The sequence below is a fragment of the Sapajus apella genome, unplaced genomic scaffold, assembly GCF_009761245.1.
Source record: "Sapajus apella isolate SASKATOON/1434 unplaced genomic scaffold, GSC_monkey_1.0 scaffold40, whole genome shotgun sequence".
Taxonomy (NCBI): domain Eukaryota; kingdom Metazoa; phylum Chordata; class Mammalia; order Primates; family Cebidae; genus Sapajus; species Sapajus apella.
In genome coordinates, this window is record NW_022436980.1 from 3621415 (window position 1) to 3765593 (window position 144179).

At 36.6% G+C, this 144179-nt stretch overlaps 3 long non-coding RNA genes, 1 other non-coding gene and 1 pseudogene across 5 annotated transcripts; 2 read left to right on the top strand and 3 right to left on the bottom strand.

Annotated features, from left to right (window-relative positions):
* Nucleotides 1-4563: 4563 nt before the first annotated feature.
* On the bottom strand, nucleotides 4564-4669 carry LOC116565621. Its single transcript, XR_004275541.1, has one exon. It is a non-coding gene; the product is annotated as a U6 spliceosomal RNA (small nuclear RNA).
* A 29564-nt stretch (nucleotides 4670-34233) lies between these two features.
* Nucleotides 34234-57365, bottom strand: LOC116565587. The gene is made up of 3 exons (XR_004275520.1): nucleotides 57257-57365; nucleotides 39462-39466; nucleotides 34234-34247 (listed from the first exon to the last, which is right to left on the bottom strand). It is a non-coding gene; the product is annotated as an uncharacterized LOC116565587 (long non-coding RNA).
* A 3582-nt stretch (nucleotides 57366-60947) lies between these two features.
* LOC116565583 lies at nucleotides 60948-82123 on the bottom strand. The gene is made up of 4 exons (XR_004275516.1): nucleotides 80970-82123; nucleotides 77052-77058; nucleotides 62587-62590; nucleotides 60948-60958 (listed from the first exon to the last, which is right to left on the bottom strand). It is a non-coding gene; the product is annotated as an uncharacterized LOC116565583 (long non-coding RNA).
* On the top strand, nucleotides 79500-81240 carry LOC116565580 (annotated as a pseudogene). Its single transcript, XR_004275514.1, has one exon. The product of XR_004275514.1 is annotated as an elongation factor 1-alpha 1 pseudogene (transcript).
* Nucleotides 82124-111663: 29540 nt separating the features above from the next.
* On the top strand, nucleotides 111664-117419 carry LOC116565584. Its single transcript, XR_004275517.1, has 2 exons — nucleotides 111664-112646; nucleotides 112957-117419. It is a non-coding gene; the product is annotated as an uncharacterized LOC116565584 (long non-coding RNA).
* The last annotated feature ends 26760 nt before the right edge of the window (nucleotides 117420-144179 follow it).

Here is a 144179-nt window from a genome sequence, read left to right on the forward strand (position 1 = left end):
AAGAAAATATCCCAGGGCCACTGGTTATTCTTAAGATACTTTGGGAAGCAAGTGGTGCAAGTTCTCTCTCTCCGGAAGCAGACTTTTATTTTTTCCTCATCAGAACCAATTCTAAGGTGTTTTGGGTCATTTTCTTTTCCAGGCAACCTTGAGCCTTGTTCTCCAGTTCTGTCACTAATTCTGTGAACTACTGAATTCATTTTTAATACATCACCAGAACTTACCCTTCGAGGATTACTTTAAGTTTCATCACCTACTTTTTTTCAGACCACTTGAATATATATACTCTCAGTTCAAAGGTACTCATTTTTTTGGTCACTTAGATTGCTAATTCTAAATTGTATCCTGCTCTTTTGTGGTGTTGTTTAACAAAGCAATTAGACTTTTAGTCTGCAGGACAAGCTTTTTCCCATGGAATCTAGTAGAATATTTTTATTCGTTCATTTATGCCTCAACTCTTCAGAAAAGGACCTATATCACTTATTGATCAGAACAATGAAAACACATCTTCAGTCAGGAAACGAGGCAATCCATGGGAAACTCCCAAGCACACATTTTGAATTGACAGATCTTTTTGTCATACTCTTCAAGAAATTTCGATACTGCCCTCAGCTCTTGCTACCACATTTTGGTCTTTTGCCCCTTAATTCTTAGTTGTTTCTTATGAAATGGTAAAGATTGGACAGTAAAACTAATTGCGGCAGTACTCAACAAGGACTGGCCTGTAATGAATAGCATCAGAAGGACCTTGTGAAGAATTGCACTTTAAACATAAAATGTTGCAGATGAATTGAACAAAAGAAGAAATATGAAAAAAAATGGAAAAAGCGACTCCAGGGAACCCTATTAAAGAAAATATACTTACATAACTTGACTTACTGAAAAGAGTAGCTGGGTATGATTTTTCAAATAGATATAAACACTTAAATGCAAATAAAACAAACCGAGTAAAATAGAAAAATTCTTTTACCCAGCACAAGGTGGCAGAGTTAGCTCTTACGGAGAAATAGTGTCCTCAATGCCACAGCCAATGGATTAAAATTGAATCTCTTTGCAAACTGGAAGACTAAAGTAATAAAAAATAGCACTGTGAAATTCCACACCACCTTTGCCTTATTCATTCCGCCGCCTTCCATTATCAGAATTCTCAGGCCACCCCCACAAAGAAATTATTTCGAATCCTGATTTACAGCAGGGAAGTCTGAGGCACATAGAGATTGTTATCTGACTAAATTTGTGTAGATCCATGAGTTCCTGACCATAAAGTTCACCATTTGTACAAGAGAATAATCTGCCTTTCTCAGATGGGTGTCTAGAGACAACGGATTGTGTAGCTATGATCCTTGCATTATAAAAGTTAGCCACCTAATGCAGAGGGCAGAAAAACATACAAAGAAGCCTCTGCTATCCATGCACTAGGAAGATAATAGCTTAACTGGCACACATAGAAGAAACTATATGTCTACTCTTATGTCTATATTTCTTGCATGTTTATGAATTTAATACACCTATGGGAACATACCTAATAAAATTAGTCTGGAATGTTTTCCAGAAAAATGAACTTTGAATATAATTTTAGAAGACAGTGAGAGGCACAGTGAGACCAGAACCAATTCATCCTCCGGAAGTAGGAGAGCAGTATTGTTCAGCCAGGCATTTTACCCCATGGCATCTTATCTCACTGTTTTACCATCACTGCCTTCAGGGCTCTGAGGTGGTAAAGATGCTTACTCAGTGCTCTCGATTTCAGATTATGCGCTTAAGTCCACTGAGGTTCATTATCCCTAACACTTGTTCCTAACACCTTCACACCTTTTCATACTTTTATATCTAATTGAATGTAAAGATTTATTAATATAAGAAAACTAGCTTCTCCTGTGTAGCAACCTACAGAGTTTTAGTGCTTGCATTCTAAGGAGGCCTGCAGCAACACTCCAATCTATTGAAGCTTGTCCACTGATATACAATGCACTTTGTTTTAAAATTTGGTTTCCTTCAACATTTTTCAAGACCTGAAGACAATCTAAGAGCGTCTGGGCAGACCTAGCAGCTGACTCATTTCACTCCCTTTTGATGTTGGGTCCAGTTTAAATTGAGCTACAGACAATCATACTAGAATGCAACCTTTCTCTGCAGGCCTATGGAAAGAATATGGCTGTTTGTCAAATATGTCTTCCTGTCTATTTCCTTTTTTGTAATATTTGGTTTTCTTATTTCTTCTACCAAAGTGAGCTGTCCGTTTCTTTGAGGGTTGATACCAAGAGTCTTAACTGTTTCCTAAAGGCAGAATGAGCACGTGGTAGTTCTCAATTAAGGATTGTTGAGTGAATACTAAATACAAATCAATTGAAGGAGAATATGGTTTGGTGATAGTGAAGAATGAGGAAACCAATTGAAACAGAACAATAATTTCCCTTAGAGTAGATTTTGTAGATAACATAATTTGTCTAAATGGTAAGGTTGAGTAGTACCGACAGCAAATTATCATGCCTTGCTTTCACCAGTAGGAAGTGGACAGGATAGAAACATGCTCTTATCTGGACAGAATACCACTGTGACTGGGCACCCTCTCCTTTTCTCATTTATTAGAGGGGATGCTGTGTAGTCAATGAAAATATCAAAGAAAAATAAGAGAGCTTGGCTTAAAGGAAAACTTATTAAGACTCTAGGTCACTCATTAAGATCTGAAGTAAAATATGTGATGGGGACACAAATATCTGAGCATGAAAATCTATATTCATTCAGTGAAAGAAGTGGTCACATGGTATTGTTAAATGATTGTCAGCGTTTGTTTATATAAAGTACATTGAATTTGCAAATCAAAGTAAATTTAGAGGTGGTTTAGAACAAACAGGAATATTTTTTTTGAACTCAGAGAAGTGATACTCCAGAGGACAGATTGCCCCTCGGCTTTGACAGCATTTGATTATGATATAAAATATTCTTAATCAAAACAGATGGTTCTCTACATATTAAACCTGGGTTTTAAATTTTTTCTTAAGACTTTGAAGCATTACCACGCCTAACCCTAGTACCAGAAACAGACTTGTTTGTGGTAGAAACTACCCTTTTAATGAAATGAAGGCACAGAGCTTGCGCAGCTGAAAGGAGATTGGAACGTGGCCTTTCCATTAGTAAGAGAAAGCCATAGGCCATTATTTGACTGAAGGTAATTCTTTCCTTGCCCCTCCAGGCATGCGGGAAGGAAAGGGAAGAGAGAAATCTCTCTTGCCCCCAAAGTAATCCTTTTCCTTCCTTACTCCTTTCCCTTCCTCCCTCCAGGACTTCTTGCTGTATCTAGAGGTGAAAGGATCTCACCTTGAAAAAAGAACTTTATGCCTTCAGGATCCCAGTAGTTCAGGAGCATATTAAAGATGAGGGCCTGAAGCTGAAAGAGTGATAAGTGTTTTGTTTCGTTTTGTTTTAGTAGTTTAATAAAGACATTCTCTCTCAGTCTGTCAGTCTAACTCTGTCTCTCTCATCTCTTTCAGTCCCTTATCATCTGTCTCTAAACTATTTTTTTTCCATAAACAACCTTAATCTGATGAGCAAAGAATGATTGCTGAAGGTGTGCAGGAGGAAACAGGTGAGGAGTGTAGAGAAGGATGTATGTTTCTCTCCTAAGACTGAACATAGTCTTCTTAGTTTTCAGTAAGTGAAAAAATACTTTCATGGTGGGTTCACAGCTGTCCCTTTTCTAACTCAATTCAAATCTAAAGCCACCTGTTTGCTTTGGATACAGGATGTCTCACATAATTAGCTCAGGGTTATTTGTTTTTGTTTTTATAAGAACTGCACCTGATTGTATTTATGGTTCTCAACTCAGGATATATAGCAGAATTATTTAAGAGCCTTAAAAATTCTGACTTTCAGACCACTCCCATAATGATTAAATCAGAATCTCTAGATGTGGGACCCAGGCATTTGTATTTTTCTTTTATTTTCAACTTTTAAGTTCCAGGGTACATGTGCAGTATGTGCAGGTTACATAGGTAAATGAGTGCCATGGTGGTTTGCTGCACAAATTAACCCATCACCTATGTATCTAGCCCAACATCCATTAGCTATATGTCCTGATACTCTCCCTTCTCCCACTACCTTCAAAGATCCCAGTGTGTGTTGTTCTATTTGTTCTCATTGTTCACCTCCCACTTATAAGTGAGAACATGCAGCGTTTGGTTTTCTATTCCTGTGGTAGTTTGCTGAGGATAACAGTTTCTTGCTTCATCCATGTCCCTGCAAAGAACATGATCTTGTTGCTTTTAATGGCTGCATAGTATTCAATGGTGTGTATGTACCACATTTTCTTTATTCATTCTATCGATTGGCATTTGGGTTGATTCCATGTCTTGGCTATTGTGAATAGTGCTGCAATGAACATACATGTGCACGTATCTTTATAATAGAATGATTTCTGTTCCTTTGGCTATATACCTCGTAATGGGATTGCTGGGTCAAATTGTATTTTTGCCTCTAGTTTTTTGAGGAATTGCCACACCATCTTACACAATGGTTGAACTGATTTTCATCCCCACCAACAGTGTAAAAGTATTCCTTTTTTTCAAAAACATTGAATGCTTCATAACTTTGCATGTCATCTTTGCACAGGAGCCATGCTAATCTTCTCTGTATAGTTACAATTTAGTATATGTGCTGCTGAAGCAAGCACTATGTTTTTCAATACTTCAGACAATTCCAAAGTGTGGTCTAAGTGGAGGACCACTCTTTAGGGTCAGAGTTTAGGGTCATTTCAACAAACAGACACACAACATCCTGAGGCATTCATCTCTCATGAGCATATTTTGACTTATTAACAGAGTAAAAATATGAAAAACATGTCAAGCTGGACTTTAAACATTTAGCTTTCTATAGGTATGAACAAGAAAACATGTACAAAAATTCCACAGTAATATTAAATTGATTGATGCCTTACTGTACAAGGAGTGGTAAAAGTATATTTTAACAAAGTGTTCAAATTATTTGTGTCCACCTGGTGAATATAATGTTGGCTATGACATGGACTGAGTGTGTTTTCATATTAAATTGTAGTATTAAAGAGCTGTTTAATAAATCAACTTCTGTTATAGTGCTATGCTTGGATAAGAAGAGACATGATTGACAGTTTTGCAGTATCATGCTGAAAAATCCCACCCACTTCAAGATAACTAAAACATGAAGTAGGCTGTAAGTGGAAGTGTCTGGAGAATTACATTTTTTTCCCTGACAAGTGATGTATAGGATTTGATTTTTTAGTGTAATAATTTGTTTCCAGTTTTGGTTAACTCTAAACTATCCATGAACATAGAACTCAGAGACTCCATGTTTTAACCTGAGTTTTCACAATTACGTATGCTATGAATGTATTTATTTACTGTGGGTTCATTACTGATGGAACAAAGATAAATAAAAATACAGCTTCTTCCATCTGGTTGCTCACAGTGTAAGGCATTACTTCTCAAAATATGGTCAGAATTACTTGGGAGCTGTGGAAATGGAGATTCCCTATGATTCTAAAGATTCTGATAAAAGTTTGCAGCAGAATACAGAAAGCTTCATCTTTACGGACTTCCACATGGAATTAGTGGAATTTATAATGTGAATCTTTTTGGAAATGGCATTGGTGTTCTGAAACTATCTGTGGTAAAGAACCCATTTAAAAAAATTTTTGCTGTTTGCTGTTATGAATAAAGCTGCTGTGAACATTCAAAAAATTTTAATGTATAAGAGACTAAGTAAAATCTAATAAAAATTAATATACAAGGAAAAAAGCAATGAAGGAAAAACATACAAAAACAATCTCTGATTTTCATAATTAGATTAAATAAACATAAAATTACTGTGTCAGATTGCTATAAAATTGTTAAATGCCTGCTCTTAGTTTTTGCACTGATTCTGTTATAGGCTGGTAAGTAATTTGAAGACTGACACTGATCCACACACCAAAAATTGAGTAGTATTATTTCCAATTTTTGTTTAGAATAGTACTAATTCTTTAAAATACCAATAGGCTAGAAACCAAAAGAAAAGAGTCAATGGTCAATTAAGTTTGGGAAATTGTTGGATAAATAATATTTTTTTACAATGAAACATCTTAAAATGTCTGTTATACCAGTTTGTAAATGCAAGGGAAAGATAGCATGTGGGTTTTCCTAAAATTATTCAACCATGGTTTTGTTTTCAAGGGCTGATTAACAACTCTAAGAACCCAGTCTTTAGTTAAATGCAATTAAGGAAATGCTAATCTAGATAATTTCCCTTATTTTACAGTTGAGGAAACAGAAACCTAGAGATGTCAAGTGACTGGCTTATAGTCAAACAACTGTTTTATTTACCAGTTAACTGAATAATTAATCTAATTAAATTTGTTTATAATAAATTAAACAAAATTTTAATGGGTATTTATCAGGGTCAGGTACTCTACCATTTGCCTTGTCTTCCAGATTTATCATTGGAATTTTTTTTTGTTTTGAGACAGAGTATCAATCTGTTGCCAGGCTGGAATGCAGTGGCACAATCTCAGCTCACTGCAAACTCCGCCTCCTGGGTTCCAGTGATTCTCTTGCCTCAGCCTCCCGAGTAGCTGGGACTACAGGCGTGCACCACCACACCTGGCTAATTTTTGTATTGTTACTAGAGATGGAGTTTCACTGTGTTGGCCAGGATGGTCTCAAGCTCCTGACCTCATGATCCACCTACCTTAGCATCCCAAAGTGCTTGGATTACAGGCATGAGCCAGTGCACCCAGCCTGGATGGAATCTTTTATACACATGAAATGTCTGATCATCTTTCTCAGGAACACTTGTTTCTAATTTTTCTCCAGACACATATATCACTAATTTTCCTGTGTTGTTTGCTTTGTGTCTTTCAGTTGGTCTAAGATTTCCCTGCTTTTTACATGATACTGGTACCAAAACAGAGACATAAACCAATGGAACAGAACAGAGGCCTCAGAAGTAATGCCACACACCTACAACCATCTGATCTTTGACAAACCTAACAAAAACAAGCAATGGGGAAAGGATTCCCGGTTCAATAAATGGTGTTGGGAAAACTGGCTAGCAGTGTGCAGAAAGCAGAAACTGGACCCCTTCCTGACACCTTACACTAAAATTAACTCTAGATGGATTAAAGACTTATACATAAGACCTAACACCATAAAAACTCTAGAAGAAAACCTAGGCAAAACCATTCAGGACATAGGAATAGGCAAGGGCTTCATGACTAAAACACCAAAAACAATGGCAACAAAAGCCAAAATAGACAAATGGGACCTAATTAAACTTCAGAGCTTCTGCACAGCAAAAGAAAGAATTATTAGAGTGAACTGGCAACCAACAGAATGAGAAAAAAATTTTTGCAAGCTACCCATCTGGCAAAAGGCTAATATCCAGAATCTACAAAGTACTAAAACAAATATACAAGAAAAAAACTAACAAGCTCATTCAAAAGTGGGCAAAGAATATGAACAGACACTTTTCAAAAGAAGACATGTATGAGGCCAACAAACATATGAATCGTTAATGATTGTTTCTTTTGCTGTACAGAAGCTCTGAAGTTTAATTAGAGTCAATTTGTTTATCGTGGCTTTTGTTGTTATCGCTTTTGGTGTTTTCGTCATGAAGTCCTTGCCTGTGCCTATGTCCTGGATGGTTTTGCCTACGTTTTCTTCTAGAGTTTTTATGGTGTTAGGTTTTATGTTTAAATCTTCAATCCTTCTGGGGTTAATTTTAGTGTAAGTTGACAGGAAGGGGTCCAGTTTCTGCTTTCTTCACATTGCTAGCCAGTTTTCCCAACACCATTTATTAAACACAGAGTCCTTTCCCCATTGCTTGTTTTTGTCAGGTTTGTCCAAAATCAGATGGTCGTAGATATATGGTGTTGCTTCTGAGGCCTCTGTTCTGTTTTGTTGGTCTATGTCTCTGTTTTGGTACCAGTACCATGCTGTTTTGATTACTGTAGACTTGTAGTATAGTTGGAAGTCTGGTAGTGTGATGCCTCCGGCTTTGTTTTTTTTTTTTTTTTTTTTTTTTTTTTTTTTTTGCTTAGGATTGTCTTGGCTGTGTGGGCTCTCTGTGGTTCCATATGAAGTTTAAGGTGGTTTTTTCCAATTCTGTGAGGAAGGTCATTGGTAGCTTGATGGGGATAGCACTGAATCTATAAATTACTTTGGGCTGTATGGCCATTTTCACAGTATTGATTCTTCCTAACCATGAGTATAGAATGTTTTTCCATCTGTTTGTGTTCTCTCTTATTTCCTTGAGCAGTGGTTTGTAGTTCTCCTCGAAGAGGTCCCTTATGTCCTTTGTTAGTCGTAGTACTAGGCATTTTATTCTCTTTATAGCAATTGTGAATGGCAGTTCATTCTTGATTTGGCTCTCTTTACGTCTGTTATTGGTGTATAGGAATGCTTGTGATTTCTGCACATTGATTTTGTATTCTGAGACTTTGCTGAAATTGCTTATCAGTTTAAGGAGATTTTGGACTGAGATGATGGGGTCTCCTAAATATACAATCATGTTGTCTGAAGAGACACTTTTCAGAAGAAGACATTTATGTAGCCAACAAACATGAAAAGATGCTCATCATCACTGGTCATTAGAGAAATGCAAATCAAAACCACATTGAGATAACATCTTACGCCAGTTAGAATGGCAATCATTAAAAAATCTGGAGACGACAGATCCTGGAGAGGATGTGGAGAAATAGGAATTCTTTTACACTGTTGTTGGGAGTATAAATTAATTCAACTATTATGGAACAGAAAACCAAACACGGCATGTTCTTACTCATAAATGGGTGTTGAACAATGAGAACCCATGGCCACATGGAGGGGAACATCACACATTGGGGTCTGTTGAGAGATGGGGAGCTAGGGAGGGATAGCAGGGTGTGGGGAGATTGGGGAGGGATAACATTAGGAGAAATACCTAATGTAGGTGATGGGGAGGATGGAGGCAGCAAACCACCACGGCATGTGTATACCTATGTAACAATCCTGTAAGATCTGTACATGTACCCCAGAACCTAAAGTAAAATTTAAAAAAGAAAAACAGAAACAAAAGTCATATTCAGTAAAAAGAAAAATAAAAAAGACTTCCCTGCTGTTTATAACTGAGGACACTTTTCTGGATGATTTTGGCCTAATCTTAGCCAACTTTGTTAAGATTGACTAGTCAGGCAATCTGGTAAAAAGATTGGCATATTTGTTTTGTTTTGTTTTGTTTTTATTTCAAGGAGTATTTGCATAGCAGTTACTATGGGTCCATGTCTCAGCTACTACCAGCCAGACAATATTCTTAGCTTTTTACATATAGTAACAGATTTAAACTTTAAATTAATGATTTGAGATACATATTTTTATTGCATTTATTTGGAGATCAGGAACCTGAGACATAGAAATATTAAGTGGCTTGTCTGAGGTTATAGAGCTTATACCTGGTAATCTTAGGATTCAAACACAAGCAGTCTGGTTCAAGAGTTGATGTTATAACAGGTAGAATTGTAGATCCACTTTATGAGAATAACAAGTATACAGGTTTAATGTAATAGAAAATTACCCAAATAAATGAGAATTATTCTAAAGAATTCAGGGTTGTGATGGTAAGGGATTTTAATGTTCAGATGAATGATTTTCCTTTTTCACTGTAATTCATCTCGATGAGAGATTGTTTTTTCAGAAGATATGACAGAGAGGATTTTCAGTGAAAGGAGGACAGTAAAAGTTGTATAGACATATTATCTTAGAGGAGAAAGATGATCATAACTAGAGTTCTTAATTACATTCTAGAAGTTGGAACAATTGTAGATTTTCTATGATAAAATAATGATGGTGTTATCTACATGTATGAGGAGACAGTCTCGTAAACAGAATTAATCACCTTAAAGATTTTCTTTTATGATTTTTTTGCCATTTATTCATTAAAAACAATTTACTGAGTATCTATCATGTGCTACATAGTATGAAAAGTGTGAGGGATACAGCATTGACTAAAACAAGTTCTCTGCCTGCATTCAAATCAGTCTGCTGGAAGAGGAAGCTTTAAAACACATAAACAAATGAATGTGGTGCATATTACCACTTGTCTGCACAGTAATTTATTAGGAGGCAACATGTAACAGCATATTCTTCAATATACTATTTTTGTATGTGTTCCCACAAGAGGATCGTGACTTGCAGGTTTGAGAATCACTACTCTGGTTTCCACCTTCACTTTATAGATTAGCATAATAGATACTCTGGAGTTTATGAGTCATCTAGTTCATATGGCCACCATGTGGTGGGGCCAGGGGTGGCCTTCATGTCAACAAGTTCTAAATCAGTGGCTGTTTTTATATTTCTGTCTTGTGGAGTCATTTTTATTTCATCTTACTATCCACACAATCATGAGCTAATAGAACATAGCTAATTCCTTCTCTTTTATTTATTATGAAAGAATATGTTTCGATTTAGAGAGGTTTACTATCAGCCAAATTTTCATTTTCAGCATTCTACCTTTATATAAATTGATACATGGACAGTTTATTTTTACATAATTGTTCATAGGTTATATGTTTTTCATCTTTCAAATGTCAACATGTTTAAGATGAATTTTATGACTAAGAACTCTTTATTAAAAAACTAAAACATTATTGATTAAAAAAACACACACACACGCATTTCAAAGAAGTCTCTTTTGACCTCCAAGCCTTATTCTTGGTCCCCTCTCTACCTTTCCAGATGTAGCCACTGATCACATACATGAGTTTTGTATTAGTTCTCTGGATTATTTTCCATATGTCCATACACCTCTATTATAACTATATCTATATGGTAACCATAGAAAATACGCTGCAATTTTTTAAATATGGTATTGTCCTGAAAGCGTCTTTTAGTCATTTGCTTTTTTTTACAGTAGACTATCAATTTATTTTATAAGATATAGATCTACCTTGTTCTTTCTAATTGTTGCATAGTGTTTCATAATTTGGATATAACACAGATTATTTGACTATCCAAACAATTCTCGATTATAAACAATGCTACAATGAATATCTTTTTGGAGCTTTTATATACATTGAAGAAATTTTTCAATATGTCAACGGTAAGCCTAACAAGAACAGGGCAGTGACATTTCTAACAAGCAGTCAGTAACTCATCACGGGCTAGCAAGGCAAAAATTGCCTGCCATAAAATGTTAACATTTTGCTTTCTTAGATCAGCTTCGTGAGAGTAACATGCAATGCTAGGATAGTAGCAAAAACAAAGCAAATTGGCATACATTTAATGAATAAATACAACTTAATCCAGAAATATTTATCAAAGACTTGCCTACCTGCTGCCAGACTTTCTGTTGTAGGTAAGAGAAACAATGATGAACAAGACACAGATTCTTCTTTCAAAGAACTCACAATCTTAAAGGCAAGAGAAAGAAATGTAATTAAAGTTGATTTCCTTATGTCGTTTAAGTCTTTTTGTAGGGATAGGAGTAGGGTAGTATGAGTGAGGCCTTATTGGAAAACCTCCTAAAACGGAGGGTATGTCTACTAAATATTTTCAAGGTGTGACTTCTAAGTTGAGATCTGAAGGAGGACTAGAAATTGCAGCCAAATGCCGAGAACATTCCAAATGGGAAGGACATTCCAGGCAGAGGAAACTGCATGTAAAAACACATAGAAGACAGAGCTATATGTAAGTGGGAGTAGAAATAGCTTAGTATTTACGACTAAAGTCCAAATATTAAACGATGATATGAAATATGAGAGACATACAAACTGTTGCAAATGCATGGTTTTTATTTTAGTGCTATAATTTTGATTGCATCAACCCAAATATCTTTTATTCCTTTTGTAGTCACCTGCCCATATTTGATGTTAGAATTCAATTCACATAATCCTTAGTCACTTATTCAATATTTAACAAATATCTACTGAGTCATGACTTAATGCAGGGTGATATTCGATCTTGGATGTTAAACTCAGATTTCACTCAAGGGGAGAAAGGTATTCCTAATTAAGTATAATATCCATTAACAGAATTTGAAACTGGAAGGTAGCAAGAAGAAAACAGTGAAGATATGAAATCAGGGGCCAAATTAGAAAAGAAAAAAAGTGTTGTTTTTTTTTTTTTCCATAAATCAATTAAAATGTATACTGCTTTACATGGCACATGTTGTTGATATTTCAGAAGAATTATTGTTAGAAAGAAAACCTACCTCCAGTCTTATGAACCAAAGATTTTTAAGTAGAAGTTTTTTTTGCAGTGGAATCTTCACAAATTATCCAGTTAATTCCAATGTTTCGTGTGGCAAGAAAAATAGTAGGTATCAAATGATTTAATTAATTTGAGAATATGTACTTGATTGTATTTCATTGTCTACTTCACCTCTCCCCCCATCCCTTAATGATATCTTATCATTTTATGTCTTTGTGACTCTTTAATTTGCATTTGGTCAAATAAACTATAAAATAACTCTATCACAATAGCCACTTCAATAATCAAGATGATAATCAAGATGGAATGTTAAAATATCGTCTCATTTGAAATAAAAGTAATGTAAAATACATGTTAGCTACTTCAGATTGTTTTCAGACACCCAATTGGACGCCTAATTGCAAAGCATGAGGGAAATCCCAGGGAAGCATTATTATCACAGAGAATATTAGGAAAAAATAAAATGGCTTTATTTTATTTTGAGAATAATCAGGAGAAAAGTTTAATGATTTTGAACTTGGAGTCTGTTGAGTAGTATATATAAAGTGACAGAGGATATGCCTACAGGTGTCAACATGGAATTTATTCACTCATTCCACAAAATGTAAGTGCCTACTTGGTACCTGGCACGGTTCTAGATAACTGTGATTCATCATTGACTAGAACAAAGATGACTGCATCTCAGTCAAATATTAACAACTTCTTTTGTCATTTACCAAGGAAAATCTAACAAAAGGAAAAACATACAGCCCATAATTTCAAAAAGTTTATGCAGATGTTTATGTTTCTTATATGACCAGTTAAGTGGAAGTTGCAAGCTTCAATTTTTTTTTAGAAGTAGATTTGTGAAATTATTACCAGTGCATATTTTCTAGACACCTTTCTTTTTTAGATTTTCTTGCTATTGAGGGAAAAACCTGGGATCTTGGTCTCAGTAGAGATAGATGGCATTTGCCTGATCAACATGTATGATTTGGGGTAGATTTGTGAAATTATTGCCAGTGGACATTTTCTAGACAATTTTCTTTTTTAGATTCTCTTGCTATTGAGGGAAAAACCTGGGATATTGTGCTCAGTAGAGATAGATGACATTTCCCTGATCAACATCTATGATTTACACTTATAGCCCAAACATAAGTGCATATTTTTACTGTAATGCTGTTCCTCATACTTTTAAATCTGCTTAGAGTGAGCTAGTGATTTTGTTTTATTCATTTTTTTAATTTAAAATTTATATTTCTAACTCACTGCATTTGTGAATTTTTTTTCAACAGAGATAACTTAGTGTCATGTTACTTGGCTTTACTAAAATTGGGATATCTTTATGAGCACTGGATTTTAATCTTAAACTCTTCTGATAATGAAAGACTACAATATCTTACCAAAACTTTCTGGGATATGTGAGCAGAGATTTAAGGCTTGACTTGTTACCACTTTCTCCCTCATGGCATTTTCATTAAAGATATCATTTCTCTTCAAACTTCAGATGATAGAGAAAAAAGAACCAAAGGGAGAAAGTGGACTAGTAGGATGCTTAAGCGAAAGGAAGGCATCAAGATTATCCAGGCACAAAATCAAATTTGAAACACTTGAAAATCCTAAGAGGATAGAAAGGTAGATAAGGGTCTAAGGTTGTATATGGAAAAGGTATCCATAAAAAGTTTTAAGTAGGGAGAAAAATAATGGCATGGGTGGAAGAAAAAAAAAACTACTCTAAATAATACGATTTAGTAGAAAAGCAATAGAAAATTATATCTTTAAGAAGTATTACAAATGTATGAGTGCACAGACCCCTCTTGTATCAGTCCATTTTCATGCTGCTATGAAGAAATACCAGAGACTGGATAATTTATAAAGAAAACAAGATTTAATGGACTTGCAGTTCCACGTGGCTGGGGATGCCTTGCAATCATAGCAGAAGGCGAAAGAGGAGCAAAGACACATCTCACATGACTGCAGGCAAGAAAGTGTTCAGGGGAACCACCCTTTATAAAACTATTAGACCTTGTAAGACTTACTCACTGTCACAAGAACAGCATGGGAAAATTCCACCCCACTGAATCAGTTACCTCCCACTGGGTCCCTCCCACAACACGTGGGGATTATGGGAGCTACAATTCAAGATGAAATTTTGGTAGGGATAGAACCAAACCATATCAACTATGATGGTGTTGATGGTAATTTGTTTTGGTTTTATTTATTCATTGAATTTAATTTGCTTGCTTCTGTCTGTCTCTCTGTCTCGACACTATTTTCTTCCTGGTATTATGGTTGCTGTACTGTTATAGTTACCCAGCCCTACCTGTTAGACATTAAGCTGTGGGAGGATAAGGATTGGGAAAGGACATTCTCTGCCCCTGTGGTACTTAGCATGTTATCATATACATATATGCTAACCTTATTCAAAATCCTTTTGTTGAATGAAGAAATTAGTGACTAAATGGATGAATGAATGAACAGACAAGTGAAAAACCAAATGAGTAACATATGAGCTCTTGGAAATAGTACAATTTAAACTTAAAATGATGGATACAGTGTTGCTGGTTAAGTTCCACAGGAAGTGGACTCTGAGAAAAAGACCAGGGTTCACTCAAAGCGATATTGAGTTTAAGACCTGTGGGAAAGACAGCATGATTGGGCAGAGGGAGGAGTTGATCCACAATTCATTTACAACAGAGGACTCATGAGGCTGGGGCCAGGACTTTATGGCCCTACACAGACCAGTCATTGGGCAAAGGCTCTCCCAGAAATATTGTGACTTTGGAGGAATACTCAATTGATAACTTAGGGAGAGGCTCAGCAGTAGGGGAGTGCTGGGTCTACAGGTGAGGGTCTAGAGAGTCATCACAGCATCTGCTACAAATACCAGAAACAACCATGGGCACCATTTCCATAGAAGGCAAATCCAGAGCCAGCAAATGGAAGAGAGGACATTTTCAGCTCAAAATAAAGAAATATATTTAAATAATTTTCATCATTTAAAAAATTATTAGAATGTAAATATTTAAATAGAGCCTAGTCTTTTTTGTTCTATCACATAAGTATTAAGCATCAGATGCCAAAGAAACAGAATAGGATCTAAGATAATTCCCAGCTCAGCGATCGTCATTTAACATACATTTTTCTTCTTCTTCTTCTTCTTCTTTTTTTTTTAACTGTAATTCGGACTCAATGAAATTTAAGCAGGGATTTATACTGATTTTTTTTTATTTTTATCATAAAATGAACCCATCAGAATTCCAAGGTGAGCCTGTGAATGGCAGTAATTAGACTCTTGGGATATGTCAGTGCATGTGTGAATAACACTATACATGTCTCCCAAGAGTAGTAAAAATCTAAGTAGGTATATAGAAGAATTAGAGGAGTAGAAGAAATAAAAGGACATTGAAGAGTCAATGAACTTAGTTCAGCTACAGTTTTTTGCTGAAGGAAAGCAACTATGTGCTTTCATATGAGGAGAGGGAAATAGGAACTGTTAAGCTCCTGCTCATTTCCAGGCCCTGGGCTATATGCTTTATCTGTGTCATCAGTATAATCATGGCAAAATATTATATTGCACTAACTGAGTATCGGGCACTCTTTTAAACACTTTATGTGTATTAGCCATTTGTGGTACGTATGTTAATATTATTCTCATTTTATGAACGAGGAAATTGGGACATAGAGTTTCAGTAACTTTTTCAAGGTCACTGAGATAAAAGGTAGCAGCACTGAGATTTGAACCTATGGTAACATGAAACACTGCTTTTCATCTTATTTAAAAGATGGGTCCTCATTGTTGACTGCAGAATGATGTAAAGCATATTGAATTGAGAAATAACTCCAAAGTGCTGAGATAAGATTGCCAATCAAAATAAAAGTCACACAAAATGAGATTAAAAATCCTCCTTAACAAGGATTTTCTAAAGCAAGTCTGATACATCTCTATTGATAATAAATCAATCTGTTGTGTTTTTGATTATGCAGCTTGCATTTTGAAAGAGCGTTTGTGTGTGAATTTGTGTATGTGTGTGTGTGTGTGTGTACCCAGTGTATCAACTGTGTTGTTCTTCAGGGCTGTGCAGGTGTTTTAGCTGCTGTCCCCAGACCACAATATAGGTGAACAGTTAAAAAGCTAAAATAATGTGTTTTAGGGAGGAAAATTATGGAGTGGAGTTGGTAAGACAGAGGTTTCATTTTAACTTTATCATTCACTAGATATAAAAATTTGATTAAATTACTAAAACTTTCTAAGCCTTGGTTTTCTTGCCTATTAAATGGAATATACCTACCTTTTAAAATATGTCGTGAAAGAATCAAGGAGATAGCATGCCCATAGTTCCTGGAATATTACAGAGGCTGAATGCATGCTATGTTAGTTCTCTTTTATCTTCTAGGTCTCATAACTACTCAATCTTTAATTCACGTAAGATAGCAGATAGATTCCTCCAAAAGACAATCTAATTTAATAATTTAAAGTGTACTGACTTGGCATATTTCTGTCAGCCCTAGCCTACGTTGCTTACTGTGTCTCTTGTCCATTTCATTGAGTGTTAGCTATTTCCTTGAAAACTATCAAGAGAAGAAAGAAAGCTCAATATGTTTTTCTTTGGTAGACTTTTTCAGATATATAGAAAATTCATATCTCTAAAGACCGAAGTAGAAATTCTAAGGTTACAACCATTAGCTAATGTAAGACTTGGGTTTTTTTTCTATGGATTTATTTATATCATCTCTACCTTCCCCAACCACAATAAATAAAAAATGGTTGAGGTTATGTCCAGCAGGACAGGTAGATATATTTTGTTGGGCAGCTTGATAATGAGCCAGGAAGACCTCACATGGAGGCTCCACTCTTTTATGGTAATTTAGTTATTTTTTGACAGTGATAAGGAAAACTGACGGAGCCACTGGTTTCCTGTTAGTGAGCTGTTCTAGGCTACAGAGAGTTTATAATTAATCAGTTGACATAAAATGAATGATAACCTTGCATTTTAACATTTGACTTATGGGGCATATTTCTATCTTATCAAATTACCTATTTTGAATGTTATAATTTTCATTCTAGATCTACATATTAATATTTTTTGTTAACTAGTAATTTATACATACAATCAGCACTCATTTTTTTTGCAGAAGCCAATTATTCAGTCTAATAATTATCCAGGCTCTTTGGTTCCAATTTTTCCCCTTAACTTGCCCTTTAGTGGCCATTCAGCAACATTTCTATCGCAGAGAACAGAAAGGAGGTAGGAAGCTGAGGTGAGTTTCATATAAGATAGTTGGACTTCAGAGTTTGAAAAGGTCAAATGGTAAAAAAGCCAAATGCAAGGCTAAAGTAAGATTGTGTTTTCAGAGGAGGATATTTTTTCATTTCATATTGAAAATAATATGCAGTACAGTAGTACCCCCTTTTCCACAGTTTTGCTTTCTATGGTTTCAGTTACCCACAGTCCAGTACAATAAGATATTTTGGAGCGAGGGGCTATGTTCACATAGCTTTTATTACAGCATGTTGTTATAGTAGTTCTACTTTATTATTAGTTATTGTTGTTAATCTCTCACTGTGCCTAGTTTGTAAATTAAACTTTATCATAAATAGGTATATATAGGACAAAACATAGTGGATGCAAACGTTGCTGCTATGTATGGTTTTAAGCATCCACTGGCGGTCTTAGAAAGTATCCGCCATGGATAAGGTCAGACTGTTATATTCTCATTGTTAGTATTTAAAGCCAAATTCATAGATGCAACCATAAGCTGACAGACTATGTATATTTGTGTGTCTCTGAGAATATATTTGTCAGCACTTACTCTCCTTCATAGAATTCTTTTATCATTGAAGTTGCATCATTCTAATGTCACTGATTATGAATATGTTATTTGTAAACATAACTCAAATGCACACCTTTGGCAGGGAAGTTGTATCTTATTCGTCTCTGCATCTCCGTTGCCTACAACTTGACCTGTAGTCATTAGAAACAGACTATTGCTGCTGAATAAGTAAATAAATGAGAGATGAATTAATTTTAAACAACAAAATTAGAGCACAATTTAAATAATTCTTCATATCACATATCAGATGCCATATTTCTGGTCAGTATTCCAAGCTGAAAAATGGACTCTGTGTTATTCAGATGCAAACCTCAATCCTGGAAAATAAACTACCATATTGCAATCCTCCATAGCAGTGCTCTGTGTAATTCAACAATGCATGCTATCTGTTAGCAACTACCAAAGCACTGGCTCCAGATGCGCAGTCTTGGCATCATCAGGCAGCAGACAAAGAATCCATCAAAAGGCTGGAGACAAGCTTGATATATGCAGCTCACTCCTCATCTTGGAACATCACTGCCAGTCATGTCTTTACAGCTGTGGGGGATTTTGTTCATTTTATAGCACCTACAACATTACTACATAAGCTTTCATAATCTGACTGTCAGAAATATCTCAGGGTGAGTATTGTACCTAGGAAAGATTGGCATAGCATGGCCAGGGACGTAGCAATTGATGCATGAGAAGCAATGGTCAGGCCTCCCTTGTGTAGCATTTTTTTTTTCTTTTCTCTTCCTCTGTGTAATCAGGTATAAGGAAATATCTGTACTAGTGTCAGACCCAATTATTAGTGCAGGCCTTTTATATTGTAATCTAATTCTGTCTTTCCTCCACCCCAGTAATGCATTTAAAAGCAAGCAAAAGAGTTTTATGATGAAGAAGACAAAAATAACAGGACATTTTAGGGTGCTATTAACTATTTTCATGGTTGTATTTCAACTTACTTAAGGATGGATAGGAATACTCCTCTGCGCGCGCGTGCATGCGCATGCACACACACACACACACACACACACAAATTAATAACCATTTTGTACATTTATGGGAACTTGATCTTCCATGATCACATTAGGGCAACATATGAAAATGCAGCTGCTTCTCCATAACATCCCTACTGAGAAGCCAGATGATGATCATTCTGATTATTCTGTCCCAGGGGAGTGGCTTGAGAGTGGAATGTGGCTCTTCCTTATGATGGAGGTTCTGGGCTTTTTCCACATGCCTACGTACTGCTGGATTCAGGGCAGAGGGAGAGAATGGGACAAACACCAATACATTCTGGTCTCCTCTTCTTCAGTCTCCTTTCCCACCTGCTACTCTGCCTTTCTTGAATCACTGCTTAGTATTGGAATAGCTTTCATGCTAGAACAGCACCCACACAATAACAAATACTGCCTCATTTCAGCATGATGAATGAAGAGTTTTAATGAAACTGGCCCAAACTGCTCTGGCAAGCTGCCTTATTTTTGTGTTCTAAATGGGAGTGATCCATCAGCCACACGCAGTGTCTCTGTCTCCATATCCCCTCTCCATGCACCTTGCTCATCTTCCTCACCAGGCTCTCAGCTGCTCTGCTCCTCTCACCTCCCTGTTCTCCCAGTCTTCTGAGCCTGACCAGTGGGGTGGCGATCCTCTGCACCCTCCCACTGCATATCGCTAATCTCTGCTGATACACTGGGTTGAGTGGCTGCATTGCTCAGTGCATATGTCTCCCGACTTCATTCTTCCCCAGCCCAGGATACTGGCACACTAATGTGGTAAAATGTCTGGCGGGTATTAATTACACTTGCAGGCTGCTCCTTCATTAGAGTTGCCTATCTCCCCTGAGCAAGGTTGTAAATCAAACTATGATTCATGACTTTTAAAAAATTGGAAAAGATAAACAAACCCTAAAGGAAAAAAAGTCTTGCAAAAATAATAAATATAAACGAAGAGGAGGGATGACACCTTAATCAAGCTGGCTGGGAGCTGCAAGCAGCTCAGCATTCTGCTAGGGTGGAAACTGAAGATTTGTTAGATGGCTCTTTCTCCTTGTTATTTGTTTCATCGTTTAAAAAAAAGTAAATGGCACAGAATTTTTTTCTTTATTTTGGAGAGCTGTTTAAAACAGACCACGTGATGAAAAATACAAGTGCAATCTGCATAGTTGTATGAAGGATGATAGTGAGGCGGGGGTTTCATTAACCGGGAGTTTAAATGAAAGGAGAAAAAGGGGAGGAAAAACAACTTTGTGGGCTGAAAGTTTCTCTCTGAGTAGAGTTTTCTTTTTTTTTTTTTCTTTAGTAGAGTTTTTCTAAAAAATGCCAATTTGTGAGGCTCATATGCCTGAAATCCAAATACTTGGAGGCTGTTTTAGACTACCTTTTAACTAATCAGTGCTATTGTAAGAATATCTATCTCTCAGGGTTGCTGTAAGGATTATATGACATAGTGAAAATTAAAACACTTTTAGACTCTAAACTCATTCACACACACACACACACACACACACACACACACACACATAAAACTTGGAGACAGATATCCATCAAAATAATTAGTATTATTCATTTTATTTTAGCAAGTAAGCCTGTATTGCTCACCCACTATATGCACAGCAACCTGAAATATGCTGTAAGTTGTACGTTTGAAATAGAATGAGTTACCATTATTTTAATTGGGCTTTGCTATTTAAAGTGGGAGAGAATTTCAAAGAGGCTAAAACATAGTCAACAAGTCTCACAGGAATTCAGACATAGATGTGGTTTTATGTGATTGGGAAAGGCTTCATGCAAAAGGCTGGACTCAAGCTGAATTTGAAAGATGAAGTGGATTTCCATAAATATCCAACAGAGAATGCCTTTGGGAGATGCAGGCTGTACAATGAGCAAATCAAATGGGGAAAAGGCTTTGGTGTATTTGGGGAACAGCATGGAGGACAGTCCCTTGAGCAAGAGGATCATGACCTGGTGGAGTAGAAGATGAGACTTACTGTAATGAATTGCTATATCAAATTTAGGTGAAAGAGTTTTGAAGAAAACTCCAGCCAACACAGGTATTTCAGGTGACACATCTCTCTGTTTCTATTTTGTTTTTGGTTTGCCCATTAGAATAACTACACTCAGCTTATTGGGAGCACAGAACATGTATTCTTTAGCAGTTCGAGCTCTTTAGCAGTTTTGCCATTATGTTTAGGTTCTGTGCAGTGTCAGTGTTATTGTTAGTACTTTGTATTAGGGAAGAATCACTTGGGACTTGGAAGATTGGCCATATTGCCCAGCATCCAACCTGCTATTGACCTTCCATCGTTGTCTTAAGTGCTTTTGAAAGTAGGTGACCAGGAGACCATAGGGTGGCCAGGGGACCATGGGAAGTCACTATAGCTCAGTAGAGACAATTCAAATTTCTCTCTATTCAGCTGTAGTAACAGAGATCATTCAAATTGGTCTCTACTCAGGTATAGTAACCAAAACAGCATGATACTGGTGTAAAAACAGACACATAGACTAATAGAACAGAATAGAGAACCAAGAAACAAATTCATACATCTAGAGTGAACTCATTTTTGACAAATGTGCCAAGAACATACACTGGGGAAAGGACATTCTCTTCAATAAACGGTGCTGTGAAAACTGGATAGCCCTATGCAGAAAAATAAAACCCAAACCCTATATCTCACCATATACAAAAACCAAGTCAATGTAGATTAAAGACTTAAATCTAAGGCCTCAAAGTATGAAACTTTGAAAAAAAAAAACATTAGGAAAACTCTCCAGGATATTGGGCCAGGGAAAAATTTCTTAATATTCCAAAAACACGGGCAACCAAAACAAAAATAGACAAATGGGATCACATGAAGTTAAAAAGCTTCTGCATAGCAAAGGAAACAACAGAATGAAGAGAAAAGACACAGAATGGGAGAAAATATTTGCAAACTATGCATCTGACAAGGGATTAATAAATAGAATAAATCAGGGGCTCAAGCAACTCTCTAGGAAAAAAATATAAAAATCCAATTAAAAATAGACAAAAGATCTGATAGACTTTCTCAAAAGAAGACATACAAATGGCAAACAGATACATGAAAAGGTGCTTGATATCATTGATCATCAGGGAAATGCAAATCAATACGACAATTAGACATAATCTTATCCCAGTTAAAATTTGTATTACTCAAAAGACAAACGTTAACAAATGCTGTCAAAGATGTGAAGAAAAGGGAACCTTTCTGCACTATTGGTGGGAATGTAAATTAGTGCAGCCACTATGGAGAACAGTTTGGAGTTTTCTCAAAAAAACTTAGAACTACCACAGGATCCAGCAATCTCACGGCTAGGTATATACCCAAAAGAAAGAAAATCAGTGTATCAAAGAGCTATCTGCAATCCCATGTTTATTACAGCAACCAATATAAACCCATGTTTATGCACAACAACCAAGAATTTGAAGCATCTAAGTATCCATCAACAGATGAATGAATTTTTAAAAAAGGTAGTACATATACACAAGGGAGTATTATTCAGCCATAAAAAGAATGAGATCCTGTCATTTGTAAAAACATGGATAGAACTGGAGTTCATCACGTTAAGTGAAACGAGCAAGGCACAGAAAGACAAACTTTGTATATTCTCATTTATCTGTGGGAGCTAAAAGTTAGAACAATTAAACTCCTGGATATGAAGAGTAGAAGGATGGTCACTGGAGGCTGGGAAGGGTAGTGAAGGTATGGGGGAGTAGGGATGGTTAATGTATACAAAAGTAGAGACACAATTGCTAATATCTGGTATTCGATACCACAACAGGGTGGCTACAGTCAACAATAATTTATTGTACATTGAAAAATAACAAAGTATCATTGGTTGGTTTGTAACAAAAAGAAAGGTTAAATGCTTGAGATGATAGATACCCCATTTATGCTGATGTGATTATTATACATTGTATGCCTGTCTTATGTCCCCATATATATATATGTACACCTACTATGTACTCACAAAAATTAAAAATTTAAAAATATGGAGAGCCATTTTTACTTGTTTCCAGATGAATTGTAGTTTTCTGTGAACCAAGAAACATATATAATTTATAGTCCGTTTTGGCTTGCTTGGATAAAGAAAACGTTATCTTAATTCTTAAGAAAATACAGGCTGCATAGGATGATGCAATCGTTTATGGAGGCAGTAAACTGTTTTAGTCCTTACTTTAAAACAACGGCAGCTACAAAAAACTGGTCTCTACTCAAAAAAGTTATGTGTGGGAAGGGACCACCACTTGAGTTCAGAGGAAGATTTATTTTTTAGGATTGTTATAACCAAGTACCACAAACTGAGTGGCTTAAATAACAGAAATATATGGTCTCAAAACTCCAGAGGCTACAAGTTCAAAATCAAGGTGTTGGTAGGAGTGGCCCCTTCGAAGTGTGGCTTGTAGACATATTACTGCAATCTCTGTCTTCATGTTCACATGGTGTTCCCTCTGTGCATGTGTCTGTGTCCATATTTCCCTTTGTTATAAGGATACCAGTCACATTGGCCCCCCTACCCCAATATGATCTCATCTTAACTAATTATAGCTGCAAAACCCTGTTTCCAAATAAAGGTACATTCATAGCTGCTGAGGGTTAGAGCTGCAGCATATGAATTATGAGGAGGGGAGACATAATTCAACTCACCACAGCAATGATAAACAATAGTGTCCCGTCCTTCCAGTTACCTTGGGAATGATACTGTATTCTCTATAAGGTACGGAAATTACAGAACTATTAATTAATCTGATATGTTTTTGTACTAATTTAAATTTATTTTGGGGGGACATGGGAGATTAAGAATATCTCCCAGCAAACTCCCTCTCTGTTATTCTCCCCCAGCTTGCTGTGACAGGGACCTTACACTGGAAAGAGATGTACCTTAGTCTTTACCTATAACTGGGCACTGTCATGGCTATTTCTCACCAGGTCAGAGCCTCCAACAAATAGAATTTTGTTTGTAGTAGCAGGAAGAAATGGAGGGAAGGAATGAAGAACTGAGGTAAAGGAGAAAAGGGTCCCTTTTTTCCCACAAGTAGGAACATCATGCCAAGGTGCCCTTCCCCGCTCCATTCTGACCCACAGAGACTGCAACAGCATCTCTGATCACAACTATGTAACATCCAAAACAAGGGAGCACATTCTAAATACTGTGGTGATAATTAGAAAGAAGGCATGGAGTTTTCCAAGACATTAACATTGGCAAAATGGTTCTGAGTGTGCTTTGTGTAAAAATAATATTTTCAAAACACATCTGTCTATTGAATATTACAGTCAAAACACGTGGCAAACATTTTCATGGTATTCCACCAGGGGGTGCTCCCCCCAATAGAAGCAAGCTAACTTGAAAATATGACTATTTGAACAGCCCCAAAGAAAACATTTGTTTCTGCCAAAATCATGAAAATAAACATTTTTTTTCTTTTGGGAAACAAACATATTGGCTCATAACATGAAGTTTGAAAAAGAAAACAGCTTCTATAACATATATGTACATATTTTAAACTTGCCTGAAGGAAGATAAAACAGTACAGTGACTGATGATAGGTTTGATTATTTAGAAACTAAGAAATAGAGTCCCAGAGAGAGTTCTCAGATCATTGCCAGCTTAAGAACTTTTAGAACGTTAAATGCAAATGAACAGAGAGAAGCCGATTCTCCTGGCTCCTGGAAATCTCTAAAAAACAAGCACCCCTCATAATATAGACAGGCAAAACCCCTTAGAAACTATATAGGAATTACTATTAAGAAGCAAGTGTTCAAGGATCTGATATGGCCCAGACTCTATGAAGCGCCCGTTTGATAAGCTATGTATCTGAGGTCCTCCTCTTAAGAGATTTTATGCAAATCGCTGGAAGCCCTACTTTTAATTTACCAAGAACTAAGTCATATCATGTTAAGCTCAAGGAATTTACTAGACACTCAAATATTTTAGATGATTTTTCTTTCAAATATACTTAGATTTTACTCTATGAACCTTGTTGTTTTTATACAAGTACACTTTTTTTTTTTTTTTTTTTTGTCATTTGAGGAATAAGATAACATTCTCTGGGCATAATTACTTAACTATAGTCCCCCCACAAGCTCCACCAAAGTAGATAATAGAACTTCTTCAATGAATTGCAGGCAAGTTCCTGAAAGTCCAAGGTAGATGTGAAGAGAACCTGATTCTCTTAACCTCACCCAAACCAGCACGTGAGTCCCCCTTGTTTCCTGGCTGTCATGCACACACTGGGAAAGGAAAAGGAGGAAGAAACAAGGGTGCCGTTATGGCTGAGGTAGCTTTGTTTCCTTTGCACTTTATCACAAAGTACATTGAGTGTTCCGTCATTTCTCATAGGCCTGTTACATTTAATCCTACTGCTTATTGATATAAGAAAACTAAAACCAGCTCTACGTTTGCAAAAGCATATTTTACAATTTCTAGAACATTCACAGCAGCCATAATGCCACAGTGAATTGCCTCAAAAGAACAATGCTGATTTCTGTTTTGGGCACATTATTTCAGAAAAGAACTCACTAGCAAGATAGCAATTCTACACAGAATCATTTATATCATTAAGCAGAAAATTATAATCCTAAAAATATTCCACAATCTGTTTCTTTATTGAATTCTGCTTTCCAAAATCAAGACGAACAAATAGGTATCCGAGAAAATTAGAGTGGTTAGAGTGGGAGGCTTAATTCCATATTGCATGTGCGTGATGCTCTGTGTTTTATAGCTCCTGCTTAAATAAACTTGAAAATAAAGCCATGGATCGATGGCCTGAGATGTATCATTACTGAGAATGCAACCCTGGGGTTAAGTTAACCAGCCATTCTTCCATGCAGTGAACAAAGCTTGTCTTGGGAATCTCAGACATATGCTATGGCCTGCTATGGCCCTTCCTGTTGCTTGCCGCCTACCCCATGGGCTGTATCACCATGAGCCAATGGGCTTGTACAGAAAGGCACATTCCAGCTCCAGATGAGGGAAGAAGAAAAACTGCACACAGAGAAGAAATGACAGAGACTCATTCCAGTAGGAAGACAAATAGGAAGTAATAGTTTTAAGTAAAGTTTATGTAATTAACTAATGTTAATAACATCAACAACTCTCTTTGAATGACTACTATGTACCAGGAAACTTTTATACATTATTTTTGACCCCCATGTAACCTTTATGAGTATTCACTCCATTTTTACAGATGATAACTCATGGTTTCAAGTTACATAACTTGTCCTAGGGCTGCATTTTATTTGAACCCAGGCTTCTCTGCCTTCAAAGCCCATGTCAAGTATATGCTATGTGGCACCATCATACGATTTTATGGTTTTTTGCAAGAGCAGCATTTCACAGAGGGGCTCAGTCATTTGTTCTTTGTGTAACTCTAGGCAAGTTCACTTAACATCGCTTGGTGTTTGATTTCTAATTTGTAAATGGGACAAAAATATTACCTAGTACATGGAGTTATGATAAGAATTAATGATTAAATGTATACAAAGCACTTGTGAGAGTGCTTAGAACAAACTAAGCACTAAATAAAACTTAGCTATTATAGTAATACTATTGTTGAAATTGAACATTAGTGAACAGAGCTTTCCAGAGAATATTTCCTAAAGGGGTAATACATCTGAATTATAAGCTTCCCGAGAGCAGGGATAATCTTCTTGTTTGTGTACTTCTGTGGTGAGGACAGTACAAAGAACTTAGGAGCACATCACTTAGTCTAAACAGGTAGTTAACTAGATAAAGATAAAAAGAAATTTCAGGGATGCAACTCTGATCTTTCAGGAATTTGGCCAAGTGTGTGCTGAAGTTTATTAAATGTTTTTCTAACTCATGGTTTCTTGCCTTTCCTTCTGGCAGGACCTAATAATATATAGGCATCTTTTATTCCGAACCCAGGGAAGTGGAAGGAGAAAACATCATGGCAAAACGGAGAGGAATTATGAGATAGAAGTTTCATGGTCAGCCAATAGAAAAGAAAGAAAAAAGAAAAAACGTTAGTATTATCATTTATTTATAACGTAAGTTTTGAGAAACTTCGCACAATTCATGTTGAGAGAAAAACCTCTGCCCTCTGACTTATCCATCTTTCCTGCCACCCTTGCTCCCTGAACTCTGGTTCTTTGTTTACTCAAAAGGCAGCTGGCTTGACCACCTTTCCTGATGTTTTCTTTTGAAAATAATAGAAGAAAAGAAAGCAAAAGGCATTCTCCCAAGGCGATATGGGGAAGTGTCACTTAACTACCTCCTTTCTTCCTTTCTCTCTGATGTTTAAGTGGTGGTGCTCCTGGCTGGTAATGCTCCAGGAAGTGACCCTGTCCTCAGGCCCTCTCCCCTACTGTAGGCAGCCTGACTCAGAAACTGTTCCCTAATCACCTCATCCTCAGTCACAGCAGAGCTCCCTGGTCACCTCTTTCCAGGACCCACAAATCAACCTTATCCTTACAGCAGCCATGGCATTCTAGAAACCTCACACTTCTGCCTGTATATGTGCCCTGCAATATTTTTTTTGCTATCCCGTAAGGAGACCACACGCAGGCTTATCTCTGAGATGCTCTAAATCTAACTCAATCTGGTCAGGATTCCAGTCCTCCACCTGACAGGTCTATAGCCCTGCAAGTGTGGATAAAAAACACAGACTGTCAGAACTGAGAGGATGTCCCTGTGTCATCTTGTCTTACAGTCTTAAATTTCAGTTGAGGAAGCAGAGGCCCACATCACTGTTAGTGGATGACCCCAAACAAGAATCCAGGCTTCGAAAAATGATGCTGTTCTTTCCTTTGTGTCACATGACAGGACTCCAGGTTAATACTCTCTGATTTGTTTTCATAGCTATGACATGTTGCCGGTCTGAAGTATCTCATTTTTAATCTCCAAATAATCACTGATTTTTCTCTTTCTCCTCAGTTTACCTATGGGTAGACATGGGTGGAAGTTTGTGTGGAATTATTTAATAAACTCTAGGAAATTCCTTCTCAGTATATATCCAGGGAATGGACATATTCTTGGGATTCCCTCCCCATCAACAAAAATCAGTCTTTCTAATTTGTTCTTTACAAGCTTGATATTTGAAACTGCATGAACTATCATGATAGTTTACATTTGTGGATGTATAATCAAATAAACAATAGAATAAGATGTTAATACCATATTTTTATTAAATAATTTTAGAAGTATAAATAATATCACCAGTAAACTTTTAGATTTATTGGGAAACTGTGACTGTAAATTATGTTCAGGTTCTCCCAATGTAATAGAGAAACCAAGTATTTCTGGGGAGATACTCCCTTACCTCTAAATTTATAGATAATGATATGGCAATATATTTGCTATATAATGTACATATTTAAAATAGAACAATTAAAAACAACTATAGCTTCAAGTGGTGGTTCCATATTTTAGACTGCATGGGAATAACTAGAAAGATGCTGGTTAAACTCGAGATTCTGTTCCCTGGTCTAGACCTACTAAATTATCATTACTGGTGGTAGGGCTCTGAAATCTGCATTTTAAACAACTATTGCATTTGATTCTACTACATCAGGACTGCACTATGATGAAACTTGGTTTCAGTATTTATTTGCTCAATGGCAAAGGTTTTCAAAGGAAACTAAGGGTACATTCAACCATACCTACACCAATTAATAACTATTACAGATTTTTGTTTTAAAAATGCTAAAAATAGTATTCATGTCCTTGCTTAAGAATTCTAAAATGTTTGTGAGTCACAGAGTGGAGATTAAAGATTGAAGGGTTGGGGTTCAGACTTTGACCAGATCACCTGGAGCCTTAAATGGCCTGCTGTAGTAGGGATGATAACATCCTAATACTGGGACACACAGGTAATGGGAATTGAGAGGTCTACTTCCTTAGCCTATGGTCTGGTGCCCTTGAGGTCTAGCTCTGTAACTGACTAGCACACGTTTACCTGCGTAATTCCACTCACATTGTGCTGCTGCATAAATAATTGTGATCATCCTATTACGGGGGAACTCCAGCAGGGCTAGTGCCTAAATTTATCTTTCTCATGCCATTCAGTATAAACATAATACAGTTTCACAGAGGTAATTTTAAATTTTCTAGAAGCCGCATTTTAACTGAAGAAAAAAATGGGTGAAAAGAATTTTATAAGATTTTAAAATTATGTATATAAACTAATAGTATTTCAACATGCAATAGACATGAATATTAATGAGATATTTTACATGTTTTTAATAACAAGTCATCAAGTGCGAGTGTGTATTTTATACTGACAACATAACTTTGTTTAGAGTATTGCAAATGCTACATAGCCACATGTGACTAGTAGCTACTATATTAAACAGCAAAGTTCTAAATGATTAAAATTAGTTTTAGTGATGATTTTAGAAACACTGAGCAAACACTGGTGCCAAATGCAGCTTTGGGCATTAAAAATATATTGCTTGTTAATCACTAATATAGAAAATTTTCCACCAGATTACTGAAGTTATTAGCACTGGTTCCCAATTGTGCTTCCATCTTATTTACATGAAGTTGCCCAAAATATATGCTAGAGACAATGGAAGGAAGAAAGGAAAGAAGGAAGGAAGGCCAGCCACTTGATTTAGAATAGTTTTTAAATGTCAAAGTGGCTTTCTTACTTCAGGTGATAACTACATTAATCAATAAGCCCCTGTCGGGCTCAATAGTTCTCATTGAAAATCTTTGGTTCCTTTACTTAGGCAAAAGCCATTAAAATCCCACGGGAATTGGCTTAAAAAACTGACAGTGGAGTCTGAACAGAGCAGCAAGCATGCCGTTTTCCATGAGAGGGTGCTAAGATAGTAAGGAAAGGGCAGTTTCTGGAGATCAGATTGCTAGAGAGCTAATCAAACTTTTCATGGGTTGTGACAATGGGCAATTAATTGTGATGCCTCTCGCGCATGGGAATAGCAGGGTGTGACAAAAACAGTTTGCCTCAGACATTAGTTTCCTTTTAGATTTTAATAATAATAATAATAAATGTTTATTTCTGCAGAAAAGAGCAAAACCTTAAATATTTTGGACTATTGATCTGGGCACACATGAGCACTACTAACGGAATACTCTCCACTGGACTCATCTTAAGAAAATGCTGAGGAGTCATTTGAAATCTCCTCTTGGCTACTGTTGTCCTAACAAAGGCAGCATGCCAGGGAGAATAACATGGAGGAAAAAAATACCTTTTATTTGGTCTTTAAGAAGGGAAGGGGTGGGAAATACAATGACTAAATACAGTGTTTAGCCGCTCCAGGACTGCTTTAGCTGCCTTTCATTGTTGTTTTACATTCTAGAGAGGAGTGATTTCAATGAAATCAGATTCTAAACTATTAACTGTCTTACAAATTAAAGCCATCATATTAATTGGACTAGTTAGGAGTCCACTGCAGCCTACATAATATAGGCTGTTCCACTTGGGCTCTATAAAAGGTTATCAGCAGAACCCTAACAGAGAGGATACCACAAAACTCTTTTCTTCATTTAAAAAGGTTTTATCAGTAAAGAGATCTCACCTATTCCATGAAAATTTTCTCCATTATTCCCATTCCATTCAAATTGTCTTTTACATTTTATCACTCTTCAGTGACAATTTCATTTATGATTAATGGCTTTGTGAAGGTTACTGACTAGCCTTGATACTGCCCTAAACCACTCAAAACAACCATAAAATCAACACTATAAAAAAATCCAATGTACTGTTCTCCCATATATGTAGAAAGAAGCATGTATTTCTGATCATGCATAGCTTTAGCACATATTATGTGCCAGGCAGAGTATGAGGTACCAGAAAGCAAAAATAAAACAGGTACAGCATCAGCCCTCAGGGGCCTTGCTGTATATATGGAGACACAGGCATTGAACATAATGCCACAAAAAATACACATTACAGCTGTGAAGAATTCTACAAATCAAGTCATATCAAAGATCGTAAATGAATATTCCAGTAGATAATTGGACAAAGCAAACCAGCTTACCACAGGGAAATGCTGATTCATCAATAAACCAAATGAAAATTTAAAAATGAGATAAAATATAATTTTTTGGCCTATTAAATTGGAAATAATTAAATATTCTTGAGACCTATCTATCATGCCTTTCTGGATGCATTGTATTTTTGTACATCTCTTTGTAAGCAATTTGACAATATATATTTTTAAAAGAACCATAAACATCACAGTCTCGAATAGCTTCTGAAATTCTGTTCCAAAGAAATAAGTTCAAATATGAGGAAGAAAACACAGACATGAAACCATCCAACAATTTTATAATGGTTGGAAATGAGAAATGCTCAAATGTCAAAAATTGATAAAAGGTTGAGTAAATGTAGAAAACAGTAATTATAGGAGCATACAGCACTAGGTTCAAGCGATATTAATTCAAATCCCAGCTCTGTTTTCCAAGAGAATTCCCTTGCCTTTAAAGTGTGATAATATACCTTCAAAGAAATGTGCCAAGATTTATGAAGTGCTTATGAAAATCATGATATATTTAGAAAGTCATATTATAGAAGAGTATCCCCTCCCTCCTTCATTGCCCCCTTAACTAGAATCTGTTCTTTCAGGACAGCTCCAAATACTTGATTTCATTTATACCACAGAACATCAACAGCAGAAAAGTTAGGGACCAAAACTTTCTAGAGCCTGGTCTAGGTTCTTTATTCCTATTCTTTCTTTATTTTGTTTCCTGTAAAGAAAGTATTCCTTAAACTTGTATCAGCTTAACCTATGCAGTATTTTACATACAGAGGAAAAATCTGACTCATGATGAATACCTCCCTTACTCTTTTCCACAAAAACATAACGCATGAACCTGACATGTGGGTGAGAATTAGCTGAAATCGGAAATATTTGGGAAGTGTTTTCTTCTCTTTGCTCCCATTTGAATAGTGGTCATATATGGACAAAATTCTGGAACAGAACTTAACACTCTACAGGGTTGACTAGTCCATGCCTATACATTAGGGTGACTTGCAGAAATTTTATATGAATGCCTCCAACCCTACCCAGTCTAGAAATTTTGATTTCATTGGTCTGCAGTAGTGTCTAGGCATCACTTTTTTTTTTTTTTTTTTGAGTTTCACAAGTGATTATGACTGTAACCACATAATAAAGTTACCTTTGCTCCACAGCTCCTGAGACAGGAACAACAAAAGCTTTTTTCATTAGTGCATGTAGGAAATACTGAGTGGCTTCTTTCCTCTTTTGTTTTTAACCAGCAGAGTAAAAGACAGACAGTAATTAGTTTGTCTCTAATATTTCTGCTCATCCAGACAATCTGGAATCAGAAGATTCATGACAGACTTTTTTCCCCCTTTTGAAGTATCATGCATCATTTTTCTACTCCCTGCTCAAAGTGATAAGTTTTACAATCTATGACACACTTTTCTCCATTCTTGTCAGATACTTTAGCCTGCAACATTTTCTTTTGTTCTTCTGTCTTCATAGGTATTTTCGGCATTAGCTCATCATTTTCTAGAAGGAATTGAAAATGTTTTGAATTCTAATTCTCTCCCAGAAATGGGATGCTGCCATTAAAAGTTGCATGCCATTTCCCAGAAATTATGACAGTTTGTCCACAAGGTCTTTGCTTATTTGTACATAAAAGATACCTGATGTCTAAAATTTTCAGGCATACATTTTCAAAAATTTAGCATACTGATTAAAAAGGCCAGTTGTTCGTACCTTACTGGCTCTAGAGTATACTATGCTTCTTTGTACCAAGTAGATTTTAAAGTCTTGAGGCCTCAACACACTAAAGAGTCATCTTTATTCTCTTAGAACAGGAAAAATTTCCCCTCATTGAGAATAGTCATTCAATTAACAATTATTTAGTAAGTGTTACAATGCGATAGGTTCTATTCCAGATACTGGGGACACATCGGAAGGCAAGGCAGAAGAAGGACTTACTTTTAATAGAAATAGAACTTATACTTTAGCAAATAATTGTTTTGATTAAATTCAGAGAAGTGGGATTAAATAAAAATAATTGACTATAAGCAAGTATAAAAACAATTTCCAGTAGATGATTAGATATAAAGAGAATATGATAAAATATTTATTAAAGAATGTAGGTCCTAAATCTCGGATGTTCATTGTACAATTCTTGCAACTTTTATGAATGTTTGAAAATGTTTATAATAAAATGTTTAAAATGTTCAAAAAAGAAAAAATGTCTGTCAAAATATTAATATTTTGACTAAATTTAAAGGCAAATTTCAGCCTAAGGAAAACATGTCCAACTAATATAGCAAGGGATTTACTTTCTAAATATACAGTGTGATTACAAATCACTGAGAAAACACTGGCTTTTTATTATAAAAAGGGGACAAAGGGAAAACACAGAGACAAAGTAAATGACAAAAGAGCAAACTTAATAATAATGAAAAACACACAAATTAAAACATGAAATTTTCTTTAGGGGTTATGAAACATTAAACCTAAAAGTTTATTAATGCTTTGATATTGGATGTAATGAAATTCCTTCTTGGGTAGGAGGGAAAGTGATAGAGTTTAAATTAGCAACTTTTCAGAGAAGCAATTGTGAGATATACATCATGAGCTTTAAGAAACATTCCTCCCTTTGATCTAGTAATATCACTTCTAGAAATGATTTCTAAGAAAGTAATTAAAGATGCAATCAAGGTTTTATGTTGGGAGAGCATTTTAAAACTCCTTATAATAGTAAAACAGAAGAAAATGAAATGTCCAATTATAGAAGAGCACTTAAACAAATAATGCAACTGTTACAGTATGAAATGTTAAGTATTTATTAGCCATCATTTTTCAGAGACCATTTGAACAAATGTAGAATGCACATAACATTAGGGAAAGATCACTATATAAAATCTTGCCAGTTAAAAAAAGAGAAAAAAATGTATATTTCTAGGAAAAAGTGAAAACATGTATTTAAAAACAGCAATAGTGATTTTCATTGGATGGTTTTTAATTTTCCGTCTCTTATTTTATGCTCTATAAACATTCTCTATGGCTATGTTTTAAAAAGGTAATTTTCAGCAAAACACACACACAACTGACTCAGAAAATATTATAAAATATTCAGCCCATCTACTGACTGAATGATTACTGCAAATATGATACTTTAATAAAGGTACATGAGCATTTAAGAATGTTATTGCTCCAGGCTGGGTGCAGTGGCTCATGCCTGTAATTCCAGCACTTTGGGAGGCCAAGGTGGGTGAATCACAAGGTCAGGAGTTCAAGACCAACCTGAGCAAGCTGGTGAAAGCCTGTCTCTTTAAAAAAAAAAAAAAAAAAAAAAGAATGTTATTGCTCCATTTTTTCCTACAACTGAGGACAGTTAGAAAAAGGTGAAGAGTCCTCCATTGCAGCCACACACCAGTGTGGAAGTCACAGATCTGTAATGCAGAGTCAATCCACACAAGCCATCAGGCAGTCTTGTGAAGAGAAGTCTTCTGTTTGCTGGCACAGAGGAATCATGAGCTACACGAAGGCTCTGACAGCCAACCTCATGCACATTTCACACTTTCCCTCATTTTGCTGGAATTTTAGAGTTATGAATAAAACATTGTGGCTCACACTGTAGTCTGCTACATATATTTGCTTGCAAGTAGGTATCATGGTCCCCATTTTTTTTTAAAGAGGAAACTGAATTTCCTAGGCATTAGGTAACTTTCTCATGCCTACCAGTTTATAAATGTCAAAAGTTAGGACAAATTTTGGCAGCTACAAATTTTGTTACTTTTATACTGTTGTAGTTTATCTACAAGGCTATTAACTCAATCAGGGGAAAATAATTTAGAAAACAAATGCATTATTCTTTGGTTTACATTTCTCAAACTACAAATGCTTTAAATTATGAAACTGATTATAATTAAGGCAAAATGTTGAGAAAATAATTATATTACATTATTCTGTAAAATGTGCTTTTACCCATTTGGAAAAACATTGCTAATAGCTGAGAGAAAGTTTCATCATCCTGCCTAATGGTTAGAATGATCTAGTGAGCCAGCATGGGTGGAAAAGGCTCTTATTAAAAAAAAAAAAAAAAAAAAAAAGGCAGATTCCCATGTTACTGCTCTAGGGATTCTCCTTCAGAAGCTCTGACAGAGATCTGGAATGTGTAGTTTTCACAAATGCCTCAAATGATTCTTATGCTTGGACTGCTTAGGGAAAATATGTTTCTAGGTCAATTGATTTCAATCTGCAGGGATATGTGTCTCCTAGCTTAAAAATGAATGTCTTGTTCAGCAAGTCTAGGGTGTGGCCCAGAAATGAGCATACTGCATGCACACTTCAGATAAGTCCTATAAGGCTGGTCCACAGATTATTGCTTTTTAAGAAACCTGTTCTATGGTGGGGTGCCGTGGCTCAGGCCTGTAATCCCAGCACTTTAGGAGGCCAAGGCAGGAGGATCATTGGAAGTCAAGAGTTCAAGACCAGACTGGCCAAAATGGGTGAAACCCCATCTCTACTAAAAATACAAAAGAATTAGCTGGCTGTGGTGGTGCATGCCTGTAATATCAGCTACTCAGGAAGGTGAGGTATGAGAATTGCTTAAACCCAGGAGACAGAGGTTGCAGTGAGCCAGGATTGCACCATTGTACTCCAACCTGGGCAATAGAGTGAGACTCTGTCTCAAAAAAAAAACTGCTTTATTATAATTTTTATGAAGTATTTGCTATATATGGTATTGAGGGGAATATAAAACTATAAATGCATCCTTCATGGCTGAAGGGATGTAGGGGAGAGGAAACAAAACAACAACGATGCCATTTATAAAAATGAAAACAAAAATTGGTAGAAATGGAATTCACAAAGCAGAGGCGTGAATAGCTAAATAATAGCCCCAAAAAGGGCATGAACCTTAACTTGGTTAATGAAGAAGGTCTATGGTTGATGGGGAAATGAGAGACTTCCAATTTGAGGGGAACAGGAAGAGGAACCAAAATAGGAAAAAGCAAGGAAATAGAATGGGATGGAAAATAAAAGCTTTATTTGGGGTGAAAGCATGGACCCTCAAGACGACATGGCCCCGCCTTAAAGGGCTGGCCAGGGAGAAGTCACTGATAGGACATAATGAATGGTGCTCACCTGTGATAGATAGCAGTGTACACATTGACCTTTCAAAGGTTTAATGATCTTTTATAATAAGTTAGAGTTGATGTATATGAGATAGACAGATTGTTGAGTATTTATTCACCCCAGCTTTTAGTAGCCTTGGTTGATTGATTATAGTTTTGCCTCCTTCCCAAATTGCTCCCTTCAACATGATGTGCCTAAGCCTCCATTAAAAAAAGAGGAAGCTTCATTCAGTTTGCAAATTTTTTAGAGTACGGATTAAAAGTCAGATTTCAGAGCCAGACCTACATATTTTTCAGAAATACAAATTTAAGATAATTTAAGTTATGTAAGACACATCTTATGTACCTTAAAGTTGAACATTAGGGCTATGTGTCAAAATCAAATTTCTCCCCCATCTGCACATCCATTTACACAGGCAAGCAAATAGAAATCCATGGGCAACATTCTAAATCAGTCCTTCTGGTCTACTATGTGAGAAATGTTTATATTAATCTTCTTAGGTCCTTATGATATCTTTCTGCTTCTGATTATTGCAGGATATTTTGATCTGAGAGAAACTCTTTAAGCCTATATGTGTTTGGAGTTTTGTGTAGATTTTTTCCTGTTTTTTTTTTTTTTTCTCTCTCTCAACTTATTTGCTAAACACTTTTAAGGCCATAACCATGAAAGAATATTTACCAGACTGGACCAGTGGTCATTTAACTCTCCAATGATGGCCAGTGTTCCTATTTATGAAGGATATTATGGTTTTATCCTGACCTATGCTTAGAGGCTGAAAAAATGATTATCTTTATAATGTTCACTGTGTATAATGGCCTTGCTCATATAACCAGATACAGATAATTAGCCATGACTATATTAATTAATCTTTCAAAGAGGTAAGAATTATAGTATGCACATTTGTGGAATTAGAAAGATGCATGTTGATTTTAGCTGAATGGGTCAAATAAGTATGCGTGAAGAAAAGGAACAGTTGAGAGCAAAATGTACTGCATACACTAAGGAATCACTTCTCATTTGGTAAGCCAAACTCAGACACGTGTGTGTGTGTGTATGACTTTAGATAACTGAAGACTTAGCTATAAGAGTTATCTGGAGATTCATCATTCTCTGCTATCATATTGTGATATCTTGCTGAATAATAAATGTAAATGCAGTAGAATTTGTTAGAAATGTATTTAACATAAATATAATACAACAGCTAAATAATAAGAGCCTCATAAATATTACTTGGGTACTAAGAAAAGTGAATCCTGGGGTGAAAGGAGATGAAGATTTGCTGGGCTAAATTTTTACCTTTATAATTTCAACCTGTAGACAGTTTCCATCAGCACTCACATCTCTAATTCAAATGTTCTGGGAGATCGCAAGTATAAATCTCTGCCACAACAAGCAGGAGGGAGGACAAGAGGTCTGCATAACATTCCATTTGGGAAGATAGATGGCTTCAGATTGGAATTGGAATACTCAAGCAGCCTAAATCAAAACACACGTTGTCTTTTGAGTCATAATCAGATAAATGGTAGGCGATGACCACAGGGAGGAAAAAGAAAAGTTGTTCAGAAAATAATGTTTATGAATTTAAAATTTTCAGAAAAGATAATGTGAAATATCTATTAAAATCTGTCCCTTACTAATTTACCGTAAGACATTACTGTCCAGCAGTCAAACCAACATATGTAAAAATGTTAGGACCTGAAATGCTTTTGTGACTTGTGAAGATGCCATTTGTTGTTCAAACGTGCACTGAAAAAATACTTAAAATAACTAAGCCTCATTCTAGTATAAGACCTACGACATGTTCATAATAAGCTCTACAGGCCCTGTGGGGCTTTTAGGCAATACAAACACAACTGTTTGAAATGCTTTTTTCTGAACCACTGTTTTTGTGTTCATTTACCCAGTACAGATGTTATGGCTCATTAAGAACCAAATGGTTTGTGTAGGTGGCCATGTTTTCATGGTCAAAACAGCTCATGCAGAGATATAAGTATCCATTTCACTGGTGTTCTCATCCTTGGAATGATAATAGATAGGAATGTATGTAGTTTAACTCATTACCTACTAAAGAACGAAAATATGTATATAAGTAAGGGATATGAAGAAAAGACATAGACTCTGATCTCATTTTAAATGAAGAAACAAGTAGAATTTGACTTTGAATTGTATAATTAGAGGAGAAATTTTCTCCAGAAAAATGGTAACCTTAATCCTTAAAACCAGACCATGCCGTTATTGAGGTAGTTCCAATGCCCTTTCTCAAGTCAGCCTGATAGATATGGCCGAGTTAGCAATTGCCCTAAATCAAGCATCTGGGTCTTCTAACTGGAGGCAATGGTAAAAATTGAGAACCTTTTTATGTGATTCGTGGATTAATGAGAGTTGCAATCTCTATTGCAATCTGAGACCCTTCAACAACTTGGAAGAATGAACCCTGAAAGAAAGCAAAAATGATAGGAAAAGGCGGGGACCATTTTGTGGATAGCTAGACTCTTCTGGGTAAATCTTAGGATAGATCAAATGCAAGTGTTAATAGGAAAGATATACATTTTTCCTATGGCACAAAATATGCATGATGATTTAATGGATCATCAAAATAACACGGGGACACATAAACAATGCACTTGCTTGCCATGGTGATCCTATTTATATTGATTGGGATGTCTAAAATGAAATTTTCTACAGGTGCCCCTTGCATGTATTGTTTTTTGTCATTGTTGTTTGTTTAACTAGCATTAACTGGCTGCCTCCACAAACGTGCATAGCAACTTTACTCTTCACATCCAAGTGATATTAGCTCCTAGGGGTCAGGCATGGTGGCCCACACCTGTAATCCCAACACTTTGAGAGGCCGAGGCTGAGGTGGGAGGATCGCTTGAGGCCAGGAGTTTGAGGCCAGCATAAACAATCTAGGAATACCCCATCTTAAAAAAAAAAACTGGTGCAGTGGCATGAGCCTGTAGTCCTAGTTACTCAGGAGGCTGAGGCAGGGAGGATCACTTGGGCCCAGAAGTTCTAGGTTCCAATGAACTATAATCATGCCAACAAACTCTAGCCTTGGTGATAGAGCAATACCCTGTCTCAAATAAATTAATTAATCAATCAATTAATTAATCAATCAATCAATTAATTAATTAATTATAAAAAGGGGAAAAAAGAGTCGACATGCAACATGAATACTTTCAGGGGTGAGCATGGGATGGTTTGGTCATTTTCTGTCAGCTGCTTCACTGGCAGATTCCCTTTTTCGCTTTGGTTTAGGATTTTCTCAAAAACAATGATTGAAAACGAAAGCACATGAAATGCAAAGAATAGTGCTTTGAGACTTGGTAAGACTTCCTTTTGCATAGACCAGTGGCTAGGAAAAAGATGTTGGAGGTTTTAAACTCGACTATATTCTATACCTCCTCTCCCCTTTCTTACTAGCAATTTGTATCCCACATCTCTTCCTAAGTGCATCTTCTCTTAATGATATTCACCAGTTTTACTCTTCTAGGTTAGAATAGTTCAGTGTATTCATTCTGTAGTTTTGGAACTTGAATACATTTTTCTGCCCTTAACTCATTCTTGAAAATATGGTTTATTTTTAAAAATTCTTTTAAGGCAACCAGTATTTTACACTTAAGTAGTGCTCTTTAGTCATTACTTAATGTATGTGATTTTAATATGCCTGTTTGAGACAGAGAGAGATTAGCATGGTAGGCCCACAACTTTTTCAAGCTTGCTTCCATAAACCAACAGGAAAGGTAAAGTAAGACAGGTCTATGCTAAGAGCGCATAGTAATATAGAGGAAGATATTTCTCCAGCAGCAAATCCAAGGTTTAGGTGCTTGACTCTATCAAAATCTGTTGTTATTTGTTCCTTTAGGAATTTATCCCACTGATCCATTTATGATCAATTAGTCACTGACCCTCACATCATTCTTGTAACATGTCAGCTATTTATGGTGCCGAGATTCCTAGAATGTGTCATGTTCTTTTTAGTAGAGCCTTCACACAGGACTGTTTTTCTGTCTGAAATGCTATTCCCAGCTTCTCTTCATGGGATTGAAACTGAATTTGTGAAAATAATAGAAGTGAGAGAAATCAAACACAACAGACTCCATATTGCTTCCACCCTCACAGGCTGGCTGGCTTTCCTCCTTCCTAGGCATAAGCTAAGCTAACCATGGGAGGAATTTCGTTTACAGTGTTACTTGAAAGCAAGGATAATAATAATTCCTTCCTAAAATGAAAACCCTCCTTGCTCAGGGACTGAAAACTAATGAAAGGCCATGAGATTAGAATAACTGGAAAGACCAGAATTCTGCCGAGATATAGACATGATACTGCTTTGAAGTCAAGTGGCCAAAGGTCACAGATTTATGACTTCCCCCGCTGCTCCCACAGGTAACATCACTATTGTGGAACCTAAGATTGGCCTTTTGAGATTTTTTTTTAGGCTTTTGCATTCTGGCAACCACTGATGCCAGCAGGACACCTGACTCATGAACCAACTGGCTCTGTGGCCCCTCATCCAGAGGCAGACTCAGTGTACCAGGGCCATTTACCACACACCTGTGATTGCATCCCCCACCAGTCAGCAGCACCCATTCCCTGGCCCCCTGCTCATCAAACTATCCTCGAGAAACCCTAAGTTCTCAGCCACTGGGGAGACTGATTTGAGTGATAACTCCAGTTCTTGTACATGGCAAGCCTCACTTTAATGAAATTCTTTCTTTACTATAGTACCACAGTCTCAGTGAACTGATTTTGTCTCTGCAGTGGTCAGATGATGACAGGATCTTTTATAATATTCAAATTCCCACTTAATGATTGTCTCCTCCATCCAGGTCTCCCTTTACTATCTGAGCCAATTAATGTTGCTCCCCATCTGGGCCAGTTAGTGTCTCTCCCCTTATTCTCTATACTAGCATCCTCTTGTTAACTTCATGGCACTCAGATACATTTGCTATTATGCATTTGTAAATTTGTTTTGGATTTTTCATTTGTATGTCCCTCCCCTCCCTACTCCTTGCCTGGAGCATAGTTAGCTGCTTGAAATACTTTGTTTTGTAAACAAATGTACAAAGAAGCTAATTCCTTAACATGCATCACTCTTTCACGAATAACTTTAATTCTGTAGCAGGTAGCCTCAAAAGAATAAAATTAAAATTTTATGCATTGAAAATAGAAATTATTTACTCTTTAGGCATTTGTATGTTATAGTAAAAGTAATAATGAGGATGAAGACTCATACTTAGAAGTGTTTACTGTTTGTCAGAATGTGCTACATAGTTTATTTTATTGAATTCTCATTAACAACAAAATGAAGAATAAAGCAGAAGTGAAGCTTTTGAAGCTTAAGCTGCCAAGTCCTTGCTTGCTCTGCCTTCTTCTAAACCCCAGGAAGGGAGGTTTCTGAGCTGTTTCTGAGCTGTATGCCTATGGCCATTTTGCATGTATGCTTTTATTTTTATTTTTATTTTTTAATAAAGAGACACCTTTCCCCAGTTACATAATCTTCAGACACTATAAAACACGAATTCATTCCTGGAAATACACTTAGAATCCCTGTTTTGTAGATAAAGAAACTGAATCATTGAATTCAAGTTAACAAGAACTAGGAGCAGATAAATAAATGCTCTGGACCCTGATCATATACTCTAGAAATTACGATTTTAGCCGTTATATTGCATGGAAGTATAAACCAAATATAAAATTCTAAGACCCCAACCAACTGAAAGGACCCCCTTAAGCCAAGAGGATCCCAAAGAAACCTGAAAAACTGGTTCAGGCCATGATGGGAAAGGGGACGATGAACAAGCCTCACTAGATTCTCCTCCTTTTGGAGTTTGGCCACAAATGACCATCGTTAACATTAAAATAGAGATCATAAGAGACAAAACAGATTATTTGTAGCAGTAAGATACTCAACTCCAACCTAACTCTGGTATAACATCACATGACGGAAAGCAGGCCCTGAAGGAAATCGAAGTATTTTACCTCAAAATATATTTTCTTTGACATATTTTGAAATGGCCCTGCAAAGCCATCTCCTTGGGAAACATGTAGTCTCCTCTCCTTAGTAGGTCTTTTCCAGAGGGACTGACATCTTTTAAGATCAGATAAGAGACATTTACCATCTATTATCTCTGAAGCCTGTGATTTAGAGGCTTAGTCTATATAACAAGAAGCTTGGCTTTCACAATCCCCATTATTTTAACTCAAGCATTTCTTTATGCTGACTTCAACTCTTTTGGCAAAGCTCAATTCTTTCAACCAATTGCCAATCAGGAAATCTTTGAAGCCACCTATGACCTGGAAGCCCCTTCCCCCATCCCCAGCTTCAAGGTGTTCTGCCATTCTGGACTGAACCAATATATACATATATATATTGACTTATGTCTTTGCCTGTAACTTCTGTCTCTTTAAAATATATAAAACCAAGCTGTAACCCAATCACCTGCACACATGTTCTCAGCACCTCCCTAGGCTGTGTTATGAGCCATGATCATTCATATATGAGGCTGAGAATAAACTTGTTTAAATGCTTTATAGAGTTTGGCATTTTTTGTCAACAGTAGATGGCAAATAGATGCATTTTAGTAAAATATAAGGACAATAAAGACATGGCTAATATTTCTACTGATAAGACTCTTCCTTTAAAAAGAGCTTAGTAATATGGCAGAACGAACTTTAAACTGTTAGAATCAAGAATTGATGTCCACATATTATATTTGCCCAATACTGGCCTCTGTTTCCTGGGACCCCCTAGCTCGGAACTTTGACTCACATTGCTACAGCTTGGCTTTCTTTCATTTAACAGCAAGTCAGCTTCTTGGTTATTTTCCTAAGCTACAAAAGAGGGCAGATAGCTCTGCTTCCTACTGCCTTAAGTCTTCAACTCCTTCAAATTCCTAAACATCTAGGTGATGGCATCCTAGGCAAATGTTGTGTTGTACAACAGCCGTTGTGAGTTCACTGTTGGTTTGCATGATAGAGAGAAACAAACAGAAATCCCACAGAAACAAACAAACAATGCATCGTATGACAAGCTGCCCTCCAAAATGATTTCCCTTTTCTCCAGCAGTAAGATGGGGATAATACCCATACACATCTACCACACTGGATATTTTCAGATAAAAGACACCATAAATATAAAGGGATTTTGGAATTAGAAGAGATATATAAACACAAAAATCATTGTACCCCCAACAAGTGATTGGATGTGCATTAGAAATATCTGCATCTTTATCAAGATACTAGATATTGGCTACAGTAAATGAGCTTGGTTGGACCAGCTGAACTTCTAAAAGGTGATAGTGAGAGTGAAAAATCAGGGTTTTGGTATACTCAGTTTAGATTAATAGATACTTATTATATTTATCTCATAAAATTAATGTATTCAAATTAAATAGGTAACCCTAGCAAACTTACTTAAAATACTGATGCAGGCCAAAAAAGATAGGCAAGAATCTGTGTATAGTTTGCTCACTGTTCATCCTCACTTCTGGAAAGGAGATCCAGAGGCTCATTCATTAATTTTTCCATTCATCCAACAACTATATTTCAGGAGCTAGTGCTATGTGACAGACTTTCTGCCTTGTCCCAGAGACAGAGTAGTGAGCAAAAAGAGCCGCATTCCTTCCATCATGAAAAGTGTAGTTCAAGAGGAAAGCAGACATTAATTAAATAATCATACTAATGAATTAATTATTTCAAATGGAGTTAAGTGCTTTCAAAAAGAGGGAAATGTGGTACTGTAAGAATTGATAGCACAGTACATAATGTAGAGGTTGGGAAAGATTTCCCTAAGGAAATGAATGATCAATTCGAATGCTAATGAACAAGACTTGGCTAGGGGAAGGAGGTGTGGAGGGAGCATTCTAAGCAGGGAAACAACATGGACAACGTGGGACATTACTGTCGTACAAAGATGCCTGGCATTCTTGACATCCTGAGAACTAGAGGGTGTATGGGTTAAGATAAGAATGAAGAGAGAGGCAGAGATGACAGACAGTAAAATACCTCCAAGGCTCTGCCAAAGATTTCAGTCTTTATCATAAGAGAAATGGAAAGGCATTGAATGGTTTAAGGGTTTGGTGATGGTAGGATGAAGGAGTAATCACTTGGTTTGTGATTTAAAATATCTTCTGATTTAGTGGACAAAATGAATTAGATTGAGCCCAGTAAACAAAAGGAGACCAAAAATAAGACTGTTTTAGGCAAGAGGTGACAGTAGCTTAGACTAAGGTATTGGCAGGTCATACAGAGAGAATTTGTCAGACTTCAGGGTTACCTGTGATTTGGTGCTGCGTGGAGGGTGTAGATTTCAGGAGAAGGATTAGGGAAGTTCCCAGACCTCAAACACCTGAAGTCCACCGAGGTACTCATATGATACTATTCTACAAAGAGTGAACATTTACTGATGGACCTGATTTCTTTGCTACCTTGTTTTATAGATTTAATACACAGTTGTGTGCTCTCTCTATGCCAATGTTTGTGACAGTTAAATAAATTTTGGTCCTAGCCTACCAACTGCTTAGTTCCATTGGGCCATCATCTTTAAAGTAGTCTCACCTATGTTCCGATGAAGGTGCACAGAATTCTATTTTGTGTGCACAAGATAGCTATCTATTTCTTCTTCTGGGGGAGCACTTTATTTTCAGAGCAAGACATATCTGTTATGCTTTTCACTGAAAAAACTAAATATGTTCTGATTTTGTAGAAAACTCAGCTACTATTATTGTCTTCAGAAAACTGCCCAATTTTTGTGGTTTATTTTGCAGAAAGGCATAGCTGGATGTAGGAAATGATTATAGAGGTATAATGTGCCCACTATCAAATTCCAGTCCCAGACAGAATTCAAGACACTCACAAAGCAACAGGACTTTTTTATCACTACACCTGATAAGGAAGCAAATTCCCATTTAAGTCTACAAATGCAGGTGTTCCTTGCCTGGTTTTGATTATTTCTAGAAACATAAATAACTGTATTTACTGGGATATTCATGCTTTGCTATGCCTTGCCAGTGATTTGTGTTGATAAGTAAAGATATGCAGTTGGCCATTTGTACCAGATAATTCCTCCTGAATAAGAGTATCTGTTCTTGATATCCAGTATGAAGTGACTGTAATAAGTACAAACTACCATAGGCTACCAATGACAATGAACCAAGTTGTCAAAGACTAGAGTATATTTTATCTTTCCTTGAGAATTACAAATGCTTTTCATAAGAAAAAATATTTTTTATTTACAAACCTGAATTTGTTTGGTGATTTTTGAGGACATATGTATGTGCCTCACAAAAAACAGCTGGCATATGTTGAAATAAATGTCAAAATACATTATTTTATTGCTGTTTTAGCATACATGATTGTTTGCTAAAAAATCATATTTTTTATTTGACAAAACTAACCTTATTATAAATGGAAGATGCTATGATTCCAGATATTTGTTAGATTCAATTCAACAAATACTCAAAATTATTTATGTTATTCAGGGAAGGAGATCTAGGAAAGAACTTTAAAAGAAGTTAGGCCTTTGTACTGAAAGAGCTGCAGTCTAAATGAGACTCACTTAAGTAGCAGTTACGTGAATATTAAGGATGAACTTCACTTCTCTGGCCCCAAAATGAAATATTCGCAAAAGTAAGGCTAACTAAAATGATTCAGATTTCTCAGAAGATTTATTTATGTATATATTAAGGTTTGTGTGTGTGTTGGGGGTATTTTAATATAAATATGCATTTCTAGTGGTGGGACTTAATTGCAACTAGTACAAACTCCCGTTTTAAAGAATATTGTTCAGAGAGCACATGGGCACAGGGAGGGGAACATCATACACTGGGGCCTGTTCAGAGGTGGGGGCCTAGGGGAGGGATAGCATTAGGAGAAATACCGAATGTAGATAAAGGGGTGATGGATGCAGCAAACCACCATGGCACATGTATACCTGTGTAACAAACCTGCACTTTCTACACATGTCCCCCAGAATTTAAAAAAAAAAAAAAGAATATTATTCAATGACCATTTCTGTGTAACAGTATCATAATATCCAGTATAATTTACCATAATTGGCTCTTATTAATATTAGTACATCTATCAGATATAGATATAATAAGATCTGTTTAGATCGAATCCTATAAACAAATGCTTTTATAAGTCACTGTATGCTTATCAGTTATCTTTTATTTGAAGATGTGTATAATATTGAATATTCCCAATGAAATTAGATTTTTGCTAAGTGACATTTTGATGATACTCTGGTACCTGCTTGATCTGTTTTTATCTGTTGGCATTCCTTTCTTTTAAAAAAGAAAGATATCAATTTGATCTTCTGTACCTCCCAAACTTTTGGAGTTATAAGGTGGCCAGGTGTGATCTTTAAATAAGTATTCATTTCTAATGGAATTTGTATTAATTTTCCTGCATGGCATACTTTGATGTAATTAGTTACACATGTCAATACGTAAGTGGAATATCCAGTTAGTTTCAAAATTAGAATAAAGTTGGTATCACCAAAATAAATCACCTACTAATGAAAATGTTTCACGGTTTCAGAGAGTAGATGATTAGTGAAACACATTTCATCAACATAGTGCCAGTTAATTTTTCTTAAACATTACCAGATAGAAAATAAGTCTCTAATTTAAATGAAAAACAAAGGAGCTGAATATTACCTAGCAAATGCTCTGTTGAATCTGTTTTTCCTTTAGCTCAAAAAGAAAAGAAAAGAAAACCTCCAAGGAGAGAATAGTGATTTTTCACTTTTTATGAGGTTAGGATTTTTTTCTGAGTACTCTACAATATTCCCTTCTCTGAGATGCCTTCCACTTGTATTCAAATTAAAAATAATGTTAATAATAAATTATTAACATTGGCTGTGATAAGAAAATTACATGATTATCTTTGCCTTGGAGCAATTTATAAATCCATGAAGTAGATTGTCTTGTCAACAGAATAAAAATGATCAGTTAATGTTTTGTCATCACACTTAAGTGACAGAATATACTTTCTATTCTAAACACTCTTGAAAAATCTCAGTGAAACCAAATAAAATAGCAGCACCAATTTGTCATTTAATAGAATTATATGATAAATAAGTTTGTAGTTGGAAATAAGCTTAGTGCCACAAACATCCCAAACAATGTATTTTGGAAATTTTCATTTTAACTTTAAATATTAATTTTTGTTTTTGTTTTCCTCCATAAGACTCAAAATGAAGTAGCTTAGTTGTTTTAGTTCTTGTTTCACTTTTTTTTAAGTTATTGTTTTTCACTTAACCCAATTCTGATTATTCCTTCTTCCTTCTCTTAACAATCACTTCTCTTTGGTCAGATTCTGGCACACAGTTACATGCATAGTGCCAAAGGAACCATTTTTGGCATTTACAATAAATATTTCCTGTATTCATCTATTCCTTTTTTAAGATTAAAAAAATATTTTTAACAACTTTGGTCTTGCAGGGGCATAAAGGTGTGATACTTTTTCTCACCCATCATTAAGTGGGTTAATGTTCCGCATCCAACACTCCCATAAACTGAACACAAGTTAACAAGAGAAAAGCACGATTAATTTATGAATCAAAATTTTATGTAACACTAGAGCCTTCAGAAATGAAGACCCAAAATTCCAGGGAAAACTGTACATTTATGCTTAGATTCTATGAAGAATGGACAGCTGTGTAGAAATATGATTGGATGAAAGGGTGTATCTAAGGGTAATAAACTAAGAGGGCAAATCCAGCTACGCTTGTCTGGTCAGATTCTTTCTAGCTTCTCTGTTACACTTCTTCCTTCTGGGTATGAGGTACTACCCCCCTTGAATGAGGGTCTTCAAGGGAGAAGGGAGAGAATGCCCTTTTTAGGTTTTCTGCTATGCTTTGGGGAAGAGAAGTTCTAGCTTCTGTAACCTGCCTTGGAGAAAAGAAATACTGATTTCTATGTTTCATTTCCAAGGAGAGAGAGAGGTGGGAGACAGGCCTGGAGAAGATCAGAAAGTCCTCACTTCTGTGGTCTTCCAGTCTCCTTCAGTTTAAAATACTCAGTATGCCAAAGTATCATACTTTGGGGTAGCAGGTTCTAATCCTTGATAGTTGTCTAATATGTTCTATTGTATATACTGCAAACAAACAAAATCCTGACAGACTTAAGATAAAAAATCTGATGTAGAAGAAAGGTATGAAGGAAAGATAAAACTAACAAAGAGGTTATGCAAACAGAAAAATAAAATAAAATCTCAGTGTGATGAAACATTATTAAATGAGAAACTATTTTAAGCCAGAAAGAATATTAGTTTACCTATTAGAAACCTGTTAGGATGTTTTAATATAAATTAAAATTATTAATACCATGAAGCTTACAATACCTGCTTTGAGTTTTTAAAAAATTTATTTAATACTAATGAGAATAAACCTCATACAACAAGAAAGAAATAGGTGGGGAGGTATTCAGAAAATAAATAATAGAAACATTATTTCCCCTCTATTGTGACTTTGTTATCCTTTCACTTATGTGTAAACTACTCCCAAGTCTTTGAGGAGTAGCATCTTCTCAGACACAAAGGATATGCCCAGACCCTGCATCTAGGCCATCAAGGGATGTGGCCTAAGTCCCAGCAGAGAATTTCTCTTCCCACACAGTATCCGTAAGCCAGCCAACATCTGCATGATATATGATTTTACACTTCAGCCTTCTTCTATTTCTCAAACATCTTGTCAGTAATCTTTAACTCAGTGTCTTTATAGTTCATCACCAACAATTGTATATTTTTAACAAAATCTGAACTCAGAACTTAGTATCTTCTAAATCGATCTGATAATTTTCTCCTCTGTCTGTTCAAAAACAAACTGGTTGACACATTTTAATGCATTTATGGAAAGGATAAAATACTTGCAGATACTAAAGGAAACTCATTACTAGGCAACTATCCTAGAACACCAAACCCATGTATTCTTGATAATTAATTTAAATTACCTAAACTTTCCCATATTAATAAAACTTTATTAGCATCATCCATTATTTGTTCTTGTCCCTTATAATTTGTTTTACATTAAGAAATAGGCTTATTAATATTGATATGGTTTGGCTGTTTCTCCACTCAAATCTCATTCTGAATTGTAGCTCCCATAATTCCCACATGTTGTGGGACGAACCTGGTGAGAGATAATTGAATCATGGAGAGGTTTCCCCTATAATGTTCTCTTGGTAGTCAGTAAGTCTCAAGAGATATGATAGCTGGAAAATAAACGTCCCTTTTTGCTTGGCCCTCATTCTCTCTTGCCTGCCACTATGTAAGATGTGCCTTTTGCTATGATTGTAAGGCCTCCCCAGCCACATGGAACGGTGAGTCCATGAAACCTCTTTTTCTTTAGAAATTACCCAGTCTCAGGTTTATCTTTATCAGCAGTGTGAAAATGGACTAATACAAATGTTAACCTTATGAACTAGCCCATTTTGCAAAACAGGCCTATTGTTATGTATTTCCTGATGCAGTTAAATTCAACATTAACCAGTTAAGTGAGCATGTATACACTTTGGACTTCAAGAAATCAGGCTAAGTTGCTGATGTGGGCAAGTCATATAGTCAGCTCATAAAGTCTTAATTAAACAAGCATTGTGACTTTTAAAATTCTAGTATGCTAAAATCTACAGCATCTTTTAGGAACTTTTAAAATACTCAGCTGAGTCTTAGCACCTCATTTAGCAACCATTGACTTAGGCCAGTGATTTGGATGGATAGTGTTTGGATTCAATTACTTTGATATAAGGAAACAAATAGAAATCAGGTTAATTTTTATATTGCGTAAGTTGGGATGCTTTTTTTAATTTAGAAAAAGGGATGGGAACAACCTATGATCAACTCCATTTGGTAGACTTTCAGATGCCATGGCTTTTACATAGTAAAGAGTAATTTTGTCTCTAGAATCACCTCCATGCCTGGGAACAATGGCCTCATCATTCATAGCACCCGTAACATCCTTCTAAAAGAAGATCCCTGGAGTGAAACACTGTCATGGTTTTCATAAAATCCTGTCCAGTAATAGCAGAATAAGTAAGGAACTTATGAATATAACAAACTGTTGGGTGTGAATTGAACTAAATTATTTACAAGTGTACAGGAAAATACTTGGTTGTAAGATCAAACTGACCAAGTTCAAGTTTCAGTTCCTCTCCTTCCTAGTTACATGCTGAGAAAATTACTGGACATCTATGGCCCTTAGAGTATCTTTTACTGTGCAATTGGGTTAATCAGACCTCAGAAATATTGTTTAAGGATTAATATAATGGCAGATGGTCTCAGTAATATCACAGGCACCCAAAATCACAGCTTTTGAGGTTAGCAGTGTAAGCAGTAAGGGGAGACATTTTAAATTCTATCACAACGTTTTTTGGTAGTGAAAAAAAGAAACAAAAACAAACCTCACATTCAGCTGTGTACTCAGAGATTCGGTGAGATAAAACAGAAAGTATGCTAATCATTTACACCGTTGAGAACTTGGGGATCATGTACCAATGGAGGCAAATTAGAGGTTAGTATTGCAAATAACCATCTTGATAAATAGAATGTGGGCCTGAAATCAATAAAATGGGATTCAAAGAAAACAAATATAAACTGCACAAACAATTGTTCCACAGGGATGGAGATATAAGCTATAATGAAAGATAAATTGACAATAAGTCAACAATATGATGGTGCCATATAAAATCCTAGACACTGCTTTGGGGTATACCAATAGGGAGAACATGGATAAAATGAGAGGTAATTATTTTGTTCTACAATCACACGTTAGTCCTCAATTGGATAACTGTGTTTAGTATTTGTTCCTCAGTTGAAAAAGAATCATAGATAAGTTTAAATCAGTTCAGAAGAGAGCAACAAAAATGATAAAAGCCCTGGAAAATGAGATCTATAAGGAAACATTAAGGGAACTAGGCATACTCAAGACAGAAGGAAAGATAACAGAGAAGCAGAGTAACTGTTTTCATTGAGGAAAGAAATAGTACAAATGAGAGAAGGGATCGTGATTCCCACCAGATACCTGGAGCTGAGTGCATTGGGCTTGAACTACAATAGATACAGCTTAGTTTAAATATTAAAGACAACTTTGTGAATAAAGAGTAGTTTAACATGGAAATCAGTTACCTTTGGTGATTATGAAACCTGGTTAATAAATCATTTTGAAGTGTCAAACTTGGAAATATTATTTTGTAGTTTTTAAACAGTGGCAAGGAGATGACTCAGCTCATACCCAACCCTGTTTATACTAATCAGAGCTCTACAAATATGTCTATTTTATTCCTCCCCTGACATAATTATAGATATAATCATAATCAATCTGCTTTTTTAGAAAGGGGTTCTTTATTATTTAAATATGTTATTTTGTTAGATATTTTGTCATGATTTGTGTGGTAGTATGTCTTTTTGCCTTCAATATTATTCCATTTTTTATTCTTCATATTCTTCTTAGATTCTGATATACTTCTTTTTGCCGTCATAAGTGATTTAAAGCCATAATGATACTATGTGACATGAATGCACTTTCTGACTCAAAAACTGTATGACAATGCTTGCTTGTATTTTATAACTTCTTGGTTTGGCAGGTTCAGTAAATTAAGGTAGATGAAGTATTCATTAGGGGAAGACAGTGGACTTCCAAAGGCAAGACAATCAATCCTTTTGTATTCACCTTAATTATACTTATGACTGCCATAGAACTAAATAAGCACAGCCATTTATTATGTGAACTTAGACACTGTTTTACCAAGATGAATTCAGTCACTTTTTTTTCATAAAATGAGGATAAAACCAGAACTACGAAGAATAAATGAGACTATTTATGCAGAGTTCCTGGTATACAGTAGGTATTTAATAAACAAATCGTCCCTCTGTTTGCCCTCCTTAAACAGTATCTTAAATGGCACTTCTCTGCACAAACTCAGTAGTAGCCCTCTGTACCCTAAATAAATTTCAGTCTCAATGGAGCTGCATTCAAGGCCTCTAGCTGTATTCTTCCTTTCCAGTCTTAGTTCGATTGCTTCTTGGTTGAATAGGTGTTGAATTGCCAGCAGATGGGACCATACGTGAAACAGTAAAAACCTAAAACTATCCAGAGAGCAGGTTATTAAACAATGGCCAACAGGAAAACAGGGAGTTGTATATACAGATGGCACAGGGGATGTGTAGACACAAGATTTAGGGGTTATTTATCAATCTTTATTTTTTTCTGTCAGAATGTTTATACACATTAAGTTAAAGATATTAACTTCAGTATTCCACCTAGCTTTTTCAATGAACACCACAAACAGTAACAATGAAAGGTTAATTTCAGATCGTAAGTTTTACAAGATTTCAGTACTAATGTCACTGATAGGTAAAATTGATGTTTTAACTTCATCTCGCAACTCAAATCTCATTTTCCAGCAGATGTTAACTGACTGCCTCAGTGGCTCTGTTTCCCATGCTTACAAGGACCATTTCCTACTCTCACTATGACTGCTAAGAAAGGTATCCTGATGCTGAAAACTCTGATAACACAGAATGGGGTCAGTCCTACTCACCTCAAAGGATAGATTGAAACACCGAGAAGTCAGTTAAGTTATTTGAGAGCTGGGTTATGTCTTTAAAACAGGAAAAACATCTTTAGGGGAGATAGGAGAAGTGGGAGGGGAGACAGGGAAGGGGAATAATTAGAAAAATAGATCCCTTTCTGCCTGGACAAATGACAATGGCCTATTTGCTGATCATTCTGCTTCCACTTTACCCAACTGTATTCTGTCCTTAGCAAAACATCCAGAGTTATTAGTCTATCCTTCTGTAGCCCTAAATATTTCACTTCTCTGTAAACAATTCCAAATTCTTAACTATAGCCTAAAATTTCTTTATTATTTAGATCCTATACATTCAAATTTATTTAAAAACACACCCCTCATTGCTGCCAAAATTCAGCATATGTTGCCTAAACGTCAATTCCTCAAACACACAAAGCTCTTCCCAGAGACAATGTGCTTTTTATATTTTCACCTGGAATGCTTTCTGCTGGCCTTTGCATGCTATCTCCTTTTTATCAGTTTAGACTCAGATTAGACATTACTTTCTGAAAGCATCCTTTTTTTTTTCTTAACCTTTCTCTCCAGGTATGTTTTTTCTCTTAATCTCTAACACAGTATAAAAATGTCTACCTTCATAGTACTCCTTTTAATTAAGTTAAATATTTATTGATTGGTTTATCTCTTTATCATCTGCCTCTTCAACCAGTTTGTAAACTCTGTAAGAACAAGGTATAAGTTTTCAGTTGCACTATTACATTCTAGGTGTCATGTATAGTACCTGGCTATAGATGGAAACATAAAATATATGTCTAGATGACTAAATGAATCTCTGAAATTCTTATCCTCACATCCAAGCCCTTGGTCTCTAGTTTATGTGGTATGCCTGAACTAGTATTAATTGGCTATTAAGGTGTTTACTTTTTTTTGACACTGGGCTTTGTCACATTTTATTTCATTAGTCTTTCTCTAATACAGTTGGCCAAATTAAGAGGAAGAAACAAACTTGATGTCTCATCTTGTTTTAAAAATCCTTCACCCACTAATTAAGTACCTATTTCTTCACTGTAGGACTTTCAACTTATCTGTGAAGTGGAAGTGACTCACATGACCTAGATTCAGTAAATAATTCAAATTATCCATTTAAAAAAATTATGCAAGCTACCAGTTGCATCACTTTTCCAGGTTTTTTTTCTGATGGCTCATCATTTGCAAATGTACAGTAACCATAAGAGATGCAATTTGTTCTGCAATAAGAAGAAATTCTCACTAGAAACCCTCAAATTCTGCTGAAGGTTATAAAACCATTTCATAGCAGTGCTAATAATGAACTGATGCTGTGGAAGCTTCTGGTCCTTATTACTTGAAAAGGCTTATGAAACTTGAAGAAAGATATTTGCAAATAATTTATCAGCTTGTTTTCTTATCATTTTTCAGTTCAGACACAAACACTTCTTATTCTTATATTATTCTGTCTAAATAGAAATGTGCAGTATAAACAAGCAAAACACAAGACCAGCAAGATGCTCAGATAATTCTTGGTATACGAGGTGGTAAGGTATGGGTAGTAGAAAATAAAAGCATATTTTACTCATTATATATAGCATCTGAGAACTAAAATGTGTTAAATAGTGAGTATTTGTTAAATTTAAAAAATCATATATATGACTTATGTAAGTTCTAAGTAAAGGTGTATAGCAGAAATTTTAGTAGCACTTAGTAAATATTTGAATATTTTTTTGATTATGATTTTTTAAAGTATGAATCTTAATATTAATCTTATGAAACATAATCATGGATTTTGCTGGAATTTTTATATGCTAAGAGTTTAGTTTGTTTTTAGATCCAGCCTAAATTCCTCTAGGCCTTGAGGCGCGTTCATTTATTTTAGAGAGTTTATCTTCTTATGAAGTGTAAAAAGTATTTTTATTGATCCCTTGTGATGTCATATTCCTTATTCAGTATGAAACAGTAAATACTATTTTTGTGATTTAAGTATGCCATTTCTTATACAAAAAAAGCATGATTCTGCTCTGTAATTTACTTCTGACATCAAAACCTGGAATGTTAAATCAGTACTTTTGTTTGAACATGATAAGAACTTATTGGAGTTTTAAACTCTCGCCAGCCTGTATATGTAATTGTACATTTTCTTAGCCCTGGATTGTGGTAAGCATTTGATGGAATATACAACATGTCATTCAGGACATTGTATAGTGGTGATTTGTTCACCAAACGATAATAGTAATATGAATATTGGTATATATTTGCATGTACAATTTTTTCTACATATGTTGCATATATACAAAAAAGCTGGCTTAAGTATTCTCTGGATTATAGAAATGAAGAAATAGAGGAAAAGGAATTGCTAAGAACTCTCAAATCGTGTAGAAACATAGTCAAAGTGATTAAACTAGAGTTTTTTTGTTCATTTTTAAACCATTGTCTCTTATCTGGCATGAAGACAGTTCAATTCCTTGTATCTTTTATTTAAAATATGCGTAATTATGTATAAACTATGCTGCTATAAGAATGATAGAATTGGGAACTTGGCTAAAATGTATAATATTTAATATTTTATACTCTTCTCATACATGATAGTTTGCAGTAGAACTAGGACTATAATGTCTAGGATTGAGACTAACTTGAGTATGAGAGAACACGGATGCATTTGTAGTTAAATAGTAAACCTACTGTATTCAAGTGTAAAATAAAATAGAAAAAAGTAAAGCCAATTTATTAAAAATGAGTGAGTCTCTATAAACCAACTGATTGAACACAAGGGTCACCACTTGTTTAAAACTGCTAGAAATAGGTGTATTTCCTTTACTCTGTTTAGACTCATTGGATTCAGCGATGAAAAATTTAAGCTAAAATAGCATTTGCATGAGAAATCACCAGAAATGAAGAGATAATAATGGCCAGTCACCACTGTCAATAATAATTATTCATATTTATTATTTCTGCAGCACAATGTATTAGCAAAGTGCTTTATAAACAGTTACAACTCCTTTTGTCTGTAAGAGACCTTAGAAGTCCTCAATTCCCTCCTCAGTGCATGAGGCATGAGTGGTCACAGTGCTGGGCAGGTGTCAGTAACATAGACAGAACAGTTAAGTCCTGCAATGGTTTGGCTGAGTCCCCACCCAAATCTTATTTTGAATTGTAATCCCCATAATCCCCACATGTCTAGGGAGAGACCTGGTGAGAGGTGACTGGATCATGGGTGCAGTTTCCCCATGCTGTTCTTGTGATAGTGAGTGAGTTCTCAGGAGATCCTATTGTTTTATCAGGAACTCTTACCCCTTCGCTCCTCATTGCTCTCTCTCCTGCAGCAGCCACGTGAGAAGGTCCCAGCTTGCTTCCCCTTTGCCTTCTGCCATGATTGTAAGTTTCCTGAGGCCTTCCCAGCCATGTAGAAATATGAGTTAATTAAACATCTTTCCTTTATAAATTACACAATCTCAGGTAGTATTTTTATAGCAGTGTGAGAGCGGACTAATACAAGTCCCAATCAGAATGTCAGGACTTTTCATCCATTGCTGAAAAAACAATACCTTACAGACTGGGAAGGAAATAAAAAGCCCTACTAAACATTATTAAGGCAATGATCCCTGGTGGTGGTGATGAAGAAGGCAAAGAAAAATAAGAAGAGCAGGAACCAGAAAAAAAAAAAGTGAGATTTTTTTTTTTTTTAATAAAAGCATGGAAGCCAGACAGTTACAGAATAAAAGTTCAGATGAGAACAAATATCCCATCAAAGGTATGTACCTAATGAAAAAAGAGAATCAAGTAGCAACACCCTCCCACAAAAAAAGCTGGAAAATATATTTGTACAATAAGTCAGATGATACATAATGCTTGCAAAAAGATATTCTTCTGGCTAGGTACTGTGGCTCATGCCTGTAATCTTAGCATTTTGGAAGGCTGAGGCAAAAGGATCCCTTGAGGTCAGGAGTTCAAGACCAGCCTGAGCAGCATAGGGAGACTGTGTTTCTACAAAAAAAATTTTTTTTTAATTAGCTGGGCATGATGGTGTGCACTGGTAGTCCCAGCCATCCAGGAGACTGAGATGGGTGGATCACTTGAGCCTGGGAGGTTAAGGCTTCAGTGAGCTATGATTGCAACACTGCACTCCAGGCTGGGCAAGAGAGTGACACACCATCTCTAACAAAAAAGAAAACAAAACAAAACAAAAAGAAATCCTTCCAAAAATGGCTAAAAAGTTTTTACATACTTGTGTCCAAGTTGTCAGCTATTCATTAGGAAGCACAGGAGAATCTTAAAAAAATAATGAGGAACCTATATCTTTCTCTTGTCTAAGGAAATCAGCTAGCATTGTCTTCCTAAACAATTACTAAGATGTGTTACAATAAGTTAAAATAAAATGTGTTTAAATTTCACATGTGTATTATTCCATTCTCACACTGCTGAAAAAATACCTGAGCCTTGGTAAGTTATAAAGAAAAGAGGTTTAATTGACTCACAGTCCCGCATGGCTGGGGAGGCCTCAGGAAACATAACCATGGAGGAAGGTGAAAGGGAAGAGAGGCAACTTCTCCACAGGGTGGAAGGAGAAAAACTAAGTAAAGGGGAAAAAGCCCCTGATAAAACCATCAGATCTTGTGAGAACTCAGTTACTATCATGAGAACCACATGAGGGTAACCACTCTCATGATTCAATTACCGCCCATTGGGTCCCTCCAAGGACACAGAGGGATTATGGGAACTACAATTCAAGATGAGATTTGGGTGGGGACACAACCAAACCATTATCAATGGTACATTTGAATTTTTCTTTCATCAGTAGGATTTATGTTTTAAAAAACTTCCTACTCTCATATAAATAAATAAGAGTATAAAATTATATGAAATTAACTGCCTTCACCATGAGCAGATGAAACAGGATCATCTTGGTGACATGAACTGGACCATCAAGAAAAATTGGGTTTCAGTTCTGCTTGGGGTACTTCTTAGTTTTATGACCATCAGTAAGAAAACACTTTTGGGTCTCAGTTTGCCCATCCTTAGAAGAGATGACCTCTAAAATTCTTTCTGCTCTGATATGCCTTTCTTCTCTTACACTCATCTACACTAGTTATTAACCTGCTTTTGTCTTCAGGTATAAAAAAATTTGCATGTTTGCCTCTTCAGTTTAAATTCTGTACCTTCTACATAACAAGTAAATATAATAAGCACACATGTATTTGAACTTATAAAATTCCAAACACTTCATGTGTAACTCAAGTTTTGCTTAAAGTGGTATGTGAAATAATTTGAAATAGGACATGACAGAGCATGGTATCACATAGCACTGAAGCACATGGTGAAAAAGCTATTCTCTTTTCACATCTCTTCAACCATTTGATTACACCAAGAGGAGTCTTAAGTTTGGTGCTAATAAGGCTTTAACACCTTTATAAACACTTGGTAAATTGCTCTTTAAAAAGAAAAAAAAATAAACAATTGCAGTACAGGACTAAGGCTCAGAGGTCTCAACTGAATCCAAACAGATGATAATGCTATTATTTTGTTTTTACAGTTTTTTTCCTATTTATTTATAATAAGTAATACTTATTTTTTATATATAACAGTAATGTAATTTTACAATTATGGTAAATATGTTAAAAAGCATGTATTTAAAGGAAAATATTAGTCGAGACTGTGTGAATGTTGCAAAAATGTGAAAAGTATTATTAAATTTGAGAAAAACTGGGCTACACGCAATGTTCCTCAAAATGGCCTGTTGTGTCACCTCCTGTCAAACACGCTGGATATTTTGAAATTCTGCTTTTTAAGTTTAAAGAGCACATTCTTTCAGAATCTAAAGTGTTTTAACTCAGTTTGGTTGTGAAGTCATTGATTCAGTGTTAAATAAGCTAAGTTTTTCAGAGCCCATGTAACTTGTAATCTTGTTCTGATGACAACCATTTACATTCTGAAATCTATAACTATATTTCAAACTGTGACAGCTTGATACCACACAATTTTGGCACAACTGTCTCCTCCTTATAATTTCAAAAGCCTTCACAGCCTAGAAAGTTGATGTCTGTAAATTACTTTATAATCAGTGGGCTCTGCCAGACATGGAGGAATTATGTAAATTAATACACCCATAGCAAATAAACTTTCAAAGACTTAGGTATTTTTACTTATAATAGTCAACTATTTTTAGTAATTGATTCATTTTAAATATATATTATTTATTACGTTTAAATAATATATTGTCAGCCTTTTTTAAATTTTAAACTTTTTATTGAAAGTGACTATAGCCAAAGTAAAATTGAATAAGACTATATTTATCCAAGTATTCTTTAGTATGCATATTTCAAAACATCATGTTGTGCACATAAATACATATAATTTTTGCTTGTCAATTAAAAAATAAATTTCAAAAAATTTTAGAGACTGATGCTGAGAATATAGGAATGACAAAAATATAACTCTGACTTCATAAGTGTTTACAGTGTAGTGAAGGAATCCAGATAAGTAAGAGGTAAGAAAAAATTTGGTAAGTGCTGAGAAGCACATAATGGTGATATCCAAATTTGTCCATTAAAGACAAGGCTCTGAAATACTTTTCATATACTTAATTTTCATGCTAGGTCAGACTTTGAAGCTTATAAAAGCATAATGATCTGAATGCCCCCAGGCAAACTAAAACTTTCCCAGACAAGTCTGATGTAAGCTGAATGGACATTCAGTAATGCTTATCCTCTACAATATGGGATGGGGAAGGAGACCATAAGATTACAGAATGTGACCTTACTGCTTTATTTTTATCTTCTTTCGACCACTTTAAAGCTTCTAACATGTTTCCATATGTTATTTCATTTCATCCCTGTAATGACTCAATGAAAGAGATATCACTCCATTTCTCGTTTTTAAAATGAAGCCTTGTAAAGTTAAGTAAATTGGCCAATATGATGTACGTAGAAACTGACAGTAGCTGGACTTTAACCTTTTCACTCTTCTGATGCTGATTCTCTTGGTTTGAAATGTCAAGACTAAATAAAGATTCATTTATTTTTTAAATGAAGAAACTTACATCTCAAAAAGATGAATGATATATCCAATTCACATCCCTGCATTTTAGAAAAAAACATCTGTATTTAGATAAGAAACACTGGGAGGAATTATCTGGCCTGCTAACTCAACTGCATAGAAACAATGTCTTGGATGGACCACTGGATGTGACTGGCATCAAAAGACCTGGGTTCTGTGTTCTGCTGGATTGCAAGTTATTTGTGGAAGATTGAGCACAATCATTGCTTTTCTATCTACCTACCTACCTACCTATCTCTATCTATCTATCTATCTATCTATCTATCTATCTGTGTCTGTCTACCTACCTATGGAGACAGAGTCTCGCTCTGTTGCCCAGGCTGGCGTGATCTCGGCTCACTGCAACTTCCACCTCCCAGGTTCAAGAGATTCTCATGACTCAGTCTTCTGAGTAGCTGGGATTACAGGCATGCACCACCATGCCTGGCCATTGCTTTTTCTTTTACAGAATGTCTATTAACTTCACTTGCTAGAAGAGGGGATGGGGCACCAGGTGGTGATTGTTAGCTTTTCCTGTAAGACAAGATTGAAGAGCTACACTCCAGGAGGGCACAAATAGAGAGATGAATGGTTATAGAGGGTTCTACAACATCTGTTATCCAAAAAGAGACCAGAATCTAGGAATTTAAAAGAACTACTTTCAGAAATTTCTGGAACATTTGTACATCTTTGTGATTGTCAGTTTAATCATCCAGGCCTCTTCTTGGGTAGCTATTGTCAATAAAATCATTATGTATAAAAAGGGATAAGTTTGTATTTCAAAAGCAGTAAGGAAATGGAGCTTTCTGTAATTCTTAATGTCCAAGATAAAGGTGTCAGCACGGTTGGTTCCTTCTGAGGGCTGTGGGGGAGGATCTGTTCTATGCCTCTCTTCTTTCTTCCTGTGGTTTGCTAACGATCTCTGGTGTGCCTTGGCTTGTAGAACATTGCTCTGATCTCTGCCTTCATCTTCACATGGCATTCTCCTTTTGTGTGTGTGTGTGTGCGTGTGTGGGTGTCCAACCTTTCCCTTTTTATAAGGACACTCATCATACAGGATTTGAACCCATTCTAATGACCTCAACTTAATTAATTATATTTACAATGATACTACTTTCAAATAAGGTGATAATCTGAGGTATTGGAGGTTAAGAATTCAACTTATAGATTTTGAGGGGATTATGACAAATCTAACCATAACATATTCACTTAGCTGAGCAAATTACTGCACAGGTACTTGACAAATTTCACAGTCAGGTTTCCACCAGAGAAACTGAACAAATAGGAGTGTGTGTGTGTGTGTGTGTGTGTGAGCACACGTGTGCCTGTGTGTGCATGTGCATGTGAGTGGAGAGAGAGATAGAGAGATTGATTTGTTGCAAGGAATTTTAATGTGATTGTGAGGGCTAACTAGGTAAGTCCAAAATCCACAGGACAGGCCATTGGAAGGACAATTTGGAAAGACTTTGGCAGGAGCCGATGTCCACCAGGGAGATTTTTTCTTCCTCAGGGAAGCATCAGTTCTGTTCTTAAGGCCTTTGAGCTGATTAGAACAGGCTCACCGAGATCATCCAGGATCATCCCCTTAACATAAAGCCAACTGATTGTAGGTGTTAAGCACATCTACAAAACACTTTTACAGCAACGCCTCGATTAATGTGTAACTGGATAATTGAGCACTACAGCCTAGCCAAGTTAACACATAAAACCAACCATCTCATAAATAACAAGGAAGTGGGCAAGGAGTACATACTGTATTATATCTTGAATTCAAATGAACTGAAGGAAACAATCTTGGATATATTATGAAGCATCCGCTGGCTGACTGGTTCCTGTTTGAGGGGCTAGGTGTGCACAGTTTTCCTGCTCCTTTGCCACAGCCCAGCACCATTGGTGTATTCCTCCTTTCACCGCCACCTGAACCTCCTCCCTTCCAGTGTGCATCATGGAGCTCCAGCTTCATTCATCCCATTCAATCCTGTGCGCTCTAAAGAAAAAAATGCCCAAAGCAATTTTCACCCCATCACACACTGGTAATCATTTTATTTTTCTGATTATGTTTCCCTCTCTCTTTCAGCCCTTTGGTAAATTACGCAGGACCCTTTTTTCTCATTCTCTCTTTTTCTGTCTCTCTGTGTGTCTATGCTAAGTGCCAGCTGTCATTGCTTGGCAGATAATTACCATTTTACAAACAGTATTTAGGGAAATGACATCAGTTTCTGAATGTAGGGCTGTCATAGCTTATTCACGGGGCTTTCCTCTGTTAACCACCTTCTCTGTGTGCAGGCAGGGTGGAATCAGTGGGGAGTATGGGGAGGGGACAAGGGAAGACTTCTCTGCTCCAAGCTTTTGGAAAACAATTGCATCCCATTTGTCACTGTTAGTCTGACAAGCCTTATTTCACCCCTCCCAAATTCCCTTTGCCGTATTCTGCTTTTTGTGGATAAATAAATGAATGCTTGCATGAGTTCAGTGGACTAGCGCTCCCATTTGCAATATTTAATGCAAAGCTGGTTGGTAGAAAGGCGGAAGCAGCTGATTTCTGTCCTGGATGGTAGCATCAGTTGAGCGATGTGGGGCTTACTCTCTTTTAATGTTCTCAATTGTTCTATTAAGCAAAAAGCTCCTAAAATATTATGAGGTACAAACTATAATAGTTTAAATTTCTTAAAGTAGTTCAATAATCTAACTTCCGTCATGCTGGTAAAAAATCCTGTTAAATGCATAACTTCAATTAGTTACAAGCAGGCTAAGAAAATGAGAAACCCATGTATTAACCTTAGTTTGAGAGTTGACTGGTGTCATGAAAGAGCACTAGATTTCAACTTAGGTAATCTGCATTTTATTCTGAGCCCTTAGTTAAGAAAGATAAGTCATTTGGACTATCCAGCCCTCAGTTTCTTACCATAAAATAATAATGATAACAACAACACTCTTTCTATGTGTCCGATACTCTTCTAAGTACAGATGTTTCTCAACTTATGATGGAGTTACATCCTGATGTAAGTTCAAAATACTGTAAGTTGCAAGTGCATTTAATAGACCTAACGTACTGAGCATCATATCTGAGCCTCACCTACCTTAAATAGACTCAGAACGCTCACATTAGCCTACAGCATGCTGTAGAGGATATGTTGTTTATCCTTGGGATCACATGGCTGGGAGCTGTGGCTCACTGCTGCTGCAGAGCATCACAAGATAGTATTCTACGGCATATTGGTAGTTTAGGAAAAGATCAAAATTGAAAGTACAGTTTCTACTGAATGCATATCACTTTTGCACCATAACAAAGCTGAAAAATCCTAAGTCAAACCATCATAAGTCAGGCCATCTGTACTTTATTTATGTTAATTAGTTACCACTATATGTTATGAATATATTCTATTATCCATATTTTACAAACCAGGAAGTAAAAACACAGGGAGGTTTACTGAGTTAGATGTTCAGGTCTTTGGCTACAGTAGGGTATGACTGGTTCAGTGTTTTCAACAAGCAGAGAAATTGATGGGAGTGGTATGAGATCTTGCGTATTAGTTGTCTGAGGATACTGTAACATTAGGTAGCGTGCCTGTATCTCCCACCTGGCATCTCTGTGATCCATTCTGTATTTTTCCCAAGTGAAGTATCCCCTAAGAGTCGGGAAGGCTATAGAATTTGGAAGTACTTACCAGGTTGATAACTACTGACCTAGATGGTTCCTGGCCTTTCTGAGACCCAAGGAAAAAGATTCTATTCTGGTAGAAAAATGGGCTGAATAGCTAATGCTTTGTGAAGTTAAATTACAATTTTTATTGAATCAGAGAAGTGATCTGAATGAACAAGTATTGTGAGTTCAAGCTTGTGGCAAGTCATTTGGTGCATTTTTACAGTAGGAAATCATAAGCAGTTTCTGACTAATTAATTGCCAATTTTCCTACAAAGATCTCTTTAGTAAGAACAGTCCCTTAGTGTGTAAAGCTGCAGCCGTGGTGGCCAGGTTCCTCCTCGCTACAGCTGAAGATGCTCTTACCATTTTTGATTCTACTGGAATTCCACATTTGCTTTCATTCCTACAACAGTTATATCCTTTCTTCCCTTCCTATGTCCCCTTTCTTCACTGTTACTTATGTATAGCCAGAATTGCATCAAGGGTAGACATGTTTCTGTCACTGTAGCTACAACTGAGAATGAGTTTGATGTAGAATAAATCTGATACGCTTGGCTTAAGGTCTATGATTTTATAAATATTATGACTTAGTGATGCGATATTAAATCAGATTGTATGGGTAGAACTGCAACCCCAAGGAAGCCTCTGGTTTGGTGGACGAAACACAGACCTGTTAGACCTGGGAGACTTCCTTTTAAATGCTGACTCTGCCAATGTTCGGTCACACAGCGTTAAGAAAATCATGTAATGTTAACTTTCCTCATTCATAAAATGGAGATAATAATAATTTCTCTGCAGTATTGTTATGACAAAAAGAAAATATGCCACACGTATGTTGAAATTTTGTGCATGGTAACCATTATTATCAATTGTGCTCTTATAAAATTACTTCTATGAGAAACTGTAGATCCACATCCCAATAAACAACTTTCTCTCATAGTATTTGTATTTTTTTTTAATTTTCAAAATTATTTGTAGATTACTACAAAACATTCCCCTTTAATTTTATATTTATGAGTAACAGATAAAAACAGGAAATAATTTATACTTAGCAACTAAGCTAAATACAGTGATTCAGAGTTTATATTTATTCTACATAAAAATAAGTCACATTTCACATTCTGGTAGATATTTGGTGAAATGACCACACTAGACATAAACATACACAAACACACATACACACATGCATGCAGGGACACACAGATACACACACACACCCTGTGCTAAAACAAGGCTGTCCTAAATCATTCCATTTATGGCCTATCTTAATGCAGCTTTTCTCTGTTCTTGATGTAAAGTTTTCATTTAGCATCACTTTTTTTTTTTTAATCGCATCAACTGAAGAGCAAAGAGGTTCATAAATTTGGAGAGAAGAGCTTTATTTCTTATAAAGGGTTGCAGCCTGCAGGGTGGCCATTCTCACAGGCTGGGAAGCACAGCCTCCAGGCCAAAAGCCAGAAACAGGCACTTCCCTTTTTTCTTTTTCTTTTCCGTTTTTTTTGTTTTTTGTTTGTTTGTTTGTCTTTCTGCGACAGGGTCTTACTCTGTTGCCCAGGCCAGAGTGCAGTGGTGTAAGGCTCACTGCAGCCTTGACTTCCCAGGCCTCAGCCTCCTACGTTGTAGGAGCTACACGCGGGCACCACCATGACCAGCTAATTTTTGTATATTTTGCAAAGACAGAATCTCACCATGTTCCCCAGGGTGGTATCAAACTCCTAGGCTCAAGTAGTCTACCCGCCCAGGTCTTCCAAAGTGCTGGGATTACAGGCGTGAGCCACAGTGCTTAGTCCACTTCCCATTTTTCTATTAGATCACAAAAGCAAAGAAAATGGCTCCACAACAAACAAACACACACACACTCTCAACTATCTTTTGACACTTAGAACCTAGGAAAACGGAGATAGCCCACAAATAGGCTTTTCTCAACTTTTTCCATTGACACGTAAACAGGTGTGGGTTTATCAGATTAGCTAGTTATATGGAAGTGTTGAAATGTGAGGCAGTTAAAAAAAAAGGAGGGGAATTGGGCATTAAAAAAAAGGATTAGCACAGAATACAAACTGCCTTCCCTTGCACTCATGCCTCGGGTGGTGAGAGAGACTGCCAGCCTGAGCCTAGTGCGTTAGACATTTATTATCCACTGATTCAAATTTTCTCTTTATCACTTTTCATATTATTAATATATGGCTCAATAACAGAAGGTCACAACGTGTTTTGGCTAAAAGTATTCCCTCTGATAAAACAAGTCATTCATGGTCTGATGAAATATTTTATTCGGTAGATAGAGGTTTTACGCTAATGCTGTGACTGCAGGGGAAATGAGATATAAAAATAAAGTTATTATTTATTTATAGTCCACCTTGTTCTACAGAAGATATGGAATAAAAACTAAGGTAATTATCCTATTATGCAAGCAAAAGCAACAAAAAGTAAATAATCCAAATTTTATGAAACTAAGCTTTATATATGTATTTACACATACACATTAATCTACATATCTCTCTATACACACATATTTATATTTTAAACTTAAAATTTTGGGTTTGTATTTCATACACTTAGTTTAGAAGTAATAAAATTAGATAAAGAAGAACTACTAATGAGATGATAAATTATCTTCTGTGATTTGAAGTAGAACATTTATGTAAAAAGTTGGCAGAGATAATGTTACAGTAGGGTGGGGAAATTTTAGGGTGTAAGAACAGTTTATCTTGGCCAGGTATGGTGGCTCACACCTGTAATCTCAGAACTTTGGGAGGCTGAGGCGAATGAATCATTTGAGGTCAGGAATTCAAGATTAACCTGGCCAACATGGTGAAACCCTGTCTCTACTAAAAAAAAAAAAAAAATCCAGAAATTTACAGAAATATTAGCCAGGCAGTAGTGGTGTGCACCTGTAATCCCAGCTACTCAGGATGCTGAGCCAAGAGGCAGGAGAATTGCTTGAGCCTGCGAAGCGGAGGTTGTGGTGAGCTGAGATGTTGCCACTGCACTCCAGCCTGGGAAGCAAAGTCAGACCTTGTCTCAAAAAACAAACAAAAAAAAGAGTTCATTTTTTTCTTCCTCTTCCTCTCAAGATTCACAGGCATTATGACCTTAAACTCTAGATGCCCACTGCCCAATACAGTAATCACTTGCTACATGTGACTAATGGGCTGTTGAAATGTGGTTAGTCCAGCTGAGATGTACTATAACTGTAATATGCATACCACATTTCTTCATCTTGTATAAAAATGTAAAATAGCTCATTCATGTTTTTTATTAATTATATATTAGAATAATATTTTATATATATTAAGTAAAATATGCTTATGTAAATTAATTTACCTGCTTATTTTTACTTTTTATAAAATGCGGCTAACAGGGTCTTAAAAATTACATATGTCCCTTTCATTTATTGCTTGCATTATGTTCCAATTGGAGAGTATTAGACTAGACATGCAGTTCTAAGCACAGAATTCCATAAAGGGTCATAAGCAAATGATGGAGTTAAAGAGAATTAGAACATTCCTGTTGTGGATTTGGTGTGGGCAAGCTTCTAGCTTGATGGTAGAGTGGAAATAAATTTCCTCACTGTTATCATACTGATCTAATTAGTGAAAACACTTTCACGAGCTCCGGGGCCCATAGTGAGACTCATTGAAGAGGATGAAAGTGATCGTTGTTCCTTTCCTACTGCACTGGGCATCTCCACAAAGGTTAAAGGTAAGTGCAGCAAGTAATTCCACCTCTAGCTTCTACTTCCTACGTTAGATGGTTTTTACTGTGCTGAAATACGATTATGTTTGTGTGTTATTGTAAATTTCTGTCTGCGTTTGGGACACAATTGCATTATTTAGCGGAGATGCAAGATATTTTTTTTCCTGTACCAGATCTGCCATTGCTTGCTAGGTAGGTCACTTAACCTCTCTGAGCCTCAACTTCCTCATGTGTTCCAGACTCTAACATTTGATGATTCTGTGAAGCACATTGGGGTAGTTTTGTGCTCACTTGTAACTTACTCTCTGCCTTGTTCAGTGCAAGAACCTATACCTGAATTTTCCCACCTACCTATTTTCTGCTTGTTCTACATCTGAAAACCACAAAGACAGTGGGAATCTAATTCACTCAGAACTTTTATGGTTGAGGAAAACATATCTGGTAGTCTCTTGTTAGCCCCCAATTCCCATTCTCCAAACTAGGCCTCAACTGGTTGCTATAGCAACGCAAGCCCTGGAAACTCGATATGTCTTCTTTAATACATCTTACTTTGAGAAACCTATAAAAACAATATTTCTATGTGATGCCAGTATCCAATTCATTTTAATTTAAGGCTGATGCCAGTTAGAAAAGAAAGAGCCATCAAAATAATATTAAATACACACACAGACGTGCACACACACACACACACACACAAACACACACACACACAGGCACACACACCCCTTTAGGAAACAAGGCCCTAGATACAGTAAAAAGTCAGAAAGGAACAGCTATATTAGAGAAATACCTGCAGAGCTGTCAATCTACAAGTGTCTGGCAGTGGGAAATTTTCTTGGCAAAGAGAAAAATCGAGAGATTTAAAGATTCTATTGAAATTCACACTGTGAATTGCCATTTCCCACAAAGGCCCCTTAAGCTGAGACAGTGAATGAACACAAGCCTCCCTAACTGGACCAGTGCTGACAGACTTGGTACCACTCTTCATATTCCAGCTGCCTCTCCTGTTAGCCACTGAGTGTGTGGGATCCTCAAAGGCCTGGGGAGAGCAGGCAGAAGGTTTGTTCAGGGCCTTGTGAACTCCTGGCTGGGCTACAAGCTAAGATGTTCACTCAATCAGATTCCCTCTGTGCTTCAAAAAACTAAGAATAATAAAACAGATTTCAAAATCACTTTAGAATTTAAAATCTAGTATATCTTCCGTGTGAGTTCTATGCACATCTGATACTCCCTTTCTTTAATCATCTTTCCCCAGCATTCAGATACCACTGGTGGATTGACCAGCAAGGCTGCTCTTTGTAGCTAATGCCACCTGAGTGTCTTGTTTTTATTGTTTTTCTCATCAACTCTGTATTTTCAACTCTCACCTGATTCCCTTCACACACACACCCTTTGAGCTTTCATCTTTTGTTGGCTTTGATATATGTCTTTTCACTCCTATTTTGTTGTTCACAGTGTATATGAAAGAACTAGATTGAGAACCCAATCAAGAACAGATCTGGGTTCTGTGTCTTGATTTTCTGCATTCTCTATCCATGACCTTGAAAAAGAGTGCTTTTTTTCTTTCTCCCTCTGCTCAAGATTTAGGAAAGATTGATGCAATCTAAGTGATTATATCTGAGATGGTAGTGAAATTGGGCAGGACTGAGTCTTTGCAGAGAGCCCCCTCATTTGGGATTAGAAGACCTGGTTACTATTACTGGCCTCAAACCAAAATGAAGGACATGCTAGCAGTTGAAATAATATAAGAATGAATATATAAACTTTGTTACTATGATAGAGATTAAATTTAAGGGAGAATTATAAATAATATGTGTAGATAGATTTAGATATATATATATATAATTTGTCTAGCATTTATGTAAGATTTTACACACATATCATTGTTAATGCTTTGGTAGGTATTATTAAAAGACACTGTTTAAAATATAGCTATACTTTAAAGCCTCTCATCTGCTTGGCCAGAGTTTTTTTATTGAGGCTGAAAACTGGCAAGTATAATAATCCATGGCCCCAGGAAAAGGCAGATATGGCAAGTATCAGGGCTTTGTAGATTCTTACTTAGTGAGGTATTCCATGAAAAGCTCTAAGCCAGTCTCCCTTAGCAGCACTCTAGAGCTTCAGAGCAGAAAGACATCCCTGGAGACAGACGTGTCTTACTGGTTATAGATTATGTCAAGATGTGCGTAGCCCACCCAACAGTTGTTGGAGGAATCGCCAGCTACTTCCCTCCACGAGAACAAATTACAAACACTCTAGAGACTTAATTTTTTTTTTCTGTCATGCTTACTGAAAGGAAAGCAACATCCTGCTCAATATCAATAGTTCTGTGCAAAATCTCTCCCTTTTGAAATCATTTTGAAAGTACAGAAGTTAAGTTTGTGTGTATAGCAGACCTAATTATTTCCTTTTGCACTGTGATTGTTGAAGCATCTCATTTTTGGAATAGATATGCCTCTAAACAGTTGTCTCTAAAGTGAGTTTGCCAATCCTATATATGAAATATTATTTTTCTCATTATGTATCATTTAAATTAAGTTTAATTCAGCAAACATTTGCTGAGGGCCTATTATATGCCCAGTACTGTGCTTAATGTATAGGTTTTGGAGATGAATGAGCTGCAGCTGTTGCCTTCAAGAAGCTAGCAATCTAGCTAGTGAATCAGACCTCTCAGAAATTAACTCTGGAAGAATGTGAGGCATGTTATAATGGTTGGATGAAAAAAGTATAGAAGCAAAAAGTGAAGAGTAATTAATTATCCTTGGATGGGTCAGGGAAAGCTTCACAAAAATGAACTGGATCTGGGCTTTCAAAGATGTTGTAAGATTTTTCTTAAGAGTGAAAAGTTAGAGAAGTGCAGTCCAGGCAAAAAGAATGCAGATCAGAAGTCAAGACAAGTTGTAGAGAGTGTTCATAGAATGGAAAAATTATAAAAAAGAAAACAGTTCTGTGCCTGGACCGTGTGGTAGAGGATTAGCAGAATAGTGCAAAAGTACTACATGTACTAAAAGTACTAATGCGTCCTGTTAGCTGGTACCAAATGAATCTTTTAAGATGGGAGATGTCATATTGGATTGTTTTTAGAAACATAACTCTGATGGCATATGGAGAAAGCACCAGATGAGGGAAAGACTGAAACCAGAGAAACTGATTTGTAGTGATGGTGTGGATCTAAGCTAAAGACAGGAATGGTAGTGGGAATGAAGACCGGAGAATGAAAGGCAAGAGCCATTTTAGAAGCAGTGTAGAGAGGACCTGGTGACTGGTTTTGTGAGTAAAAGAGAGACAGGCAAGGAGCAACTTCTTCAAGATTTCCTGACTAGGATGACTGGGAGGATGACAACTTTTTGACAGAAATTTAAAACGCTGGAGGATAGAATAATCAGAGAGAAAAGACACTTATTCTAGCTATGGGTATTTGCAGTTTGAGAAGTTTGTGAAACACCCGAGTAAGAAGTCCAGTAAGAAGGTATGGAATTCATGAGAAAAGTCAGGACTAAAGACACACGTTTTTAAATCATCAGCATCAGCATGTAGGTGAGAGTTGCGACTCTGGTAACAAATGGCATTACTAAGGATGATCTTCGCATAAGGTAAAAAGTGATAAAGACATTGAGACCTCTGGTGTATACACCACCCTTTGAGGAGCAGGTAGAGGAGGAGGGAATAGGATGTAAGACAATAAGCATAAATATAAAAACTCAGAAGAAGTATGATTATTGAAGCCAGTTAAGGAGAGCATATCACAAAACTGGAATGTAAGGGATGTGGAGTTTGTTTTGTATTTTGTTGGATCAACCTAGATAACCAAAGCAGTGCAAATTCAGGGGAGGGGAATGGCTCAGGAGCATCCAATTATGGCTTCTGTTTTTCAATCTATCCCTTGTTCTCTGTGGGATCTTAGAAAATTGCTTAACCTTTCTGATCCTCAGTTTTCTCTTCTGTAAAGAAGAGTTTGTTATGGATATGATTTTTTTTTAATCTACGTAAGACACCAGGAATAGGTGGTATACAATGAAGGCGTTGACAAATGATAGTTCCTCCCAGTACCAAGCAAACGGCAGAGGTCATGGTGTGAAGCAGGTAAGTCTGAGCATCCTGGTCAGGGAAGTATTGCAGCAAGAATCCTGGTGGGAAACCTAAGCTCTTGGGGTTTCAGGAAAAGGCAGTTAGCTAGAAAGGCTGCTGCTTTTGCTCATAGCTGCAGAGGGTACCTTCTGGTCAGTCTGTTCTCAGACATTGGGACATTTGTTGACCTTATGAGCCAGAGTGCATGGTTATGTCAGTGCCTGCAAAAGTTATTGAATAAGGCAGCAGATATGATGGAGACACTAAGTGCTTCGTATGGGTCTAGGTACTAAGGACACAGTGAAGTTAAGGAGTTAAGGCAATGCTCTGCCCTTGAAGAACTTAGGAGCTAGTAAAGATGTGAATACAGAAAACAATTAGGAAATTATACTATGCCCAGTGGTGAGATACTATAGGGAATTAGGAATGTGGAGTAGTCAAGTGAGAAATAGGAAGTATCTGAAGGCTACCTTATACTTGAAGACAATTTTAAAAAGTTCAGAAGGAAAGGTCTGTGCCTCGCCAACTCAGCGACATTAAAATGGAAGACCAAATAGGAGAGTTCTGAAATTCATATTCTATACCTACAATCACAAATCCCAGTGAGGCAGAAAATGAAGGCACCAAAAGAAACTAAAATGGCAGATTTCTCTTTAGAAGGCACTATTTCCAGTTTACCTGTCAGAACCTTCTTTTACCCTGATATAAGGTCCAGCCGCCTTGAGTTTTCCTCTCTACAAAGATTCGGAGGCAGTGAGCCTTGTGCAGTTCTGAATAAGCCTGAGTGGGTGCAGCTAAGGGAGACTAGTGTTTCACAGTGCACTTTACAGCACTTGGGAACAGGAAGGACATTTACATCACATGGGAAGCAGACCCACAGCCCTGCCACTGGGTGCTCAGACCTACTGAAAGCAAGATGCCAGGCAGGCCACCTTGAATACCCCCTGTGGCAACTCATCTATGAGGTCCTGAAGTCACTGAGGATAAATTTAGTCCCCATTTTATGACACAAGTATCCTAGTGTCAGATACCCAGGATTTATGAGGCCTATGAGGATAAGCAAATGTAGATGCCCCTAGAGCGATAAAAATGAGGAGATGAAGCAAGCAATAGTTAGAAGCTTTGCTTCATAACATGCTAATTCTGCTACTTTAGAAAAGCTTGTCCACTTTTTCAACACTCACTTTCTTCATTATGTCTTTTCTTATGTAAAACTTCATCATGGGTTTGTGTAAGGGTGAAAAAAAAATATTTGAAGGTACCTAGCATAGAGCTTGGCATGTGGTAGGTGCTTAACAAATATTCATTGACTCTGAATCTGAAATAATGTTTCCAAGACCTTGCTGTGCTGACATTTGCTGTCTGGCTCATGTGTCCATCTGAAATGCCAATGAATCCCAAATTTCAATTTCCAGCCTAGACTTCTCTCTGACATCCAGATTTATATATTTCACTGCCTACTTAATATCTCTGTTGGGTTGTCTCCATAAATGCTTCAGACTTCAAATATCAAAACCTGAACTTCCGATCTTCCCCCTAAACCTTTTTGTTCCTTATCTGCTCCCATCATATTTGGTGGCAAGACTCTCCTTACAGTTGTCTGCCCCTAACGTCTCAGAATGGCCTGGCTCCTCTCTTCCCCTCACACCCTACGTGTGAGAGAGCCCACAATATCTTGTGGCTCTCCCTTCAGTGTATGTCCAGGATTTGACCACCTCTCTGTACTTTTACTGATAGAATCTTTGTCAGAGCTACTGTGAACACTAGTCTGTCGTACTGCGAGGTCTTCCTAACGAGGTTGTTGGCTTCCTATAGTTATTCTCAGCAGCGCAGCCAGAGCGATTCAATGAAACCTGTAAGGCGCGGTGGCTCAAGCCTGTAATCCCAGCACTTTGGGAGGCCGAGGCGGGTGGATCACGAGGTCAAGAGATCGAGACCATCCTGGTCAACATGGTGAAACCCCGTCTCTACTAAAAATACAAAAAATTAGCTGGGCATGGTGGCGCGTGCCTGTAATCCCAGCTACTCAGGAGGCTGAGGCAGGAGAATTGCCTGAACCCAGGAGGCGGAGGTTGCGGTGAGCCGAGATCGCGCCATTGCACTCCAGCCTGGGTAACATGAGTGAAACTCCATCTCAAAAAAAAAAAAAAAAAAAAAAAAGAATATGGATTAATCATTTCAGGTCATAACGCAAGCTCATGAATGTGTGCCCTTTTTCTGCTTTCTTTTTGTCACTTGGTGAAGATTTTCTGTAAGTGAACAGAGAGAAAGATGGAAGCCAAAGTAGTAAGGGTGAGATTTGAGAAAAGGGGTAACATAACTACAACTGAATGTTGCAGAAATTTAAGAGGCATGAAGGCTAAAAAAGAATCACTGAATTTGGCTATTATGGAGTTACTAATGACATTGAAGAACACAATCTCAAAGGAGAAGTAAATGTTTACAGGCTATGTGATCAGAAATAGAAAAACGAACTATTGGTAAATTGTGTAGCTAGTTTGGTGGTGAAGGGCAATGGCAGAAATGTGATAACAGTTCAAACATTCCCTGAATGAACAATCACCAATCTTCATAAAAATTGTGGCTATGGATAAATGCCGGGAGGTCAGAACTCTCCAGGCTTGGCCTGCTACCCCATGCTCCAGAGGATTTTATCTTTGTTTTATTCTGCTCTTGTTGTGTTTTTATGCCTTGGTGGCTGTCTGCATGTGGTGCAGTCTGCATGTGGTTTGGTTCATCCCTCAAATTACCTTCTTCCATTTTGTGTGACCTGTTTACAAATTGAGTATTTCTTGTTCAAAATGCTTGGGAGCAGAAATATTTCTGATTTCAATTTTTTTTTTTTAATTTTGTGAAGCTGCAGTATACATAAACATTCCCTAATCCAAGGATCCAAAATCTAAAATACTGCAGTGAGCATTTCCTTTGAACATGTCAGTTCTCAAAAAGTTTCTGATTTTAGAGCATTTCAAATTTGAGATTTTAGAATTAGGGATAATCAACCTGTATTAGGTCCACCCACCATGCTTCACTTAATTCCACACCTCAGTACCTGTAACTAATGCAGGCACTCAGGACTTCAGCCCTTTCCCAATGCCTTAGACTCCTGCTCTTGGGATAATTCAGTCAGGTGGGGAATAAAATAAGTATTTATATTTTATCTTTTGAGAAAGTGAAGGCCAAAGAAAGTACCTAGGAAAACTGGACAAAATGAAGATGCAGGAAACAGCAAGTTATTGATAGAAGATGACAGAGGAAGTGGGGGATGGGATCAGGAATGCAGGTAGAAAATGCACTTTTCCCAGGTGAGAAATTTAGTTCATTCTGACATTTGAGCATAAATGCCAGAATATACCTGCAGCAGGTAAGGCAGCTCATGATGACTCCTTGGCTAAATCTACAGGGTCCCTCCAGCTGCCAGACCACTTCTTCAGGACAATACGCCTACTGATTTGGCTCTTCTCTTTCACTCTCTCTCCTTCCAAATACCTGACTCAAGCTTGCCTGGTTGTACTATGGCTCAGCTTGTTCTTCTAATTGGAAGCAGGATGTTACCAAAGTCCCAGGTCCGGCAACACAGACATCTTTTGTACTTTGTGTTTGCTATGCCGTTAGTGGCAGCTTCAAGCTGAGGCAAAGGCATTCAAGAGTCACTGTTCCTCTCCTAGAAATATTTTAAACCTGGGCAGAGGTGAGATTATGATATCTTTTTTCCCTACCCCCAAAGCAAAGGCTTCTTTTCACAGGAACTGAGCTTCAGACAAAGAAAACTAAACAAAGAACAACAATAACTCCCCTTGGCAGCTACTCCCGGGACCATTTTAGTGCCAGGCCATTATCTAAAGCTTCCTGTGATTATAAAATAGCTTTCGAGTTGAAATCTTTTTTCATATTTCTCTTCTTTCATTAAGTGATTGTTGCTGCCAATATAATTTTTGCTCTGGACACACTTCTACAAAAGACACTTGAGCTTCCTTGTCCTCTACTCTCAGTGAGCACTTCCAGTAAATGCCATAATTAAAATGCAGAAATTAGTCTCATCAGACATGATCATATCTCAAAATTCAAGTTCAAAGGCATTATGCTTTGAGAATTAGAAAGTCTTTTTCTTACTGTTATGTATTTATCAAATTTTTGTTGCGATTTATAGCTCACATCAAAATACAAGCCTCACCACATTGTAAGCAACTTTGAACGAGGTTAACTTTTTTTTTTTTTTGGAATGCCCACAATATTTTATGTATAGTAGATTTCTAGTATTGGATCGAATATTTGTTTCATTCATAGAAAAGATCTACTTCTCCTGAGAATTCCTTCAAGCATTGGCTGTCCCATCGATAAAGTCTAGTGACCCTGGCCATGCAACTACTTTTCTTTGCTCTGCACTGTTGTGCTTCACTGGATACAGAAGCCTTCCTAACATGGCAAAGGTGCCCCATTTGACTAAGTTCTTTATTAGCTTACATGCAATTGGACATTTGTTTCTGTCTTTTGAGAGGCAATGCTATTGCCATGAAACCTCAGTGCAATATTGAATCAATATAAACTCTGCATTTGCTGAATTTATAGTTTCAGTTGCGTGTTTGTGATAATAAAGACACTGAGCTCTTGGAAATGCTTTAGACTCTTGATTCTGTTCTAATAGTTATGAGGTGGATGATTACTGGCAGAGAGTCATTTTTCATTTTCTCTGTGAAAATATAATAGAGGAAGGACAACTTTATGGAAGTATGCTGTAGAATAAATGCAGGAAACATCAAGGACAATTAAGGTAACAGGATATGTTCAAGGTATGACAAGATAAAAAGTGGAAGATGAATAGAGATTCTGCAGAAATAGGCACAGAACTCTCAGTTGAGCCAAAATACTTCACATATGGTGCTTCCGGGTGGTCAAAAAAAAAGTTTTCTTTCATAAAATTTTCCAAATATCAAATATTAGAGAAAATGTAAGAGGTCTGACAAAGGTATTTCTCACATTTCACAATTCAGAGCTCCAGTTAAGTTAGTGACCACAGCATTAAAACAAAATATTTGTTTAGAAAATTAATGCTTTAAACAAAACTATTAGGGAAACTTTTGTAAATTATTGTAAAAATGGTATATAAGGATTTTAACATATTCATAAAATGGAAATTCAACTCCTAATTATAAATTAGCCTTCCCTATACAATAAACCAAATTCAAGTGAGATCTGTAATTTGAAAATACTTTAGTAGTCATTAGTTGAATTATTATGACTTCTTCTAGACCAAAACTGCCTTTCATTTTAAGGACATGTCTAATTTAGACATGATCTGATTTTGATGAGCTTCCTCTCCTGAGGTCAAATTCATGATTCTTAACTTTTTTCCCCATCATCATCAACTTAATTATCAATTAATACTTATCAATGTCACTGACATCCATGTCATTGTTCATTTGCTTACCAAAGAGAACTTGATATGGCTCATCACATTTAAAACTGATTTCAGATCATGTGCAGATATTAAGGGTTCTTAATTGATGTTGAGTATTGAATTTTTCTATTTTTTCAATGTGGTATTAATTGGAAGAGATTTCTTTTGTGGCTTCTCCCTAACCCTTTGGCATTTAAAAATAAGATTATTAACTTTTAAAACATTTATGTATCTGTGTTCTGTTCAGTTATACAGCATCATAGGTAGGTAGGTAGGTAGGTAGATAGATAGGTAGATAGATAGATAGATAGATAGATAGATAGATAGATAGATATTGATGTATATTTTAAGGCTGTTTTTTTATATATGAAATTTCAATGTGTAATTTTTTTTAAATTGGGTTATATTTACACAATGGTATACTATGCAGCAATGAGAACAATTTATGACTACATGCAATAATATTAATTAATTGTGAAACATAATATTGAACAAAATAACACTGGATACGGTGGCTCACGCCTGTAATCCCAGCACTTTGGGAGGCCGAGGCAGGGTGGATCATGAGGTCAGGAGATCCAGACCATCCCGGCCAACGTGGTGAAACCCCATCTCTACTAAAAATACAAAAAAATTAGGTGTGGTGGTGCGTGCCTGTAATCCCAGCTACTCGGGAGGCTGAGGCAAGAGAATCACTTGAACTAGGGAGTCAGAGGTTGCAGTGAGCCGAGAATGAGCCACTGCACTCCAGCCTGGATGACAGAGTGAGACTCCATCTCAAAAAAGAAAAAAAATAATGAGCAAAATAAGCCAGCTTCCACTTCTTTTAAGCACATACAAGACAAAATTAATATATGCTGCTGGAAGTCAGAAGAGAAGGATAATGACTGTAAGAAAACATGAGGGAGATTCTGAGTGAGGTAATGTGCTGTTTCCATATTGGTGTTAATTCAAATAGATATGTCAAATTTTTGAGAATTCATCAAGTGGTATAATTATGATCTTTGCACTTTTGTGTATATTATGCTTTGACGAAACCATTTAAAATGTAATTTTAGTAGAAATATAAAGATTTCTGATCCTGTAGCCTCAGTCAGGTCCCTTAGAACTTTATTCAGTTGCTGCTGGGAATCAGAAAAATAGGAAGTAAAATACAATTTTTAAATGTGTTTTCATGTGTCTGGAGACTTGTTAGAGAAAATCGTTTATACATCTAATAGATGTTGTGAAGCAAAAATAGAAATATATTCCAATTGTCTCTCGCCATCAAATCTTGATTATTTTGACCTCTCTCCTCTAAAATTAGGTTATATCCCCTCAAATACGCATCTTTTCTATTAAAATATATTCACTAAGAAAAATGTAATTATCAGATTTAATTAATATTTCCTCATTACTCTTGAAGAATCGAGACAATTCATTGGTTTGAAAAGAAAAAATACCTTACATAAATATAATTAACATAGTTAAATATACATAAGCTTATCATTTACAATCGTATTTCATATGCCTATAACCTGTTATATATCAAACTTGGTTTTGACCTAATTCCACCCTTGGTTTGGTATTTGTTTTTAATTCCAAGCATCATAAATTATTCTTTTACATGACCACATTTATTGAGTTCTCTTTACTTAGGGGATAAGGCTGGGTTGGGCAGTTTGAAGACCAAAGCCTTTATTTAGAGATAGAGCAAGGACTACGGAGAAACAGCCATACTACCAGCTAATCATACATATTTCTGTACCAGTGTCCTGTCTCTGAGAGCACCGTTGAAGAAAGACCTAGCTAAATTGGTTAAATAAGTGCACTCAAAGAGAGAATATTTGACATTTGCTCCTGGTTGCTAGCCCCCAAAATTACTTTAAATTTTAAATAGGGCACAGAATATCAAACAGATGATTTTCCACAGATTCTTCACTCAGATATGCTAACTTAGGGGTTGCTACACTTGTCATTTAGCTCAGAGAGGCTGCTTCCCAACAAGATTTGCTCTGTACCTCAGCTACAAGGCCTTCATTCAAGCCTCTACACATTTCCACCTATGCTCAAGGGGGATTAAGTAAGAAACCTGCAAATAGCCTGGAATCCCCAAATCTATCTATAATCTCTATATGCAAAAAGCCCACATTTAAGATCACTTCAAGAATTAGAATACTTGTGTCTCTTTGGTAGTATATCCATTGTGTTGATTGGTTGGTTGGTTTTGCATGAAGTAATAATATTAAACAAATTAATATTACCAACAAATTTAAAAAATTATGAATAATGATACAATTACTATGTTTTAGTTAAATGGCAGCCATTTAGAAGCAATGGGCCTATATCAGAATCATAGCTCCTGATCCAGACCTGAAATCTTATAAATACATGAAGATGTCTTATTGAAAAGAAAGTTTCTATTTCAAATATATTGATATTGATTTTTTGCTATTATATTTGTTATTAAAATTTAGCTATTTTCCTAGTAGAAACAAATAAATGTCCATAAGACACATGAAATAATAATACAGTTTCATAAATTGCAAAGACTTAGGTCTATCTGTTGTCTTAAACTTTCAGCTATTCAATGATTTTGCATCTATATAATTTAAACATTTAAAATGTAATCTTAGTAGAAATATAAAGATTTCTGATCCTGTAGCCTGTCAGGTCCCTTAGGTGCTATCCAAGTTTCTGACAGAATTTAAATGTTTTCTTTTATGCAAGTGAATTTTCCTCCTATTTGGGTCAACTATGCTATCAGTATCTCAAATAAAGCAAAATGAAAAAGTCAAAAAAGGAAAAGATGATTATTTATTATTTTATTTCTTCCTTGATAGTTTATTATCTAGGCCAACCTCAGGAGAGAATTAGAAGTAGGTCCAGCCTCCTTGAGGTCTGATTTTTCTGTAATTACACAGCCTTTATCCTTGGTTCTAGGTGCAACTCTGAGACTCTCACTTAAGGCTCAGGCAGTCCTCCATGTTTCTTATATCGCTTGACTTGCATAAAACCACTGTGTGGTGTGAGAAGGTTATAAGAAACATGTCAGTTTAAAAAATAAAATTGCTTTTTCACAACGGGTTTGCTGCCAGAACATGGGTATCGTGAAAACTACCCCTAAAAGCCAAAATGGGAAAGGAAAAGACTCTTATCAACATTGTTATCATTGGACATCTAGATCCGGGCAAGTCCACCATTACTGGCCATCTAATCTACAAATGCAGTGGCATGGACAAAAGAACCTTCGAAAGATTTGAAAAGGAGGCTGCTGAGATGGGAAAGGGCTTCTTCAAGTATGACTGGGTCTTGGATAAGCTGAAAGCTGAGCATGAACGTGGTATCGCCATTGATATCTCCTTGTGGAAATTCAAGACCAGCAAGTACTACGTGACTATCATTGATGCCCCAGGACACAGAGACTTCATAAAAAACATGATTACAGGGACATCTCAGGCTGACTGTGCTGTCCTGATTGTCGCTGCTGGTGTTGGTGAATTTGAAGCTGGTATCTCCAAGAACGGGCAGACCCGAGAGCATGCCCTCCTGGCTTACACACTAGGTGTGAAACAACTAACTGTTGGTGTTAACAAAATGGATTCCACTGAGCCACCCTACAGCCAGAAGAGATATGAGGAAATTGTTAAGGAAGTCAGCACTTACATTAAGAAAATTGGCTACAACCGTGACACAGTAGCATTTGTGCCAATTTCTGGTTGGAATGGTGACAGCATGCTGGAGCCAAGTGCTAACATGCCTTGGTTCAAGGGTTGGAAAGTCACCCATAAGGATGGCAATGCCAGTGGAACCTGCTGCTTGAGTCTCCGGACTGCATCCTACCACCAACTCGTCCAACTAACAAGCCCTTGCGCCTGCCTCTCCAGGATGTCTATAAAATTGGTGGTATTGGTACCGTTCCTGTTGGCCGAGTGGAGACTGGTGTTCTCAAACCTGGTATGGTGGTCACCTTTGCTCCAGTCAACGTTACAACTGAAGTGAAATCTGTTGAAATGCACCATGAAGCTTTGAGTGAAGCTCTTCCTGGGGACAATGTGGGCTTCAATGTCAAGAATGTGTCTGTCAAGGATGTTCATCGTGGCAACATTGCTGGTGACAGCAAGAACAACCCACCAATGGAAGCAGCTGACTTCACTGCTCGGGTGATTATCCTGAACCATCCAGGCCAAATCAGGGCTGGCTATGCCCCCGTACTGGATTGCCACACAGCTCACATTGCCTGCAAGTTTGCTGAGCTGAATGAAAAGATTGATCGCCGTTCTGGTAAAAAGCTGGAAGATGGCCCTAAATTCTTGAAGTCTGGTGATGCTGCCGTCGTTGATATGGTTCTTGGCTAGCCCATGTGTGTTGAGAGCTTCTCAGACTATCCACCTCTCGGTCGCTTTTCTGTTCGTGATATGAGACAGACAGTCGCCGTGGGTGTCATCAAAGCAGTGGACAAGAAGGCCGCTGGAGCTGGCAAGGTCACCAAGTCTGCCCAGAAAGCTCAGAAGCCTAAATGAATATTATCCCTAATACCTGCCACCTCAGTCTTAATCAGTGGTGGAGAAAGAACGGTCTCAGAACTGTTTGTTTCAATTGGCCATTTAAGTTTAGTAGTAAAAGCCTGGTTAATGATAACAATGCATCGTAAAACCTTCAGAAGGAAAGGAGAATGTTTTGTGGACCCCTTTGGTTTTCTTTTTTGCTTGCGGCAGTTTTATCAGTTTTTAAAATCAGTACTTTTTAATGGAAACAACTTGACCAAAAATTTGTCACAGAATTTTGAGGCCCATTTAAAAAGTTTAATGAGAAAACAAAAATAAATAAATAATAAAATTAAAAACTGTAAAAAAAAAAAAAACTTAAGAAACATAACACCTATTAAAGTACTACCTCAAAACACCTCCCTGATGGGTATATTAATGTGGCCTTATGATACCAATGGTTTAAACAAATAATTTTAAACCAAGTTTTAGGTACCTTAAGAACAAATAGAAAAATATTTATAATTCAGGAAACTTTTCAAGCAACAGAGATCCCATCATGTAGATAGCTGGTTTCTGCCCATGGCTACAGTCAATCCAGTTTATTAAAAATTTAATCTTAATCGTATTCATCATCATTAACTCTAGCATTGGCCAATATATTTAAATGAAACAAATTTTGAAGATTTAGGAAGCAATGACAGTTCATGACACCAAGAATAATATTTGCAGTTTAAGAAAATTTGTGTCCATCCAATTTACAGGGAATAAAATTGTCATGAGTCAGATTATTTCATATAAAGTATTTTATGTCATCCTGAACCCAAAGACTTGCAGTGGCTTAACAGAGAAAATAAATTAAGGGTTTGTCATTAACAAATGAAAACATTATTTCAGTCTCTTAATGAGTCCTTTGCATAAATTGAGAATTCAATGAGACCCTATCTTTAAGAATATAAAATATACTTTTTAAGTATTCCCCTGTGAAATGTTTTTGACATATATTCTGGATGGGCTGATTGCTAGACTAATGCTTGTGTGGGAAGAATGGCATATGTTTCACCTGTTCATTTCTCAGAGATTTCCATTTTGACTTTCTCTCTTATGCTCTGGTTAATGGGTTCTTAAAATAAAGTGGTACCCATTTTGCTTTATTACTTTAATTTCTTTAAGAGTGTGTTCTATTCCTTCTCTATTTCCAGTTCAAAGGCAGCACAGAGTCTTAATAAACTTTAAATGTATTTGGGTAGCTAATAAATTTAATTATCTCATCAACTTAAAAAATAGCAAGTAAAAGTAAGTGATCTTGAGAATAATTAACAGGGCAATGATGGGAGAGGAGAGAATAGATGACAATGCCTTTATTTCTGTCAAACGTTTCATGGAGAAAATGTCATCATTATTTTGCCTCTGTTATCTATAGCTTGAGATGTTCTCTATATATACAGTACATTTTATCTTAGCAGTTGAAAATAATTTATGAATGTAACATTGTCTGTCCTCTTTATATCTCAATAAACCAGAAGGAAAATGTTTGAACTGAAAGTTGGCAGAGAGAAAACAGAGTCAAGGTTGGATGCATAGCAGTTTACTGATGGCCAAGGAATAATTAACATGGAAGTGATAGTGTTTTCCTACATGAGATCAATAGTGAACCTAAAGAGACTATTTGTCTTTCTACAAATGTCTAAGGTTTTATTTCAAACTATATTGATATGATAAATTAGAAAGGATATAAATGTCCTTTATTTAATGCATGGTTATTCTTAGCACATTTTTATCATGTGAATTCAGTGGTATATGCTAAGAGGTGGTGGCTGGGAGTTTCTGCCTCTGAGTGCAAGAGTGCTTTATCACTGGCTCTGTTTTGAATAAATTATTATGTGTTTATAATAAAAAGCTGACCAACTTTTTGTTGATTTCACAATTGTTTTTTTAAATTCTTTGCAAATAACCCCCTTATTCTCTGCCCTTGAAGGAGAATCCTCCTACTGTGTTGCCCTTGGCCCATCAAGGACAAAGCTGACATTTCTTGAGGTGCCTAGTAACCCGGTGAGAAGGGGGATATTGTCTGTATTTAACAGATGATAACACAGGTAGAAAATTTTAACTGGTACACTATCTTGTAGCTTGTAAGTTGTGAAAGGAAGCAATCTGATTTCAGACCCCACTCGGAAGTGCCACATTCTGCTGTCTACATAAACATGTAGTGTCCTCACTGGATTATGGCATATTCAGCCAAGGTTAGCCTTATTTTCCATTTTCCTTTAAGTCGATAGCTTTCAAGTTATGTGCATATTTCAAAGGTAAATTACAAATTGTAGTGCATTAATACAGGTTTATACTTTTCATTTAACTGATTTTCTCATTCTTATTTTTTTTTACATCATTTAATGAGATTCTTATGGACTTGTGTTTTCTGTCACCAACTCACTGGTATAGTAAATTGAGTACAGTATACACTACATCAAGCTCATATAAGTAAGCCCTGTGTTCAGATGAGGTCAAATGGTCTTAAAGTTTGAAACTACCCCAACAAATACTTCAGTGACACCAACAAGTAGTCATTTTATTGGGCAGATATTTGCTACTAACTTATAAAAGTTGTCAGCTTGTCTTCTGAATCAGGTTTTAGGGCACACACAGAGGGAGGAAAATGGTTTGTCTGAGCTTCTGGTATGTAGTAATTTCACAGGTGTATTCAACTATAGTCTGAGTCTTTTCATTACTTGCCCAGCCATTACTGCAACTAGAGGGGCTATTGCTGAGTAGGTTTTGTGACAGTCTCTGTTTAGTGAGGCAAAATCTGGTACTGGAACAATGATCTCAAATTCAGGTGTAGTAAAGGAAATGCAGGAGTTTAAGAATTCTCATTTTTCATTGTAAACTTGGTTTCTGTCAAATTGTTTCTGTGCTACCACGTACCAGTTTATATCATTTCATCTGCTGTTTCATGGTCTCATTGTCATCATCGTCAATGCTGTTAATACCCTTTCTATATGCTTTAAATTCTGTTTCTATTTTGTATTTCAGGAGATATTTTAAGATATCTTGAAAATCTAAAGTAAAAAAAAAATACTCTGAATAAAAGATGTAAGTCCCTTGTTTAATTGGTTTTGTGGTTACTTAGGTGGTTTTAAAAAAAAACTTAAAAAATGCCATTGAAATGAATATTAATTTATGCATTTAGCATTTATTGAGCACTTCTGTTAACCAATAATATATTAGTTCTTACATACAGAGCCATGTTAGAATCTTTGCATGAAGATCACAAGTAGTGAAGCAGAGTGAGACCAGCAGATATTAAATATGGCATGGTAAGTGCTCTTAAAGGACCAAGCAGCAGAAAGATTTCTGGATACTAAGACCATGAATTCAAAACGTCTCGGATTATCTATTGACGTTTTAACCATGAGAGAAGAAAAAAAATGATTCCCATTTGTCCATTTGGTATGGTCTTGTGGTTTTCTTGCTACAAAGGACAGAATATAAGGTCCTTTAGCCTTACCTGCAACCAAGTCTAAGGCCTAGGTCAGCAGCGAATCTTCTCCTGTATTACTTTTAGAATTTCCACTGATACACTTAATCGCATCTGCATTCAGTTGTCTAGAAAGTGAAGCCTGGGAGTGAGGAGTATAAAAGTATAGTAGAATTGTAACTGCAATATTGGCAGAGGAGAGAGAAGGCACTGAAACCATCAAATGGTCTGCCAACGCCAGAGTTTATGGAAGAGCAAACGCTGCCCATATCACTACTTCCTACACTCATGTTTCTTTCCTTCTCACATTAAGAGTAGATAAGACCATTGGCTTTAACAAGTTACTATTTGAGAAACGGAGACTCTTCCCCTTCCATATGTATAATATTAGGATGACTGTTTTTTTTTTTTTTTTCTTAAATGGTAGTTGCTTCTTGCCTTTAGATGGTACCTAAAGTCATCTTTCCCTGAGGAATAGATACTATGCAATGCTTGCAGCCAAAGGCCTGAGACCATTAAAAATAGAAAAATAAAAATTGCTTCACTAAGCATTTTTGCTTGCTTGCTTCTTTCTTTCTTTCTTTCTTTTTCTTTCTTTCTTTCTTTCTCTTTCTTTCTCTCTCTCTGTCTCTTTCTTTCTTTCTTTTGTTCTTTCTTTTTTCCTTTTATTTTTTGAGACAGAGTCTTGCTATATTGCACAGACTGGAATGCAGTGGCACTATCTCAGCTCACTGCAACCTCCACCTCCCAGGTTCAAGCAATTCTCCTGTTTTAGCCTCTGGAATAGCTGGAATTACAGGCATACATCACCATGCCCAGCTAATTTTTGTACTTTTAGTAGAGATGGGGTTTCACCATGTTGGTCAGGCTGGTCTCAAACTTCTGACCTGAAGGGATCTGCCCACCTCAGCTTCCCAAAGTGCTGGCATTACAGGTGTGAGCCACCACACCTGGCCCTGCTAAGCACTTTTTATTGCTGACAGTGTTGCTTCTCCTTTCAAATTTTACCCCATCAGCAAGACTTGTCCTGGGATTGTTCATGGTGAAGACAATTTGTATAGCACACTTCTACTCCAATATTGACACTTGGGTACAGAAATAAGCCGTCTAAAAGCATTTTAACAGCTAGAATTCTGGTTAATTTTAAATGTCTAATTTTTTTTATGCTTTGGATATCCCAAAGTTGGTTTTTGACTATTTTCTGGTTTTTTTAAATCCTATATAACCCAATTATATTTTTCCAGACTTTACAAGCATCTTTTCCTTCTCTTTCTTTACCACTGCTATAATACAAAAGGTAAGAAAAATGAGATTTCATCCTGGTCCTTGATGCCAAACATAATCAGTTTCCAAAATGATCCAGATGTTCTAATGATGTTCTGCTGTCCATTTTCACTTTGATTATAAGCATAGATCAGATTTTATGCCCTGAACCTATGTTTCATTACCTTACTTTAACTTAAATTTCTTGACATTTCATTATATGAAGTATTATTTTTTGTCACCACAGTTCCATTTCACAGTATTGGGATTCTAAACAACTAGCAGAACAGAGATATATCACCATGAAAGTAGGCCATAAATAGGTTTGTGTTCATGGTGGACTATTATAAAAAGCAATTGTGTAGATATATAGCCAATATTGCTATAGTCATAGTGTAGGCAGGCCTCCTAATCTTCAATTTGAAATGATTTTTTTTCTTTTCTTACTCCTAAGACTGCTGATATCAGTCTTACATAATATCTTTTTTCATAATATGGAACATCGATTTTCTTATATTTTTAATTGAATGCTGAGTCACCATCATTTTGCAGCAGGTGATAGGTATACCACATAGAAGATTTGCATGTTATATATCTGGTGGATATTACTTCTTTGGCCGTGCAGCTATTACAGAGAATGTAGGCATTCCTAGGATACCATTAGAGAATGCCTTGCGAACTAACCATGGGTATCAGAGTTTAGAAACCACACAGTGACTCCAGAAATACAGGTCACTTCAGAGCATGATATGAATGTATTGCAAAGTGACATGAATTTCCTCCTTTTTTTTTTCAGCCGCTACTGAATATTGATTTCTTTTCCCTGCAGCTCTTTTACCTATATCCACTGATTTTCTCACAGCTTCTAACAACCTCCAGTGTTAAAGTAAGGGAGAAAGTACATTTGTATTTATGTTTTTGGAAGAATGTGCCTACATTATTATATATTAATATAGAAACTTTTAATATTCATATTAGTACACACAGAGACATTTGCATATTATTTGCTACAGCCTCTGCTAAACACTGTAGCTTACTTTAAAACGTAACTGATGTAGCTCAATGTGACTTATCATGTGACAAGAATCTCAGCAGGTTGTTGAGAAATATTTGTCTAAAATGTTTTCCTTCTAAAGGGCCTGAGGTACTATTCTTTTTGGCTATTCCATCTGACGCCATTCTTTCAAATTATCCCAGTGGTACCCATTGGGTCAATGTAGGCAAATGGATGAGTGCTGGAAAATAATTATAATTTTACCATCTTCTTCTAACTGTGTATGCCCTCAGGCCAAGTGGTAAAATACCACCTCCGCCAGCCCTGACATCCATCATTGTAATGAGCTACAAAATCAATCTGTAATTGACAAAAGCATTTTTAATCAAAGTATGAGGCATTTAGAGTCTCCAGATACTGCTTTTTTGTCTTACGTCAGTATTTACTTTACAGCAGGATGGGAGATATCTGATTTTGTTCAAGAGCATGAGCTATTACTGCAAAAGAACAAAGATATGCTTTTCAGAAATTCCTCCCACCCACCTCCCCTTCTACCCCCACAAACATAAGATAGCATTATCCCTGAGTTCTGTCACAAAACATCATGTTGAGAAGATCATGATTTCCTATTTTAGAGGAAAGAAAGGCTTGTTTTTGTGAATGATTCTGCCAGAGCTTTCTGCCAATTGCCTCTCTACAATAAATTACTACTCTTTGACTTTAACTACCACCATACATGGAGAAACTATAATCCAAAAGGCTACTTTTTTTGGTTCCTACCTCCCAGTTACTTGGATTTGTTTTTAGGAGTTTGCAGACATCACAAAAGATTCCTTTTAGTAGTACTGTTTTCCCTTGGTCAGGTTAAACTCCCCAAAGCATAATGATATTTGGATATTTTAGACAACTACCCATGAAAAGTTTTAATATGTTTCCAAGTGGCAGTAATTATAGCCAAAGGCAACATATTTATGGGTGCATGCAATGATTTTCTGGGCATGAGTTCTTATGTTTTTATGGGATGTGTTCCAGATATTTAGCATCAACTCTTCAGTTTGGGAACCACATTAGTATCATCTGTTGGAAAGCAAAATTCTTGGATACTGAACCATGCCCAGAATCTCCTGGATACTTTGGCCTTGCTGTTTATATATGCAAGAGAAGCTACCTCACTATCTGGCACAGAGACCAGTGTGTTTTCAAGGAAAATTTTCCAGAGGTTGCAAGGATAGCTGCACCAAAGTTTGTGTAATCTGATGTTCTCATGTATGGATGTTATAGTTAATTGTGTGTGTGTGTGTGTGTGTGTGTGTGTGTGTGAGAGAGAGAGAGAGAGAGAGAGAGAGAGAAATAAGTCTGAGCTGGCAGTTTAAAATCTAACAAATCTTATCTAAATGTTTTTAACATTCCTGGAAACTTAAAAACTATTTAGGCATTTCTTCTTTTTTTTTTTTTTTTTACTTCTTTTTTCTTTTTCTGCTTTTACACTTTAGGTTCGGGGGTACATGTGCAGGTTTGTACATGAGAAAATTGTATGTCATTGAGGCTTGGTATATGAATGATCCCATCACTCAGGTAGTGAGGATAGTATCTGATAGGTAGCCTTTCAACCCACAGTCTTCTCCCATCACCCTCCTGCTTCAAGTAGTCCCCAGTGTCTATATGGTACCCATACACCATGGAATACTATGCAGCTATAAAAAAGAACAAATTTGTGTCATTTACCACAATATGGATGCAGCTGGAAGCCATTATCCTAAGTAAACTAACACAGAGACAGAAACCTAAATATTGCCTGTTCTCACTTATAAGTGGGAATTAAACATTGAACATACTGATTTTTTTAAGAATATGTTACCTCTATGTAAATTAATAAATATTGCTTATAATGTAATATATAAGGAGTGCTTACTCAATGTTAAGCATTATGCTGAGTACATTGGACTAACACTATATAATTTTCTCAACAATTCTATGAGCTATCTCTTACCATTGTTCCCACTTTATAGGTATGGAAACTGAAGGTTAGGGAAGTGTTGTAATTTGTTCAAGGTCACATAGCTTAGAAGTAGTGAAAATATGGTTGAACACAGACTATCTGACTCCAAGGCCCAAACTTTTAACTCCAACTTTGATAAAAGATTAGTAGACATATCACCTCATGTTATTTGTGGGTATCACCCCCCAGGGGCACCGAAGGAGAACTGTGCACACCCCAGGCACAATTAGTGCCTGAAGTAAAGTATAGCTCACTGCTTACTTATATCTAGCTTAGATATATAATCATACTTAGTCCCATATAATCTTTCTATATAATCATATAACTTACTGCTTGCCATACTAGCTTATATATATAATCATACTTAGTTCCATATAATCTTTCTATATAATCATATAGGTATTGTAGTCGGAGCTGTACTGACACATTTAGTGCTGATTTATAGAATCCTTCCATATAACCATATGGTAGTTTCTAGTAGGAGGAATGCCTAGAGCAGTCACAGAACAGAAGCAGTACATGGGAAAACAGCCAGACCAGGACAAGAACCAAAGACCCAGGCGGTGGCATCCCTGCCTGAAAGGGCATACGCTGTATGGCAGGCTTGGAGCAAGAGCCTCTCCTCCTGTTAAAGGAGTTGTAGTACCTTGCATCCAGTAGGAAAGTAGGCCTCAGGCCTGAGATCCTGCAAATAACCAAGAGAGAAGAACCCCTCTGATGTGACCAGTCACGGAGGCTGTACACCCTGTCAGTCTTTTCTCACTTCTGTGCTGGCTCAAATCAGCCTCCCATAAATATCTTAAGAGCAGAGCACAAGTCTGTCGGCTCCCACTGCATTGACTTACAGTATCCTTCTATTAGAAATTCTTTGAAGTCTCCAGCCCCCAGATAAGAAGTGTTGTGCACGACACCTGTTGCACACAGCCCACCTCCTTGCCTCCGTGACCTAATGGGGGTGGACCCCTTTTCTGTACATGGCCCTCTACTACTGCACACGACAGGGCCCCCGACTGCACATGGCCCACCTCTCTGCCCAGGTGATTTAATGGGGTGGCCCCCCTCGCTTGTGACTCAGGTGATTATGTATGCCCTATCACTAAGCCTGTAGATGATCACCTCACTTACAACCCTTCCCCCTGCCTGTACCTAATAATTACAGTCGCTTCTGCATGTTCAGGGCCTCACTGATCTCCATTCATAGGTTGGTGGCCCCCCAAGTCCAGCTGCTCTTCACCCATTCTTCAGTGCCCTGTCTCTTTACTTCTCAGATCCTGCACCTCAGCATGGCATAAGGGACACCCCACGACCCGGTGGGGCCCAATGGCCCTACAGTTATTCATCATGTTACACCTTCTTATTGGTTTCAAGCAAGCCCATTCTCAGTTATACATTTTCTTGAATTTTGTTCATGGAAGCACTAACCAGTTTATTTCAATTTGTTTTCGGTTTACTTAAACTTGTACAGATATCAGTATAGAAGCCATTTTACATCCTTGGTTTTTGTTGGGTTTTACAACCTAAGAGATAAATATTAATTATTAAAATGAGAACTGTGTTGCTGGTGCAAATATACTAATGGACCTACTTTGGGTCTATTGATGCTTTGACTTAGAGGAAAAGTCACATTAAAGAAAACTCACATTAGACTAATAAACCTTAACTTTTCCATGGAAAGAGTAGTCATTAAAGGGAAGTAGATATGAAAGTAGAGTTGCAGTATAAAATGCCCTTGCTGTGATAGCTAGCCCCTAACATGTTTGGGAGCAGTTTGGTGAGTTCTTAAATGAAAAATGAGATTCAGTATGTCCTTCAGTCTACGAGTTTATGAGATACACTTAGTAGCAAGGATGGCAGCTTTCGCCTGGAAGTTCATGTTGTATATACCTTGTTCTCACTTACATAGCTATTGCTTATTAATAGATAACTGTTATTTTTAAACATATGTATTCTAACAAACATGTGTTATAAGTGCAGCATGGGCAATTTGCACGTAGTTATCCACACCTAAAAATTCCTAACTCCTCAACATTCACCATAGTAACAGATACCACATTCTCATATTGGTGAATACTTATTTTATTCTGATACTGTCACTAAGATAAAAAATATGCCTTTATACCATTTGATGCACATTTGGAGAAGTACTGATTGACCCAAATATGTGTCACTTGCTAATTAATATTTAACAGCATTCCGTGGTGCATATGGACCACATTTTCTTTATTCAGCCTATCATTGATGGGCATTTGGGTTGGTTCCATGTCTTTGCTATTGTGAACAGTGCTGCAGTGAACATACCTGTGCATGTGTCTTTAAAATAGAACAATTTATATTTTTTGGGTATATACCTAGTAATGAGATTGCTAGGTCAAATGATAGTTCTGTTTTTAGGTCTTTGAGGAATTGCCACAGTCTTCCACAATAGTTGAACTAATTTACACTCCTACCAACAGTGTAAAAGTGTTCCCCTTTCACCACAACCTCACCAGCATCTGTTATTTTTTGAATTTTTAAAAATAGGTATTCTGACTGATGTGAGATGGTGTCTTATTGAGGTTTTGATTTGCATTTCCCTGATGATCAGTGATGTTAAGTTTTGGTTTTTTTTTATATGATTGTTGGCCACAAGTGTATCTTCTTTTGAGAAATGCCTTTTCATGTCCTTTGCCCTCTTTATAATGAGGTTGTTTTTTCTTGTAAATTTGTTTAAGTTCCTTATAGGTGCTAGATGTTAGATCTTTGTCAGATGTATAGTTTGCAAAAAATTTCTCCCATTCTGTAGGTTGTCTGTTTACTCTATTGATAGTTTTCTTTGTTGTGCAGAAGCTCTTTAGTTTAATTAAATCCCATTTGTCAATTTTTTTTTTGTTGCAGCTGTTTTTGGTGTCTTCATCATGGAATCTTTGTCTGTGCCTATGTCCTGAATGGTATTGCCTAAATTGTCTTTCAGGGTTTTTATACTTTTGTGTTTTACGTTTAAGTCTTTGATCCATCTTGAGTTAATTTTTGTATATGCCTTGGTTATTTTGGCTCTTTTTTGGTTCCATATGAATTTTTAAATAGATTTTTCTAGTTCTGCAAGAATGTCAGTCCACACACAGGCTTAAAATAAAGGGATGGAGAAAAATCTACCAAGTAAATGGAAAACAGAAAAAAGCAGAGGTTGTAATCCTAGTTTCAAACAAAATAGGCTTTAAACCAACAAAGATCAAGAAAGACCAAAAATAAATAAATAAATAAAGACTTTCTATAATGGAAAAGGATTCAATTTAACAGGAAGAGCTAATTATCCTAAATATATATGCACCCAACACAGGAGCACCCAGATTCATAAAGCAAGTTCTTAGAGACCTTCTAAGGGATTTAAACACCCACACAAAAATAGTGGGAGACTTTAACACCCCACTCACAATATTCGGCAGTCTCCCATAAGAGGCATGTCTCCTGTTGCACAAATGGATATATATAAGATGATGCAGAAAGGTTAAAGAAAGACATCGATTGACATGCCTAGAAAATATGAAGGAAAAATCTGTATTTTTATTCTAGAGTAGAGGTAAGTAGTATTGTTCCTATCTAAAACCATCATTGGATCTGACAGGAATTAGAACTGTTGGCCACCTATTGACCTGATTTAGACTTTCCTTAATGACATTCAGTTCAGAATAACAGTGAGAGTAAAGGGCACAGACCTCTGATGTCAGTTCCAATGGAGCCTGTACTAACTGGGATATGCATTATCCTTCTCTCTTAGTATTTATCAGCACTGATATGGCACATTATGGGTTTCCAACACATATGACTGCTAATAAATTGATCACAGTGCATCTGGGAATTAGTGAGTATATCACAGGCAGGCCTCAATTATTCAAGTTAATGGAAGGAAGACCTCAAAACAAAACTACAATATGTTAAAAATCCTTACATGACGTTATATTTCCCTCAGATCTCCCTACTTCCTGCAGCTACTTGTTGCCATTTCCGGGAACAGCTTGTTGTCAAACCGATGACATTGGTTTCCAAGAAACTGGAATATAAATTGAGAATAAAGTTCAGGAGTCCTGTGGTCCAGTCACAGCCTCACTGCTGACAGTTATGGGAAAACACAGTTTTCCAGACCTCAGCTCTAATATTTACAAAATGAGTAAAAGTCTTGCTCATGTGTGTTTCAGGGGTATGTTGAAGCAGTAAATAGTATATGAGCAAAGATATTACAAGTAGATAAGCATACTCTTCAGACATGTCAGCTACTTGGGAGATGGCTTTAGAGAAACAGTAAATCAAATATGCTATTTCATTGTTTTACAATTTTGGTAAGTAAGATTCTCTACAACACAAAAATAATTAGCTGATATGATCTTATATTTTATAATCTATGGTCCTTGAACCAAATCTCTCCCACCATCCACTCTGGGATCTTCTGAGGCAGTCCGCTTAGTAGCATGCTATTACAGAAGCAATGTTGATTTGGCATTTATAAGATCCGGGTTCTCATTCTACCTGAATCACTGACTGGTTATACGATCTTTGGCAAGTGTCTGTATTTATTTATTTTTTACTTGAACTTGATTTAACTGGCATTTATAAGACACTCCACCCAACAACAGAAAACATATTATTTCCAAGTACACATGGAACATTTATTAAGCTTGATTAAATTCTGGTTCATAAAATAAATTTCAATAAATTTATTTTTATGTCACTAGTTTTTCAGGAACACATGGCATTTGGTTACATTGATAGTCTTTGTTTCTTTAGATCTCAGTTCCTCCATGTATATAATTTGAAAGTTGAATTAAATGTAGCTTTGGTATGTTCAACATAAGGACTTTTTATTACTTATTCCCATATATTTTATTTAGAAATACTTGGCTTATGGAAATCAATCATTTTTTAAAAAATTTTATTCATTAAAAATGTTTTTAATGAATATATTTTAAAAGAGTAAAAGCAGCAGAAAAGGCAACAAAAACATTATTTATTCAGTAATATGGTTGCTATTTTCATGATCCATGAGAGGCTTAATTTCTACTATCGCTTTGAAATATTAGAAACAGATTATGATCCTCTTCACTACCCTAGTAGGCGTTTTGTAAAAATGGGAGTCCAAGTTCAGAGCCGAGTCCTCTGAACCACAGGACTTGACTATCTTTAAGGTCCCATCTACTTCAAACTCCCTATAAGTATTACATCTTAGTCATCCACCACGTATTCTGATGTTAAGCTAGGTTTTTCTTTCCTTCTAAGTGACCGTAGGTTGCCATTTGGATGTTCTGAAGTAAGTTCCATAAAGTTAGCAGTCCTCCAATTTGGTAGCCAACTCTTCCTAGATATCTTAGAATCTTGGCCTCATTCATCCCACTAGTAGTAAGATCAAAGACACTGAAACTGATGGTGAAATTAAATAGCCAAATGGCCTGGGTGGAAATATGTACCAACTAATCTGAAAGTTAATTCCTATAACCATCATTTCATCAACAGAAAATGTTCTTGAAAAATAAAATTTTAGGAATAAATGTTTAAATTGATGAAGTCTTCCTAGCAAGAGAGTAGAAGAATCCAAGCATTGGGAAGTTTTCACTTGCATTGTAACGTGAACTGTGTTACCACTGGGGTTGCCTAAGTTAAAGGATGGATCATCCTTCTTTGTTTCTGGGTCCAAGAAATGCTATGAACTCACCCCATCAGACCTCAACAGTCTTATCTGCCTCTGTTCATGCTTACACACTGGATTCTCAGGCCAAACGAAATGGCTTGTTGTTCCTCAAGAGTGCTACAGGCCTTGCCTCGGTGTTTTCCTTTATATTATTCCCAGTACCTAGACACAATCACATGTCTCAATTCAACCCACTCTTTCAAAGCCGTGCTCTAAAATGAGTTATTCCATGAAGCATGACTATACTACCCCACCCCGGTCAAAATATTACTGCATCATATCATATGATGTTCTGTACTCATAGCACTTTCATGTAATCCTCTTTCACTCGTCCTAGCTGACATTTCAGTTATATTCTCAGTAAGGGTGCACCTTGGCTTTCTCTCTCCTACCAGGCTCCAGTCTCCTTTACCACGAAAACTATAACATATTCATCTTCATATTATCATAGTAGTACCTTGTGCTTATGAGTCACACAGTTAATATGCGTTGAATATCTAAATGCGTGTCATTCAGTCAGAAAGTTAAGGCATTATCTGATTATGGTTACAATGATTTAGAAAAGAATCATCCTAGATTCTGCACTCCTTATGTGTATATTTCTTTTCCTGATGATAATTAAAGAAGACCCATCAATTCCCCTTCTCGTTAATTCTCTTCCCCACTTGGGCAGTTTTGTTAACAAGAATTTGCCAATAAAGCAACAGAGCAAATTCAAAATATTAAGAAAAAAATCTCACACCAGACTTACAGCACTTGAAAAAAAAAAAAAAGATGTTGACATCATTCAACCTCTGGATACTTGTTCTACTTGCCATTTTGGTATAAGGACAAGTTTTTCATCCTATACTAATGCACCACATTATCTTCTTTGTAAGTGAAAGTAGAAGAAAGGCGAGGAGATAGTTCACACTTAAGATAGTTTTGGAAATGCAGTGACAAATTCACGGTTACAGTCCATGAAGATCATGCCAAGCACATACACAGCTGAAAGGCCATGCTGGGTAGGCTGTTCCGATATATATACATTTTTTAAATCTGAACCAGTTCTAGTTCTTTTTATTTTCTTTGTGATTAGAAAGTGTGATTAAAAATCATACAAGCATGGCTTAAAAATCATCTTAATGAAGTCATTAAAGGCTACAAAAATACAATATCTCATTTAAGAAAGTAATAAAATCACAATCAATCAAGTTTTTGGATCCCAGAGGTGTGTGGGAAAAGGGACGATAAAAATGTTACTACATTATCAGTTTGGCTCCTCTATAATTTATTAAAAGATTATTATTTTTCTCACTGTGCTTTTCTGTTAGTCCCTGAAGATTGGCCTTTTGCTCAAGCAAGGGCTCAACAGTTATCAGAAAGGCAGAGAACAACAGGACCAACCACCCCGTGACAGCGTCCTCAGCTTGAACTGCTCTCCCCTCAGTTGCTTTTATTTTGTCTCAAACTGACCCATCGTGCTCACTACCCCCAGATATGGTATAGTAGTGGCTAGCAGTGTGGCCTCTGGAGTCAGAGAGCCTGGGTTCAGGTTTTCTGTCTACTACTCACAAGCTGCTAATGTAGTTATTCAACCTCTTTAGACCTTAGGGTTCTAGCTGAACAATGCAGTTACCAAGAGTATCTGCCTCATGAAGATGCTTTCAAGATTAAATGAAATGGTGTGTATAAAGTGCTAACCACAGTGGTTGGCAAGGGATCACTACTTCAGGTAAGCTGCAGTTACTCATATGTTCTTCCTCAAAAAAGAATCCAGTTAAGCTCAGTTGTTCTTCCCCTCTACTCATTTTCCACAGCCTGAATCTATTATTTGGTTGTGCTCCCAGATGCGTGTGGCATGCACATTATCTTTCTTCCTGATCTGAACCGTCAAGTAACAGAAATGGCAGTCTCTCTCACGCTAACCCTCCATCATGTGTAATCTACTCCTCCCCTTTTAATGCCTTTCTTTTCTTGCAATCTGAGCAGTAGCATTCATATTGCATTCTCATTGCCTTTGCATTCCCTGTTCCTACGAAAATCATTCTCAATTGTCATTGTTCCTTGTTGGAATACTTGATGGGCTTACCACCACCAAGGCTGGAACCAGTCCTACCTAGCTCTGCAGTCCCCAGACAACTCAGAACTAAAACCAAAGTCATCTCCAGAGGAGTTTTATTTGGAAGGTTATAGACAGCTCACTGGCATAGAGGGTGGGTGAAGCTGAACCCAGGCAGCAAGTAGCAATGAACAGAAGGGGGTCATTGAAGTAGCAAAGCACAAATATTCTAGAAGGGGAGAGTGAGAGCAGAGGAGACGAAGAGATATGACAATATGAGGAAAGATGCAAGAATTCTTAAGAAGGAAACTAGAGAAAGCTTTACTGCAAGGCAGGGATATAGAAGCTAAAAAGAAGAGAACATATGAGAGGAATATATAAGAAAGTTACTAATGGACAAATCTGAAAGATACAGAACATAGTCAATAGGGGAAAAATAATGTGAATCTATACATTATCATAAAACAAATAAGATGGGAGGAGGTAAATAAGATATCCAATTACAACTTAACATGTTACACTCCATCAGCACTCTATGAGATGTGTAATCTGGAAAATTCCTATGGGGACAAAAACAAAGTTGGCATGGCCATGGAGTCGCTAGTTCTAGGGGAAGAGCTTTTTGTTTCTCAGAGTTTCTGTTGGTAATAAAAAATTACCCACTTTTAAATTAGCATACAAATAGCAAACACTTTTATATTGTGAGTGAAATGGGTTAGATGTTCTGAGGTTGTTCAGAAAAAGAACAGCATACTACCACAGTGGTCAGCAGAATAGACCCTACAGGGGGATTAATATAATTATCATTGTTATCTTCGATGTTGTTGCTATTATTGTCATTGCTATTCTAGAAGTTATCTAGCATTGCGTATTGTTTTAAGCATCCTGAATGTAGATGTCTCCATCATCTAGTGTTATATTTTACACTATTTATAATTTCATTAGTTTCCGCTACTATAAGGTGATAACATATTTATCTAAAAATTTAAGTTATTTACATTTTAAAACATAACTTACAGATTGACACCATGCCTCATGTTTTTGGCAGTGGCTTGATTCAACCCCAGTTGGGGCATGAGATAGATGTTACCCAGAGCATAGAAAACAGAGAAGTTGCATAGGATCACATTAGGGAGCACTGCCCACATCCTGAAACCATCATAAGGCACCAGAAGGAGAAAGCCACCTTGTGTGTAATGGTGCATAGTAACACATCACATAGGCCTGTAGCTGGGATTTGGGCAGCTCAGCTTTCCAACCTTCTATGCCTATTTAGCTCCATTCAGGCATTTGTCAAATATCATTTGAAGGAAACTTCAATTATATGTACCCTCTTTATTTCTAAGCAAGAGACTCCTTTGAATCCCAGCTTCATTTTTATTCTCATAGCCTTTAAAATATACCTGTATGGAAAAGGAAAGAATTTCCTTTCTGGACAGTCAACTTTTAGTTTCTTTTCTGGGATCTATATGGGCTTTTCAATACTAAGAAGTCCAAAGGGATCTATAAGCAAAAGCAATTCTAGGAAGAAAAGCCTTTGAAATCTCAGAAAATTCCAAACTTCCAAGCTCTAAGGTCTTCCTCATGCAACACATATGCATACATAGCTGTAGTCCCTCAAAGTTTTGAAACCTTCCACATTTCTTACCAAGCCTCACCCCTATTCTTATAAAGGGTTAGACCCCAAAAAGGTGAGTTGAAATATTGTTGTACTTCTCAGACCTTTTCAGTCTATATTATTCAATTTTTAAAAATATATGACAATCTCTACTTTATGTGACAAAATTACATCTGACTAGCTTAGTTAAACAGAGTGTGAAACTTATAATTTGAGACTCAATACAATATTGTAATCCCATTGTGTATTAATTCCCATTGTTGGTTTTTCCCTTTGTTTTCTGTAGGACAAAATGCCTCAAAATACACTTGAATTGATTACAGAGCACCAAGAGACATAATGTTCTTGAATTAATGCATTTGTAATACATAGCACACACAGACAAAAATAACCCTTCTTATAACAGCATTTGGAGAGGATGTTCCTTGCCTGATTTTTCTTAGTTTGAATATCAGAATTTTGACTTTAATAGAAAAGGATTAAGTTATGCTCGTTATTTTTATATGGAAAATGCTAAGACAGATTCTTATCTTGGGACCCTATGGAAATGTGGAAATAATTTGCTAAGAATGACTGTTAGAAAAAATTTGAAACACACGTTGCTCTAAAATTGTATATACATCAGAGAAAGAAAAGCCTGACATTGTCTCGTTTTCTTTCTCTCAGAAACAAATTAATAATTGGCCACTGGTTCAGACATGAGAGTTTTCTCATGCTTCATCTGTAGCCTCATCTTTGTGTTAGCATTCAAAGTGAAGATTCCAGGCATTTCATTCTTGTACTGTGATGCTGTGTTTTCTCTCAAGGCTCCATAACAAAGTTTAAACCTTTTATTGTTCAGTTTTCTAAAATGTATTCTTTAGTACTGAACTATATAAGCTCATTTATTTAGAAAAGCTATACAAGGCTTCAGCTCAGTCCTCTAATCTGTGGAGGCTGAGGCTTTTATTTTTGTTTTCAGTGATAACAGCATTCTGTATTCAGGTTCTAATATTAGGAAAAACAATTTTTCAAGCCTTTAGGTCGAAAGACTCTTCCTGCTTAGGTTTGAACTGAAAACAAATCTCCTATTTTTTTTTTTTTTTTTTTTTTTTTGCAATGCCTTGTCTCTCCCTAGTTAACACCATTAAACATTGCCCTGGTGACAGTAGCTCAGGATGCTTCCATTGCATCATTTCATACTGAGGATAGAACAGATTAAACACAGCTGTGAATACTATGCTAAAGGCAACCTACAGCATTGGATCACCTTTCATTAATAGCATTTTTGGAAAGAAGGAAGAATAATTATTACTAGGGTAAAATGTCCAATTAAAACCATCTACAATCCCACCACCTAATGATGACTACAGTTAATAATATTTTGGTACATCTTCTAGTTTTTTTTAAGAAATAAATATATAGCTAGATAGTATAAATAAGTATATAGTATATACATAGTGTATATATAGTATATAGTATAAATAAGTAATAAATAAGCATATACATATTTTTTTAGAAAAATTGAATCGTTTTTGCCTATATTTTGCTGCCTGTGCTTGAAAAGGAAAAATGTGTCAAGAACAATTTCCTAGCTCATCAAATACTCTTCTACATGTTTTATCTCTTTTCAACTTTCATATGCTTTGACCGCTCTTCAAAAAATAAATACAAATTAAAATTGAGGAACAGGGCCAGGCGCGGTGGCTCAAGCCTGTAATCCCAGCACTGTGGGAGGCCGAGGCGGGTGGATCACGAGGTCAAGAGATCGAGACCATCCTGGTCAACATGGTGAAACCCCGTCTCTACTAAAAATACAAAAAATTAGCTGGGCCTAGTGGTGTGTGCCTGTAATCCCAGCGACTCAGGAGGCTGAGGCAGGAGAATTGCCTGAACCCGGGAGGCGGAGGTTGCGGTGAGCCGAGATCGCGCCATTGCACTCCAGCCTGGGTAACAAGAGCGAAACTCCGTCTCAAAAAAAAAAAATAAATAAATAAATAAAATAAAATTGAGGAACAAAACTGAAGCCTACACAACTTGAAACTTTCTACATTGATTAAATAATCAGATTACCAGTGGCAGAACATTTTGTTACCCAGTCCCAGAAGACTGTTCCAAATTGAATCTCTAATTAGGTCAACTAATTTTTGAATAAACAGGGACACCACTGCACGAAAGGGCAAGATGCTGGAAACAGTAGATGAAGGGTTAAATAGAATAAATAGTTTTAATCAGCCTCTTATATTTGTCCAATTTTTTTTGCAGAGAATAGAATCTACTCTAGATCATTTATGTGAAAAAGGCTCTATCAAAGAAAAATGCAGGCTTATGAATCTCATGAGTGGGTTGAAAAAATAGATATTAGACTGAAGTTTCAGTTTAATAATATGTCTTTAGGGCATACCATTAAGCCATCACACCAAGGGAGGCAGTGTCTCTTCTGTGATGAGTATGCCACTGGCTCTAGAAGCTATTATATCCAGAAAATTTCCGTTGCTGCTGACTGGTTCAAAACCATGTGACATCTGAACAAGATGGTCCCAAGTATAGGAGGCTTCAGAGGAATGATTCCTCATACTGCTTCTCTATACCCATGAAGCTAGTGTAGGACACTGGAACCTCTGCTAACACTGCTGTCCAACAACCAAATGCCTCCACATCCTTCCTCATTTCCACTTTCCAAATCTAACCAAAATGCTCTGACTACCAAACTCTAACTGATGTCTGAAAATCTAGTGATAAGGAAGTCTTGGAAATATAATTTTTAGAACTTTGGCATTATGTGAAGGTTTATGCTAGAAAGAATACTGAATACATGTAGAATATCAATCCATGCTATCCACAACAAAAATCTAAAATACTTTGCGAAGATTGATTCACTTATCTCCCTTAAAATGCTTTCCAACTTGCCGGATGGTAAGAAATTTTTAGACCAGTTTTGTAAAAGACAAATGTTTTTGTTAAACTGGAGATTAATCTAAATCCAAATCTCTGGTCAAGATCTGAGGATTCAGGTACAGGTACTCACAATTAGGTGATTTGGGAAAACAGTGACTTTTAAAATGTAAGGTATTATATTGCCTCAAAAAGTGCTTGTAGAGCTTTTTTTTTTTTTTTTTTCTAATAAAAGTACTTGTATTAAAATAGTACTTTTAGGCTGGGTGCAGTGGCTCATGCCTGTAATCCCAGCACTTTGGGAGACCAAGTTGGGTGCAGCATCTGAGGTCAGGAGTTCGAGACCAGACTGACCAACATGGCAAAACCCATCTCTACTAAAAATACAAAAATTAGCTGGACGTTGTGGCAGGCACATGTAATCCCAGCTACTCAGGAGGCTGAGGCAGTACAATCGCTTGTACCCAGGAGGCAGAGGTTGCAGTGAGCTGAGATCATGCTACTGCACACCAGCCTGGGTGACAGAGTGAGACTCTGTCAAAAAAAAAAGAAAGAAAAGAAGAAGAGAAGGAAGGAAGGAAGGAAGGAGGGAGGGAAGGAAGGAAGGAGGGAAGGAAAGAAGGAAGGAAGGGAGGGAAAACAAAAAAAAAGAAAGAAAGAAATAGTACTTTTAATCCTGGGAAAGTAAATCTGAAAGATGTTTAATGTTTTCTGTATTTCATAGAACTATACAAGGCAAGAATGAAGAAAATGTAAACAAAGAAGTCTCTTTCTTGTCTTATTTTTATTTTTAATGATTTTCTCTTCTGTAAGAAACCAGAAGCATCTTATTTCACTACTATTAAGTTTAAATATGCATCCCAAAATTAACACAGCAGTTTTAAAGACATCCAAGATTTCTAGGCCCCATGAAGCCTATAGCTCAAAGTATTCCAGTGACCTATTGTTGATTACCCACGTATTGTTTGAGTTGTTTTTCTCTTATTGAGTGATACTAGATTGCAATGCTCTATCTACACACTCTAATGTAGTCTCCTTGAAAAGTTACAGGAATACAAGCTAAGATTAGATATATGCTTTTTGTCAATAAGACAAAATAAAGCTGATTCCTGTGCAGCCTGATGAGAAAACCCCTTGGGTTGGTCAACCACATACCAACCAGATCTCACTCACTTCAGGTAGAAGTGAAACTAACATGTCCTGCTTTGTAAGGGGTCTGAAAATTGTGTAATAATCAAGGTTAAAGAAATTTTTCTAAATATTTCCTGAGGTCAATGAGGAAACCCTAAGTTTACATTTTAGAGTTTCTTCAACCAGTAATTAAACCATTTTATCCTTTGTCATCACTGAGAGAAAACTGAGATAAAGATCTTGGTTCTTAGCTATCTGGTCACCTGAGAGCCACAATTGTGAACATTTGTTTGAGAATACCCTAGTTAGATGTCACTGAAGCAATTAATATGGTTGATAATAACCATAGGGGACTACTAATTTTAAAGGTTTGGCTGAAGGTGGTTCAAGATAAAAGAAGAAAAGGGGAAATAAAAGGATGTATTTCTACTTTTTAGTCTATTGATGTCTGGTAGACTAGAGCTTCTTTAATTCTTTCCTGCTTCCTGCTAACCACTTCCCCACTCCTTTCACACACACTTCATCTCTTCACATCTCACTCCGTGCTCATAGGTATCTCTGTCTTTCCACATAACATTAGTTGAAATAGCCATGTCATTTTGTAAAATGAAGTGTAATGAATAGCTAGTGCATTTTTCAGTTGAGGAGTACTTCTGAAATAAGGGGAGGTTTTTAAAGTAATAAATAAATAATCATTTAAAGATATAAGATTATGAAAAAAAAAAGTTCCTTGTTTGGTTGAAAGATCCTCATACTTTTTAAACTGGAAATTCAATTGAAATTTAACAGATGATTAGTTCATAATATAGGTTAATTATTAGTAGTAATGAGATTTGCCCCTAACAAATTGAATATTGTATCTTTGTAAGATTTATTTCCTATACTCTCTATTTAAAAATTGATTCAGAATTAGAATATTTCTAGAGTTTGTTTCTTCTTCAAAATTAACTCTTCCAGGCTAACCTAGAAATAAATGACTTCCAAATATAGCCTCGTATTATACATGCATATGAAATAAAAGTTGCGTATTCTGTTTTGTCCTCAGGGCTATCAGCAAGGTCAGATTATTTTTCATTGTTTTTCCTTGATCATCTAGAAGTTTCAGTTACTAATTTACCACTTTGCAAAGCATACTGGATACTTCTTAAACTTTTTGTTTAAGAAGGCCAAAAAAAAAATTCTTCTTTTTTGATTTCATTAAATGGTGACCTAAAGAATTACGGTATCTGGGAGCTCCTCAGTGATATGTTGTTGACTTCTAATATTTATTCAGTAATATTCTCTTCTCCTAGACACATGATGTCACATGATTATTTTTTCTCATAGTTTGTCTCTCTTTCTCTTTTAAATTATGTTTCTAATTGCTGCTTCTCCAATACTTTTTTACTTCCTCTCTCCAAGGTCTACTTCTGATCTCTTTTGTTAATTATAACTTTTAGCAATATCAGAGACAGCTTCAGTTGTTATTTTTATATGTGGTCCTTTATAATTCTGACATTCCACAGTCTTCTCCCTTCAAATAAATTATTTTTTAATTAAAAAAAATTTTTTTTTATTTTTTAGACAATGTCTCACTCTGTCTCCAGGCTGGAGTGCAGTGGCACAATCTAGGCTCACTGCAACTCCCAACTCCATGGTTCAAGTGATTCTCCTGCCTCAGCCTCCCAAGTAGGTGGGATTACAGGCACACGCCACCACACCCAGCTAATTTTTGTATTTTTAGTAGAGACGGGGTTTCACCATGTTGACAAGGATGGTCTCAATCTCCTGGCCTTGTGATCTGTCCACCTCAGCCTCCTAAAGTGCTGGGATTACAGGTGTGAGCCACCACACCCGGCCAAGTCAATGTTTTAAATCCTAAACTCTAACTAAAGTTCAATCGGAATTTCTTTATGCATTTAGTCATCAAATATTTACTTGGAAAGTATTGTTAGGCACTGTGGGAGGCATTTAGAATATGACTGAAAACAAAACATGTACGCTTTCTGTTTTCGTAGAATTCAACTAGACTAAAGAAAGAGTCCTCTGTCTGCTCCTCCAAACAGTTTTGTGTGTAGCCCTGCTAGCTATTTGTCTTTCCAAGGGAAGGAAATAGTTCTACACAGAAAAGAGCTTAGAGAGACCCACTAAGGAAAGAAAAAGGGATATTGGAAGAGAAAACATGAGTAAAGGAAGAGAACAATAAACAATGAGAAAGACAAATGGGCAGGGACTGAAGTTTTGAACAGATTTCAGCAAATGCTGTGATGTGTGGAGCTTTGAGGAGAGAGATGTGGGAATGGAATAATTTCAGGAAATCTATCCTGTGTGTGTTTCAAAGTTTAATCCCTTCTTTGATATTCTCTCAATGCAATTTTCAGTAGAAACTACAGCACTAGTCAGGGGTCTGGAAATAGACATGGTGTTTAGATAGCATGTGTCCTAAGTGATATAGTTTGGGGATTGGGGGCTTCACTAAGCCCAATTTTATGAAGGTTATTTCTGTAATAAAATTACACCTTGTGCTGCACATGTGTATCTCTTGTACCTGGTTAGACTCATGTTTATTTTACGTAGTTTACCCTTGGAAGTCACAAACTAAGACTTGGCCCCTGTGTCAGAGAAGAGAGGCAGGTTAAATATCACTGCAGGGAATGTATATTTCCCAGGTCAATCATCGGCAGATAAAAACAAGCCTTAAGCCAGAGAGGTTCCTTGCTGCATCTCTTAAGTCTCTTCCCACCTGCCTCCCCGACCCCACCCCCCACTGGTCTGGGTCTGGAATTTGAGTAGGCTCTTAGAGGCTGTGTGAAATTATATGTATATATGGAGAGATTCATCAGATTCTCAATGCTACCCAAAAAAGGTTAAAAGTCATTTATCTAATTACACATTATATACTTCATGCTAATTTCTCTTTTGTTCCTCTGAGCACTCTGAGCCTCTGGCCTTTCAGAAACATAGCCTGGCCTCAACTCCGAACGGAAAATTAAAGGAAGAGATGTGCATTCAGGTTCATGAGAAAGTGTTAAAGTAGGGATGTGCCCCACCCAAAGCCAGTGCAATAGTGACAATATTCATTTATGATAACAATCCAAGGAAAAGATGACTCACAGGGGCAGGTGTCAAGACTGAAAGATTGACCACTTTCCCCTCCTTTCCACATGCCTTGGAGATGGACCAGGCACATTGCCTACCTTGAAGGATTTAGTTTTTGTCTGATCAGGAAACCTTCAGTTTTCCTTATATTGTTTGCCAGGCGTTTTCCCACTTATATCCTACACCACAAACTCAATATGTTAAGAAGCAAGTTAACAGGCAATCCATCATCTTCCCAAATAAAATAGCATTACCTCCCCCAGTGTTTTCTTTGTCTAATAAAAAATTTCCAAACCATTTAGGGTTATAACTACTTTTATTTGTTCTTTTTCACCTCAATATTTTCTACATTTTTGTTATCTATTTAAATAGTTACCTTCTTCTCCTCTTCAACACTGTCACCCTTAAGCACCCCCAAAAAAAGGATTCCTCATTACATCCAAAATGTTTATTTTTATACAGAAGAATGACATTTGTTTGACACTAGTTCGATTTTCCCAAATAAACATATTTAAAAACAAAATAAAACTAGAATATTTATCAAAAGATCACTGAAAAGTTTAAGAATTAGCACTTGTTCTAGGAAAGGAGTTTGGAAACCAAACCACGGACCTGTGCCATTTGCTATGCATGAGGGCTGAGTATATTTATCCTGGAGTCAGACTACTATGGGTGTCACCTGCCAACTCTGCAACGTCAGTGAAGTTGCTTCACTTTGCTAATCCCAATCTGTCTTAATCTACAACAGCAGAATTTCATACTATACTGTATATGAATAGCATTTGCTTTTTAGATTCAAGGTATAGACAAATGAGTTAATAAACATTAATAGCTCTGCATAGGATTTAGCATATATTGAGCTACCAATAAATGAAAGATATAATAAAAAAGTTACTATTTTTGCATTTATATTATGTTTTTTGTTTCAACTTTTCACTAATGGCAAGTTCCTTTCTTAAATATATGTGCTTATTAATTAAACTAAGCCAATCATTTGATTTAGATATCTAGTTTATCTTATAGGAAATCATTAATACACTAATTTTTTTCTCAAAAAATACTTGCTATTTAAAAAATATTTATGGTGAGGAACACTCTTTCAGGAAAGTTGTGGCTTCATAGGATTTTATTATTCTTAATGTGAGAATTTTGACTATGTGTCTAGTTTCAGAAAATGGACTTCACTTTGGCCTCTCTGTGACTAAAAATAAACGGAGATATTACTGTCTGATCCAGGTCTAAAAAAGTCACTTAAAAGAATCCCCTTTGGGCAAGACTGCAGATGGGTTTTCTGCACCAATGAATTCCACATTTCCTCATAATTAAAAAGGCGGGTAAAGCCCTCCTCACTTACATCTTAAACTCAAGGATGTTTACCTATGTATATCCAGAAAAATGCTGGCCTTTTCCCAACAGATAATGATTTATTAGTAATATTCCTTAGTGTGATAAAAGATTATGAAAACAAAGACTCTTTATAGCTGAAAACCCTTAGTTTTCAGGGCACATGTTGGAACAGAGTTAGTGAATAGTGATGTTTAACGGTTTTGGTGAAACTAACACAGCTGAGTGAAGGGCGTTAAAACCAAATGTATATGAAATCATACGTTTATTCCTTATACAACTTATTGAATATAATACACTTATTTGGTTAAATAGGAATTATCCTTGCTACATCTTGCATGAATCTTTATTTTATAGGGAGGATAGAGGAAACAGTGCTCCCTGATGCATAACTAATTCTCATGAGGAAAATATAGAAGAAATTATCATGCTCACATTAACTCATATCACACATCTAGGCACAGAGGAGCTAAAGCATGAATGAATTGGAAAGTGTCATGGGGCAGTGAGTAGAGATTGTCATGTGAAGATTCACACCTGGTTCTATCTCTTCCTAGCTGTCCAGCCTTGTATTCAACTAACTCTTATATGTTTGAGCTTTAATTTCTTCATCTGTAAAAATAGATTAAGGATGGTTCTTTTAAAGTGTCTAGCATAAGGTGTTTCATTAAAGCAGAACTAAAATTTGTAGAGCACATCCTAAGTATGATGAAACGGAAACTAAATATTTCATACAAATAGAGAAGAAATAAAGAGAGAATTGGTTTATCAGTTATTATTTAGCATTTACTATTGATATGGACAGGAGGCAGGGAAATACTAGGTAAAAATGGGTGGGGTCCCTGGCAAGGGTTCCACCCTCAAACCTGGACCTGAAGCCCTAAGTGAGAACTTTACATCCCTGTTTTCCCACCTGAATGTTACCTTTTGGCCCACCATGCCCCCTTTCCTGTGCCCATATAAACCCCAGGCTCCACTGGCAGAGGAGCAGCGTGGTTCAGCAGAGAAGGAAAGAGAAGAAGAAGCATCTGAATGTCAAGAGGAGAAGAGGCAGCTGGACATAGGAGACTATGGTCAGAGAGGTGTTCAGCCAGGGACAGCCAAACTCAAGGGGAAGATTATCTTCCCACTCTATCCCCTCTCCAAATCCCTATCCTACTGAGAGCCACTTTCACAACTCAGTACAACCTCTGCATTCATCATCCTTCAAGTCTGTATGACCTCATTCCTCTTGGGCACCAGACAAGGATCTGGGTGCAGTTGCAAGAGGCTGTCCCAGACTCTCTACTGAGCTGTTTTAACACTTAGCTTTCGAAGCTTGGTAAATGCTAAAAGAGCACTGATTGTAATACATGCTCTCTGGTGCTCCAGAGGTCTCAGATAACCGCTACTGGCCAGTACGGAGTGTGTTCCAGCTGGTGCCCGAAGGCACTTGCCCCATCTACTGCACCTTCTTACCTGCATGCTCCCTTTTCCACAAGGGCTTTGAGCACAGCTGCCATGTAAACAACCCATCCCTGTACCAAGTCCTGGAAGGGAGTGTCAAGGAACTCTCCCATCTCATATGTGCCAGGCTGTGTCCTAGGCATTAGTGGTAAGCAATACAGGCATGTACACTGAACTCATGGAGCTTTCAACTGCTGACTGCAACTAGATCACTAGATGTGGTTTTCTTAATATGCTTTATTAAGTTGATCAAGGTGTCTATGAATCTATGTAATTGTTTTTAAGGACACTTTTTTGGTTAGTGATTTAATTTATAATTTCCTAACGTAAACTTTTCTCTGTTTCTAAAAGTGTAAGTCAGTAATGCAATTTTCACACAGACCCGGGACAAAGCATGACTCTAGTGAAACCATACTTAAAGGCTAATGAAACCAAAAACACATTAGCTCAAGTATCCCATTTCGTGTGTATAATAGTCATATCATGTATATGTTTTATATGTAAACATATGTTTTATATGTAATTTCTACTTATTTGTTCCTGGAAATAAGGCAATATTTAAACCATTTCATGAACATGATCATCTTTTTGCAAAGAAATATTTTCATTTAGAGCGTAAAACATCTCAAACCATTGTATCTTCTATAATCGTTCCTCAAGGGCACCAACTTAAGTAACTACTGCTATTCCTCCTTCAATTGAAATAGGTGATATTTTGGATGTGGAAATAGTGGCATCACAAATTAGAAGGTGCCAAACCATGAGTATTATTAATAGTAATAACATTTATTAAATACATATCATGTGTTAAGAACTGTGATAAGTGATTTAGGTGGAGTGATTTATCTCTCTCTATAACCGTACAAGGCAGGCAACATTATAAACATTTTATATAAATAAACTGAAGCTTAAAGTGGTTTAGTGACTTGGTACAGTCCCACAGCTCATAATTGGTATATATGAAATTACACCAATTTAGAGCCTGCCCTCTTACCCATCACTCTAAAATGCCTCCCATGAAACTGAGGTATCTGTTGGAAACCAAGTTATCTTTCATACCAGGTGTTCTTTAAACTTCACTGTATTTATTTCTACTTTTCCCATAACCTCTGTAATCATCCACTTATTGAGTTGCAGCTCACAGTATGTGTGTGGGAGGTTTCAGATAACATACCAGCGATTTGTGCTCTTACTCACGCTTGCCAGCTGTTCTGACACAATATTTATTTGCCCCATAAATCCTAGACTGTTCATTTTTATATATATGAAAAATTTCGCAATTGATGAAAGATGAGAACTTATTTCTCAATAAGTTCATCTTATTTTTCTACTGAAAACACTGGAACATGAGGCACCCTTGACTTCAGGTTCACACTCTCCAAATAAATGGAATCCTGGGCAGAAAGCCTGATAGCATGGAAGGATGACACAATAGTATTTGGTCTACGCAGAAAAATTCCATCAAATCTAAAGTCAAGGACCCACACTTCCTCCAGAATTTTGTTGGTTACTCTCTACTTTCATAAACACAGGAAGGGGTTAATGAAGGTTAAATCATTCTAATTTTGTTGCAAATACGCCAACACTGCATTTGAGCTATGTGACAGGTGTTGTGGAAGCATACATGCTTCCTTCCAAAAAGCCCACACGATGGTCTCCCAATCACTGGCGTTATCTTTATTAAATTGATCAATGTGTATATGAATCTATGTAACTGTTTTTGAGGATACTTTTTAAGTTAGTGATTTAATTAGTGCATTATCTAATACCACATGACATAAATGCCATTCACCTAATAAAAGAAACTGGTCCTTCTTGTCTTTCTTTTCCTATTGCTTCTTCTCTACTCGAAAAAACAATGTTGTATAATTGTTCTGAGATTGTTGGTAGTAATGCACTAATCAACCCTTACATCATTACCCCCACCACCACCAAATTTCAGTCTTTAAAACACATTGCTTTGAGTTTCTGGCAAAAATATTTTGATACATCTATTTCCCCCTTGGAAACCGTTCCATCTTTTCCTTGATTTGTTGAATAATTATTGTTCCCTTGTTAGTTCATTAACTTTTCTTTCCCATTAAGTGGTCTGTCTTTTTTGACAGTACCTTCTGGCAGCTAAAATGCTAAATGCAAAATAATTTGGGGTTAAGAGGAGGCCATTCTGTAGTCATTAAAAAAAAAGTAGACCTTTCTCTTTAGGATGGAATTTGAAAGACATTGTCATATTGTTACTAAATTTCTAAGAAAGTGTTCAGCTATACCAGGGATAATTCTCTAGAGAGATTGTTCTTAAAGTAGAGGGGGGAAAGTAAGTGCTATGGAATGCTAAGACATGGGTCGCCTCTTTTCCAGTAACTGAAATAACTAATGTTTCTGTTAATTACGCTGCCCGTAGGCTAGCGCTCAAATTCTCTTGCATGTGCAAAACATTTTTGTAGTTCTGCCTCAGCCTCCAGGTAATTTTGATATGTTTATATAGTAGGAAAACTGTAGAGAGTCAATATGACAGACTGCAGTATACCTGTATCCTGTTTCCATGTCAACTGGGTCTTGCATTCCACATTTTAAATAGTCATGGTGTTTAGGGGGAAAGGCTTTTAATTATGTCCTGTTTTCAACAGCTATTGGGCAAGCATGAAAACTTTGAAGTTAGATATTGCCTTACAATACGTAAATAGAAACCAAAAATATACACTGTTTTCTTCTATTTTTGTAACTGTGTTCATGTACTAATACCCCGGGGCTTCATCATTTCTGGCCATTTTCTCCTAGGTTACAAATTGCAGACTCAATTGAGTGGCATATTTAAGTTTAATGGATATTTACGGAAATCTCTATCTTCAGTGTTCTATGGAAACTTCTTCACTCCTGGAGATACAATTATTATACTCAGGTTTTTGTTTTATGCATTTTAGGATTTTTAAGTATTTGAGGGGAAAATGCCTAATACAGTTATATTTTTACAGTTATATGAATACATATGAGTAAAGCAGCTTGAATCTGGCTGTATATTATTCCAAAATATATATGCCAGTAAAATCAAATATAATACTGAGAACATTTCTTAACAACCTTTAGAAATAATGTCTTCCAAAATACTCAGCTGATAGAAAATCCATCAGTAAGTCTCAATTCCCTTGTGTCACATGTGAAAGGTTTCATGGTACCCTCAAGATCTTACCTCATGCTCATTCCATTACCAGGGTTTAAAGATCATCTTGTTTTATTCTTGCTTCATGGAGAGAATCCTAAAATATGGTAGTGAAAGCAAGAGAGCTAACAGTCCTAAAGCATGTTGCAGTGCTGGATAACATCAGAGTTAGTGACTTGAGCTATATCTCATTTTAATAAAAACAATTGCCAGTAGAAAGGGTTCAAAGCAAAACAAACATGATAAATGCACTCAGAACAACGGTATATAGGGAGCATCTGAAGGCATCAAGAAAGGTTTAACTAAAACGAGGTTTAGAAAAGGAGGATGGACATACAATGGCTGCCTTTTTCTAATTAAAGGGCTGCCCCATAAGACATCCTATTTTGTTTGGAACCAGAGTACAGAAGTGGGACAGTAAGGTGGCTGTCATAAGGAAGAACATCCCGCCTCAGCACACTGAAGTTTCTGATAAAATGATCTTCTTTTAATGCAACAAGTTGCCTTGTATCAGAGAGATGTTTATCTTCTTATTCCTCTGGCAAAAAATCATGGTATTCTGTAGAGGAGAAACTTACATTGGGTTACAGTAGATAATATCTGCATTAATTTGGTAGGCTGCCATAACAAAATACCACTCAGGCTAGGTGGCTTATGCCATTGAAAATTTTTTTTCTCACAGTTCAGGAGACTGAAAGCCCAAGATAAAGGTGTTGGCAGGTTTGGTTTCTTCTGAAGACTCTCCAGCTTGCTGACGGCTGCTGTGTCCTCACGTGGTTCTTCCACTGTGCATGCATGACTCATATCTCTAAGTGTGTCCTCGTTGTATAAGGACACCAGTCGGGTTGATTAAGACCCACCCTAATAGCCTCATTTTAATTTAATCACCTCTTTGAAGGCCCTATCTCTAAAGATAGTCACATTCTGAGGAACTAAACACATACATGTGTTTAGGCTTCAACAGATGAATTTGAGTGGGTGAGTGGGGAGGAGCACACTTCAGCTCTAAACAATATCTAAGTTCATTTCTGACTTCCAAGAGTTCTTCTTAAGGAGAGAAGGGAAAATTCAGACCCTACTGAAGCCTGCTCTCTGGAAGAGGAAAAAAAATCTCAACCGAAATAAATGAGTGGGCAATTCTGTCAGCATACTTCCCCACATTAATTCCTACCACCAGAGGGATCTCTTGTCATCTGTCTGCAAATGCAGGTTTAGCCATAAACTGTGCTCTTTGGCTCCTGGTTGAATGTAGAGAGGATTAAATTCATTATAATATTAAATAGATCAGGTGGAATTAGTTTTCAGCAGAGAGCAGCTGCTGGCTCCAGCAGTGTTGTGACAGGCTCCGCCAATTATACAATGCAAATATAATCATCTGACTTCCACCATTTCCAGGCCCCGACAAGCCCTGCAAATCTGTTGGGCAATTTCTTCCGACCTGGCTCCATACATGTTAGCTAGATAGCGGCTATCTCAGAGGCCAATGCACATCTTTGACAATCATTCAAGACTAAAGCTAAAATAAGAGAAATTTGGACCTAAAGTGATCAAGGGAGAAAAATCCAGGCACACTTATTCATTTTACCCTTATTAATGCAGCTGATATTGATTTAACTACTAGTGACGCAGCCTGACTTTTGCTTAGAGCAGCAGATTGAAGGTGGTATGGCCGGGCGCGGTGGCTCACGCCTGTAATCCCAACACTTTGGGAGGCTGAGGCGGGTGGATCACGAGGTCAAGAGATCAAGACCATCCTGGTCAACATGGTGAAACCCCGTATCTACTAAAAATACAAAAAATCAGTTGGGCGTGGTGGAGCATGCCTGTAATCCCAGCTACTCAGGAGGCTGAGGCAGGAGAATTGCCTGAACCCAGGAGGTGGAGGTTGCGGTGAGCCGAGATCGCGCCATTGCACTCCAGCCTGGGCAACAAGAGCGAAACTCCGTCTCAAAAAAAAAAAAAAAAAGAAGGTGGTATACAGGTTCTATAGCACCTAGTCTATTATTAAGGAAGCTTAACACTGCTGAGTTTGTGCATGTATGATTTATAACAATATATTAGCTTGAAAGACTACTATGTATTTTTACATGGCAGAAAGTACTAAGAAGTTGCCTTTGGTTTTGTTGGATTAGATAGATCAAGGTTGTGTTGAAATTATTTAATAGAGAGCTAGAATAAAGTCAGTTGATCAAAGTGTACGCTCACACAGTTTTAGAACAAATTTAGGCAATATCCATACAGATGTTAATGAGCAGCTGATAAGTCCTTAATTTGGAGGAATAAGTGTAGATGCTCAACCTGCTTACAAATTTGATCATTTAAGGATATTAAGTACAAGACAGAAAGAAGACTGTATTCACTGAGATTACTCATAAATGCAGTTAAAATGCTTGTTATCCCAATTATTTGTCAGTGAAGACCTAGCCTGAAGAGATTATGTACTCTGTTAACAATAGAGAAGGCCTCAGTTTCCACTAATCATAAAATCAGACCAAAGTCATGCCACCTACAACCGCTATTCTTATGTAAAAATGAATTTGGTTATATTTTTTTCTGTGCCTGATGTGTTTCCCTGGAGTTAGATTGCTTCCGGGAAGGTTATATCCTACTTTGATGTTGATATCTCGGGAGAAAATAGAAGAATAAAAATAAAGACAGATGGTTGTGAAAAGAAGAGCATCACCTCCCTTTACAACTGTCTTCTCTGATTCAAAGTTTGTTTGTAAGCAGTGTCAGAAATGGAGGACTGCAATTTCTAGATTCCCTCATACTGGAAAGAATCCTCTACTCTGCAACCACCTGACAATCATTCTGATGAACATTAACAAGCTACCTTGTGCTAATATCTTAATGAGAGGAGTGTAGTAGTTCAATATGCACATCCTTCCAAGTAAAATATGACCATCTTGTACATGGGCTTTTGAGGACACCGTATTACCTTTCCCTGTACCTCACTATAAACACATATACTCACAACATGGTTGTCTTAAGCAGAGAACAATTGAAAACAGGCAATTCCAGGAGTGAATAACTCACAAGCTAATTATCTGGGCTAAGGGTTCTTAGGGATACCCATGGAGATGAATATTTATTTCTGTTTGTTCCTGTACTCACACCCTCTATATTGATAGATGTTTGATCGTGAATAGTGTTGGTTGCATTCTAAAGCTCTTTCATAAACATGTTTTTTTGAAATTTGAAAAAATTGTTTTACACAAAACTTTTTCTGGCCAGTTAAGAGCTGTTTTTAACCTTAAAAATGCAAAATTCAAAATTTATTCCTGTCTTTTTTTCTGGAGCAGTCATTTGGCCCCACTTTGTTTTTGCCCTGCTATCTCCAAAATTTGTAATTACATCACAATTTTTAGAAGTACTTACAAGAAAATTCCTTCTTATTCATTCTTTCATGTATGCTAGGAAATAGTTATTGAGCATCTCCTGTAGGCTGGTACTGAGGGAGAAACTAGAGATAGAGATGAACGTGACTTGATTCAGTTTTGAGGGGAGATCCATGCAAACCTAAGATTATGGTAGTATATGACACGTATTTTGATATAGTGATTTGCATGTTCTGGGAACCCAGAGGAGGTCACATATCTCAGCGTGGGGAAGAGTGTGGGTCTTTTTGTACACAAGTGTGTCTGTTGCTTAGAGAAAGGTCATGTTTGCAAACGTGTTCACTTTTCTTGGAGTAATATCCAAAAAGTTAACATGTTTTTATTTCCTTTGTCATTGTCACCACCTGCGACCACTAGTTGAGGATTTTGTACCCATTCCTTCCAAATATTCCTATTCACTATACCTGGCTTCAGACACCTCTCCTCAGCACCATTCGTTCTTCCTGGCCTTTTGAAGGATTTTACTGTTAAATCTATCAGGAAACAGACGCAATCCTGGAAGTGATAATTGAACTGTCTCACAAAACCAGCGAAAGTTGTGAAAGGTGAGTGAAGGTAAAGGGGGTCCAGGAAGCTGGCTGTCTGAAGTTGAGGGAAGATAAGAGGGACATAGAGGTGCAGAGCTGTGAGATAGAGAGTGTTTCCTCTGAACTGTGTGACTGTAGTGTGCAGAGAGTGCACCTCTTCCACGAGAAGGTTGCCTTTGTGATGTTTTCAGTTTACTGACACATTCTTAAATATATGTGTCTTGTACTTGACGTTGTTCTGTTGAACTGCTGGAAGTAAATTTCAAACTTGTTGCTTTTTCCTCTCAGCTATCGATTACAGTAAATCAGGCAAGCAAAGAATACTTCCTTCTATATGATCCCTCCCGTCCCCCTGCTGCTTTTTCTTTCAATCTCAATATTAACTTTAAACTTTCAATCTCTCTTAAAACATTCAGAGGAAGATAATTGGGAACCAGAAGTGAGTAGCATATTTTTACTAGTGTATGCTGAAGATAAATTTGACCTGCATTTCAATGAAAGACCTGAGCTTTAAGTGTCATTGGGGACTTCATGGAGAGAATTAGAAAAACGAACAAGAAATGAATGAAGAAAAGGTTATGGCATAAAAAGGAACAAAGAGATAACCAAGAGGCTAGAGGTAGCTTGTCCACCATAGAATATAATCCAGCTTGGTGTTTATGTCCCTGCCCTGTTCTCATCTTTTACCCTAGCTTTGTTACCACAACGCTCACAAAGGACTGGTCTTAGAGTGAAGCTTAAGGAGGAAGTGGTGTGATAGCAATGAGGCAGGGATCTTATTCCATCATTCAACTTGTATTTGTTTGGGGCCTACTCTGGGGAGGCAGAGGTAGGAAAAAAAATTATCCACCTTTAAATGACTTTATTATATTTTCATCTTTAGTGAAATAGAAGTCATTGCAAACTAAGTCTCCAAGGCAACAGTATATCCAAGGAACAGAAAAGTGGAGGCATTGGAGTACATCAGACTCATATTTAAACCTCATCTATGTCTTTGGAAGATTACTTCACAAGTGAGTGTCAGACCTTGACAATGCAATGTTAATAGTAATACCTGCTTCATAAGTTCAGTGTGAGAATTAGCCACTTACTGATAGAAACAAGCATTAAGAAATGGTCTAAATTATATTGTGTGACATAATAATGTGACATCATAGGACACTATGACATGACAGGACAGAGTCTCTTGAGGTGTGATGCCATGATGTAGGTACACACATATGTATAGCTTTTGTCTTTGGCAGAATCTCAGTTTCAATCTACAGTTTCCTCCTCCTGAATATACTGTTTTGCAATCCATGTAGCATCTTCATTCTTACTCAACAGACATAAGACCATTCAGGGACAATGCTGGGTTACATGAGTAAATATGAACACTCTGTGTTTATATACGTGTGGGCATGTCGCAATATCAAACCTTAAGAAACTTTGTCCTATTATGATAGAAAGAAATGCTATGGTGCTTTGTTGTGAGAATGTAAGATTTCACGACTGTTTCACCAAAATATTTCCTCTTCAGTGGGTTTATCATGAGGAACCCCTAGATACTACATGGTTGGTCAGTTTGGGCACATTTTATTATTTCCTTAATGACGAGATGCTATCAGAATTGACTAAATCAGTAATATAAAACAAAAAAAATTGCACCTTGCAAAAATCATAAAAAGGCCTCTTGAGGCAGAGAAAAGAAATGAAATTCAGAGCTATGAATTTCCAGGGAGAATATGACAGTGAAAACCAGAGCTGCAATTGTATTGTTTTTCCCCCTTTTCCTTGACCCCCAGAGAATACACAAATAAAATCAATTAATGGGCCTTGAAGAAGAATCACTTTAAACTGTTCAATTAAACCCCGCAATGCAGAGAACAGAAAGTAGAAAAAAAAAAAAAAAACAATAAATACGTCTTAAAAAATGGACTTGTCAGAGGCGCCAGGGTCCCGACATGCACCATTACTGACGGATCGAATAGCACTTCCATTAACACCATAATCTTATAGACTCCACAGCCTGTAAAAAAGGGATTTACTTTAATCAGGTTTGGTTAGGACTGAATTTGAAAAGCGCTACAAGTGAAATAAAACATGACCTCCACCTCTTTGATTTTTTTCCAGCATTGGTTCCCAAGTATGTAATTTGCTGTCCACTGATGGGTCATTTTTAATGACTGTGATCTGCTGGTACCTTTCTCTCCTTTAGTGGTGGAAATCATCAATACAGACCTGCTATGTTCCTTCCTATTTTTCTTCATCTAATCATTTCATTTAACAATCATCATTATCTTAGATAGTTGACCCAGACCTTCTTTTAGGCATGTACCTACTCTAGGCCCTTACAAGGTTTCCAAAGAATTTTTGTAAGTTTTACTTAAGAATGCTGAGGCAGGAGGCTCACTTGAACCCAGGAGTTCAAGGCTGTAGTGCACACACTATGATTGCGAATTGCTCCTGTGAATAGCCACTGCATTCCAGCTAGGCAACATAGCCAGAACCCCTCTCTTTGTAATAAAAAAGGTAAAACAGCAGGTCCCATTCACATGGTGGGTGAAACAAAGCCAGACAGCTTTCTTTCATCAGTGGCTTTACTATGCTAATACACTTCTCAGTACTCTGCGGAGGGGTTAGGGTATGTAGTGTTGACAACATTAACGTGTCTATGGGGCATTTTTAGAGCTTTTTTTTTTTTTGAGACGGAGTTTCCCTCTTGTTACCCAGGCTGGAGTGCAATGGCATGATCTCGGTTCACTGCAACTTCCGCCTCCTGGGTTCAAGCAATTCTCCTGACTCAGCCTCCCGACTAGCTGGGACTACAGGCGCGTGCCACCATGCCCAGCTAATTTTTGTATTTTTTTTAGTAGAGATGGGGGTTTCACCATGTTAACCAGGATGGTCTCGATCTCTTGACCTCGTGATCCACCCGCCTCGGCCTCCCAAAGTGCTGGGATTATAGGCGTGAGCCACCGCGCCCGGCCCTAGAGCTTCTTATGAGACTTATGTTCCAGAAAAAGCACTGAGAATCACGGATTTGGGCAGCTTTTATTTATCTCACTCAGTAAATTCCCTACAGTAATTTGATTGCTGCCTTGTTGGTAATAAGCACTCACCCAGAGGGTGGCTGGAGCGACCGCGGCAGGCCAGGTGAGATGAATGGCCATTAAGTAGACTGGGAAGTCTATAAATCTAAAAGGTGTCAGAATAATCTTTTCTCCCTGCTTTTTGCTTCATACTTTGGCCTTCCCAATTTATCAAAAGACACCAGCTCAATATCAAGTTGAATTTCTCCTCCCTTCCTTCACAGAGCAGGGGGTCTAAGAAGACATGTAGGACGGTGTCAAAAGGCAGTTGCTGCTGTCCTGTTATTTACCTTGAGTGTGCATGTTTTTCAATATTAAGATGAACTGTGTTTTGTTCAGTATAGATTTTTAATTTGTGAGAATAATAAAGGCCATTGAGCCATAACTGGTTTATTGGACCACATAATGCTATATGACTTAAATGATCGTAGCTGAATACTGGTTACATGAGAGTCAGGCTGTGATTTGAATTTCCCCTTCTTAATGTAAACCCTGACCCTTGGTATAATCTGTGCTTTATATGTTTACATCTACCATTTATTTTTTTCAGGATTTGATTAAGATTTTTTTCAGACTAAAGTAACTTTTTTTGCTATTTTGGTGTTTTTCTCTTATCAACTGGAAACAGCCACAAGAACAAGAGAAGGGAAGGCTTATGAAAAAGAGGCAGATGTAGTTCAGCTGTGTCTAAGAAAATTCTGCTATAGGAGCAGGAAAGTGGAAAATTCTGGATTATCTTCATGTAGCCTAATTAGGATTATCTGCATCCAAGGTGCAAAAGAACAAAGGGTATCTCAGAGGAGAAGTAACTAAAACTAGATTTGATGAAGGAAAAAAAGAAAGACCAAGCAAGAAATACTGGCATAAAAATGGAAAGGGCGGAACGAGAAATAAAGAAGTTACATACAGCATGAGAAAACGGGTTGACTGGTTACGGTATACCGGGGAAATCAGCACAGAGAAGATGAGTAAATATGGTAATACTAGCATAATAAAGACCCTCAAATTAAAGGATCTAATGAAAGATTTGGTCCTAGAATTGCAAGGTTAATTCTAGAAGCATTTTAAAAAGCCCCAAAAAAGCATAAAATTCACTTCAAAAGAGCTCCAATTTTAAAAGCTCCCTAGAGGCACTGTAATAGAAAAAGGGCTTTTAAATGCTATTTCTATTTTTTTCCCCTGTTTTCCTTAGGGGCTGTCTCAGAGGGATGATTTATTGTCTATTATATTTAAAGTGACAGAGCCAATTTTGAAGACCTGCTGCAGTGGTGCTAGCACAAAGTACATGGGATTGCAGAATGTGCCCTGTGCACAGCCAGTCAGTACCGGGCTTATGTTTGGCTTTCAGCAGCGTGACTAACAGTAATGAAGTGAGGGGTGTGTGAGTCTCTACTATTATGAGTAGAATAATCCTGTTTTTCACCTATAAGTGAAACTAATTATTAGATTATTATTTTTTTTTGTCAAGGAAAATGAACACAGCTTCTTCATAAAGGAGATCCAGAGGCGTATTTCCTTCAAATCAGTATGAAAAGTCCCACTGTTATTTATTCAATGAATACTTATACACCTGTGGGCTGTGTCCCAAGCACTAGTCTAACTGCTTTGCATACAACTAAGTAATAGTAGGGATGAGACAGAGAAAGAGAAATAGTAAAACAAGTCAACAAAAAAAAACAGTCTCTCGACCTACGATATTCTATGGAATTTAGATCTAAAGATTTGAATTAGAGTCCAAATTCTGTATATAGAAGCTGTGAGTGAACTTGAGTGAGCCATTCAACCCTTTTGAATAGGGAAAGCATTAATATATGATCTGCTTACCTTGCAAGTGCTGCAAGAATCAATTCAACAGAAGACACGGTGTGCCAACACTTTGAAAGCTTTATAATTAATATGGTTAACCAGGATTGTCAAGTTTGCTCCCAATTATTACTTCCATAATTTTTAGTGCTTTGTGGAATTGAGGGCATTTGGGACAATACACATGATATCAGAATTCAGCATCATACTTCAGGGTATAATAAACTGGTATAGTACATTCCTTTAGAAATGACATGTTTTCTAATAAAACTACCTTATTAGAATAATATAAAAAGTCTTACATGTATTTTCCCTTTCATATTACATTTTTTCAAAAATTATTTTTGTTTATACTTTTTCTGATTAAAGTAATATTCATTGTAGAAAATCAGAAAGCACATAAAAATCAAAAGTAAAGAGAAAGACCATTGGTAATCCTATTACCAATATTAACATTTTGATGTGTTTCCTTTCAGTCTTGGAAATATATCTGAATGGTAATAATTTTAAACATGATTTTAAGAAGAATCTACTCTTTGTTGGCTTTTTTCCCACTTATTATTCTTTTAAGTAAAATAATTCATTTAAATATATGACAACTTGAAATTACATGTATTTCATTAGTTCATGATTGCCTTAGCTTGGGATTTTTTTCATATTTTTACAAGTATAATACTGTAGTGAATACTTTTGTACATAAATTTTTATCTGTATTCATGATTATTTTCTTAGAAATAAGAGATTTCTAGAAGCAAATTTTCTTTTATAATTTTTTTATTATTATACTTTAAGTTCTGGGGTACATGTGCAGATTGTGCAGGTTTGTTACATAGGTATACTTGTGCCATGGTGGTGGTTTGCTGCATCCATTGCCCCGTCATCTGCATTAGATATTTCTCCTAATGCTATCCCTCCTCAATCCCCTGACCCCCTGCTATTCCTCCCCTAGACCCCCACCCCTCCAGACCCTGGTGTGTAATGTTCCCCTACCTGTGTTCATGTGTTCTTATTTTTCAACACTCACTTATGAGTGAGAACATATGGTGTTTGGTTTCCTGTTCTTGTGTTAGTTTGCTGAGAATGGTGGTTTCCAGTTTCATCTATGTCCCTGCAAAGGACATGAACTCATCTTTTTTATGGCTGCATAGTATTCCACAGTGTATATGTGCCACATTTTCTTTATCCAGTCTATAAATGATGGGCATTTGGGTTGCTTCCAAGACTGCTATTGTGAACAGTGCCACAATAAACATACATGTGCATGTGTCTTTATAATAGGATGATTTATAATCCTTTGGGTATATACCCAGTAATGGGATTGCTGGGTCAAATGGTACTTCTATTTCTAGGTCCTTGAGGAATCGCCACACTGTCTTCCACAATGGTTGAACTAATTTATACTCCCACCAACAGTGTAAAAGCGTTCCTATTTCTCCACATCCTCTCCAGCTTCTGCTGTCTCCTGATTTTTTAATGAATGCCATTCTAACTGGTGTGAGGTGATATCTCAATGTGGTTTTGATTTGCATTTCTCTAATGACCAGTGATGATGAGCTTTGTTTCATATATTTGTTGGTTGCATAAATGTCTTTTGGAAAGTGTCTGTTTATATCCTTTGCCCACTTTTTGATGGGGTTGTTTGTTTTTTTCTTGTGAATTTGTTTAAGTTCTCCATAGATTCTGGACAGTAGCCCTTTGTCAGATGGGTAGATTGCAAAATTTTTTTCCATTCTGTTGGTTGCCTGTTCACTCTATTGATACTCTCTTTTGCTGTGCAGAAGCTCTTAAGTTTAATTAGATCCCATCCATCTATTTTGGCTTTTGTTGTCATTGCTTTTGGTGTTTTAGTCATAAAGTCCTTGCCCATGTCTGTGTCCTGAATGATATTGCCTAGGTTTTCATCTACAGTTTTTATGGTTGTTAGGCCTCATGTTTAAATCTTTAATCCATCTAGAGTTCATTTTTGTATAAGGTGTAAGGAAGGGATCCAGTTTCAGCTTTCTGCATATGGCTAGCCAGTCTTCCCAATACCATTTATTAGACATGGAGTCCTTTCCCCATTGCTTTTGTTAGGTTTGTCAAAAATCAGATGGTTGTAATTGTGTGGCATTCTTTCTGACGCTTCTGTTCTGTTCCATTAGTCTATGCCTCTGTTTTGGTACCAGTACCATGCTATTTTGATTACTGTAGCCGCGTAATATAGTTTGAAGTCAGGTAGCATGATGCCTCCAGCTTGTTTTTTTTTTTTTTTTCTTAGGATTGTCTTGGCTATGCAGGTCCTTTTTTGGTTCCATATAAAGTTTAAGGTGGTTTTTTTTTTTTTTTTTTTCCCAGTACTGTGAAGAAAGTCATTGGTAGTTTGAAGGGGATAGCACTGAATGTATACATTACTTTGAGGAGTATGGCCATTTTCACAATATTGATTCTTCCTGATCATAAGCATGGGATGTTTCTCCATCTGTTTGTGTCCTCTTTATTTTATTTATTTATTTATTTTTTGAATTACTTTGACCTTTTTATGGCTTTTTGGAAAGATTTACCAAGGCTTTAATAGATGTGTTCGCTATCATTAGGAAATATTCCAAGATGCTTTTCTTTCCACACCTGCACCAGCAGGGAGAAATATCATTTGTTTATTGTTTTTGAATATATTATCTAATGTAATTTTAATGTATATTTAATATAAAAATATAAAACTTATTTTAATTATTTTTTGATGCAGGCTAAATTATAGTCACATTATACTTTTAAAAAGTAATCAGTTCTCTGGGTCCCATTATAAAGTATTTGAATCTGCTTATTAACATATTTATATAATATTTATAATGAAAAAAGTAATTTTACAAAAAAGGATGAAATAAAAATGAAGGTGAAATTTACTCTGAGTTTCCTGGCATTAAAATAGAAGTTTTTTTATATTTTCATTAATGAGTAGAAGAAAACATACTAATTCTTTAAGAAAGATGATTTTAGTGATAGTATATGCTGAAATGAATTCATGGAATTTTAAGAGAGGGTACTTGATAGCATAATATTTGATGCCTTTAACAGTGTTATAGCAAATTTAAAAATTGCTTTATTTGAGAACTTCTTATATTTACCCTCAGTAAACTCTGAGAGAAGATCATTAAAATATAGACTGGTAGTTTTGAGAAGGATTAAGTTATGTTTGCCTAAAACATAATTTTCCAATGATTGACTTATTTCCATATAAAGAAGGAATTTAGAATACCTGTATGATTATGCTAACGACTTTATGTCCTTGTTTTACAGATAACAATACTAAGGTATAGAGAACTTAATTCATTTTCTCAAGGTCATACAGCTAGACATTAGAACTAGAACTTGAATCTAAAGCCATATTCTCAACTATAGGCACTTTTGCTTCCAAATTCCTAGAGGTGGAATTGCTGAGCAAAATGGTATCATTAGGATTTCATTACAAGCAGTAAAGAAAACAAAAGGAAGAGAAATCTGCCAGACATTTTTTTCTTTTTTTTAATTAGGCTGCTGACAGTGTTAAGATTTTTCTGAAGGTCAAAGAAAAAAAAGTTTTGATCTATTATCTAAAGATGTGAGAATTTTTTCCCATGAAGTTTATTCAAATATATCATCTTTTTTCATATCCCTGATTTGCCATTTATTGTGCTTCAGTTTGGACAGACCAAGTAGACATAAAAGGGTAGACATTTTGGTTCTGAATCAAGAAAACACTTCTGTTAGAATTCCCATGTTACATACAATATGCAAAATACTCTGCCATTTTTGCCACATTAACTAGGAAGTTAAAAAATTGATGCTAAATGTTCAAAATATTTATTGTTGTTGACATTGTTTGTTTAAATATTTTGACTTTTATAGTTTATTTTCATCTCATCAGAGCACCTAGGTTGAATGTTGTTATTTTTAAAATACAGTTATCCATTTTTAGATAACCTGTAATTTATACATATAATCAACTCTCATTTATGCAGGAGCCATTTACACAACTTAATAATTAGATGGGCTGCCTTATGGCTTCTCATCTTTTGTCCATTCATTGATACTACTTCCTTAGGGTACGAGAAAGGAAAAAGGCATGGATGATTCTTACCCCAGGTTGATATATTTCAGCTTTTGCAAATATGACTTGTAATTCTAAAACTCCTTGATTCTATCACCATAGAAGAATTCTACAACTACTTATTTTTATCCAGAAAAAGGACATTAAGTTTTGAGAAATATCTATTTCCTAGTTAATTGTCATGATGGGAAAATAGAACATTAATAGACATATATCTGAATATACATGTCCCTCCAAAATTATGTAATAGATAAAAATCAGTGGCTTTAAATTTTCTGTGCTAGATATTCTTTCATCAGTAGTGGCAAGACAACAGGATGAAAATCAATTTTTCACATATTGCTCTTCCAGAAGGGTAATACCAAGTAAATAAATACAATAATGAAATTTAAAAAGCTGACCTCTACTGTCTGTTAACTAATTTATTTATTTTTATTAAGAGGATGTTGAAAGCACATCCACCTTCACTTGAATATCGCTAGTTCCATTTTTCTGAAAATTTTTAAATAGCTGGTAAAATAACGAATACTCATATAGCCTTTATTATGTTTTAAGAATGATTACAAAATCTTTATATATATTAAACTCATTTAAACTGCGATAACTTTGTATGATAGATATATTGTTATCCTCATTACATAGGTGAAAAAACTGTGACATGCCTAAGGTTGTATATCTAGCAAGTGGCAGAGCCAGGATTTGAATGAAAACAGCTAACCTAGAACCTGTGCTCTTAAACATCACTCCCTACAATTCTATCATATACAGCCTTTTCATAGTAGTCAATATGTATGCCTTCTTTCATAGGTTATTCATTCTCTAAAAACTCTACTATGTGTTAGTGTTAGATTCTATTCTTTCTGCTGTATAGTTAAAAATTTACAGAATTTACATGTGTCTTTGTCCATTTGAGCTGGCATAACAAAATACCTTGTATTGGGTAATTTATAAAAACCAGAGTTTTATATTTTGCCATAGTTGTGGAGGCTAGGAAGGCCAAGGTCAAGGTTCTGGCAGATGTGTGTGTGGTAAGGGCCTGTTCTTCATGGACAGCACCTTCTGTGTGTCCTCACAGGTAGCAGGGAGCAACAAGGGACATAATTGTTCTCCCCAGCTCTTTTCTAAGGGCACGAGTTCCACCCTGAGGGCTGACCACCTCCCAAAGGTCCCACTTCTCAATATCACCTCAGAGTTTAAGGTCCAGCATAGGAATTTTGGAGGGACAGGTATATTCAGATATTTAAGTCTATTAATGTTCTATTTTCCCATCATGACAGTTATCTAGGAAACAGATATTTCTCAAGACTTAACATGCTTTTTCTGGATGTATAATAAGTAGTTGTAGAATTATGCTACGGTGAAAGAATGAAGGAGTTTTAGAATTACAAAGATCTCAGAAGCCATAGAGTCTAGATGCTTACTTGACGTGTGAATCTCTTTTAAAGGATGAGTTTTTCCCTGGTTTCTTTTGAGCCACATCTCCCATCAGAGAACTCACTATTAGGAAAGTCATTTTACTTATTAAAAAATATATTCGTTTATGTCAAAATTTATGTCTTTGAAATATATACCCATTGATTTTGTTTGTGAGTCCACTCAGAATAAAAGTAAATTTTTCCCCATTAAAAATACCTTTAAAGTAGACCGATTATTTTGCCACTGTTTTCCTCAAACATGCTCTCTCTCGATCCATTTCCTTTAATTTTTTTTTGGCTGACAGTGCCCAAGTCTTCTTCACCATCTTTTGTCCTCTTTACTTGACCTAAAATTTGTCAATATTTTAATGTGGTATCCAGAATATATATATATATATATATATATATATATATATATATATATATATAACATTTGATCTGTACAATGACAGTTGTGGAATAGAGCAGATATAGTTCATTTTGTACCCTGATTTTATTATGCCTTAACTTTTCTCCTTAAATTTGCGGAAGTAAGTTGATAATCCTGGTATTTAAGTATATTTTACCCATGTCAGTCATCAATAAATATGTTGAATAAGATAAAGGCTTGAATGGAAGCTTTGCTAGGCTATTAGTTTTTCCTTCAGAGTAAAATGAATCCACGTGTTTACACTCTTAGATGGTTATTCTATTAAGATCATACCTAACTAGTTTGCAATCCAGCCAGAGTTTTTCCATTTATTTTTAACAACTGCAAAATTGTTCTGCTTTTATTAAATTTGAACAACATAAACTGTCGCTCAAATATCAGTCCTCTCTCTTTCTTTCAGGGTTTGGGTACCTCAATAGGAATTAATGCTAATTCAGATCTTTTCAGAATGGAAAACAGAAACGCTAATATTCTATGGCATTATAAGTCTGTGACTACATCCAAGAAATCATAGGTGCTTTTTCTGACAAAATGTTACTTTGAAAGGAGTTTGTTCCCTGCTATGATGATTGTTAAGAATTGATATAAATCTTCATAAAAAATGATATACAATCATTTTTATTAGCTATTTTTTTTCAATAGTCACATGAAGTACTTTTAGTATTAAATTCATAAAAGACTTTAGGTTGCCATTGCTCCAGTCAAAACATTCTCCTCAACTGTTAGGCCAAGTTTGAGTTTTATTTAGGAGAGTACAAGTCCCCCCACTTCCTCCATCAGCCTCCTTAAAAATGGGAAGTAACAATGAAGAAAAGTAACCAATAAGCCATTAACAGAAATAGGACTAGGACTCATAGTTCCTAAATGTTTTTATTACTGCATAGTAATGTGTGAGCACTACTGCTTCTGAGTTGTTTTTGTCTAACTTAAGTGTTCTGTTATTCTGTTTCTTGATTTCAGAGGATTCCTTCAAATGTATAAATTGAACTCTTCAAGTTTGGCACTACTTTATTTTCTGTTTTTAAGTTTATTATACTTTGTCAAAAGTAGCTTATTAGTTGGACAATCTGGAAGAATAAGATTTGAATTGGTTGACGGGGTCTTAACTTTGCATAAGCCTTAGATCCCCTCCAGAACTCTCCAGAGCTTACTTGCTGCTCACAGGAAGCCGACTCTGATGTCCGTCTTGCTTGATTAGTGCTCTGAGTGCTAAGGTTCAACGCTTCCCTGACCCTTCTGGCAGTACCAGACACCACTCTTGCTCTGCTTGGCTCTGTTTAAGCCAGGCTCAGTGTGCTACTTTACATGTTCTAAATGCCTTGTGATGCTTCTTCCCCTAATCAGGCTGAGCATCACTGCTTCCCCCAATCACCCTCTACACTTAATTGACCAATGGAGCTAGACATATGGAAGATCGAATCATAAACCCAAATCAGCAGCTGTCAGAAGAGATTAATTCAAACAGGAGGCAGCAAAACACTTGTTTTTTTTTTTATTCCCTTTCTCACTTTGCTCTCATTTTCGGCAGTCTGATGAGAAAAATGATTATTAATGTCCCCAGCTGTGCCCTCAGGCAAATGCCAGGAACTTCAGTGAACTGCTTTCTACTTCCCCGGCTCCCTTAAGTCCTTCTTCCGCAGATACCTTCTGGCCTTTTGGTTAACCAGGTGGCACTGGGGTGAGTCTGGCAAGTTATGCCTATGAGTCAAGTCCAATCTGCAGAATCCTGTTGGGAAGTCTCCCCTGTGAGCCATGCTGAGAGCACTTTCCTTCTCTGGCTCGCACTCAGAGCCAGAAGTAGAAACGATGAGTAGGTACAGTCTGTCTAAACTCTCCTGGGTATAGTTCTCAACGTGTCTGTTGATCTACAGATACGTATTCAGTGTATTTATTTTCTATGTTTCAGCCCTTTTTAGGCTCCATGCAAAATTGAGAAACAGAATCATTACTCCTGAAAATTGCAGAAGAAAGAATAAAAACTAATGTTTATTGAATAATGTGTGCAATATATTGCTTTAAGCATTAGAAACGTGGAGCTTTAGGTCAATTACTTAGTTGTTCACTCTTTAAGGACTTACTTGTTTTCAAGTGACAGCACAACTCAACCTGGCTTAAAGAAAAAGAAAAGGAATCTGTTGGCTCACATTTCAAAGAAAGTAGTAAATTCCAGATCATCAGAGCTCAGGACCACTCCATCTCTGGCTCACACTTGGAGTGCCAAGATGGTTGCAAAATTCTGCAATTACTACCTAGCCTTTCAGAAACCCCAGTGGTAAAGGAGGGAAGGGCTTCTCTTTCTCAGTCATTTCCAGAAGAGTCCTGGGCCTAACTCTTATTCACCTAAAACTATGGCCATGGCGTCCAGAAAATGCAGATTAATTGTCTTAAGGCATTGTCCTTCCTAGGAATTAGAAATTAATCACTGGAGTTCAAAACCAGCTCACATCTTTAATTTGTAATCTTGGGCAAATGACTCAGTTTCTCTGGATCTCTGTTTTATCAACTGTAAAGGGAGGGAGGGACCTCATAATACCTCTACTGAGAGTTAAATGGATTAAGTCAAGAAAAACTCACAAGAGTATCTGAAACTTAGTCAATTTTTGCTGTTTATATTTCAGGAAGAGTGACATCTAGTTAGGACGTGTTTTGCATAAGAAATTGGACTAAATGACCTCAATATAGCATTTTATTTCAACAATTATATGATTTATTTGCAGATTTTAGGATAGAAAGTTTTAGATTTGGGAGAATAATCTGAATTGTCAACATAAGCCTGAAAATATGCTAGTATTTATCTCCATAAGGCCCTTTTCTGCATCAGGAATTCCTGTTTTATCACTGACAACTGCAGTAGTGTTCTCACTGTAAGAGCATGCCATCCTCAATGGAAGAGGTGTTTGCCCTGTTGCCTTGGTCAGCAAAGTGAAGATTAAATCTTTCTGCAATAAGAAAATCCCCAGCTACTGCCATAGTTTTGTCACATAGGAGAGTGACAGCTTTAAAAGGCAGTTGTAGAAGGGATGCCTTTCTGGGATTGTCCAGTCACCATCTAATCAGCACAGCTTTATCAGTTCTGCATCTAGTGTAAGCTGGACCAAAAAAAAGCATCAAAAGATACAATAACATAACAGTAATGCAAAATGTGAGGAAAGAGTACTTGTTGATACAAATACACCAAGTTGGTAGGAAGGAAATAAAAGGACATTGGTAATAGAAGTATCTCTCAAAAAAAGAAGTGACATTAATGGAGGATAAGTTTGGTTTGATGAATGAGTCGTTTCCCTTAAAGTCTCTCCTTTACATTTGAAAGGTTTTTTATGCATCAGCCAAGAAAGAGCGGGAGAGGCTCTATGTCTCTGTAGTAACTATGACTGATTATGATTTTGCTACCTGGTGCCTGGAATGTAATTGCTACGTGGACAGTGGCTAAAGTATGCCATGAAAGAAGTGGGACATGGAGGCTATATGAATATTTCTCTTTCTCCAGATTTGATCTATACCACTTAGACATCTCACCACCAGCCGATTTGTAGTAGTAATAGAAGTGACAGTGTTAAATAAGAGGGACGTTATTAGTTACCACTGAAAATAATTCTGTCATCGCTTTTATTCACCACAGTCTTGTAAACCTTACCTTCAAATCTTAAAATTTACTGGTGACAGGCCCTCCTAGTGTAGACTTTTTTTTTCTTCTTCTTCCAGAAAGATAAGGTCTCACTGTATTTCCCATGCTGGTCTCAAACTCCTGAGCTCAAGCAGTCCTCCTGCCTTGGTCTCCCAAAGTGCTGGGATTACAGGTGTGAGCCACCATGCCTGGTCTAGTGCAGACTTTACTGCTCCATCATCACTGGCTCTAGAATATGAGAAAGAGTAACAGACTCATATTGACTATTCATTAGGGAAAAGATCCTGAAAGCAGGTTAATGGGCGTCTTCTACCATCTTCCTTCTCCCCCTCCTTTTCTGCCTTTGTATTAGGCTAGTTACTGTCCATAAACATCCCCCAATCATGTCTGTGTTTCATGGAATATTTCATGAAAAATATTCGTCATATTTCAACTAAGGAACTCTTAGTCTATAGCAGTGTTTCTCAAAATGTGGTCCAGTGACCATCTGCATTTGAAATATCTAGTTTTTTTTTTTAATGAAAATGTAAATTCCCTGGCCATTGGAGTCAGAATCACTGAAAGACCAGGAATTTAGATTTTTTTCAAGCTCCTTGTGTGATGTTTATAAACGTAGTATTAGTGCATGTATAAGAACCATTGAGAATCATTAATCCAGAGCAGTGCTGCCCAAAAGAAATATGATAGGAGAAAGACAGATAATTTTAAATCGTCTAGTAGACAAATTAAAACAAAAACAAACAACTAGGTAAATTTTATTTTTATACTATATTTATTGAACCCAATATTATCATTTCAAAATGTAACTCATATAAAATTGTTAAGACGTTTTAAATTTTTTTTACATATTAAATATTCAGAAATCTAATGTGTACTTTAGACTTACAGCACATATTAATTTGGAGCAGATACATTTCAAATGTTCAATAGACACATGCAGTTAGTGGCTACCGTATTGTATAATGCAGTCTAGTGATATGGGGACTATTTGTTTTTAACCTAAAATACTAATATTGTCAGAGTTTTGCCATGCCACGTGGCCTTTATCATAGAACTTGTAAGGCTTCTGATGTGTAAACAGACCAAAACGAATGACTGAAGAATTTCTACATTCTGTTAGTCATATATCTATAAAATTCAAGCTTGTACCTTTTGATTTACAATGAGATCATTATTTTTAAGTTTTTCTCATCTAGTGGATATTTCACCATTTTTGTCATTAAAAGAATTATTCTGCAAAATATGGAACAAGAATAAATTTTTTAATGATTATAGTAAAGCCATAAGAAATGAGCTTGATGCGGCAATAATAATAGTAGTAAAGTTTATCAAGCACTTGGGCGTACTAGTTACTATGTGAAACACTTTCTATAACGCATATAATTTATTTCTTATTTCACCAAATCTATGTAATTATCGTCATTTAACAAACTAAAAAAAAGGGAAACTCAGAGGTGTTAAATAACTTGCCAAAGTTCACAGTTTTTGAGATTCTATCACACACTATACTAACATTGTGCACTTTCCATGTAATTAGAATTCTCAGAATTTTCAAAGTATTTTTAGTAAGTTGTTTTGTGTTGTGTTTTGTTTTATGTTTTTTTCATTTGTTAGGCTTTCTACTAGGCAGCTGTCTCAGTCAGAAAATACTTTGACCGGAGTAATTCCATAGATACCTACAGAGGTAAACTGTGAAGTGTTTCCATGGATTTGTGAATTTCTAATTTGTGTCTGAGTGTTGTTAGCCAAGAAAAAGAAGCAGCACTTTTGATCTTCTTCCTTCTTGTACCCTTATCTGTTAGAACGTTGATACTTCTGATTGGCTTTCTCAATCTCCAGCACTCACCTCCTTGCATAGCAAACTATGAAGCTTGAGCAATGTGAAAAATAGTATGCTTTTTATCTCTACTGCCTATAAGTGCCATGTAAATGGAGATAAATGAAATCCTTACAAAAGCATACACCCGGAATGAGAGTCAGCTGTATCCTATGTGGGAGATGGGGCAGTGAGCACACGTGAGGGGAAGGACTGAGAAAGGAGGTGGAGGAGTGGGAAACAGCTGTCTGGTAGAACCGCACAGGTGTATGGGGTACTCATTAGGTTCCCATAGGCTCTGTCATTAAGGCTGTGGCAGATGTTCTTGAATGTGACTGGCATAGCCACAGGGGAGGCAGTAAACTCAGCTTAATGTTCAGAGCACTGGTGTGGCACCGCTGGGCAGAAGGTTGGCAAGTTGCATCTCCTTGCCAGAATAACAGCTGCTCCTGACTCCTTAGTTTGTGGAGTCTTTGTCGACTTCCTCTTTGGCATCCTGGTCATATCTCACGGGCTCAATTCTGTTCCTTTATAATTGGGCTTAAGTTATTCAAAAAGGAAAATCCCACATAAATAGAGGCAACATGAACAAAGCCTTTCCTACTTAGGGGCTACAATATAATCTTGGGCCAATAGTCCTGTGAGAGCTTCTCCAACATCAACTTAACTCCAAAATATGTTGAAAACTTCTCAGCTGAGGGACATTTTCATGGGCTGGTAGTGTAAGGGCCAGAACAATCTTGGAAATTGCATTTGAAACTCTGGAATTTTCACAAATATACTACATAGTGGAGAGTATATCAGAAGTCATTAGTCTTTCCAGAAAGTGGCAAAACAGCTCTTTGCTGCTGGACCTGCAATAGAAGTACATATTTGATTTTTTTTTCTTTCTTTCAAAAAATTTTATATCACAAATTCCTTGGCCCATACTCTAAAAATATGGATCATTGAATTCCTGTTAATAAATAGAGATAAGGGGAAATACTGGTTATTGGGATAGGTGAGTACACTTTAGCACACTGATAGGTTGACTTGAATCAAGAGCTAGGTGTCATTGGACTAAAAATCACTGATCTCTCTGTACTGTTTTGTGTGTATCAGTTCAGGGCTTAGTCTTAAGGTAGTGGCAAAACCCTCAAGTATTAGACAAGACAGGGCAAATCTTAATGATTAATTGTGTAACCCTTATTTAAGTCTGTATATCTACAAGATAATCTATTCCTTTTTATTTTGGAGGGAATTTGAAACCACTTGGCATTTGGGAAAATCTTGGTTGTCAATTACTATCATTTGAAAGAAGATAGACAAAGGTCTACAGCAGATGGCTTTTTAGCTGTTTGCCAGCAGATTTTACAGTTAGCATACTGTTAGTGAATTTACCAAAGTTTTAGATCCAGCTCTGAGGCTTAATGATCCAAGTGTCACTTATCAGTGTCTAGTGTTATTGGATTTGGGAGGCTGACTGATGATAATAAAACTCACAAAAGACTGAACTATGAGCCAAAATGCCAAGTTATAAAATTGGAATGATATAAGTATCCAAATGCTGATATGTGCCTGACTAGTACATCCCCTCTTATAGACCAATCTGCATGAGACGAAGAATGACTTAGCATCCATGAACTTAAAATAGAGATAATTAGTTGTTTGAGTTGCATGTATATTCACATATCTAATGTATCTGTCTCCAGGGTGATAATAACGTTTATTGAGAGTGTTGTTTCAAATGATTAGTACATATTAACTCAATTATTTTTATAATAAACCTAATGATGGATGGTAGTAGAATCACTCACAGAAGATGATACTGAGTCACAGAGATGAAAATAAGTTGTCCAAGGTTAAGGAATTAGTAATCTGGCAGTGCTATAATGTATACATAGTAATCTGGTACTCTGCTATAATGTATACATAGCTATCATAGAAATTGGGCACATTCCTGGTACAGAGACCATCTTCTCTCAGTCAGTGTTCAATACGATACCAAATTCTGGCCCTTTGGTTTCCCTTTTATATAGTCCAAGCTAATCTTTTTCACTTTGCTCAGTTTTTCACTAGACAGGATACACAAGAATTGCTTACAGTCCAGTTTATTAAATTTCAATCAAACTGCTGCATTGCTTCCCTTAGTTCATCTTGATGAAAGTTATATAGAATTCTCAAATCTTTTTGTTCATACCTTTATAAATATCATAACCTGGCTTCTCTCTAGAGGTGGCCTTTGGACACACATTATGTCTGCATCCAACTAGTTTCATTCTCAGAGGTCAACATCATTTCCTAGTCCTCAGTGAATTCCACACAATTATCCTTAGGTGCCTCCCACCTCTATAAAATCCATAATTCTTAGAATTTCCTCACATTCTTCTTCTGAACAACCTATTAAAAAACAACCTATCCCATGAATACTCAAACCTCAGAGCTGACTGCAACCCAGACAAAACTTTCCACCTCACAGGGAAGTTACAGGAGTGTCTCTAGCCTGGAGTACCAGGATATGAAAGAAGTCAAATTTGCTGCCTAGTGATTTGTCTGTGTATAAGAAAGAGGAACTGAAATACTGATTGGAGTCTTCCATGATGTTCTGTTGCTCACTGGGAATATCAAGGAAAGATTCCATTCCTTAGGTCAGTCTGATTATCTATACTTTAGCATAGCTGTCCTTTTAAATGCCCTAGTTTTCATTTCTAAAGCAGATAGTTTATCCTTGTCCATTCACCTCTCTTCTGTGCATATCACAAATTATTTATTGTATCTGTAGTGGGTTTTTCTTGTAAGTCAATAAAACTGCCATAAATCAAGAGCTTCTTGGAATATGGAGGGAATTTGATGCAATCACATTATTATTAAAAGGCCAGTTGTTTTGCTGTATTTTTGTTTTGACAAATTTGAGATCATTATGCTTTTTGAGTTTTCTTGCATTTTTTTTTTTCCTGATACAGGGCCTCACCCTGTCATCCATGTTATAGTGCAGTGGCAGAATCATGACTCACTGCAGCTTGAAACTCCTGGGCTTAGGCAATCCTCCTACCTCAGCCTCCCAAGTTAGCTGGGACTACAGGCACATACTACCATACCCAGCTTATTTTCTTTTCTTTGTGGAGATGGGGGTTTGCCATGTTGCCTTCACTGGTCTCAGACTTCTTAGCTCAAGCAATCTGCCTGCCTCAGCCTCCCAAAATGCTAGGATTACAGCCACCATGCCCAGCCTGTTACATATTACTTTTAGGATTAAATGAATTTATTAGAAGAAGAGTCCCATCATACAAATACTACATGACCCATTTCACAAAAACATTCCTTGTCTTAATTTATTGTATCAATCCAAATCGAAAAATAGCTCCATTTTCAAGGAGCTAGCAGAATTTTCTTTTTAATGTCTAAAATTTTATATGCAAGCATCAGCTGAAATTTTGAGCAGGACTTCTTGAAACCCACAAATCAGAGTCAGTGCAGTCAGCAGTCTCTGTGGAGAATCAGAAGAAACCTATTTGTCATTGAGAGATGTAAAAACCAAAACCCAAAGCTGGCAGTAAGTTTGTCTGTAGTCTCAAAATAGTTCTATTTTTAATATATGAATCCTGTATTTTCTGCTTTTCGTGGATCCCAGATCACTGTTTAGTATTTCGGATGCATTATAAATTACGATAATGTGATGTTTTAAAAATTGTCACATTTTCTTAGTGAATAGCCAATGCACTGATTCCTCTAGATCTGTGTAGTCCACTGGGGTAAGAACTAATCACATATGGTTGTTTAAGTTGAAATTTGCATACAATTAAAACCTGAAAATGCAGTTCCTCAGGTTACACTAGTCACATTTTAAGTTTTCAATAGCCACATGTGACTAATTGCTACAGAACTGGAATCAGTGCAGGTTTAGATGTTTCTCCTACTCCTTGACCCAGTGCTGGAACCTTCTCTATTAAAGCTCTTGCAAATCCTTTTTCAGTCACTGCTTTGAGACAGGCAGATAAGAAACACATTATGCCATACGACAGCACATTCCTTAGTTGAATGCCTTTAAATTAAAAAAAGGTTTTCCTTCAAATTAAAAAGTATATATATATTTAACTCTCTTTAAGTTGCACTCATTAGTTTCAACTAAACAGAAAAGAATCCATACAGTGTGCTGAATCAAATTATTGAACTGTTACTGAAACACCTTTTAATATATCTTTTACTTGTGTATACTGGTTTTTCAGTTAATGCAGGGGCAAAGGAGAAAATCAAGCACAATATTAGTCCTTTTGACCTTGCATACAACTATTATAAAATGCAACGAAAAGTCTTCTCTTTATTGAAGTTCACCGTTTTTGCTGGATTTTGTAATCTGCAAAGTGCCACTTTACCACTGATATCCCTCACTCAAGCTTTGAAGGATGCGTTTCACAAACACCTAGGTCTGATTTTCTCATCTCTCCAAATAAGCAAATGAACTATGAAATAGTTATATGCCTACACAGTGTTTGATCCACAACACAGTGTTTTCCCAACAATGGATCACAATTCATCAACAGCTTGTCAACCACATACTTTTTAAAGTATAATAGAACATAACATTTCACTTGAATGTTACATAGGATAGGATAGAAAATATCAGAGTACATTGAACATAGTATAATGAAATATTTTTTGTTTTATTTAGGTATATAAGTAATGAGCCACATTTCATTTAGTATTTCTTGCTGAGGGTTTCGTTCAAGATAGTTTGGAAACTCTTGTAGAAGCATACCTCTGTGGGGTATTCCTCAGAAGATATGACTTATTCTAGGCATATTTGGTGAACACTTTGCCAAAAATCCCTTAGAAATCTAATCTGAATTCATGTGCTCATCTTCCAGGTTATTATTCTTGGCCCTGAGTAGATTAGGCATATTGTAAAAATTAAAGCATTAGGTAATTTTTTTTTTTTTACTAGACAGCAAATGGAATATTCTATTCCATTGTAATTTGGTCAGTATTTAGAAGGATGTTCAAATGAGTAGTAGTAATGAAACTTCAGTCTCATCTTGTTTATATTTATTTAGCACTTACAAGATATACTGCTTCATGTCAGGCCTGTACGTGTAAATGAACCGTGCAGTTCAGGATAGGGAAATGTGCCGTAGTCGGATAACACTTTAGATTGGTCTTATATTGTGGTTAACATTTTGACAGCCCAAATTCTGTGTACGGATAGAGGCTGAGAACAGGAATATATCTTCTGTTTCATTTTTAAAAATGTGTCTATGTTATAATACTTATTTTTGTATGAGTTTTGAAAACACTTTAAATCATTTAGTCTGTATCTGAATCTTGAAGATAGCATTGCTAGTCTTTATTACAGAAGAGAAAATGGATACTCTGAAATGTTTAGTGACCTAAGATCACATTTAGTAAGCTGACCCAGGACATAAACCTTTTATTTTCAGATCCAGCCTGTACCCACACCCCAAAGTCTTCCCCATAAACGTGAGTGGTGGAGCCTTTTCCTAAGTATTCATGGTTGTGTAGAAGCAGGATTCAGACCTTTAGTGACTTCCAGTCAGTTTTTAGAGAAAGGAGAACAAATAAGTTAATAGATATTCTTGAAAATGATTTGTAAAAACTCAGCTATCTTTTAAGTCCGCTACAATTTTTACCAGCTCCTGTGATGTCACTGACTTAACAAAATTCGCCAAGAATTGTAACATTGTATTCTTGTTACATTCACATTTTTTCCTATGTTACATAAAAGCGTTACTACAAAGAGAGGCACAGCTTACTGAATTTCTCTTAGACCTGCCATCTGATATGCTGTAGGCCTTGGGCATATGAGCTCCTAGTAATTTGCATGGTAATTAAACTCATTTAGACAATACATTGCTTAATAGGGAATGGGACAGCTTCTCACCTAACACTTCATTAAACTACCTGTGCTAAGGCTTTTCTAGATGACAGGGCCAGGTCCACATCACAATATTAAATATGTTGTACATTTGTTAAATAAAAAATTTTAAAAGTTAGCCAACTAGATAACACTAATGTGGATTCGGAAATAAATGTTCACTTTCAAATCCGCCCTGTTCTTCTGTGTATTAAATTGTGCTTCACTGATTTTTTATCTGTCTTCATTTTCCAAATCAACAAGATACTGGAAGCCAGTTATTGCCACTTACTTTCAATATGACCAAAAAGGTAACCTTGACAGTATTTTCCTTGGTGAGCTAACAATTTAGAGTTTATAGCAGTGAAGAGAGGACACAAGTATGTGAAAAGCTGCAGGCAGCAGAAAAACAATGCTGTCAGTGAATAGCAGAAGTTGGATTGATTTGCTAGGGGATTAACAAAGAATAAACAATTTGGTCAGTGCAAAAGTAATTGTGTTTTTTCCATTGAAAGTAATGGTAAAAACTTCAATGACTTTAGCACAAACCTAATTACTAAATTTATGAGAGAAAGCTTTTTGGAAGTATATTTTCTTTTGTTTTATTTTACTTAAATTTTATACAATCTGAGTCAAGCATCAAACATTATTCCAAGGTTATTATCCAGAGCCTGGATTTGAACCCAGCCTAGGTTGGACACATTTTTGACCACTCTGTTAATATGGCTCTGTCAACCTTGAAAGATGAAAGCTATTTTTTTTTTTTTTTTTTAGACAGAGTTTCGCTCTTGTTACCCAGGCTGGAGTGCAATGGCGCAATCTCGGCTCACCGCAACCTCTGCCTCCCGGGTTCAGGCAATTCTCCTGCCCCAGCCTCCTGAGTCGCTGGGATTACAGGCACGCGCCACCATGCCCAGCTAATTTTTTGTATTTTTAGTAGAGACGGGGTTTCACCATGTTGACCAGGATGGTCTCCATCTCTTGACCTCGTGATCCACCTGCCTCGGCCTCCCACAGTGCTGGGATTACAGGCTTGAGCGATGAAAGCTATTTTGACAGGTGATGAGCGAGACTCAGGACAACCCTGATGATGTAGAGTCATGAGTAAAGGTACAGAAATGTGTGTGTCTATTCGGATTTGGGCTGCTCTATTCCTGGCCGCTGATGTGTAGGGCTTGTGATAGAATGACAAGAGAATGAGGCACTAAAGGAGGACTTGGGAGGAGATGAATCTTCCTCAGTGAGGATGCAAATGAGGAGGGGCCAGGAGAAAACCCTGGGGATTGCTGACATTTACCAGGCAGGTGGCATTTGGTGAAGCTTACAGATATACAAATGTCTCTTCTTTTATCTTTCACAGGAAGGTGATGGAAACTAATTAAAATAAAAACAATGAAACAAATATTAATACTAACTGTGAAAGAAGATCATTCTGATCAGATATTTACTGAAGCACTCCCCTTGGCACAGTGCTCTGTTATTACTCTGTAGAAGTCATTCACAATGGGTTGGTACAGGAAGAAGGTTAAAAATCCTGTGGTGGCTTCCAATAGCACATACACTAGTCATCCTCCTCCAACTTGCACTTCCAAGATTTTAGTGCATATTCTACCCTGCATATGCATGCACAGAGTCACCACCACAGTGATATGTGGAAATGACAATAAATTAATTAAACAAGTAAATAACACTCTTAAGAGTAATAGTAGATGGATTCGTTTCAAAAGGGAAGAAAAATCAAAATTAAAGACAGGAAATCTTTCTCTGGTTGCATGTATGCATGTTAGTGTGTTTGTGTGTTTTATTTCGTTTCATTTACACAACTTCAGAGTCTTTAATATACTGACGGTTACTGTGACCCACAAGAAAGAGGGTGACTTAGGTGGCACTTCCCAAATTTAGTGGCCTTGGAATCTTTTCAGATGAAATATTTTGTAGGATTCTGTGGAGCACACTCTGGAAAATGCTGCCTTGCCAAATTGTTCACTAATGCTTATGTCCTGTGCTTTGGGTCTATTATTGTCTTAGGATAGCAAAATAGACAGACAGGCACTCATAATGAAAGTCTGAACTTGAAAGTAGCATTTCCTAAATTGTTTCTCAGTTCAATGCTATCTTCTTTCTTCTACATTTCTGTAGCACTTTGTACCAATCATGCAACATTTTCTGATATTTCTCCCGTCCTAATAAAAGCTCCTTGATCATAAAGATTGTTTCTTTGGCTTTTGAGCAAATCTATTTCTTAAATGAATGAATGAATGAGAGTGTAAGAACCTACTACATATAAAAAGGCACTAAAATTGTCTCATGTACAAAGAAACAAAATAACTCTGAAAACCCTGCTTTCTTGCTAATTGTACGTAAATATGCAGAAGGAGGGGCCCGTACATCAGAGTTTCAAAGACCGGAAGCCCAGGATTGCTGTGTATAAATTCACTTCATTTGTTCATCCATCACAATCACATAATAAGAGTTGAATTAGAGATCTGTGACATTTGTCTGAGCATGATTGGGTGAGATATGGGGTGCCCTCACCAAGGAATGAGGTCAGGGTACAGTTCAGGCAGAAGAAACTTTGGTTTAATGATAGAAGTTGACAGACACTGAAAGCTGCCTCCAGAGATGGATTGGTTGATGAAGAAAACGCAGCGCCTCTTTCTCTGGTAAGATACTAACTTAGTAAGAGCGATTGATTTGGTAGTAGTTGTCAGCAATGGCAGGTACAAATGTAAGCACAGGTCCTACTCAAGAACAAACAGCTCCTGGGGGGTGAGGCAGGTAGACACTTATCATTAAAGGAGAAGGTGGCAGTCTATCAGAGGTATATGTATTAAGAAGTCTATCAAATTTACGTTATTTTATTTGTAAACCTTTAAATTCATATTCCAATTTTTAGAAGCATTTCAAGATAGATACTCAATTATATGCAGCACGCTTTATTTATCAAGTTTATATTATTTAGGGGAAAGTCTTGTGCCATGGGGCCTCTGAAGCTACAAAGAGGTAGTTTAGCTGTTATGTTGTGATGTTGTGATATTTTATTAGTCAATAGTGGCATGTAGAACCTTGACCTCAAGACACTGTTGCTTTAATCAGGCTCTCAGAATTGGTTTGGCAGGGAACAGGAACAGGTCAGAAGCATCTCTGCTAGAAATCAAATGACATGCCAGCCATATAGACATCACCTAAGTGTTGTGTGTGTTACCTTCTGTACAAATTCAATATAAACAAAAATGACAGAACCTCTCACTAAAATAATGTTCCTTTTTTCCCTTCTATGTATTTGAGACAAAATGGGACAGATAAGTCATTAAATGGAAGGTTTCTAGGCTACTTCTAGAACAAACTGAAGATGTGGGTGAATAGCAGCAAAATCCTACTGATCAATCTGAATGTTAGTCAGAGTAAATCAGCTCTAACAGACATTCCAGTTTGTGCCAACCGGGCAAACTTCTACCATACTTCCTCTGGTTACTGAGGAATCTAGTTCTGCATGGAAATTGCCTCTTAAAGTCATCCAACCTGGATAAGTTGTCCTTCCCTAGATCCATTCTCATAGAAATTCCCCAGTGCAAGATAATCAACCAAGAGAGAGATATGTATCTGCCCTTCCTCTATCATTTCTAATTCCTTTCATTTACCGAGACTCATTTTTCCTCATTTTCTCTACAAATCTATTTTGGCATATTTTGTTTGCAATTTCATCTCTCTTACCTGCCCAGAAAAATAAGTCTTATCATTATCCAAGACTTACTTTTCTTCTTCTGTGTCACTGTATTCCTAATGTAGGCGGTAATAAATTTAGTTGATTTTTATTAAATGATTGAGATGACTTTCCTTATTAAAAGCACCAGGAAAAGAATTAATCTTTATTTTCCAACTTCATTAGCCCAATCTCAATCCAGCAGAGAGGACTCTAATTTGTAAAGAAGATAACACACACAACACTTATGTAGTGTCTTTATATGGATTGCAGTTCCTTAGATTTTTGGTAGATATGTTCCTAGCCTGTTCTTGTCCCTTGGGTTGGTGATTTGCTAATGAGAATTTACAAACTATAACTATAACTTCTGTATTTCTTTAATTAGCCTTAGCAAGAAGTATAAGACAAGTGATTGCTGTAGAGAATGTTGCCCCACAGAGTTTGAGAAGATGATGGTAGGCCCTAGGTATAGAATAATCTGATAATTTTGTTTTATCCAATTAAAATTATCCCCTATGTTGAAGAAGACTATGAAGGAGCATAAGGAGGAGGAGGAGAGAAGGGAGAGAAGAGGGAAAGAGAGAAGGAAGAGGAAAAGAAGTGGAAGAAGAAGAAGGGGGAGGGGGGAGAAAATATAGAAAAAAAGAAGAGGAAAACAAACTATTAGAGAGAGAGAGAAAGAGGATTGTAAGTTAATATTTACTGGTGCTTCCCTGAACCTTGCATATTTATATGAAATTTCCAAGGATTCTTTGCCTAGGCTCTTTCAGGATTCTTAGCCTATAGCCATCCCAAGCTCCAGCCAGCATCAGCATCCTTACTTTTACTCTCTTTTCATTACATAGAAGTCCCAGGGCCATCCCTGTCTCCCAACATTCAAGAACATCAGACAGAAAAGAAGAAAAATATAAAAAGGAAAATTAGAGAAACCTAGCAAATGCTAATACGGGAGTTGGGTGTGTTCGGGGAGGGGAGGGTTGCAGGGAAACAGACCTTCGTGCTGGGCCTCACAGCACTCACCCTGCTCCTTAGCAGAACCTGCTTCAGACCATGAGGAATCAGTCTCCCCTCGCTCGTATGGCAGTACCAATATTCTGCTCTTGTTTTGATGCTTTAAACAAGACTACAAGGGGAAAAAAAGGAAGCTAGAACTGTTTGAGCACCGACTATATAACAGATGTTTCCTAACACATTGCCATTTAATTCTCACTGCCCTGTGCCATAAGCATTATTATCTTCTTATCACATTTGTAGAAAACAAGCCTCAGAGAATTTGTTACTTTTTCAAGTTTTCATATAAGTAAGGCACAGAGGCTAGACCCAGGACGTTATGTCTCTAAAGAGCCTGCTCTTTATAATATGTGAAATCTGTGACCTGCTTATGCTTCAACTGCAAGGTTTTATTCATTCTAACTAGAATTGCTAGAAGGTGGACTTTTGCTTGTTTTTTACCTCCACAGAAGCACATAAAGACTTATACTCCTATAAGGCCAGCAGGGGGGAAAATTCAGTATTGTGGATTTTCTTTCCAAACTAAATCCTAAAGAATTTTACTTTTAACATTTTAAAAAATAAGTTACATATACATGGTAAAGAAATACTAGGAAAGGCATATTAACAAAAAGAGGAATCCCCTTCTCAAACATCACGGTTCTGACTCCATGAGCCACTGACAACTAGTGTGAAAATTATGGTGTGTATTTTTTTCATGTTTAGTATATACTCATAAACTAAATTACCATATAGGTAATTTTGCAAATGGATTTTTTCATTTAATGTTATATAATTAACATAATTGTATGTGAATAGGTACGCACTGTCTTTTAATATTTATAGAGTATCCTGTTGTAAAGATGGCTATAAAATCTATTTAATCATCCTAGACTTTACCGGGACCTGAAAAAAATGTACTTAACCAGGCATGGTGACATGCACCTTTAATGCCAGCTACTTGGGAGACTCAGGTGGAAGGATCACTTGAGCTTAAGAATTGAAGGCCGCAGTGAGCTATGGTCATGCTATTGCACTCCAGTGAGACTCCATGTCTTAAAAAACAAAACAAAACAAAACTTACTTACTCAAATCCTATCGTTTGACCTTTAGGTTCACTTCCCCCCCAGCACCACATTATGAACAACAATACAAAGAACATTCTCACAACTAATTTTTTGTAGACATTCTTAATTGCTCCTTTATTATAAATTTTTAGAAATAGAAATTACTTCACCCAAATGTTACGCCTATTTTTGAAACTTTTGATAAGTATTGCCATATCTGCCTCAGGAAGCCTGTACCAATTTACAGTGCTGGCAACACCTGTGTCACATAAGGGAAATCATTTGCTTTTATCATTAAGACTTAATGGGGAAAATAGCTTATTCCAATTTCTATTTTTTTTACTTTTAATTTGCTTTAGCAGTATATAATTTTCTTACAAAGTCTGTTCATATGACTGATTATTTATATTTTACTATTATGAAAGCTTACATATTTGTGTTTCTAAATCTATTATTCTTTTCCATTTTTCCTGATCTGGCTTTCTAACCTTAGTTTTCGACCTTGGTGCCATTCTGAAAAAAGTCTTTCTCATCTCAGAATTATGCAAATCTATAACTAATATTCTAACTAGTGATCCCTGAAAAGACATCCTGGCCCAGCCAGGTTGCAAACCTGAGGCTCCACATTTTCATTTCTATTTGTTCTCCTATGCTGCTCAGGACTACCTTGGAAAGGCAGATAAGCAGGAAGGACATTGGTGAGGCCATCTAATCATTCATTTATGAATATACAGAGCATGGAGTAGGATACAAATTTGTCTTCCTCTGGAGACTTTTAGCTTAACAACTACATGAGAATAGTGGAAAAGAGAAGAAACTATTGTTTTTACCTAAGGTAACTGCCCAAAGAATGAACTCCCTTTCCATTCCTAAAGCTTCAGTCCTTGGACTCTGTTTCTCCTAGACCCTGGAGAGCAGCTTGCATACCACAGAAGAATGTTGAGGCTTGCCTTCACTGACATCCTTCCAGTCTCACAGCAGGACCTTTGCAATTACAAACAGCTGTGAGAATTTCCTCTGAGGGTGGCCACTCCACCATAACCTGTCAAGCCAAGGAGGGCTTGAGCTCTTTGTAGGTGTATGTCAAACCATTTCAGTGAAAGGGCAAATTTGTATTCATCCTTGATTCCAGATGAAAATGAATCCCTCTCATGAGTGTACTAGGTTGAAAGAAAATTTCCTTAAAAATATCCCAGTGTTCCATTTTCACATTTTTTAGACCCATTCAAATTGTTTATGTTTCTTCCACAAGAACAACTTTTTGTTGATTTGGATTACTGCATTCTTCAAGAAATACTGAACTCCTTAAGACTGAAATAGTGTTTTTCCTTTAGAAGAAAACCCTGGTCACCTATATAAGGTTAGTTTCCTGATTTAGGCTGGCTTATCATGTTTGAACTGTCAGTATCTCCTGATACCAGAGAGTAACTATGCACT